Below are 144,179 nucleotides of genomic sequence, written 5' to 3'. Positions count from 1 at the left end.
CCATCACTGTGATGGACACTTACTTTACATGGCTTTAACATCTTTTGAAAAATGATGGAAAGAGCTTCTGTCAATGCTGAGGAGCATGAAAGGGAGCAAACCCAGGCTCAGAACATAGTGACTGAGGTAATCAATTATTTCAATCATTTCCATTTGATACTCAAGAAACATCCGTTGATGAACAACCCCATACAGACTTGATACTGAAAAAAAATCCCTCCGGCAACTGAACATAAGCCAAGTTCTCATTCTGTTGCATGGATATTGTTGACCCGGTCATCTTTTCCAAATGCACAAGGAAGCCTAATGAAGTATAAACCCCTCTAGCTCCCGGTGAACAATGATTGGACTCTGAGGTATCACATCTACCATTCACTAATGAAGATAGCCCTAGACTACTCTATGTGGGGGAGGAATTATATAAAGACACAAAATCCAAAGCATTACCTTTTTAAATCATCTTTGTAAAAAGAATCTCAAGGAAGAGTGCGGAAAAAATAAATAACTCACACAGAAAAGATAATCCTAACTATGGGTACTTCTAACATATGTGCCTAAACATGGAATGAATTATTTTTTCCTCAAAAATTATCACTTGGCAAAGGAATTATCTTTATTAGAATTTAATATCTTTATTAGAATTATCTTGGATTGGAAAACTGTGGTTTGACCTTCCTGTGCTGTCAGGATCTCTCATCTACTCTTAGAAGCAACCAAAACCTGATAAAAATAAACCTGAAACAGAATACTTTAGGTATGAAGGAATGATGAAGTTATGTGAAGTCTTGAAGTCTCCTGAATGTAAACTGAAAGTTCTGGGGGTGTGCAAAGAAGCATTTGATGAGGAAGCTCAGAAGCTGCTGGAAGCTGTGCGAATTTGCAATCCACACCTAGTCATTAAGCACGATTATAATGATGATGATGAAGATGGCTCCTGGTGGCGGTGTCCCTGATTTGAAGAACCTGATGTTCTTTTTAAAAGTAAAATGATGAGTCTTTATGAGTTGTAATAATACTTGAGGAAGCTTTCTCATTTATTTTTAAAGAACAGGGATCCCTGGGTGGCGCAGCGGTTTGGCGCCTGCCTTTGGCCCAGGGCGCGATCCTGGAGACCCGGGATCGAGTCCCATATCGGGCTCCCGGTGCATGGAGCCTGTTTCTCCCTCTGCCTGTGTCTCTGCCTCTCTCTCTCTCTCTCTCTCTCTCTCTCTCTCTCTCTCTCTCTCTGTGACTATCATAAATAAATAAAAAAATTAAAAAAAAAAGAACAAAACTATTTGGGAAAGCTACCTTCCCATAAAATAACCCCAATCAATGTAGTTTTATTTTTTTCCTTTTTTTTTAAGATTTTATTTATTTATTCACACAGAGAGAGAGAGAGAGAGAGAGAAGCAGAGACACAGGCAGAGGGAGAAGCAGGCTCCATGCAGGGAGCCCAACGTGGGATTCGATCGTGGGTCTCCAGGATCGCGCCCTGGGCCAAAGGCAGGCGCCAAACCGCTGCGCCACCCAGGGATCCCTCAATGGTAGTTTTTTTTTTTTTTTTCCTCTCAACGGTAGTTTTAATGTTAGTGGTCATCTGACAGAAACAGTAAAACACATTTTAAAAATTTAGCATCAATTTAGTAATTATTCATAGGGATATGACATCACTATTGCATGATTGAATCTAATGAAGACCCCTTTCAACAACTACTTTAAAAGCATTATAGTAAATGCTTACTTTGTAGAAACCATGTATATTTAACCACAGGAAAAAATATAAAACAATACTACTGTTAAACACATGGCTTACTGGAGCATAGTATTATATAAATTCTGGTAAAAGTAAAAACTACATTCTTACTTTTGTAAAACTGCTAAATGAGTCATGCTTTTTTTTAAGAATTACTTTAAAATTTTCATACAAAAGTCTGAACAAAATTGTTTTCAAAATGTGAGATTGGAAAAAGATAATATTCAGAATTTGTGCTATAATGTATATACTATTAAATATGCATATGTGACCAAGTGAATTAAACATTATATTAATATAATGATTCCATCTCTATCACTCAAAGTTTATATTTAGGTAAGATAGATGCATGTTTTATTTACTGTTGGATATCATGCACAAGACAGTGTTTGACACATGCTGGCATTTCAGTATTTACTGAATACAGTTGCCTTAAAACTCTCCTTCAATCTCTTACTGGAAAAAAAAGTAAATTTCCTTATGCTCAGGGTATCATTACATTCAAAAATATATAGTAGCATCATATTCAGTTTGAGGTGTGGGTTTATGAGAGAACAAAAAGGAAAATAGATTTTTTTATTTTTATTTTTTTTATGATAGTCACACACACACACACACACAGAGAGAGAGAGAGAGAGAGAGAGAGAGAGGCAGAGACACAGGCAGAGGGAGAAGCAGGCTCCATGCACCGGGAGCCGGACGTGGGACTCGCTCCCGGGTCTCCAGGATCGCGCCCTGGGCCAAAGGCAGGCGCCAAACCACTGCGCCACCCAGGGATCCTCGGAAAATAGCTTTATACTGATTAAGATAGAAGATAGGTTTATCTTGTTATCAATAACGATTATTTCTTAATCTCTCTTCAAAATGCTAGTACCATTATCAAAATACTTAATCTTGTTACTATGAAATATTGTATGAGTTAAATCAATTAAAACTATAGGGTAGGACATATGTATTTTATAGGAAAATATTCCAGAAGCAGGTAACATGAGCTCTTCAAAGCTTATTCTTTCCTTTCTCTGCTATTTTAACAGCACAATGGACTTTTTCTACCTATATGAAAGCACTGGCTTAGAAATAAATGTGTTATGGCCTAGGCCTATCTGCTTGATCAAGTTGGACAGATTGCCTGCTGACCAGTAAAATTAATGAAGTGAACTGACTCTTGGGACAACTCTGAGAAAGAAGAAAATGTTCTGAGCTACAGTTTTCTCAACAGTAATAAAAAAAGGAATTGAAGTACTTTATAAAGACCATTTTAGCTCCAAAATTTCCATACTTCTAAGGTACTTGCCAGCATTCCAGTGAAGTAAAATGAGATTCTTTTTATAATTGGCTAGTTCTGTCTTGAACCTTCAACATCTACCTACCTTTATCCTTTACCATGATCAAGGATCGATGAGTAATTTTCACTTAAATCCAATCATTATATAGGCACCTTTACAAAATGCCTGTGGCTTTCCTTCACATTGCACAAGCTATAAAGGGCCCCTCACTGCTTCAAGTTGCTTATGCATTCAGATATCCTTCAGCATCAGTAAGTGTCAAGAAAAAAAAAAAAAAAAAGAGCAAGGCTGGATTTCCATGCAGTCACTGAAATGATTGTTTTTCATTTTGACTGCTTCTAAGATGCATCTTGCAATAAACTCTTATATAATGAATACTTAATTTTACCCCCAAGGAAAGTTCTGTACATCATGGGGGAATCCAAAAACAGAAGGCACAGTCTTTAGCAGTATGTTCAAGGACTACAATTTCTCTTTTCTTTCTTGGTGCTCTTTCTTTTTTAGAAGGTCAGTAACATTAGTTACATGTAGAGGAATAACAGGCACAACATTGTATGGAGTAATATGTTAGGGATTTTAGAGTAAGAATTCTTGAACTGGATTGGAAAATTAAATTAACTCTAGGATCTCTACCAATCCTAAAATTTCATCATATGTTGCCAAAAAATTGAAGACTAATACAGCAATACATAAAGCTGCTTTTTCACATTTTAATTCTTTGGGCTGTGTTTTTATACAAGGAATGCTTCCTCATACCTTCCCCTCCTTAGTAACTTTTAAGACTCAGAGCAGGCATCCCTTCCAAACACACACCAGTCCGGATAGGTGACCCCTCCTCTCTGCTGCCGTGGCAACGTGTACAAACACATACTGTAGCACTCTTCATTTTCTCTCTAACCATAGATTATAGTTTTTTTTATAAACCTTTGTATAGTCACAGCTTAGTTGATTGCCCAGTAAATTTATGTTGCCTAGAACTATAGAATTCTTAACATTTAGTACAAAATGTAGTCAGAATCCCTCATTTCGTACTTCAAATCTATATTGGACTCCAGTCTGAATGGCTTCAGCTTTCTAATACCTATAGAATCTACCTTTTAAAAAAAAAAATCACCCAGGGATCAGGAAAGTATAACCCAACACAGTATGCCTGAAGGTCTTTTTTTTTTTTTTGGAGGAAAATAAAGCCATTTTCTATTTGTACCATTTCAAATTCAAAGACTATTCAATAATTGTCTGTTGTTCCATTACTAGTAGTAATACCTATTTCTAGGTCTATATTCTTTAACATTCTTAAACACAAAGTGTTTTTGGTTTGTACCCTTATAACCTAACAAGAGACCAAGTTAAGTGTCCATCCAGGTTTTTTTTTTAATTCTATCTAAATATCTCATGAAATAGGTGTGTTAATAAATTTCCCCCTCCTGTATTCTTAGCTTTTTAAAGAAAGAGGACTCATTCATTTATTTAGTTATTATTTGTCTATTATATACCAGCAAGTACACTAGACACTCAAATGGAATTATAAACTCAGAAAATGTAATCATTGGTCCCATAGATCCAATAGTCTATTAGGAAATACACAAAGTACCCTGGCACCTATGACATAGTGGGAAGATATAAACAGGGTATATAGGAGCACCTGGGAGGGACACTTAATATGCACTGTAGTGTTAGGTTTACTGGAGAACCAATTAATCCTAAAATATTAATTATCAGGTCATTCAGAGAAAAGGTTTGCCAACCCTTGAGATTGAGGGTTGGTTAGGCTAAAGGTCCAACGTGGTGTCACCCACATGTCTGGCAATTCATCTGCCTATATATTAGGAGGCCCCCCTTTCTTATTCGTGGCCTCTTATCACTCAGAAGCTAGATGAGGCTTCCTCAGAACATGGTGTATGTTCAGTATGACAGCAGAAATTGCAAGAAGCTTCAAAACTCATACAGCATCATTTTTATCACTTCTGTTAGTCAAAGTATGACCCAAAACCAACCCAGATTCAAGAAGCTGGACAAATGAACTATTATTAGTTAATGGGGAAAGTGGAAATACTGTGTCTACACACCTTTGCACTGCTATACTATGCTGTTAATGCTGTTTCAGTAGCATCCCAGAAATTTTGAGATGCCAGGTTTTATTTTCATTGTCTGCCACATTCAAGAGTAAAGTGCCTGTATCTTGATTGAGGTATAATTACATGAGCATATAATTTGTCAAAATTTATCAAACTGTACACTTAAGCTGTGTGCATTTGAAGTAATTAAATTATATCCTCAATAAATTTGTATTTTTCAAAAGAGAGCGGAAGAAAATGGGACTAGAAAACTAAGAAGTAACTAGATAGATCAGTCATGCTTCACCAGAGAAACAGAATAAAAGTATATATAAATGCATGTGTGTGTGTTTATATATATGTAATACATACACATTACATGATTTACATTTATTATAAACACACAGACTTTTTAAAAGAAACTGGTCCACCCAATTGTGGAGGCTAGTAAGATTGAAATCTATAAGGCATTCTGGCAGTCAGGAAACATGCAAGAATTTATGCTGTCGGCTTGAGGTAAAATTGCTCCTTCTCAGAGAAATCTTTTTGAACTGAAAGCCTTCAACTGATTACATAAGGCTCACTCATATTATTAAAGGTAATCTTCTTTAAAGTGAAATTATAGATGCTAACCACATCTACAAAATACCTTCCCAGCAATATCTAGATTAGTGTTTGATCAGAACAGCCCAGCCAAGCTGATATATCTCATGCCATGTGTCTGCAATATATACATATTGATATTTCTATTTCTTAGAAAGCCAAAATGTATCTTGTTACCCCTACTAACAAAATCCAGTTTTAAATTATCCATTTAAAAATAATTCTTATCCATTTATAATTTTGTGAAGTATAGCTAACTTTTAACAAAGTAATATTAAAAATATCTTTCATTGTCTATCAGTTTATATCCTGAATCATCACAGAGATCTTGAAAAAAGTCCAATTTATATTTCTGTGGGCAATTATTCAATGAAAACATCTGCTGCAACAACTAGACAAATATTAAGGTTATAGAAGACTTAACACACACCCCAACCAACTTGACTTAATGCTATGCATATAACCCTACCCCAAGAACAAAAGAATACATATCACAAACTATTTTGAAGTATACATTGAATATTCTCTAGGGTAGACCATGGGTAGGCCATAAAACAAATCACATATTTTTAAGAAGATTTAAATTGCACAAAGAATATTCTCTGACTATAATGAAATAAAATTGTGAGGAACAAAAATTTGGGAAATGCTTGATTTAGAAATTCTTTAAAAGTTGTAAATTACTAATGGATCAAAGAAGAAATCACAAGGAAATTTTTAAAATATCAAACTAAATATAAAAACAACTGAAAAGAAACATTTCAGAATTTATGCGATACAGTTGAGTGTTTAAGGGAAACTTTATATCTTTAATCACTTATATCAGAATGGAAGCTCTATAGTCATTAACCTAGACTAAACCTCAGAAGCTAAAAAAGAAAAAAAAAAATCAAAGCCAAGATAAGCAAAAGGCACTAAAGATCAGAACAGAAATCACTAAGGTAAAGAACAGAAAACAAAGCAAATCAATGACACCAAAATTAAGTTCTTTGAAAAGCAAAATAACACTTTACATAAATTACCAAAATTGGGAATAATAAAAGAATCTATCACTACGGAACACAGAGAATTAAAAGGATTATAAGGGAACACTCTGAAAAGCTTTATACCAATACACTGGACAGTTTAAATGAAATAGAAAAATTTCTAGAAAAACAAAAATAACTAAAACTGACCCAAGAAGAAATAGAATATCTGAATTCACCTACATACTAAAGAAATTGGTAGTGAAAAATCTTCTCCATAGACAAAAATCAAAGCTCAGATGATTTACTAATGAATTCGATCAAACATTTAAGTATGTATAAGTGTATGTGCAAACACACATACACACACACACCCCAATTTAAAGCAAACTTGGAGAAATAGAGTGAAGATTTCCCAAAATTATTAAGCTAAGATTATGCTGATATCAAAACCAGACTTCACAAGAAAGGAGAGAAATGGTGACAACATAATGTCATTTGGTGACTTCCTGGGGAAGGATAATGGATCTCTTAACATTAGTTAGTAATTCTGTTCTAAAGAGATGAGAATAACTTTCACGTGGTTATATTAATATATAAAATAGAACTGATTTTTGAGGGTTTGTTCTATACTAAGCACTGTACTAAGGATTGGGAAATCAGAGGCAAGTGATAGTCCTTATCTTTAATTGCTCACTATCTTCTAAAAGAGAACAGAAATGTAAACAAGCAGCTGTTCTTACATTCAAATGCTCTATAATAATGATGTTGAATGCAAGTATATAAAGGAAAAGTTTCAATCTCAATATCATTAAGGATTACCTCAAACAACAAATGCTTAAACAGCCTTGAAAAATCTTAGAGGACACTCATTTTTTTTTTTTTTTTATGGTCAGGAATTTGGACTTTAGCGGGAAGGTATTTCTGAAACCGTGGGAAAATCACTTGGGCTACTACATAAAGATGAGACTTCTAGGGACACCTGAGTGGCTCAGTGGTTGAGTGTCTGTCTTTGGCTCAGGGCTTGATCCCGGAGTCCCAGGATTGAGTCCCACATCAGGCTTCCTGCATGGAGCCTGCCTCTCCCTCTGCCTATGTCTCTGCCTCTCTCTGTCTCATGAATAAATAAAGTCTTAAAAAAAAAAAGATGCGACTTCTAAGTGGTTTATGGGAATATGAGAGAATCCTTAAATCTCGCTTTGGACTCTGCTCAGTCACCTCCTCTACCCAACTGCTCTTCTTGGTTGTCCTTAACTTCTTCCCCTCTTGGGCTCTGCAAGCACCATCACAGTTGCAGTAACCTTGATTAGGTGTCTACATCTTCCACCATTTTTGAATTGAGTTCTACCAAATAGATTGACTAAACAATGCACCCAAAGTCCATTGCCTCTATACCATTCAGTCTTAAACTGGACCTTGATCCTCTTGGCAAATGTACCTTGACTCCTTGGCCTGCTAGCCAAACCTACTAATTTCATTTCTCCTCCCTTTAAAGGCCTACAATCTTCTTTCCAGATTTGTTTTCAGTAGGTATCTTCCTAGGTTACTAGTAATATTACTCCTCTAGTAATTTTACTTAAGTAAGCAAAAGAGTTAAAAATACATTATATGGCTAATGAAGTGGAAAATACTTCACAATAAAATATAACAATTACCAGGAAATGTTATCTATGTTGGTGGGAAGGGCAGAGACAAGACTTTTTGTGGTTGTATCAGATTGGAAGCATTTCTGCATCCAAGACAAACCACTATTGTTCAATGCACAGAGACAGATTTCAGGGACACAAGAATTCAGAACAAAGAGCAAGCCATGATAAAACCCTCAGAGACAGGAGACCTCAGAGGAAAAGAGAGAAGCCATTACAAAAGCAAACTTGCTCAAGTTCCAGAACGAATTGAAGTTTACAGTAGATATTAATCAGAAGAGAAAGCAATGCACACACAGTTGATGATGCTGGTGTTATCAACATAAACTTTGAACATGACCAACAAAGAACTGAAAGGTCTCTAGGCAGGATGAAGAAGGCAACCATTCAAACCCAGGCATTCTGGGACTTGGAACAGATGGGACTTAGAAAAGACTCATTGAATGACTAACAACCAGAAGGAGAAAAATAGGAGCAGGGCAGAGATTTCTCTAATGTTTTCACCAGTTCTTTCTTGAAAATGTACTGAAGATTTAACTTCTGAACCATACTATATGTTGGAAAAATATATATAATTTATAATCATGCTTACTTGAACTGCTAGAAGAACTTTATATCTTATACTTTGCACATAAAAGTTTACTCAAAGTCCTCTTATTGTCTCTAGAAGGTTTTTTTTTGTATATTTTTTATTGGAGTTCAATTTGCCAACATATAGCATAAAACCCAGCGCTTATCCCATCAAGTGCTCCCCTCAATGCCCGTCACCCAGTCACCTCAACCCCCTCCCCCCTCCACTACCCCTTGGCCTTGTTCATTTCCCAGAGTTAGGAGTCTCTCATGTTCTGTCATCCTCACTGATATTTCCCGCTCATTTTCTCTCCTTTCCCCTTCATTCCCTTTCACTATTTTTTATATTCCCCAAATGAAGGAGACCATATAATGTTTGCCCTCTCCAATTCACTTATTTCACTCAGCATAATACCCTCCAGTTCCAACTATATCAAAGCAAATGGTGGGTATTCATCATTTCTAATGGCTGAGTAATATTCCACTGTATGTATGTATGTATGTATGTGTGTGTATGTATATATATATATATATACCACATCTTCTTTATCCATTCGTCTTTTGATGGACACCGAGGCTCCTTCCATAGTTTGGCTATTGTGGACATTGCTGCTTTAAACATCGGGGTGCAGGTGTCCTGCCATTTCACTGCATCTGTATCTTTGGGGTAAATCCCCAGCAGTGCAACTGCTGAGTCGTAGGGTAGGTCTATATTTAACTCTTTGAGGAACCTCCACACAGTTCTCCAGAGTGGCTGCACCAGTTCACATTCCCAACAGTGCAAAAGGGTTCTCTTTATCCACATCCTCTCCAACATTTGTTGTTTCCTGTCTTGTTATTTTTCCCCATTCTCACTGGTGTGAGGTGGTATCTCATTGTGGTTTTGAAGTGTAGTTCCCTGATGGCAAGTGATGAGGAGCATTTTCTCATGTGCTTGTTGGCCATGTCTATGTCTTCCTCTGTGAAATTTCTGTTCATGTCTTTTGCCCATTTCATGATTAGATTCTTTGTTTCTTTGCTGTTGAGTTGAATAAGTTCTTTATAGATCTTGGATACTAGCCCCTTATCTGACATGTCATTTGCAAATATCTTCTCTCATTCTGTAGGTTGTCTTTTAGTTTTGTTGACTATATCTTTCACTGTGCAGAAGATTTTTATCTTAAGTCCCAATAGTTCATTTTTGCTTTTGTTTCCCTTGCCTTCATAGATGTATCTTGTAAGAAGTTGCTGGGGCCAAGTTCAAAAAGGGTGTTGCCTGGGTTCTCCTCTAGGATTTTGATGGATTCTTGTCTCACATTTAGACCTTTCATCCATGTTGAGTTTATCTTTGTGTATGGTGCAAGAGAGTGGTCTAGTTTCATTCTTCTGCATGTGCATGTCCAATTTTCCCAGCACCATTTATTGAAGAGACTGTCCTTTTTCCAGTGGATCGTCTTTCCTGCTTTGTTGAATATTAGTTGACCACAGAGTTGAGAACCCATTTCTGGGTTCTCTATTCTGTTCCATTGATCTATGTGTCTGTTTTTGTGCCAGTACCACACTGTCTTGATGATCACAGCTTTGTAGTACAACCTAAAATCTGGCATTGTGATGCCCCCGGCATTGGTTTTCTTTTTCAATATTCCCCTGGATATTTGGGTCTTATCTGATTTCACACAAATCTTAAGATGATTTGTTCCAACTCTCTGAAGAAAGTCCATGGTATTTTGATAGTGATTGCATTGAATGTGTAAATTGCCCTGGGTAGCATTGAGATTTTCACAATATTAATTCTTCCAATCCATGAGCATGGAATACTTTTCCATCTCTGTGTCTTCCTCAATTTCTTTCAGAAGTGTTCTGTAGTGTTTAGGATATAGATCCTTTACCTCTTTGGTTAGGTTTATTCCTAGGTATCTTATGCTTTTGGGTGCAATTGTAAATGGGATTGACTCCTTAATTTCTCTTTCTTCAGTCTCATTGTTACTGTATAGACATGCCAATGATTTCTGAGAATTGATTTTATATCCTGCCACATTGGCAAATTGCTGTATGAGTTCTAGCAATCTTGGGGTGGAGTCTTTTGGGTTTTCTAAGTACAGTATCATATCATCTGCGAGTAGGGAGAGTTTGCCTTCTTTTTTGCCAATGTGAATGCCTTTCATTTCTTTTTGTTGCCTGATTGCTGAGGCTAGGGCTTGGAGTACTATGTTGAATAGCAGTGGTGAGAGTGGGCATCCCTGTCTCGTTCCTGATCTTAGGGGAAAGGCTCCCAACGTTTCCCCATTGAGAATGATATTTACTGTGGGCTTTTCGTAGATGGCTTTAAAGATGTTGAGGAATGTTCCCTCTATCCCTACACTCTGAAGAGTTTTGATCAGAAATGGATGCTGTATTTTGTCAAATGCTTTCTCTGCATCTATTGAGAGGATCATATAGTTCTTGTTTTTTCTCTTGTTGATATGATCTATCATGTTGATTGTTTTATGAGTGTTGGACCAGCCTTGCATCCCAGGGATAAATCCCATTTGGTCATGGTGAATAATCTTCTTAATGTACTATTGGATCCTATTGGCTAGTATCTTGCTGAGAATTTTTGCATCTGTGTTCATCAGGGATATTGGTCTATCTATAATTCTACTTTTTGGTGGGGTTTTTGTCTGGTTTTGGAATTAAGGTGATGCTGGCCTCATAAAACGAGTTTTGAAGTGTTCCTTCCCTTTCTATCTTTCAGAACAGCTTTAGTAGAATAGGTTTTGTTTCTTCTTTAAACGTTTGATAGAATTCCCCTAGGAAGTCATTTGGCCCTGGACTTTTGTGTCTTGGGAGGTTTTTGATGACTGCTTCAATTTCCTCCCTGGTTATTGGCCTGTTCAGGTTTTTTATTTCTTCCTGTTCCAGTTTTGGTAATTTGTGGTTTTCCAGAAAAGCATCCATTTCTTCCAGATTGCCTAATTTATTGGCGTATAGCTGCTCATAATATGTTTTTAAAATCGTTTGTATTTCCTTGGTATTGGTTGTGATCTCTCCATTTTCATTTGTGATTTTATTAGAGTCTTTTTTCTTTTGTTTTTAATAAGGCTGGCTAATGGTTTATCCATCTTATTCTTTCAAAGAACCAACTACTGGTTTTGTTGATCTGTTCCACACGTCTTCTGGTCTCTATTTCACTGAGTTTTGCTCAAATATTTATTAACTCTCTTCTGCTGGGTAGGTTTTATTTGCTGTTTTTTCCCCAGTTCCTTTAGGTGCAAGCTTAGCTTGTGTATTTGAGTTTTTTCCAATTTTTTGAGGGATGCTTGTATTGCGATGTATTTCCCTCTCAGGACTGCTTTTGCTGATTTCAAATGGTTGTGTCTTCATTCTCATTAGTTTCCATGAATCTTTTTAATTCTTCTCTAATTTCCTGGTTGGCCCTTTCATCCTTTAGCAGGATGGTCTTTAACCTCCACGTGTTTGAATTTCTTCCAAATTTCTTCTTGTGATTGAGTTCAAGTTTCAAAGCATTATGGTCTGAAAATATGCAGAGGACAATCCCAATCTTTTGGTATCTGTTGAGACCTGATTTGTGATCCAGTATGTGGTCTATCCTGGAGAAAGTTCCATGTGTACTTAAGAATGTGTATTCAGTTGCTTCTGGATGTAAAGTTCTGTAAATATCTGTGTAATCTATCTGGTCCAGTGCATCGTTTAAAGCTCTTGCTTCTTTGGAGATGTTGTGCTTAGAATACATGTCATTTGCAGAAAGCACTATGTTGAAGTCTCCCAGTATAAGTGTATTATTATCTAAGTATGTCTTTACTTTGGTTATTAATTGATATACTTGGCAGCTCCCACATTAGGGGCATAAATATTCATGATTGTTAGGTCCTCTTGTTGGATAGATCCCTTAAGTATGATATAGTGTCCCTCTTCATCTCTTACTACAGTCTTTGGGATAAACTTTAATTTATCTGATATTAGGATTGCTACCCCTGCTTTCTTTTGAGAACCATTTGAATGGTAAATGGTTCTCCAACCTTTCATTTTCAGGCTGGAGGTGTCCTTAGGTCTAAAATGAGTCTCTTGTAGACAGCAAATAGATGGGTCTTGCTTTATTATCCAGTCTGAAACCCTGCATCTTTTGATGGGATAATTAAGCCCATTCACGTTCAGAGTTACTATTGAAAGATATGAATGTAGTGTCATCATAATACCTAATCAGACTCCGTTTTTGTGGATTATTTCTTTGGGCTTCCTCTTTCTTTTACAGAGTCCCCCTTAATATTTCTTGCAGAGCTGGTTTGGTGGTCACATATTCTTTCAGTTTCTGCCTGTCTTGGAAGCTCTTTTATCTCTCCTTCTATTCTGAATGAGAGTCTTGCTGGATAGAGTATTCTTGGCTGCATGTTCTTCTCATTTAGGACCCTGAATATATCCTGCCAGCCCTTTCTGGCCTGCCAGGTCTCTCTGGAGAGGTCTGCTGTTAATCAAATATTTCTCCCCATATAAGTTAGGGATCTCTGGTCTCTTGCTGCTTTAAGGATTTTATCTTTATCTTTGGAATTTGCAAGTTTCACTATTAAATATCAAGGTGTTGAACAGTTTTTATTGATTTTATGGGGGGGGGAATCTATCTCCTGGATCTGAATGCCTGTTTCCCTCCCCAAGTTAGGAAAGTTCTCAGCTAGGATTTGTTTGAATACACTTTCTGGTCCTCTGTCCCTTTCAGCGCCCTCTAGAACCCCAATTAAACATAGATTTTTTTTTTCTTCTGAGGCTGTCATTTATTGCCCCTTAGCCTTTCCTCATGGTCTTTTAATTGTTTTTGTCTTTTTTCCTCAGCTTCCTTCCTTGCCATCAACTTGTCTTCTATGTCACTCAGTCTTTCTTCTACACCTCATTAACTCTTGTCGTTAAGACCTCCAGTTTGGATTGCATCTCATTTAATTGATTTTTAATTTCAGCCTGATTAGATCTAAATTCTGCAGTCAAGAAGTCTCTTGAACGCTTTATGCTTTTTTTCCAGAGCCATCAGTAGCTTTATAATTGTGCTTCTGAATTGGCTTTCTGACTTGAATTATAATCCAAATTCTGTAACTCTGTGGCAGAGAGTACTGTTTCTGATTCTTTTGTGGCGAGTTCTTCTTTCTAGTCATTTTGTGCAGTGCAGAGTGGCTAAAAACGAGTTTTACTTGTTAGAAGTACAAACTCTTCTCTCTATAGCATTCCAGCTGTTCTCTCTTTAAATCTCAGTTCGAATTCATAGGTTTTTTTTTTTAAATGAACATTTCTTTTTTTTAATTTTTATTTATTTATTTATGATAGTCACAGAGAGAGAGAGAGAGAGAGAGAGAGAGAGAGAGGCAGAGACACAGGCAGAGGGAGAAGCAGGCTCCATGCACCGGGAGCCCGACGTGGGGTTCGATCCCGGGTCTCCAGGACCGTGCCCTGGGCCAAAGGCAGGCGCCAAACCGCTGCGCCACCCAGGGATCCCCCGAATTCATAGGTTTTGAGGATGATTTGAAAGTTATCTAGGTAAGTTGGTGGTGACAGGTGACTTGGGGACCCTACTCCTCTACCATCTTGCCCCACCCCTAGAAAGTCTTGATTAGGATATTAGTGGTATATTTCAGAACTTTATTAACTTAAAAGCAGTAAGACTCTGATCATATGAGATAGGAAGCTGGATAAATAGTTCTTAATACACAATGCTGCTTTACAGAGGTTCGACTTTGATGTGGTCTCACACCATACACTCAACCTCATTTTGCCTTAAATTCATCTCCATTGCAAGCACGAGACCAACTTCACTGAGTTCACACAAAGACTCATCATATCTATACAAGCCATTAACTCCCTGGGGATGTGTTACCTGGTCTTTCTGGGAAGCAAGAAACTGAGTACCTGGCCCAGTAGAATCTGGATATGGGAGTGGCTTTCTTGTGGGCTCAGTGGAAGATCATTCCTAGTTCACATCCCTGGGAAAGCTGAGCTAGATAGAGGTATTCAAGAAATGGGTCTCAAATTTAATCAAAGTTACCTAGAGGGCTTGTCAAAACAAATTACTGGGCCCCACTTCAGAGTTTTTTATTTCACAGTTCTAGTATGGGGCATGAAATTTTCCATTTGTGGAAAATGGAAGCTTTCAGGTGATGCTGACACTGCTTATCCAGATACCACACATAAAAGAATCGTTGTGTTAGGAGATGACAGCAGCCTAGCCCCAGGGGTTAGGTAGGACTGAATAAATGTGGGGAGATACATCAAACTGGTCCAGTAAAAACATGTTTCATTCATCACGTACATCCTCCAGTTGATTTCCCTTAGACTAGGGTATACAAAGGTATGCAATACAGCGTTATCTGGATAGTTAATGAGACTATCCATTCATCAGCCACACATTTACTGAGTGCCCACTGTATAGCAGGTGCTGAGCTAGGCACCAGGCATTCAGAAATGAAACATGATTCTTGCTCTTGTAAAAAGAATTCTATTTTGAGATGCTTAAAACAATGATTCTTCCATCTCCATAAATTATGTTGCCTCTAAAAAAAAAATTATGTTGCCTCTGGCTTCTCATTTAATGGCCTTCCATTTCTGAGGGAAGTCAGATGCTACCTAGAATAAAGAAATCATCGCTCAACTTTAAACTTAAAAATATATAAATTTTCTTGAATCCATAGCATGATAAAAGTCTTGAATGTCCAGGATCTGTTTAGAGACAAAATACCTTGTAAATTCCAAAGCCTGACTTTTACTTATCAAGACCAGAGCTTGGAAATCTGAGCATAGCAATTTATTCTATAAGAGAAAGAGAACTTGATGGAGTCACAGCTATAGTCACAGAAGGAAAAATACAAATATCTCTGGCCTTGGAAATAAAAACACAATTTTAGAAATAAATTTTGAAGAGAATAACAACCAGGGTAAGATCATTGTTTCTTGGAACAAAGTGTTCTAATGCCCTGAACATAAGCCCAAGGGGCAATAGACACCTGATGATAAAAACTTCAGGGTGATAGAAATTCAAAAGCAAAAATCCCACATAACTCCAAGAAGAATCTAATAGTTACATTGGTGTTCTCCTTGCTCTTCATCACGTCTAACACGTTGCACCAATGGTATGATGCTGTCCATGGAGTAAAGTGGTTTAGATTATAGCCTAGCAATATTGTTTCCCTCTTGCCCTATGCTTGCTCAATGCATGCTAAAAAGTTGGTAGTCCCCATTATTCCATGAAACATTTAAGAGGGTAGGTGAAAATTTAAAAATCATGTACCTACTGAAAGTATCACAGTGGTACAGGGCAAGGGGTTCCTACAGTCCAGGCTGAGGACTGGACAGCTTAATACCAGGAAGGAGGCAAAGCATCTGAGTCAAAAGTCAGCCCCCTGAGGAGACTGAGGCTAGGAGCAAAGCAGCAGAGGGAGATTCTCAGTTTCACTATGACTACTGCTGGGGAAATTTAAGCCATGTGTTAATTCAGCCACAAACCTGTCACCTGAAGACATAGCAAGGACAGACAGCAACACCCAATGACAGCTTAAACAAGCTATATCTCATCCAAAGGCCATATACAATATCAATACAGGGACCTATGGGTCCTACAACTAATTGTGTGAGGTTAGGTAAAATTTCTCTTATACTCTGATGACCTAAAAAGGAAAGGGGAGAGAGGAAAAAGTCTTGAAAGACTGAGATGTTACTTAAAGAAAAGAGAAGAGAAGAGAAGAGAAGAGAAGAGAAGAGAAAAAAAAAGAAAAGAAAAGAAAAGAAAGAAAAGAAAAGAAAAGAAAAGAAAAGAAAAGAAAAGAAAAGAAAAGAAAAGAAAAGAAAAGAAGTTTACCAAATGGAAACTCCTAAGCTGGAAGAAGCAGTTTATCCAAAAGATACCATTATAAATAGGAAAACATTCATTTACCTCTAACAAACAAGCTGAAAATGTATTACTGTTTTTGCTATGGTGGCTTTTGCTGCTTTATTTCCTACTTACAAGCAGGGATGGGGATTCCAGAAAAAAAAAAAAAAGAATAGTTACAGAATATCTAAACACTCAGATCTATTTGATTAGGAAAAAGGTGGGAGTGATTTCCTGAGTTACTGTGAAATAAATTGCATACCCATCACAGTCAGAAATTTCTAATATCTTCTGTTTATCTCTATACACAGAGTTACAATTTAAAAAATCACTCATTTATAAGTTAAGTTGGGAGAACTCAGGCTCCAGATAAAACTGAGACCTCTAGGTAAAACTGAGCAAGGACATGGGAGACTCAAAGATGAGAACCAAAAAATAAAGCTAAACAAGAAAATAACCCTCCCCAGTATGAGGGTGGGGGAATGTCTTTAGAAAAAAGAGCTAAATAGATGTGTTAGATGATGATGATGATGATGATGATGATGATGATGATGATGATACAGGAATGCAAAGCAATAGAAGGCAATACAACAATAACATGAAACATGATTATCTGCTATGGGAATGCTATGATGTCCTGCTCTATAGTAGGTATTCATTAAATATATTTTAAATAAATCACTAATAGGAAGTATAATGTGGAATTGCTACCTCAATTCTGGAATGTGAACATGGGCTTTTTAGAGACTACATGTAAGTTTGTGAATAATTTTATAGGGAGATAATAGAAGCTATTAGCCATTTGAGCCACCCTCCCTTATCCACATCCATTTTTGGTAAAAGTGGGAGATACTACTGATGATGGAAGGTAGGCTCCCACAATCACTCCTTTTTGCGTTATATTTTTCCTAATTTAGTGCTGAACCTTGACTAGGAATCTAGTACATCCTGGTAATGCATTCAGATTTCAACTCTGCATTCCTGGAGCAGTCACTGGAACAGAGAGAGCATCTGTCTGTCTCTGTCTGGTGCAGCTGGAGCAGTAAGAAGAATTGGAAACCTCTTGCTTCCTTCTCTGGGGATGCATCAAAGCCACTGGATTATGACTACTCTCACCATGAAGAACATCCTCCTACTTTCAGCACTAGGTACTGCCATGTAAATAACTGAAAGAGAGGGCTATCCCTAGGCCCCCAAGCAGACAAGTGAATTTCCCATGTCAATCACTGGATGATGAAGGATAGCTTTAAGAATCTTCAAGGTGAGCAGAAATTACTTCCTTAGAGGCTTTCTGTTGCTCTTACTGGCCCAAGGAGTTTCAAGAGAAATAAAAAGATAGAAAATACAGTTGGGGGTGAGGTTTTCCTGCTCAACTTTCCTATGTCTCTCCTCTCAACTGTTTCAAGGAACCCAACTGAAAAAATAACAGGGTTAGTAATTCCATTGGGTAATCCTATCAGGAGAAAGTCTACTAGACTACTGACTCAACTGAGCCCCAGAACTCACACAGAGTACTTCACCTCAGATTTGAATTAACAGCTTGTTAATTCCCAAATTTTATATTCCACATGTATGCCATGCCTCCTTCTACAACATATGTGAAAGTTCACAAATATTCAAGTTAGCAGCAACCATACTAGTCATGTATGAAAAGAATGTGTGCACTTTTAAATACTTCACATCTTTTGGCAAGGAAAAGATAAAAAAGTAAGTCTTAGGTAAATGATTCTAGGGTAATAAAAGTTTGTAGTTAAAGGGACTGATTTTGTTGGAGGTCCTGGGAGGAAGAGAGTTCGGAATGTCTGATAACATTGAAGAACTGAGTACCCTGCCCAGTCCAGTCTTTCAAGTAGAATTGACTGGTGTTAAGGAGGCAATTAGAGCTTTGCCTCCGATAAGCAGCTGAGAAAAGGCTAAAGCCAATGATAAGCAGCCAGAAGCACAAAAAGCTGCCAAGGACAATGTTGTTGTCAGGGAGAGGTCAGTGTTTATACAGGCACCCATGAAGAGTTCAGTAAGGTGAAAAGGTAAGCAGACCAGAATCCAGCAGTCCAGGTTCTATTTCAGCCTCCGACACCCATTCCTAAGGTGACTCATCTGAGACAGTATTTCTTCCTCAATTTCCACACCTGCAAAATGAAGAAACTGAAATCACACAGCCTTTGAGGCCTCATCAAGGTTCATCATACTCAGAACCCATAGAACCTGAATGGTAAATGAACCATCTTTAATCTTTAGTACATTGTCACTTAGTTTACAGTACCTTGAGTATGATTAGAGATTTAATTAAAAGCACCATTTTTGACTAGAATTATATTTTGGTAAAAACAAATGCATTGTTGATTTTTTTCTAGTCTCAGTTATTGAAAGCTCAAAACAAATACGAGCTGTTAATTCCTTGTCTCCACCATCTGGGTTTTTTGGAACAATGCCAATTTTATGTATTATGGTGAATTGCCCAGTCCAACCAGGATTTGAAATTTCTAGCATTTTGTCATCCAAATGGTATCTCCTTGACTATCATTTATTATTCAAGGTGGCACATTACTGTCAGAGATCTTTTAAGCTGTCCTGGAAAATGTGTCCATGGTACCTGTACTGATACACAGATTCTGTCCATAGGGTCAATAATAATCAACAGTCATGGTAGCAATAATTTATTCCCATTGTAATGTGGAAAACATAGCACCAGGATTATTTCTATTTACTGTTAAGTAAAATATGTGACCAGAATGTCCCTATAAACCGTTTATGGGTCCTAGGCAGTACACTTTAATATTTTATTCCTAAGTATGTGGAATCAATTATGGTGCCCTGTTAACTTGTAGGACCCCAGCCCTCCTCCTTACTCCATAGTTTAGGTTTTCATAGGAAGGCACACAACTTACAGGTAAGCTCAGCCATGAACTGTTTCACCAGTGCTCTTGCCATCCATCCTTTCCAATGTCTGCAGTAATGTGCTCACTACTGTTGCTGGTACCATCACTGATCCTCACACTGCTGCAGCTCCACCCAAGTGAGGCAAGTGGCAGCGCTGAGTTGGTGATACCCCACAGTGTTCATATTTTCTGCTATTGCAGATAGAGCTGCGCCATTGTCTTTGAATTTTCATTGCCCCCTTCTACAGGGGAAAGGTTAATGCCCCTTCTTCTGGCCTCTTCTTAGATGGTATCCCACAGCAGACCTGAGTGGCTCTCCAGCAATCCAGAGCCTTTCAATTTCTCACACAGCCTTGTAGTCACTTTCCAGGACTACAGTTAACAAATTACCACAAACTGCATGGCTTACCACAAAAAAATTTTTCCCTCACAGTTGTGGAGGTCAGAAGTCCAGGATCAAAGAAATATCAGGGCCATGTTCCCTCCCAAACCTCAGGGTAGAGTCCTTCCTGTCACTTCCAGCTGCTGGAAACTGCAGGGGATCTTTGGCTTATGGCTATCTCACTCCAATCTTCACCTTCATCTTCTGTATGAACTGTGTAACACAACAATATTTGCTATTATCCATTAGGATAATCCAGGATGATCTCATCTCAATTACATCTGCAAAGACTGTTTCTCCAAATGAAGTCAAATTCAGTTTTCAGAACACGATGGACATATATGGAGTGGGAAGGGAGGGGGGGGGGAAGGACCATCATTCAATGACTATGAACCTCTAGAAGTGTGAGAGGGTTTCCCATAGGAGCTTAGATTTGCCTTGATACTTTGTCTTAGTGTATGCATCTCTCTTTCTCACAGAGCAGGCAGTCATGTGGACCATACAGCAGGTCCACTTAGAACCTCTGCTCCTGGGATCCCTGGGTGGCGCAGCGGTTTGGCGCCTGCCTTTGGCCCAGGGCGCGATCCTGGAGACCCAGGATCGAATCCCACATCGGGCTCCCAGTGCATGGAGCCTGCTTCTCCCTCTGCCTGTGTCTCTGCCTCTCTCTCTCTCTCGCTCTCTGTGTGTGACTGTCATAAATAAATACAAATTAAAAAAAAAAGAACCTCTGCTCCTTCTTGCTCTGTAGATCCTGAAGTTCAGTGTAAGCTCCCATACCAAATTTCCTCCTTACCCAATGGTTATGCTTTGCTATAGAGTTGTTTCTCCCTGCAAAAGGATTACTGCCTCTCTTCTAACATCTGTTAGGAAAACTTTTAGTTGACTGAACTGTAAAGGAAGTTACATTTCAAGTTTTTTCACATAAAGCTTCCAGACCCTAGAAACCCAGAAATTATAGGTATATGTTAATATATATATTACATATGTGTAAATATATATATGTGTATGTACACATATAGCATTCCTACCACACCTCACACTGGCTTCTCCAAGCCTGTGCTCTAGCACATTCATGATATCCAGTTACCTGTACAATTCATACATTTTAGAAACTCAACAGGAATCAGACAAGAGTCATGCTGACTTTCTTTAGAGGTCAAATAATAAGATGCCAAATCTCAATCTCTGGCTCTCAAGATACGGAACTATGATAACTGACATAAGGTATATAAGCAGAAGTGGTTTTTTTTGTTTTGTTTTGTTTTTTTAGAGGTTGGTTGCCAATAATAATTTTATCTTACTGGTTTTCATAATTTCTTTTGAGATCAGGATGGGAAAAATGTAGTTCCTGTTCTAATCTCTGATGCCCTTCAACTCAATCAACAACTTCGTCCTTCTCTTCCTGTTTTCACTTATATATTAAGAGGGAAGCTTGGTCTTGCATCAAATAATGATCAAAAACCAATAAATGAGAAAAAAAAAACAATAAATGGGACTGCAGTACTGGTTGGTATAGCCTTGGCTCAGAGGAGTTTGTACACTCCTGGGAGGAGGGTTAAGTAGGGTTTGATATTGTCATATTGGCACCTGTCATGCAATTTTAGGACTTGAGTATAGTTGATTTTTACTTAGGATACTCAGAACTATGGAAGCAAAGGGTCAGCCTAGGGTCTGACAGGAACAGACCTTCTGACATGGGCTCCAACTAGTAGAATTGATGTGCATTTAGAACACTCCCTCATTTCAGCAGCAGAAGCTTGAAATGGAGATCCTGCAGATGCAGTAACCCTAGCCTTGGCTTAAACAGGTTTAATCCACCTCCCTTTGTTTAATATACCTAATGCTATATGGGAGCTGGCTCACAATAGCTCATAAATTTTCAGGAAAATTGTGAGCCAGTTAAATAGACTATATTAAAATAAATTTATATCAGTTCGCAATTAAACAAATTATATTAAAACAAAGGTAATAAATACTCAAAACTCATTATTCCTAATGATTTTATTACAGCTTACTAATTCAGCAGCGTTAAGATAGCATCTCTAAAGGCCCAGAATTTATTTGCTCTGTCTACTACGGACTTCACATCACCTGACACAGAGAAACCAATCCCCACATTTCTCAAAGATTTTAGAAATTCATGGACAAATAGATCTGCAACAGACATACAGAATTCATCTGTAATTTTCTCCTTCAAAGTACCATTGGAATTTCCTCTCTTCATATCCAATTTTACAATCTTTTTGTTTATATTTAGAAAGACAAAGCATTTCCTCTCTCCTCATATCCAAATTTACAATCTTTTTTTATATTTAGAAAGACAAAGAGGGCAAAGAACCAAGGGGATGCGGGGGAAAAAAATGGAGAACAGAAAATCTTGCCTCTACGAGTGACGAATCCTGTTCACTTCATGCTTCTTCAGCCCTTCTTAAAAGGGCATTTTCACCCTGTCAAGCAAACAGCACCTCTTCTAATTTTCATTTAGCAAGAAAAAGTTTAGAAGTCTTATTCCTAAATCAGGTTGTCATTTTAAATATTTCTAATGCAATCCACTGCCACCAGAGGAAAGTCAACCTACCTCTCTGGATCCAGTTATACCCTTTTAAGAGTGGTCTACTTACATTAAACCATTGCAGGATGGAATACTCCACTAACTGAGATCCTTAATAGGTAGCCAATAGAAGTACTTAGCATATTTATTATTGTACTTATGTTGTTATCAAGCTAAACGGTATGAGATCTTAAATGTCTATTAGAATAGATGCCATTGGTGCCAATCCAAACCCCTTATCCAGATCTTCATGATTATGTTTGGGGTATTCACTTCCCTCTACTTGGCCATGTGTCCTTATCTTCTGTTCAGAGGCAAATCTTTATTTATCCAAATCTAGTATGGTAATCCCATTCCCCTTCCTAGTGATTAGTTAAGAGCTAGGTATATATGATGCATTTGTAGCCAATAGTGATCTAGAGACATTGAGGAAGGTTTTCCCCCATGAATTAAAACAAAAAACAAAAACAAAAAACACACCCGAAACGATGGTTCCTCTCTCTTTTCACTGGGCGTTCTTACTTCTTGAGGTACATTGTACTGAAGCAGCTATTGTGCAACCATGATAGGAGGTGGGACCATGATGTTGATAAATTGACAGTCTTTGAATTGCTTAATTCTGCAGCACCGAATCTGCCCTATCCCAGGATTTTTTACTTAAACATCTTTATTGTTCATGTCAGTTCTCAATGTATTATCACCACACTATAAACATGAGCATCACCTGGAAGCTTTTTAAAAATATAGAATTGTAGGCACTACTTCCAACTTACTGTATCAGAACCCAGCGGGAAGCAGCCCAGTTATCTTTTAACAAGCCCTCTAAAGTGATTCTGACTTATGCTCCAGTTTGAGAACTGGTTTAACCTATTTAATAATACCTGGTCATACGGTTTACGTTTTGATAGACAATAACGAACTAGATGGTTTTCACTAGAAATTATCATCATATACTTATCAGGTGAACTATAGGAACAAGTCCCCAGTGTCAGCTAATGTTTGGGAACTGTGAGCAAATCATTTGACATCTTTGTTTCAGCTGTATTTATTATAAAATGAGGTGATGGTACCTCACAGTATATGTAGGGCAGCTGTTAGCACTTCATGCTAGAGATAATATATATACCAATTACCTCACTTGATGTTTTTATTACTTCTCTCTTGGCTGGACACTAAAACATTCTATTACATCTACTATGATTACCTAAATAACCAATTTTATGGGGAGGGGGTCATAATTCCTAAATATTCTTCCCTCTTTTATATAAGGAAGGTGAAGTGAAAAGCTGATATGCATTTTCTAAGAAATCTTGAGGCAAAAGACTGGTTAAAATATAGGATGCCCCCCTAATTAAAAAGCTAAGCTTTAAAAGATAGACTTTGGGGGGTCTGGGGGACTCAGTTAAGGGTTCGACTCTTGGTTCCTGCTCAGATCATGATCTCACGGGTCCCTCATTGGGCTCAGGCTCTGGTTCCACCGGAGAGTCTCCAGTTTACCAGAGTCTGCTCGAAGATTTTCTCCCTCTGCCCTTCTGGCAACTTGTGCTCTCTTTCTCTATCTAAAAATAAATAAATCTTTAGGGGGAAAAAAAAAGATAGGCTTTCAGAATACAAGAGATATGTGAAATTATAGAATGCAGCATTATACTCGGCCACTTAGAGTATATTTAGATAACATGGGACTCCTTCCCTTTGGTTTTAAACAAGCCAAACACCCTGCAAAGAATATTAGTAAGGTTGGTATGTGCGTGACAAAAAACAAAGTAACACTGATATAACTTGAATACTAATTGAGCTTATTTCCCTTTGATGATTTTCAATTAGAGTCAGCTATATAGTGAACTGATAACCAAAAATAAGGACCCAGAATGAAGTGATCAATAAATGAGGAAGTACATGTAGATTCAACACCTACAGATTGGTGATTTGCGGTCCACCAGGATGAAGGTGCCAAGAAGCTTACAACAGGGCTGTGCTCAGCTCCAACAAAACACAACTTTTGCTGTAGCCATTTTTTATCCTATTTATACTTATATAATTATGACACTGCTCTCTCATAGGCCTCTTACATTACAAGATCTATTTTTTTTTCTTCCAGATTGTCTCTCCTACCCAACATGATTTCTAAGTTTAGCTTAATAACCCACTTATCTTCACTGGGTCGGGGAAGGAGTCGTCAGTGTAGGGTTTATCAACACTGGCTCTGGAGCTAGGATGCCTGGGTTCCCCACCTCATAGAATAATACATGTTTAAAATGCTTAGGACATTAGCTGGCACAAAGTAAGTGCTCAGCTAATGTTAATCCTTAACATTATTTGGGAGTGGTTTCAATCTCTCTCTCCCTAGAGGGGCTTTTTCAAATTAAAATCAATTTGAAACTAAAACCTATTCCTCAGGAATTCTGAGAAGCTCCCATAAGGAACATGGCTACCCCTTATCCCACTGTCAACTCTCTGTCTCTGTCTCTCCCTCACACACACACACACACACACACACCTCCTCACCCCCTTGTGAGTCATTATTAGACTGAGCCACTATTACTGTTCAGAATATTTCCTGTCACAGAAGAGATTATGAATCAGGTTTTAAGCTTCTTCAAGATGTCATTTTGCTTTATTTACTTTTATCCTCAGCATTTAGAGTATTCGATAAATAAAAATTTACAGTGTGAGTGAAACAGTCTGTTTAGCTACTAGCCCAATTTGGCCTTTGAACTACTCCAGGAGTTTTTGTTTTGGAACAGAAATGCCTTTATAGATTTTTTGCCTTTTGTAGTTCTTCTTTAGGACCTATTTGTAAAAATAGCATTACCAAGGCAAGTGGTGTCATCTTTATGATTCTTATCTCATATTGCCAAGTTGCCATCTACAACCACTGAGTCCATTTACAGCACCTCTAGTAATATACAAGTTTGCCTGTTTCCTATATCAAGAGTGGAATGATTTTGATCATTATAGTAATTTAAAAGATGCACTCTGGTGATGATTATCAATTTCGTTAATATAATTTCTAACTTCTAGGACAACTGAGATAGATTTTCTGCCTTCAGAATTGGTTAGGCACATTCAAGGCATTTTGTTGGTAGACTTAGTTGATTTATAGCCATTTGAAACATGAATTCCTTTCATTGCTAATCCGCCTAGACATTTATCAAGGATGTCCATATACCCACATAAAATATAAGAACAATGAATTGCAAAGATATACATTAATTACACTGAAGTGGGAACATGAGATGGAAGTAGATGTTTGCTTCCAAAGGCTGACATAACTACCACAAGCTAGCTGATAAAAGCAATTTATTTTCACACAGTTCTGGTTATGAAAAATCTAGAAATCAAGGTGTCAGCAGGATCATACTGTTTTTCCAGCACACTAAAATACACTATTAACCACAGTTGTACTCTAATCTTTACCTGTGTTTTAGTTGACATTTAAGCCTTTTGGTTTAAACCTGAAGGTTCAATTTGTTAGCTCATTTATCATCTTTCCTTCTTACTAGATGAAAAGCAATTCTACTAAATGCCCACAGATACCACTGGGAGAGTCAACCCTATGCATCTTCAACTCCACTGTCAGATTGTGCCAAGGATATCTAAATGGATGCCACAACCAATCACTGTATCGAAACCAGTACTTCAGATATAAGCCCAGCTTTGAAACTGCTGCTTCTCAGAGACTATGGATTCTTGCTGGAAAATAGACGAAGTTAGTGTCAGTGATCCCAATCAAGTTGGGCACATTTCAGAACTTTCATTTATCAAAGTTAATGCTGAGAAATAATTTGCATTCATTTATTTAAAGGGCATTAGCATATATTCAAGTTAATAGGATAAAAACAATAAACAAGAGAGGTAAGACTTTCAAAATGGCATACCAAGGAGCTCAGATCCTCTCCAGCAAAAAAAAAATTTAACTAAAATTTATTTATTTTTTACATCATTTGAAGTCTCTGGAAATTGTCCTAAGAATATATCAAATGGAGAGGCACCCGGATGGCTCAGTTGGTTGAGCATCCGACTCCTGGTTTCAGCTCACATCATGTTCTTATAAGTCATGGGATCAAGCCCCAGGTCAGTCTCCATGGCCAGCAGGGAGTCTGCTTGAAGATTCCCTCCCTCTGCTTCTCTCCCCACATTTGCACACACTCTCCAAAATCTTTTTAAAAAAATAAGTTTTAAAAAAAGAATACATCAAATGGAGAAACACTGATTTATGACAATCTAGAGAAGAATAATGATAGTCTGTGGCATGTAAGCCAAGACTCCCTTGCTTATATGCCTTCCCAATCCAGCTCTATGTTCCAAACTTCCCCTTCTGTCAGCATTGTAAGCCAAGCAGGTACAAGCAAGAGAATGGTGAATTTTTTCAGCCAGGTTACTAAACACAAACCAGTACCAAGCAAACCTATGACCAGGCAAACAAAATAGTAACTCCTGAGGGAATAAGTATCAAGAATTTCTACAGTATCTAAAATGTCCAGTTTTCAACCAAAAATTATGAAACCTAAATTAACAGAAATGTGTAACCCATATGCAGGAGGAAAAAAAAAACCAAGCAGTAAGAACTGCCTTTAAAGAGATCTAGATGGTGAGTTTAGCAGCTAAAGACTTCAAAGCAGGCATTAAAAAGATGTTTAACAAACTAAATGAAATCATGCTTTAAATAAAGTTATAGCAAGATCCCTTCAAATAGAGAAGATCAATAAAAAGTTATTTAAAAGAATCAAATGGAAGAGGTGGAAAAGTACAGAATCAAAATTAAAAATCCACTGAAAGGGCTCCACAGTGCATGTAAGTTGGCAGAAGAAGGAATCAGCAAACTTGTAGATCAATATAGATTATATAATCTGAAGAACAAAGAGTAAAAGGAAAAAAGAACAGCTCAAAGAAATAGGAGAGATCATGCATATAAGCCATGTGTATAATGGTGGGAGAAGGGATGCCTGGGTGGCTTAGTGGTTGAGTAGACGTCTGCCTTTGGCTCAGGGTGTGATCCCAGGGTCTTGGGATTGAATCCTGCATCAGGCTCCACACAGGGAGCCTGCTTCTCACTCTGCCTATGTCTCTGCCTCTTTATCTATGTCCTTTATAAATAAATAAATAAAATCTTTTAAAAAATGGTGAGAGAAAGGGGGAAAACTTATTCCAAGGAATAATGCCTGGACTCTTCCAAAATAGGATTTAAAAAACCTAATCAGTATTTACTGAGCTACCATTAGATGTATAAACTCTCTAGGGCTCCTTAGAGACCACCCACCCACACACAATTATTTCAAGCCTGCTAACCCTTGCCTCTTTGACTCCTCCAGCATCCGCTCTCCTGAACTTACCTCTTCTATCTCACCAAGACCAAGTGCTAGCCCTCTGCTCAAAACTAGCTGTTGCCTCTGTGCCCTACCACTTCGGGTTTCATGTCATGTCATGCCTCTTCCTGAACCTATGTTGACCTGACATTCTGCCAACATCAGTTTTTCCTTTATTCTCTACTTCCTAGACTGCTGGAGTCAATTCCTTGCCCCTCAGTGACTCCCCATCCCACCTCTGAATCTCAGCCTCAGTCAGAGCTAGGAAGAGTTCACATAGCAAGAACTAAAGGCAGGAAGACAGGAACGCCTGAAAAGTATGTGACTTCTGCCCACTTCAGAGATGGTAATATTGAAGTTTAAGGAAATTAAGTAATTGCAAAGGGTCACATTGCCAGTAAATGTTAGGGCAAGTAAGATGATCTGTACCTTTCTGTACAGACCATCTTAGGTCATGACTAAATTGTATTTTTTTCTGTGTTTCTGAGTTAGAGGATCTAATAGTTTTCTGTTTCTACTAGAACAAATAATCCACATTAACACAGCACAAATTTATTGTCCTGCAGGCCTGTAAATCAGAAATGTGCTACAGGGATCACTGGGCTAAATCAAGGTGTCCATAGGGAAGAATTCCTTCTGGACATTCTAGAGAATCAATTGTCTCCTGACTTTTCAGCTTCTAGAGGCTACATTGTGTTCTTTGGCTTACAAAACTGTTTCATCTCCAAACCCACAATAACTGGTCAAGTCTTTCCCACATCTCACCCCTGTCATCAGCTCTTCTGACTCCTACTTTTAAAAATCCCATTTGATTACACTGAAGGTGGATGGATAATACCAGCTACCATTAAGGCCAGCCAATTAGCAACCTTAACTCCAGCTCCAACCTAATTCCTCTTCAACATGTAAAATAACATATTCAAAAGTTCCAGGGATTAGTATATAGACCTCTTAGGGGCCATTATCCTGCCTACCATAGAGTAAGCATAGCTGTCATTATAATGGTGTGGCAATCCCATTCCCCTCCACCACCCTATTTCTCCATCTTCTATTCTACACCACCATCCTCTATTATAGGGTTCTACCTTTTGACACATTTCAGGTTTTATTTCATGTTCTAATCCTTTCCTATCATCTCTTGTAACACAATCCACATACTGTTTTCCCTCATTCACCTGGATTTCCACACATGCTTGTCTCAATGAATAGGCTAAGTTGAACTAAAATGTATGTAGTGGATAATAGCTTAAAGGTATTACTCCTGCCAATGTTTTAATAGTTTCCCCACCCTGTACCTTAATGCAAAAGAAAAGCCAACCAACTTGATTATAGGCCCTTTCAGGGGTTCTCTGGACATAACTCTAGGAGCTCGGGTTTGAATGGAAAGTAAGTTTTATTTAAAACTCAGGGGTTGTATCAGTTTAGGTTTTCTGTTCTTGTTCCAAGTGACAGAAATGGGTAAGGTAGTTTTTTGTTTCACTTTGTTTTGCTGTGGCCAAGCAAAAGGAAAAATTTATTTATAGAATACAATAGCTATGAATCAGGATTGGAAATAAAGCAAAACTAAGGGGAAAAGAAACTACTGAAGGATCTTGTTAGAACAGTTTTATTAGAAAGAAAAAACTTCAAAATATCAGGGTATTAGTCTCTGGAGGTGTTATTCTCCTCCAGGGACTAAAAGAAAAGCAGTCTAAGTCACAAGCTGGCTAAGCTTAGCTTCATGTCCACCCTCAGGTCTATTATGGCAGTGAAAGCAGAGATCTGGTGAGGAGGAAACTAAGCACTACTAGACATCCCTTAACAGTCATTTGTGAGAAAGCAGAAATGGAAAGGTGTATCAGTCTGGGTTAATCCAGAAAAGAAGAACCAATAGGAAATCTATATTAGATCAAAGAATTGATTTACAAGGTTAAGGGTGCTAGCTAGGTAAGTCCAAACTCTTCAAGCTATCAGGAAGGGTGGGATTAAATTCTCACAGTCTGAAGCAGCTACTCAGAAGCAGAATTTCTTCTTCTCAAGGGAAGCCTCAACTCTGTTGTTAAGGTCTTTCAACTGATTGAACTAGACCCACCCAGATTATTGAAGGTAATCTCCTTAAAGTCAACTGAGTATGGATTTTGATAACATCTATAAAATATATTCACAGCAACACCTAGGTTAATGTTTCATTAAATAGCTGGGGACAATAGGGTAGACAAGTTGACACAGCAAAAGACTAACACACCAGAGTAGCAAAACAGAGTATCTCTATTTAGACCAGTAAATATTACCCACCATGTGGGAGGGAGAATTTACCTGAAGACAATGATATCTTTACAATATAAAGAGTAAAGGGACACCTGGGCAGCTTAGTTGGTTGAGGGTCTAACTCTTCATTTCCAGTTGGGTCTTGATTTTAGGATTGTGAGATTGTGTCCCACATAGAGTTTCACTACTCAGTACAGAGTCTGCTTGAGTTCTCTCTTTCCATCTCCCTCTGCCCCTCCCTTACCCTCATGCTCACTCACGTGCTCTCTAAAATAAATAAATCTTAAAGAAAAAAAAAGTTAATGGATTCTTTGCAGCCCCAAAACAAATGCTCATTACAGAGGCTAGAGGGGAGGTTGCAAAAACTGAGTAGATAGCACAAGGTGGCAAGGGGATTGAGGGGGTGGGGGGAGCAGTTCTTCTGCCAATCTGGATCTTCCTATTAAATCTTCTGTCATGTGGCTATCCTATGAGCTACTATATTTATGACATCCATAGTCTTGTCATTTTTAATTCCTATAATACAGAACAAATGTCAGGTGGTAATTTAGTATTATCAGGTACATGGTGAGTTTAGTTGTAAAAATTTTGTTGACGGTATAAATGCCTGTGGAAACCCTCAAATTACAACATATTAGAAGTTTCTGTTTCAGCCTAAAGTCAAGTGCTAACTTGAGTTGGAGTATCATCAGGGTATATCAATCTTTCTGTTTATAGCATACCCACAGGGACTGAAAAATTCACCACATTCAAGAACTACTCCATGTTATCAGCACAAAACAAGTATGTGATAAAGAGATGATAAACTTCAAGTCTTCAAGAAGTAGTTTTGTCAAATAATAAATCCGGCTGACATCTAAATTCTTCAGGATTTCTGAAAATGCGGAGGATAAAGTTGAGCAGGAGCTTCACCTTTGTCTGTTTCATCACCTGAACCTGAAGGTTTTTGCCTTCTCTATCATTCCTTTTGCAAGTTTGGATAAACTCTTCCTTTCTTGGTTGCCTATCATCTTTCCCACTTTCATCCCTATATAAACACCATTTCTGCTGCTTCTTCAAAAGCTTATCTCTTCTCCACAGCTGTCTGTTCAAAGTTGAGAGCCTGACACTGATTTCAACAGCTTGAATTGCTCTGAAATAAATTCCTCAGGGCAGAGACCAATTTCTTATGCATTGTCAATAGCTGAATACAGCATTGGTGCTTCATAAACACAGTATGAATATAAATAACAAAAAGCCCCAAAATAGAGAAGCAATTTCTATATATTACACAATTAAAATCTGATGCTCTGGATTGAATTTTGAGCACACACACAGAAAAAAATAACTTATAAGGTAGATGTTCTCATTTACCATGTGGGAGACAAATTCATAAATGGAAAATTGTCAACCCTTTCAGTATTAATGCCCAGGAGAACAATTCTTATTCTACTTTGCCCAGACTCTGTGGTAGAGAGTATTACTTGTTCACAATAATTCCTTCCTGCCAACCCCACCCCCCACCCTACCCACTGTAGGTAGAATCAACTTTCCAGCTTTATTGACTTTGGGCTTACGCATGTGGAATTTAAGCAGACATGGCATGGAATTTAAGCAGACCTGCCATAAACAGAAGTCTTAGATGTTCTTGCATGTTCTGCTTTTTTTTGGCTTCTAGAACTCCTAAATGTTATCCTAAATTCAGAATGGAACTGTATCATGATTCCAGAATGAGAACACAAGTGGAAAATACCCGGACCCACCCACAGCATGAAGCTTAGTACAGCTGACTCCAAATAATCTCAGCCAACCCCAGATAAGTCACAGCTAGACTCACAGATATGAGAAAAGGAAATAAATACTATTATAAACCCCTGAGATTAAGGGATGGCTCTTTACATAGCGCAATCTGAGCAACAGCCAAGTAATGTACTGGAAATCCTCAAATAATTTCAATTAGAAGAAATTGAAAAATTAGGAAATATTAAGTCTAAAGAAGAGTCTGCTCTTAGTTATGTTTTCTTGGGATCTCCCAGGCCAGTATCATGCCAAATATGATATCTCAGAAAATTTCAAACCACTCTGTATAAGTCTATAATTATTTTTTAAGCATTTTTGCAGTAACGCATCTTGAATACATACAACTAGTGCATGGTCTACCCACAGATACGAAGGAATACTCCTGGAGGAGCCACAATTATTCACTGTGGTAGCTTGTTTCCAAAATAAGCTCACAATGGATCATGCCTCCCAGTGCACTTAATTAGTCCCTTTTCACATTGAATATGAGCCAGTCTGCAATACCAAAAGGATGTAGCACATGTGACACTAATTTCTCAAGCTGTGATGTAAAAAGCCTTCCCGCTCTTCTTTGGTATATTGGAATACTTTTTTTTGTTGAAGTCCGGAGTTGCTATGTAAGTTGTCTATCTTGCTAGAAAAACCAGATGGAAAAGACCGGAAATTACATGGGGAAGGAGACCAAATTGATACCAAAGTCCTGCAGCTGTCCCTCTCGAGCCACCAGACAATTGTGACCCCAAACAAAAGATGCTTTCTTGGACTATCCAAAACCATCCCTAAGCTATCAGTTATAAATGACTGAATAACATCAGGTGATGCCATGCCCAGCCAAGCCCTGAGTTCTGGCACAAAGTCATAAATATAAAATTATTTGTTTTAAACCTGTAGGTTTCGTATAGTTACACATCAATACATAACTATAGCATTCACTTACATGTTTTTACTGAAGTGACATAACTGGTTATAACAATGATCAATATTTACTAAATGTTATTATATGGATGCTATGTACCATGCATCATTATTTAATTTCTTCCACACATTAAATGGAGTACCTATGAAATTTTAACATTACTGCTGTTTGGTGAGAAAGTTTAGATACGGTGGTATTAATTAAATTGCCCAAAGTCACAGGGCATCTGAGTGGCTCAGATAGTTAATCTTCAGACTTTTGATTTTGGCTCTAGTCCTGATCTTAGGGTTGCAAGATCGAGCCCCGCGCCCTCGCCTTAGGCTCCGCACTCAGCGCAATTCTCCTTGGGCAAATTTATTTTCCTTTTCCCTTCCTCTCTGTTCTTCCGCCGCCCCCCCCCACTTCCTTTTTTCTCTAAAATAAATAAAAGCTTAAAAAAATTTTTTTAAATGCCCAAAGTCAGATGAATGTTAAAGTATAGAAGCAAGGTCTTATCTAGGAAATATCACAAGTCCTAATTTCTAAACTACACTAATTGAAAAGTGGGGGTGGGGGGGGGGAGGTGGGAACAGGGCTCTGGTTTCCTGGGCAGTGCTTATTTCACTTAACCTGTCCAAAGCAACCAGGCAACCAGTTTATAAAACTTTTGATAAATTTTACCATGTTAGCATTTTGCAAAGAAAAAGGCAGGAAATTAAATTACACGTATTAAAGACCGGTTCAAACCAGTTGAAAAACTGACAGTCTTTAAGGTGTTAGAAGAGTGGCTGAAGGTTGAAAGAATTTACCCAAAATAAAACACTGTTGCCAGCTGACTAAATAACAGTGTGTACAATGAAGACAGCTACTACTCGCCAATTAAAAAAAAAAAAAAATCAGGGATCCCTGGGTGGCGCAGCGGTTTGGTGCCTGCCTTTGGCCCAGGGCGCGATCCTGGAGACCCGGGATCAAATCCCACGTCGGGCTCCCGGTGCATGGAGCCTGCTTCTCCCTCTGCCTGTGTCTCTGCCTCTCTCTCTCTCTCTCTCTCTCTCTCTCTCTCTCTGTGACTATCATAAATAAAATAAAAATTAAAAAAATAAAAATAAAAAAAATCAGAATTAAGCAGAAATACAAAACCAACTACTTTTCCTTTCTACTTGTGTACTTTAACTTATTATCAGGGCCTGATTAAGCTAGGTATCAAATTTCATTACAAAGTTGACAAAGGTTTTCATAAGGGTATTGCCTCACATATAATCACCTTTATGACCAACAAGTGGGCAAAAGTTATTCTGGTCATTTATAAACAATGTGAATCTAAGAAGAGTACAAGGAATCTAAAATTTCTAAGTAATATGGAAATGATGGATTTTCTTCTATTGGCTGTGGCTGATATCAGGAGGTCTTATTGTCATTAGCAAGTGGTTTTGTATGGTAAACTCTTGAACTTGAGGTCCATCCCACTATTGCCACAGAGCAGCCTCAAACCAGTAGAATAGCCACTGTTTGAAATTCATTCTAGAATACATCAATCAAAAGCATGGTTAAGAATTTTTTCAGTTGGGATCCCTGGGTGGTGCAGCGGTTTGGCGCCTGCCTTTGGCCCAGGGCGCGATCCTGAGACCCGGGATCGAATCCCATGTCAGGCTCCCGGTGCATGGAGCCTGCTTCTCCCTCTGCCTGTGTCTCTGCCTCTCTCTCTCTCTCTCTCTGTGACTATCATAAATAAATAAAAAAAATTAAAAAAAAAAAGAATTTTTTCAGTTATGTCAAATAAAACTGAGGGTCAATCTACAGAATAAATTCTATATTCATCAAAAACGTTATGGTTGGGGCACCTGAGTGGCTCAGTGGTTGAGTGTCTGCCTTCGGCTCAGGGCTTGATCCTGGGATTGAGTTTCACATCAGGCTCCTCCCAGGGAGCCTGCTTCTACCTCTACCTATATCTCTGCCTCTCTCCCTGTGTCTCTCATGGATAAGTAAATAAAATCTTAAAAAAATAAAAATAAAAACAAAACATCGGGGTTATAAAAGCCAAAGACTTTTTAATTAGAATTGCCCCAAAAGTTAAAGGCTTACCCAGATTAAAATAAAGAGATAGAACAAGTAAATTCAATAGGATATTCTGAGATGGATCCTGGACTAGATAAAACAAAGTACAAAACAAAACAAAACAAACAAACAAAAAAAAACAAAAAACAATACTCTTTTCATTTAACATTAGTGGGACAATTGGTAAAATTTGAATTTTCTAATATTGTAGATAATATTGCATTTATTGCAATTTCCTGATCTTGGTTGTGATTTTGATTGTACTGTGATTGTTTCTAGTAGATACAAACTGAAGTATTTAGGGGTAAAGAGATATCTTGTCTGCTACTTTCTCTTAAATGGTTCAGGAAAAACAGACCTTTATTTAATCCATCTGGAACTTATTTTTGTATATAATGTAAGATTAGAATCTAGTATTTTTTTCCATATACATAGGACATAGGGTCAGCACAGTTTAATAATTTATCCTTTCCCACTAAATTATTACCTTTGTCATACATTATATTCTTACATATGACTAAGATCTATTTCTAGAAACTCTTTTGTTCCATACATTTACTTTTCATTCCTATGCCAACTTCATAATGATGAGACTTGACAATGTATTTTAGTTTCTTGGAATTCAAGGTCCATATCACTTTCTGTGTATCTTTTCACATATATAAAATATGTTTATAAATGTATATAAACACATGTATATCCATATACATGTAGTATATATGTATATGCATATGTACACTTATGTATACATATTTGTTTATGTACTTATCTATATGCATGTTTGTATGTTTATGTATGTGCATACTCTGTAAATATATATATATATATATATATATATATATATATATATATAGCATACATACAAAATAATGTGTATGACTGTACTTGGGCATTTCCCCAAAACAACTTTGTTGTAATTCTAAGTGCAAATGCATTGAATTTATGTGTTCATTTGAGAGAATTATAATTCATATTCTATTGTTATCATCCAAGAAAACATTTGCCATTTAACTCTTGACTTATATCCTCACATTAGTTTTTAGGATTTTCTTCATGGAAATCCTTTGTGTATCCTCGTAGGATTTGTCATCATAAAGAGTATCCCAAGACTATTTCTAGATGCTACTTGCTAGGATAGAGAAAATGAACTTACTGCCACCTTACCAATTTTATATATTTGTTCTAGTTGTTTTATACTCTTTGGTTTTCTAAAAACACAATCAAATCTTAGTAAAGGATATAATGTTATATCGATCAAAATCTTAGAAAATCATAATCCTTTCTTTTTCAGTGTTTTTATCAAATCATTTCTTGTCTTGCTTCATTTTCTTAAACTTCTAATATTGAATTAAAATAATTAAGTTTCCCTATCTATGCCTGACTTTATTTTAATGTTCTGTTTAATTGTTTTAACATTTAGGATAATATTTGCTATTCATTTTTGGTAAATAGATTCTCATTACATTTGGTTTCCTTCTAATACTCTTGCAATTAATTTTAATAGAAATGGCTGCTGGATATCAAATATTTGTTCAGCAGTTTTGATATAATTATGTATTTAATAGGATTATGATGGTAACTTTCCTAAAATCAGAAACCACTCTTTTCCTATATTAGCACTGCCTGGCGATAATACTTGAAACTCTCATCTATAATTAGATTCTATGCAGATATTTTATTCAGAAGATCCATCTTTATATTTGTGAGTACAGGTTTAAGTTTTTTTTTTCCTTAAACTTGTTTCCTTATCAGGTTTCACTCGAATATGATGCTATCTTCATGAATAAAATGGGATAATTTCTGGTTTATACTAGGGGATTACCTTAAATAAAATTGGAACAAGCTATTTTTAAAGATTAGATGCAACTTATCTTTGAAATCTATCAAAACTAGTGATTTTTTCCAATGCTTCATCTCATACTTTCTCTCACCTTTCATCAACTATTTAGTTCTCTACTTTTTCTTGGGACCATTTGGTAATTTATAATTTTCTAGGAAGGGATGTTATTGTCTACTTTATCAAAATTGCCACTGAAAACTTTGTAGTCAGCTCTCAAGATTTTTCCAGTTGCTCTCTGAATCTTTATTCCTTTCTGGTTCATGTTTTTCTATTTTTGCTTTCTCAATTTTTCCTGTAAACTTACGATTGGTTTAACTAGTTTGTTGCTTCAAAATTTAGCAATGAGACTCACTTATCCTTCCCTGTATTGTGGGTTTTCCCCATACTTTTATTCCTTTATTGATTAATTGCCTTTACCTTCTGATCTTTTTCTTATCTTTTAAAATTGATAGTAAGTTAAATTTCTTTAATTTTCATCTCCAACAATAAAAACATTCAAGGCCACACTTTTGTTCTGAGTACAACTTTGGCTGTGTCATGTGTTTCCAGTAATCATTGCTTTCTATACACTATGCATTTTTGATTCCCAGTTTTATTCAACTCTTGTTTAGAAGGCCACCTTGTAGTTGTTACACATTTAATTTTGGGGGATAACCTTCATGTCATTTATTCCTAATTTTTAATATATTTTTGCTTTCTAACATTTGTTGTGTTTTGATCAGAAAATATAAAATGTTTTTACAGAAAATGTAAAATATATACTTCATAGAAAAATTTCGTTGGGCCAAGTACATGATCAATTCTTTTTTAAGATCTTACTCATGAGAGATGTGGGGGGGGGGTGCAGAGACACAGACAGAGGGAGAAGCAGGCTCCATGCAGGGAGCTCGATGCAGGACTTGAACCCCGGACTCCAGGATCACGCCACAGGCCGAAGGCAGGTGCCAAACCGCTGAGCCACCCAGGAATCCCACATGATCAATTTTTATAAATATTTTATGAATATGTAGAGTCTAATGCATTCTTTTGAAAGATACAATTAATAAAAGGAGATCTTTTGTAAGATATGTGCAATTCAAAAAAGATATTCAATTAACCCATTATATTTATATTCTTATCAATTTTTTCTATCAAATTTTGCTCTATCTGTATTAAAGCTATCCAGTTGTTCATATGTCACTTCCTGACTGGTTTAGGACTTTCCTAACCTGTGCCTTTAATTATTGCCCCTCATGACTTTTTTAATGCTTTTAACCTTAAATTCTACATTGTCTAATACTCTTTTTGCTTTTTATGCTTTCATTTTTCTTCCTATTTCCTTCCAATTGCTATTTTTAAATCATTTGTGTTTTTCTTATAAATAGTAGTTAACTGTATTTTTATATCAGTTTGACACTTACCCAGAAAATTCACCTTTCATATTTAATGAAGTCACTGACATAAAGTGAAAATAAAGGAGTAAAATTCTGTTTATTGTTTTCTGTTGTTTCTGCTATTTGCTCTTTTCCTATGTTCATTTGAAAATTTTACTAATGGATTTTTACAATTCCTTAATGATTAGCTTATATTTTCTCTATTACCAGAAACCTATTCTTCTACATTTATTTTAAATAAAAATAACCATTTCCCTCCAATAAAATGCTCTATCATTCTCTACTTTTCTGTAAAATTACCCATTTAGCATAGGTCCATTTCCCTCCCTGATTATCCCCAAAATTGAGGAAGAGTTTGGACCATTTTGCATTACTTGTCTTTTCCTCCCACTTCAAACTCTAGTGTTTACTAAGAATTAATCATTTTTCCATTGTCGTGGGTCACTTTCATTTAGTATCTTTATCACACAATGCTAAACATCATGTATTATTGTCTGTCATCCAGTTAAACATACAAACAAGTACACATTCTCAGATTCATTGTTCACAATTTTCACTTCATTTCATATTTCCCTGGCTTAAAGTTCTCGTTTCTCCTTCATTTATCCACTTAGAATCTCTTCTACACCATTTTGTTTTTATTAGGGATATAGACTTGAGTATTTTTTTAAATCTTAATTGAACTGTTGACCTTCTAGGTGAATTATTATTTCAGGGGGAAGAAATTTACAGATTGAAATTCTATACCCTCAGTATCTAGGAACCATACTACTGTTTTCTAGATTCCAATATTGCAGATTAGAAATAGGGAAAATAATTCAGAATATTACTCCATGCATAACTTGATCTTTCCAATAGGAAGTTCGTCAGAATCCTTTATCCTTCAAGCTCAGGCATTTTCCAGGTTTACTGATGTATCTTTTTCTCATCAGTATTCCCTTGACTTCAATATGCCCTTTCATTGTGGACTCCTATCTTTCAGAGAAATATTCTTAAATTATATGTGCATTTAGAGGTCCAGGTTCAGTTATCCATGTCTGATTTTTTTCATCCTGATTTCTCTTTATGTTTTTGTTCTGTGCCTTAAGATATTTATCCCTATTTTTCCTAGATCACAAATTCAGTCTCAACTCTGACCTTCCTCTCTTTCAATTAAACCAAGAACTTGGGCACAGAAGTTGTTTTTAACTCCACAAAACTTATATTACCTTGAATACTTTTAAGTTTTTCAAGGTGGCATTTGTCTCCTCTAGTCTCTTTCACTGGATGTGCATTGGTTTGATCTAATCTTCATTTTTGTAGTTTCTGGCACCTTTATTTTTCCATGGAGTCTAAGGTTGGTACCCTAAGTCCTGTAAACAGACAGCTAAGTGTTCTCAGAAACTCAAGGAATAGAAGGGGCATGACAAGGAACTCCTTACCTGGTACCTGGCCTATATTCACTCTCTCAGCTTCAGGAGCAGAGGACTCTATCCACCCAATCAGTTCTTTTCTGGCATCCTGAGCACCAGAAACCAGCCATACACACACTGCTATTGCTGACCTCCTACAAGGGGTGTATATGTGTATATATTTATGTGTATATGTGAGGTCTATGGTTCTCCCAAGACTTCACACATCGGATCCTCATTATAATTCCCTCTGATGCTGATCTTCAAGATCTCATCCACCCGTGAAAGCAAAGAAACTCCCTATTCCTCAGACCTACTACAACTCCCACAGGATTAAAATGTCATTTGCAGCCCCAGTGGTCACTGGGCTTACCTAAGAAAGACAGATTGGAAATAGGATTTTAAGAAAAGAGCAGTCATCTTCCAAGGACACCCCTTTTATTTTCCCATTTTATCTTGTTTGATCCTTACCAAAAACACTATAAGGTAGAGGTTCAAATCCAGAAATTAAGGCACAATGCTATTTCTCCTTTTAAAAAAACAACAGCAGTGGTAAACATAGGTAAAAACGAAACTTAGTTAGGCTCTTCGTAGGTGTGCATACTTACATTTCAAACTAAATATACTCCAGTTTCATGGCCTACAACCAGCCATTATATCCTTGCATTTTTTTTGAGAACACAATCTCCAAAGGGAGGAAAAATCTGAGGTGTAAGTGAAGAATAGAACAGCTCCCAGAGTTTGGAACTGTGGATTCAGTACCATTATGTTATGCTCTTCTGGAAGGACTGTACCACCTGGTTACAGGTAACTTTCCTTGGCATTTTGCACCCAGCAAAGCTGCTAATACATATACAGGCACATCGACCACTCTGGGTAGAGGAGAGTAAAGATAGGTACTGATAAAGATTCTTTCCTCTGGATGTTGAAGGGGGATGTATATCCTTTCCCAAACTCTAAACACCATCTAATGAACCTTCAATCAACACAATGTACAGAAAAACATGTGTTGGTTTTCTCTTCATTTATTTTTCACTTAGGGTCTGCGTGTTAAAATCTGAACATAAAAGTAATTCATGTATGCACTGCTATCAAGTAATTAACAGAAACTGCTACCTCTACACAATAAAACCTCAGCCACTTTTGCTGTGCTCTATGTTTGAACAAGTATGGGAACTGTACTAGACAGCCCCTTCTTTTTGAGATATACCTTTTACTAGTGACTTGAATGGTATAATAATTCTCAGTGAGGTTGCAAGTTTCTTTTACCCTCCTCTTTTCCTGAACTCGAGCTCAGAGTTATCACCCTGGAGAATTGACATTTCACGCCCAAGATTATAACTTGCATGCGGCAACAGCTTAAAAGGGAATGCCTCTTAGCAATTTATATTCTAAAATGTCCTCCCCTTTCTTCTCACAGGAAACCTCCTTTACCACAGTTCTGCAGAAAACACAACACTTTCAGGTTTATAAGCAGACTACTACAAGTTGCTGCTTTCACCAAGTAGCCCCCTCCACTCACTTTATAACTTACAGTCTCAGCAGAAAAGAAAACCTAAAATGAACTGCAACCTCAGACAGTCTAACAACAGACCCAGAGTGCAAAAGCGTTCACTCTTTTTAGGGAGTTCTCTAAGGCAAGCAATCATCCATCATCTTCTTGTACTTTTTTCCTCTTTCATTCATTTTTAAGAAATAGATATAGTTACAGATTTGGCTCAAGGTCCAAATTTTCCCGTTTCCATTTCAACTCTCTATAGTTTCTTATAATTGTTGTCTACTTGCTGAGTGGTCAGGCATGCAGAAAGTTCAACATAGTATCTGACATATAGTAGGTGTTCAATCAATGGGGGTTTTTAGAGTAGAAGGCTGTAATCCCAATGTCTCCCTAAAGTATGTATGTATGTATGTATGTATGTATGTATCTTCGAAGGGAGTAAAAAATGGAGGGAGAAGTTTAATGAAAAGGAGACTGCAGTTCATGAAAATGTGTAGTTGTACAGTGCTGCAGATTTTTCCCAGGATTCTTTGTACCATCACTCATGATCACTTTAATAGATAGAGTCAGGATAAATGCCTGTGGGATATATAAAAAATAACTTGTCTATTTTCTATATAGACAACTTGTTTCTGCCAGATTGAATTGGTGTATAAGTATGTGACATCAAGACCCATCAAGGTACATCTTCCTTCTGAGACAGTCATAACATGAAGTATGCCTTCCTGAGCTAGGCCTGGGATCACAACCCACCTTCTACAATCCAAACAGAAATCCTCTTACAGACATTCTTTCACTTCCAACAGCAACTCTCTTCCCTCGTCTCCATTAAAGACCAAGAAGAGGTGGAAAATGCTGAGGACAGTAAGAATGTTCCTCTAGCACTTAAGAGTTCTTTCTCTAACATGAATCTGAGGCCTGGCACATAGAACTCACAAGTAACAATAACTCAGTAGGTGAATGGATAGATAGATGGATGAACTGATGGATGTATGGATGATCTGGAAGTATTTAATATCATTTGAGATAGCAAAGGTAACTTTCAGGGCTGCTTCCATCATGGCCATACTGGCTTGGATTGCCCTGTATTTTTATTAGGGTCTTAAGGACCCACATAACCTTTTTAAAAATTTTTTATTCAAACTCAACTTAATTAACATATAGTGTATTATTAGTTTCAGGGGTAGAATTTAGTGATTCATCAGTTGTATATAGCACCCAGTACTCAATTACATGAAGTGTTCTTCTTAATGCCTATTACCCAGGTACCCCATCCCCCCATGCACCTCCCCCTCCAGCAATCCTCAGTTTGTTTCCTATAGTTAAGGGTCTCTTATGGTTTGTTACCCTCTGTTTTTGTGTTATTTTTCCTTCCCTTCTCCTATGTTCATCTGTTCTGTTTCTTAAATTCCATATACAAAGAACCTACCTAATTTTATCTTCAGTGAAAACAGACTCAATTATAGAATATCATATACTTTGAACACTACAAAAACCAACAGTCCAGGGAAGTATGATACTAATAATAAGGATATCACTATTACTACTACTACTACTACTAATAATAATAATTATACAATGGGCAACTAAAACTTACTGCAAACTTAATATGAAACATTCACTTTCTAACTCTTTTGCTTAGGAAAACACGTATTTAATACTTTCTTATTCCCTTTTCTTATGGTTGGGGAAGTAGAAGTCCCAAGACAAAGAACTTGCCCAAAATACCCAGCAATAAAGTATGGAATTTGAACCCAAATCAGTCTGACAATAGAACCTACATTCATATTCACATATAGTCACTTAATACTCATCACAATTTTTCTGTCCACAATTTCTTGGTGTTCTGACAGCCTTCACTAAATATAAACAATACAACTTGTATTTGCTAGTAATATCTAACTTAAATTTTTCTCTTGCTTCTACTGGTAATTAGGTCTAGTCTGAGACCCAGCTTCTGAGCCTGGATATGCCCTTGTGTGAAACAACAAAAATTGCTACATAATCTCCAAAGCTCCCTTTTGCTTTTCCCACCTAGGATTCCATGTCATCAAGGATCAATGTGGTAAGTCTACATTGATGAATCATGATGTTTAACATAATTTTGACCATAAACAAGGAGAAATATGAAAAATAAAAAGTTTTCTTTCTTGGGAAATGGGAACCCTATATACAATGTATTGTACATATATTTCCTAGATTTTAACTATCTTTGCTGTGATTTATGAGGCAGAAAGCTATAACCTACAAGAATGTAACACTCATAGTGAAGTTCAATGTGGTATTCACACTATTACAATCAGGTGCCACTTTGTCACATACTATGATCAAAGAGGGAAGATTTCCAGGCAGAATTACTAAAAGCTCACAGTGAGAGACTGAAAATCACAATCAGATCAACCTTAATAATAGTTAAAAATCTTTAGAGACCATGCTTATTCATTTTAAAGGAGCCACTACGCTCCATCATTTATTTTTCACTAAGAACTATTGACAAAAAAAAAAAAAACTATTGACAAAATTTAAAGAAAAAAGATGAGAGGAGTGATAAACAGGAGGAGGAAGGAAGGGGAAGAGGAAGAAAGAAAAGGAAGAGGGGGATAAAGAAGATAAATCAAATAGAGAAAAAGGAAGACAAAAAGAGGGGAGAGGAAGGCAAAGAAAGAAGAGGGGATGGTGTAGAAGGAGAAGGAAGAGGGGAAGAAGTGGAGAGAGAAGGAAGAAAAACTTTTGATCATGTATATAAAATTCCTATTTAGAGCTTTCTTCAGCTCCAGGTATTCTGCATGTAGATTAGTCCTAGATCTAAGATAAAATCATCTGCTGCTGTACCACCTTTTTTACATATGTCACCATGCCAATTGAGAGAGCTATACTATTTTTTTTTAAACATTTGAGAGAGAGAGAGAGAAAGAGCGTTCATGAGTAGGGGGAGGTGTGGGGGGAGATAATCTTTAAGCAGACTCCCCCACGAGTGCAGAGACAGATGTGGGGTTTGATACCACACCCCATGAGATCATGACCTGAGCCAAGATCAAGAGTCAGATGCTTAACCGACTGAGCCACCCAGGTGCCCCTGAAAGAGCTATACTATTTAACACCTAGAGAAAAGAGGGCAAAAATTTATATTAAAAAATACATACAAAAAAATACTTACATAAACATATTTAATGCATACCTGACAAGAAAAATATTTCCAGAACTATATTTCAAGCTGTCATCACTATGAAATTATCCATCATCTGTGGGGTAATGGAAAAAGGCAGAGATTGTCAAAATTCCCCATTTCAGGTCTTTTCTTCAGATGTCAGCTTTGTAACCTAGAGATTCCCTGTGACTGTAAATTAAGACATGTGTCAGTAGCACCCATGACAAATATGAAATATCTGTTTTTGAGATGTCTCTTCCTATTTCAAGAAAAGAATGTAGAAGTCCTTTCTCTGTGTGTCTCACTCCTCCAGTAACACATGAGAAGAATCCCTTGTGGAAAAGAAATAGCAACAATGTCATTATTTATTTAGGAATAAGCACATTCATTTTCTTTTATGGGACTGATGCCACCAGGGGTTAGCCAAAATGGGTAAGAGTTCCTTCTGAGAGCAAGAGGCAGAAAGCACAGCAAGAGGTCAATTTGGGACCTTAAATATATAAAGGTATATGGATTGAGAACACAAAGTGTTTTCAACCCTAAATACATGTCTCCAGGAAGCAAGTATATCCAAGCACACTCTTCTGCTTTTCTTTCCCTGAGGAGCCTTTTTTTTTTTTTTAATCTGATCAGCTAAGTACATTCATGTATTTGTTCATTCAGCAGCCATGATTTGGGAATTTGCAATGCAGATCAGAGCCAGAGGCATGATAAATCAAACCCAGATCTTCTCCTAAAGAATTCACATTCAATGTAAGGATGGCACTTAGCTAACCACATACTTAGAATAATAAGAGTGCTTATAATATATCAGGCAAGTAGGTACTGTTATTTTCTCCATAGTAAAGATGAGAAAATGGATATTAAGTAATTGTTCGAGTTTGTATAATCTAATAAAAACCCAGCATACAAACTTTAACTTTTAATCCCCATATTAACTACTCTGCTGCAATACATCACTGTAAATTATTTGTATGGTCAGAAAAACCAGCAAGCATTATGTGAGTTTAGGTAGAAGAGAATTTTGGAGCTGGGAGGATCAGAAAAGATTTCATGGAGAAATAGCAGCTAGCCAGGTCTGATTCTTTGATGAAAGGGTTCTAAGGGAGCATTCCAGGGTAGAGTAATTCTATCTGCCTATTTAATCTAGAAATAGTCTGCTGGTACAGAAATTCCTACCATCTCCTCCTCAGGGATGTATAAGAACCATCTATACTTTGCATGTTCTCTTAGAAATTGGGGGCCCATGGCTAACCATATGCTCTCCTCTCCTGACAACATCCTTGCATGGGAATTGCATCTCATATTGAGTCACTGCTGTGGTAGGAATGTTCAGGGGTACTAGGCCCGAGAAGAGGAACACCTTGCTATCACAGTGATATGCAGAATGGACCACAGCACGGAGGTATGTGAGGCTGAGGACACCATAGCAGAGAGACAGGCCAAGGACAGTGACAGGAGACCTCCCAGCTATGAAATGCCTAGTAGCAGTGCTAAGTACATAGTAAGATACTTAGTCACATCATCAGGTGTTTTCTTCATAGCATGGGAGCAAATGCAGATTCTTACATAGTAGGTAACTTTATGAGGCTCACACAGAGAATGAAAGGATTTGAATCAAGATTGGTGTGACACCAACAACCAAGGATTATACTTCACCCATTCCAGGGCCTCCATCAGGTCTTAGAAGGAGAAGGGAAAAAGCAAACACATTGACTGTTAAGAGTGTGTCCATCTTACTTAATGAATGACTTGGTATAATTATTTTATCAAATTTCCTACCCATTCCATCTTTAGATCAGATATAGAATAAAAATTAAAATAAAGGCCAAAGATAGAATAAAGCAATAATGACCTAAAGGAGATAAGAACATTGTAATGTATTCAGTGTGAGAAATGCTTAATAGAAAAGGCTGAGGCTAACCTAAGAAAACCTTGTACCTTTCTGGACTTCATCCTTTACGAACAGTCCGATCAGGAAAGCATTGTGAGTGCAATGGAATAAGAAGTTTAGTACAGGTGTTAGACCTTAGACAAGTGTTACAGGCTCTGGAGAAGGAAATTCCGAAGGAGGAAGAAAATCACTCACCAGTCATGGTACAGATGAACAAGTTTCTGTTTTCAGAGAAACCTGGAATCCTGGAATGAGTGAGGCTGCTTCTATTTAAAGAGTTTTCCATGAGTACACAGTCAAGTGTCTCATAGTGGGTTAGGGTGGGACAAAAAGCTGGTCATTAAAAAAAGCTGGATACTCAGCAAGATGAATTGGAACCTACCTGCACCTCTCTCAATCTCTAACCACCAAAGCCCTGCAGAGCTTGATGGATGCTGCTTTATTTTGGCCTCCCCAAAATCTCATGCCAACTCTAGCCTAACACCATCCTGGGATAGTTTTGTGAGAAATGTATTTCTCACTAAAGCCAAACTGACAAAAGAAAAGAGGTCAGCAAAGTATGGCTCATAGGCTAAATCCAGCCCACTTCTGTTTCTGTAAATAATATTTACTGGAACACAGTCATGCTCCCTCATTCATGCATTGTCTTTGGTTTCTTTTGATCTACAGTTGTAGAGTTGAGTATCTGCAATGAAACGGTAAGGCCCACAAAGCCTAAAATATTTACTGTTTGGCCCTTAAAGAGTAACTCTGTTGACCCAGCAAAAAACAATTCCAGAAGAAGAACCCTCATCATACTCAACATTTATTCAGTGACATACTTTCCTGCTAACTAGTAAACTGAGAACTCCTCATGGGCAGGGATTGTATCTGTCTTGTTCCCACTGAAAACCCAGCTCTGAAAACCCAGTCCAGAACTTGGATGATGGGACACTAAATAAGGGTTCCTTGGGCAGCAAGTCAACTGAGCCCTCCATTTGTGACTTAGGGGTCTGACATGAGGTGTTAGAAACCTGAAAGGGTTTGCCTTAGGGCAGGAATGCTTTAAGTCTAGGCAAGTGGACAATATGGGGGAGCTCTGCCTGGAAATAAGGGCCCCACTAGTAGGCAGGGCTCAGGAATGGGACTCTAGCCCTTTACTGAGGGCAACAGGTGGTGGCAAAAATCGGACTCCAATCACAGAATGATCCAGATACAACAATTCCTATGGCAGAAATCCTAGCTAAGAGGAGAAAGGCAGATGTAACAGGAGACCTGGTCCAGATTAGGGCCCAGCACGCAGCGCAGTATGCAGCAGTAGCACAGCTTTGCAATCACTTAGTGTGGAACCACAGCTGCACTCGCTACTACCTATGTGAACTTTGGTAATTGTATTACCTCTCTGGGCCTTTTTTCTTTCTAAAAAACTAAAATATTACTTCTCTCTTAGGGCTGTTTTGAAAATAACAGGAGATAATGCTTCTTATATAATCAGAGTAAGTTAAAACAGAATCTCAGTAAATGGTCATTCACTAACTTTTTCATTTACTTAAATAGTTATTGAGCACCACTTTGTACCCAGGCACTTAACTGAGTGCTGGGAATACAAATTACATTGAATCCTTGCTCTCATGTAGGTTTCTTTCTAATGGGAAGAAACCCAAAGTAAGTACACAAACAAGTGAACATTTGGTATTTTGGAAAATTATAAGTGCCCCAGAGGAAAAAGAAACCAGGTTAAAGATCTAGGGAGTACATCTGTGCAAGAGTGAGTATGAGCACGGAAGGGGTGGTTCTTTTATCTAAGGTAGGTGGGAAAAGGTCTCAGTGTTAAATGATACTTGATAGGAGATCCAAAGTCAGCATGCAAATACCTAGAGATGAAGTACTCTCAGCAGAGAAACTAGCATATGCAAATAACAGGAGGCCAACTTGTTTGGCGAGTTCAATAAACAGCTCTATATTTTAACGTTGGCAGTAGGCCTTAGCTTTGAAATAGACATACTTTATCTATTTGCCTAAAGTTAGAATTATGCCTTGATTTGGGAGAGAGGGTAAGGGCATGTTGGTCAAATGACTACAAGCTTGGTAAGATGGCAATGCCAATATGCTGAAAAATAGAATTTGCTTGGAATTTCTTTTTTTTTCCTTTTAAACAAGTGTTTATTTTAAAAATCATGTACTTTATTATTTTTTTTTAGTTGGGAGCTTTAATACCCCACCTTTTTTTTAATAATAAATTTATTTTTATTGGTGTTCAATTTACCAACATACAGAATAACAGTGCTCATCCTGTCAAGTGCCCCCCTCAGTACCCGTCACCCATTCACCCCCACCCCCCGCCCTCCTCCCCTTCCATCACCCCTAGTTCGTTTCCCAGAGTTAGGAGTCTTTATGTTCTGTCTCCCTTTCTGGTATTTCCCACACATTTCTTCTCCCTTCCCTTATATTCCCTTTCACTATTATTTATATTCCCCAAATGAATGAGAACATACAATGTTTGTCCTTCTCCAATTGACTTACTTCACTCAGCATAATACCTTCCAGTTCCATCCACGTTGAAGCAAATGGTGGGCATTTGTAGTTTCTAATGGCTGAGTAATATTCCATTGTATACATAAACCACATCTTCTTTATCCATTCATCTTTCGATGGACACCGAGGCTCCTTCCACAGTTTGGCTATTGTGGACATGGCTGCTATAAACATCGGGGTGCAGGTGTCCCGGCGTTTCATTGCATCTGAATCTTTGGGGTAAATCCCTAACAGTGCAATTGCTGGGTCGTAGGGCAGGTCTATTTTTAACTCTTTGAGGAACCTCCACACAGTTTTCCAGAGTGGCTGTACCAGTTCACATTCCCACCAACAGTGTAAGAGGGTTCCCTTTTCTCTGCATCCTCTCCAACATTTGTGGTTTCCTGCCTTGTTAATTTTCCCCATTCTCACTGGTGTGAGGTGGTATCTCATTGTGGTTTTGATTTGTATTTCCCTAATTTGCCTGGAATTTCTAAAATAAGTTGTTTATTTCCCTGAAATACCAGCTCTAGCTAACTTTATCACTCTTTTTAAAAAATAATTTATTGAGTGCTTACAATATATCAAGCAATTTCCAGTTGCAAAGACAGGAGAAGGTTGTTCTAAGCTTCCTGAAGACAGGAAGCCATAGACCCATGAATTTCCAAGTGAGAAAATGGACATTTTCCATTAAAACAAAAATATCCCTTTTCCTACAGTCCCTAAGGACTAGTACATACAAATTAGTCTCATCTGTATTTATTCTGTGGTAAGGAAAACCTCTAACATTTTTTTTCCAACTTGGCCCCAGAATATTGCCACTTGACTATTACACTAATGTTTCTAAAGTCTTCTGAGACAAGCAAAAATTCATCCTGGGAGTGGGATAGCAGTTTATGGCCTCCTTTACTATAATGAACCATTAAATTCTATCACTTGCAGTCAAAACTGCACTACAAAAACTGTCTAGCAATGCTCTTTAGCCCTATCCTATCCTTAGGGAGCTCTAGAAGAAAAAATTCTAGAATCTTTTGCTATACCAGCATGAGGTGGTCAAAGATATTTTCAATAGCTCTGACCTGCCCTTGCGAAGCACAATGGACTACAAATGGTCTTTGGTCTCTTTGGAAATTCCAAAGGAAAAAAAAAAATGCAACACCCTTGAAATAGTACAATATAACTTTTAAACTATTTGTCATTGCCATTTCTAACACTCTCAAGCTGTATTTGATGTATTCAATAAACACAGGGCATCTAAAATAAACTTGCTAATTTTAAGTGCTTTAAAACATTAGTTTATTCCTTACAGCAACCCTGTGGTATAAGAATTATACATTCATTTCACAGATGAGGAAATTAAGGAAAAGGAAGGCTAAGTACTTGTTGAAGCTCATTGGCCTAGAAGAATCTGAACTGGAATTTGAACTCGAGTAGCTGGACTCTTAAGATTCTCTAATGTCAATCACTTGGTCACTATTCTTTGTATTTAGTTTTTTTATTCCAGTTGTTGAAGTTTGAGAGGGCAATACCTAGAGGCAAAATTCCAAGGAGAAGAGGAAGAAAGGACGTTAAAATAAGCATTATTTTTTCTAGTTGTAAAAAATCATTTATTCATGGCAGACATTTCCAATTACAGAAAAACAAGTCACTACCCTAAATAATTGCTATCAACATTTGGTTTTGTAATCATCCTTTTTCCTACATATCTGAAACAAATAGAGGTTTTAGAGAGATGGGATCACACTACCTTTGACCATTTTATAATGTATCTCAGACATTTACACCATCACTGAACAATCTTTTAGATATTTCCAGTGGCTGCACAGCATCAGTTTGTAAAGATATACCATGATTTATTCAACTGTTAAATATTTACAGTTGTATATTTTATTTTTTGCAATTATCCATACCATCTCAATAAACTGTTGATCCCATCTCTGCTTATTTCTTCAAAATATGTTTCTAGGAGTGAAATTAAAGGATACACAAATTTTTAAGGTCTTCTATGAACTCCTTAAAACTACCCTCCAGAAAGACTGTAGCAATTGAGAAGATAATTATTTTCTCCTGCCACAAGCTTCTTTAGATGATGTCACATCCAATCTAAGATACATCCCAAAACAGATAGCTCTAGGAAATATACCTCTACAGAATCCTCTTTTCTTACAGATCTCCTCTCTATAGTTGGTCAAACTATTTATCATTCTACGGTAGCAAACTGCAAAAACAAACAGAACATAGGAGATGGAGGAAAAACACACATAAGGCTCAGTTCTACACGGCAGCCCTGATGCCTCAGTGGTTTAGCGCCGCCTTCAGTCCAGGGTGTGATCCCGGAGATCCAGGATCGAGTCCCACGTCTGGCTCCCTGCGTGGAGCCTGCTTCTCCCTCTGCCTGTGTCTCTGCCTCTCTCATTCTCTGTGTCTCTCATGAATAAATAAATAAAATCTTTTTAAAAAAAGGCTCAGTTCTACATATTTAGGGCTTATGGTTTAGAAAAAGAACTGATTCTGATTAGCCATCTCCACTTTATGAAAGAAATTTACATTCATTAATCTGGGGTTCTCAACTAAAATTTCGAAAGGATCTAAGCAAATAAAGCAGACCAGCAATGCTGACTAGTGGTAAAGAAAAAGGAAAACAAAGAGAAAACACACCATTAAGAAGAACTTTTTGCCTTTGTCTTAATCCTTCTAAAAGGGTAGAACCTGCTTAGTAACAGCTGGTTATGGTCATGTACCAGCCCAGCTCTAGAATGACAAATTCTTAAAGGAATGTGTAGAATCTGGGATTTTGTGTGTGTGTGTGTGTGTGTGTGTGTGTGTGCGCGCGCGCGCGCACCATCTTCCAATTTAAAATATTTACAATTGGGGATCCCTGGGTGGCGCAGTGGTTTAGCACCTGCCTTTGGCCCAGGGCGCGATCCTGGAGACCGGGGATTGAATCCCACGTCGGGCTCCCGGTGCATGGAGCCTGCTTCTTCCTCTGCCTGTGTCTCTGCCTCTCTCTCTCTCTCTCTCTCTCTCTCTCTCTCTCTCTCTCTCTCTCTGTGACTATCATAAATTAAAAAAAATTAAAATATTTACAATTGATTCAATTTTGAAAAATATACTAGGTAGAGAGCATATTGTTTCCAATTTAACTTTTTAGAGTTTATTCTATTTTGCCATATATCCTTAGTTTTATACCCGAATCTTCAACATAGCCAGGGAAATGCTATAGAAAAACAGCTTTTGTAACCAGCACTCTGCCTACAGAGCAACTGGTACAGGTACTTGAGAGGCACAATCACAGGTCTTCCTCCCAGGTGCTGATTATTAAGATGAAATGAGCTATAAAGAGGCAAACTAGACCAAGACAGAAGAGAAATTGACTTATAAGAAATCAGTCACCACCTACAGTTTTATGAATGACTGACACTTTGAACCTATCTAGTTAGGACTGAAACTTCCTCCGAAGATGATCCATATTATCTATGACATGCTGCTGCTGGCTTATCCGTGACAGTCACTGGAAACAGCCTCACCATGATCTATTTTAATAGGTCTCTTGACCTATTTTTATATTCCAGCACTGCAAAGTTAAACTGCTAACTTACAGAGCCTGGGCATGTTATTTTCCAATAAAATATATTTAAGTATCTTTCTATCCCAGTTTCCTTTATACAGGATAGTTTCCATCGTACAGAGATACCAATTGATCTACACCAAGTTGAGAAATAAAAGAAGTCTTTAATGCATTGTCGCCCAGAGGTGATCCTTAGCTTCTGTCAACTTGGAAATCACTTACATTCACAGCACATGCATGTTCTCTGATCTTAGCTTTTCCCTCCTTTTGTGGGAATAGTATTATGTTGGTTATAAAAACAAACACTGAACAAAGCTTCTGATATTAGTGCTCAGGAAAAAGTAAGCACATCTACTTCAATTGTTTGCCATAGGAACTCTTTCCTCAGTCCCCTTCCAAATTATCATTCACTCCACTTGCATCTCCACTACAATATCCTTCAGATACTGAGCTATCTTGCTTTTAAAATATGAAGAGTAGTAGAATTTTAACTGTCCTAGTTACTACTCCACCTCACTCATTTATCTAGGCTTGCCTAAAAATCTCACAATCTTGATTGAGGCAAGAGTAAAATGGATCTGATGTAACACAAAATTAGTTGATCAAAATGGAAAGCTATTGAAATCAAATTTTCTGGTATTGGTTACTTTACACAAAATGATTTGATGCATTGAAAAAGACTAAGGTTTATATATTCTTTAGTCTTTGCTAACAAAATTCAAGTAAATGAAAAATTCAAGCTTTCCTTGAGGTTTTAACCATTCTTTACTTTGCAGAGGCTCAAATGGTTGATAACGTGTCTCAGTCCAGTTCAAGGTCAGTAGGAAAGTCATAAGTGATGGCAACAGGTAAAAAGGACTCTTTCGGCAAAACTGTAGCACAACAAAGGAGCCATTAGAATCATCCGGAAATTGCAAAACATCCACATGGTCCTCAAGTGAATTTCCAAAGCAAAGGGTACATTTAAAAAAGGTTTCACCAATTGGAAGCAGCAATAAAACCTCTAATGATTAAACTACAGTTTCCTTGTATCCAAAAAGGGCTGGAGAAGCAACACTATTAAGATATAATCTCTACTTCTTCTTCCACTAGCAGTAACACTGATGAAAAATCATAAACAATAAAATAGGCAACTGTCAGAGTGAGGAAGAAACCAAGTTACTTGTTCAAGGGCAGCCCCTGTGGCGCAGCGGTTTGGCGCCGCCTGCAGCCCAGGGTGTGATCCTGGAGACCTGGGATCAAGTCCCACATCAGGCTCTCTGCATTGACCCTGCTTCTCCCTCTGCCTCTGTGTGTGTGTGTGTCTATGAATAAATAAATAAAATGTAAAAAAAAAAAAAAATTAAGGCCATTCAAGGTTCTGACCAACCATGTGGTCATTAGTCCCATGAGATATACCAGAGCCCACAGAAACGAAAGTCACCGAGTGGGTATACATTGTTCTTAGACTCCCATTTACAAATGACCGATTTCACTGACTTCTGTCTGGCTCCCCTTCCACATTCATTTCATCCTGAAGAAACGAGATTCTCCACTTCTACCACCTTAGCCCAAACTACCCTTACCTGCTACTCAGACTCGGGCAATTGTCTACCTGGGTTTCTTGCTTCAGTCTTCTTTCTTCAGACAAGCCAGAAAGAGCCTTTTTTTTTTTTTTAATTGAGGTGAAATTCACAGAACCTAGAGTTAACAACTCTGTATAAATGTATACAGTTTAGTGACTTTTAGTACATTCATATGCTGTACAGCCATCAACTCCAATAAAACATTTTTCTTAGCCCAAAAGAAAACTCTGTACTCATTGACGGTCACTCTGCTTTTCTCCGCTTCCCCCCAAGCACCAGACCACAACTAACCTGCTTTCAGGCTCTATGGATTTACTATTCTGTTTATTTCATAACCATCATAAAATAGGTTACCTTTTGTACCTGGTTTCTTTCATTTAGAAGTTTTCAAGATTCACACGCGTATGTATCAGAGTTTCATGTGGCTAAATAATATTCTATTATATGTATATACCACATTTTGTTTATCCACTTCTCAGCTGATGGACATTTGGGTTGTTTCTGCAGTTGGCAATTATGAATAGTTCTGTTCCAAATGTGTACAAGAGTTTTGTTTGATTTTTTGCTTTAAATTTTGGGTGGGGGTGGGGTATACATGTAGGAGTAAAATTTCTGAGTCTTAGGATTTAAACTTTGAGAAACTACTAAACTTTTCTATAGTGACTGCATCATTTTATTTCCACCAACAATCTAACCTACCAAGGAGCCTACGATTTTTGTATAATCTACAAAGAAGTCTATAATTTCACCACATCCTTACCACCATGTGTTATTATTCATTTTGTTTAATTTTAGTCAGGAAGATCTTTTTATAACTGTAGCTGAGATGATAGAACCACTCGCCCCCCCCCCCCGCTTCCACTGGTTCCCTCATTTAGAATAACATTCAGAATCTTTACCATGCACCTAAGGACCCAACTGACTGGGCACATGACTCCCTCTCTCATCTCATCTCCTGGCACTTTATTTATGTCATATTAGCTACATTACCCTTCTTGAAAATCCTCAAAAGTGCCAACCTTGCTCTCACAGTAGGGCTTTTCACTTGCTGTTGATCTGGAATGCACTTTTTGAAAAATCTCTTTAACTTCCTTATCCAAGCTTCAGCTCACATAGGAGGTCTCCTAAAACGTTGCCCTGAACAAACATCTACAGTAGTACAAACCCATATACTTGAGCATGAATTCCCTAGGAAATAAGATTTAAGTGTCAAATACAAAAACTTGTCAAGCTCAGGGAGGGGGAGGTTGAAACTTAAAGAAAGAAGAGTGAGCATAAAAGAGAAATGAGATCATAAGTAAGAGACAGCATATGCCAGGGGAGTGCATTATTCCACGGCCACAGTTTCTCAAATAAAACAAAACCAAAAATACAAAACAAAACAACAGCTGGTTACTTGTTCTCACATTCTCCAGAAGGACTATATGAAGTTACAGAGTCTCCAAATAGTCTGTCACTGGAAGGAGAGCTAGTGTGTGCAATTTATATCTGAGCTCCTTTCAATCTTCTGTGATTATTTTAAGTCTACCTCCTAAGGTTGTGGAGTATTTTAATTGTGGTAAAATACACATAAAAGTTACCATCTTGGCCATTTTTAAATGTACAGTTTCATGATAACTACATTCACATTATGCAACCAATCTCCAGAACACTATCTTCTTGCAAAACTGAAACTCTATACCCTATAGGCAACAAATCTCCATTTCTCCCTCCCCCATCTCCTGGCAAGCACCACTCTACTTGTCTCTAGGAATTTGACTTCTGCAGGTGCTTCAGATAAATACATACATGGTACTTCTCTTCCTGTGAGTAGCTGATTTCACATGGCGTAAAGTCCTCAAGGTTCAACCAGATTTTAGCATGTGACAGAATTGTCTTCCTTGTTAAAGTGGAGTAATATTCCATTGTATGTGTATAGCACATTTTGATTATCCATTCATCTGTCAATGGACCCTTGGGTTTTTCTGCCTCTTTGCTATGGTGAATACTGCTTCTATGCACATGTGTGTACAAATTCCTCTTCAAGACTCTCAATTCTTTTGGATGTACCACAGAAACTGAATAGTTGAATCATATGTTACTTTTATTTAGCTAACTGCCATACTATTTTCCACAATGACCACACCATTTGCAATCCCAATCATGCACAAGGTTTCCAGTTTTCTCCATATCCTAGCTGGCAATTACCTTCTGTTTTTCTTTTACTTTTTTCAAAATAACCATTCTAATGGATGTAAGGCCCTTTAAGGTTTTAACTTCTTCATATTTCCAGGTTGTATAAACTGGCTCTTCCAGGGAGTCTAAGTCCACAAGCCATAGACTTCAAGCATCCATTCCAGGTAGGGAACAGATAGGGGCCTCTCCCTTCTGGTTAGCACTATGGATGGGGCCTCCTTACACCATGGTCATGGCTGGAATAGCTTTAGGACCACAGAAATTGTATAACCAACTGCTAGGTCCAATCCATCCAAAGAAGTCAACAACGAGGGTGAAGATACAGGTAGGTAAGGCCAGGCAAATCCAAGGTTCTGCACAAATGGTCTAATATTATCTATCTAAACCTGCTTTATTTCTTTCAATATATTTGCTATTATCAAAAACTACATGTTTGTACATATTTCCTTTGGTTTACCTCCTCTAAAATATGTAGATTTCATGAAGGCAGGGAATTTATCTTGCTCACCTCTCTATTCCCAATGCATACAACAGTTCCTGACACACACTAGGGGGAGAGAAAACTATTTTTAGAATAAAAAATAACTTATCTAGCTCCTTTTGCCTAAAATTCAAATTCACCTAAGCTTTTTTTTTTTTTCTACGAGTTAGGTCTCATGTTTGGATGTAAGACTTTCACTTCCAATTAGCATATAAAAAACCATAAGACACCATCCCTCTTATCCTACCAATAAAACAAACCTGAAAAGCTACAAAAATCATAGTTTCAAAGAACTGAGGATGCTTGGAATGGCTGGGTGGCTCAATGGTTAAGCGCCTGCCTTCAGGCGCTTCCAGGGCTTGACCCTGGAGTCCTGGGATCAAGTTCCACATCAGTCTCCTTGCATGGAGCTTGCCTATGTCTCTGCCCCTCTCTCTCTCTCTCTCTCTCTCTCTCTCTCTCTCTCTCTGTGTGTGTGTGTGTGTCTCATGAATAAATAAATAAAATCTTTTAAAAAAAAGAACTAAGGATGCAAAGAATCAAAATTCAATTTAAGGATGTGAAAAATCCCTTATGAAGGGAGAAGACAGCCACAATTGCTTTTATCCCTAGAGCAGCAGTGGGAGAAGGAATTCACAGCAAGAGAGCTAAAAGACTTTTTATCCAAAGCACTGTGCACCCTTCTGAAGGCATGGGGCAGAGCATCAGGACAAAGAGATTTTCTAAGGTTTTTTTCTAACAAAAGTTGAAGGCTGGACAGAAGAGCAAAAGGAATGAACCAGTTCCCAAGAAAACTACCAGGCTAGCTATAAAGCAGAAGGGAATCTTTAAGTTTCCACAGGTGCTCAGGTCCCATAAACTGCCAAAGAAACAGTCCTGATTCTAGCCTCAGAACTGAGAGTAATGGAGAGTTGAACCTAACCAAAACTTCAAAGTCCAAACTCAAATCATCTATGTATTAGATTAACTCAGCATGTCAGATACCTGACAAAGAAGAGGTATGCCCTTTTATGGTAGTAATATTTAATTTTCCACTGTACTTTCACAAGATAGACAGCATACAAAAAAAATATGAGACATGGAAAGAAGATAGTTTCCTGTCTTGGCTGTGGACTACACTATCAATAAAAGCAGACTCAAAATTGGTCCAAGATAAATTTGTTGAAAGAGATGGTGGAAAAGATGATCAATGTGCATGAATACATGTAGAGTTTCAACTGGAAGAATTATAAAAAGTAGGAAATGAGGAAACATGCCATCACAAATAATTAATTCTATGGACACCACAGAAAAAGTGATCAGTGAACTTGGGACTTCTACACTTGCTCTTCTTTATGTCCAGAATGTTCCTCTCCTCTATACCACCTGACTCATTCACACTCTTCAGTTCTTGTCTCAAATGTCATTTCAACACTGAGACATAGTCCTCAAACCTACTTTATTTTTCTCTGTAACATTTGTTATCTAGTTATGCATACAGACATGAAAACAAGCACCTAGGTGTATACCTTATGATCTAGAATTACTTTAAATTTGTCTGATTTTCCCTGTCAGAAGGTAAACTTCTGAAATAAAGGACTTTGTGTTGTGCCTTACTTTATCCCTAGAACCTAAATTCTCTATTGAGAATATAGTGGTGGTTCAATAGGTATTTGTGAATTAGTGAATATATGAAGGAAGCCAGAGAGCTTCTCTAATTGGCACCTACTGTAATAAGGTGTTTACAGTACAATGTACTTGAAGGGTGAAAAGAAACAAAGTTGTACCCCAACAGCTTGCAATGGTCAAACTTTGAAAATCATTAAGAACGTTTTTATATAGAAGCTCAATTGAGCAATTGTGTGTTACAAAAGGATAACTCTGTCAGCTGAGTAAAAAGGAATGGGCCGGGATGGAACAGGGAGAAGTGCCAATTAAGAAGCTACTACCTATATATCAAAGGAAACCATCAGTTGAAAAATGCAACCTATAAGAGATAGTATTTGTGAATCATATAAGGGGTTAATATCTGAAATATATAAATAATTCCTGCACTTAATAGCAACAAAATCCAAACAATCTAACTTAAAAATTGGCAAAGGCTGGCTCCAGGGTGGCTTAGTCAGTTGAGTGTAACTTCTGCTCAGGTCATGACCTCAGGGTCCTGGCGTCAAATCCCGCATCGGGCTCCCTGCTCAGTGGTGAGCCTGCTTCTTCCTCTCCCTCTGCTCCTACCCTGCCCCCTTGTCATATTCTCTCATTCTCTCTCTCAAATAAATAAAACCTTTAAAAAAATTGGCAAAGGCCTTGAACATACATTTTTCCTAAAATGATATATATATGGTCAACAGGCATGTGAAAAGATACTCAACATCACTAACCAGGGAAATGCAAATCAAAACCACAATGAGGTATCACTTCACCTGTCAGAATGGCTATTATCTGAAAGTCAAGAAATAAGTGTTGACACGGATGTGGAGAAAAAGGAACCCTCATGCGTTGTTGGCGAGAATATAAACTATTACAGTCACTATGGAAAACATTAAGGAGACACCTCAAAAAATTACCATATTATCCAGCAATTCTACTTCTGAGTATTTATCTGAAGGGAAAAAAAAAAAAAAAACAGTAATTCAAGAAGGTACAGCACCTCCTTGTTCATTGCAGCATTATTTTCAATAGCCAGGATATGTAAACAATCTGTCGATCAATAGATGGATAAAGAAGATGGATAGACGGATAAAGAAGATATACACACAATAGAGTATTATTCAGCCAGAAAAAAAAATGTAAATACTGTTTTTGGACAACATGATAGATCTTAAAGGCATTATGCTAAGTAAAATAAGTGAGACAGAGAAAGATAGTTACCACATGAACATACTTCTATGATTTCACCTTTCAGGAACAAGAACAAAAACAAAGCAAAAAACCCAAAGCCACAGATTCAGAGAACATATTGGTGGTTGCCAGAGTAAGGGGTGGAGGGATGAGTGAACATGTAAAGATGATCAAAGGGTATAAACTTCCAGTTATAAAATAAGCAATGGGGATATCATGTACAGCATGGTGACTATAGTCAATAATACTGTATAACATATTTGAAGATAGCTGAAAGAGTAATCTTAAATGTTATCATAAGAAATTGTCAATTATGTGAGGTGATAGAGGTTAACAAAACTTACTGTGGTAATGATTTCACAATGTATACATATTCCAAATCAGTATGTTGTATACCTGAAACCAATCTAATGTCATATGTTAAGGTATTTTAAAATGCACTTTGACCTTCCCTTAAATATATACAAGAGTTAACAAGAAATAGATTGTAAACCTAAATGTATGGAGTAAAATATAAGACATCTGGGGGGGCGGGGGAAACAGCAGCCAAACAGGAGTTAAGCAAATATTTCTTAGAATACACAAAGCAAGAAACAGAAAAGTGAAATCCAATTTATCAACATTTAAAAACTCTGCCTTTCACAGATACTGTAAAAGAATGGAAAGGCAAGTCATAGTAAACATATAAACTTAGAAAACAGAAGAAGGTTATTGCTAAAACCAAGACACAAGTTGATGGCAGCCTGGACCCACACTGAAGCATAAAATGAAATAAAGCACTGGCTTTTAAAGGTATGTTGGATCAAGAACCATCAGGTTTTTGTGATAATCCCATGAGATAGTTGGGTAAAGTCAAACAAGCATTATAAGACAACTTTGAGATTCATAGTTTTGGCAATAATGAGAATTGCAAGGACATCACAATGATAAAGAGATCAGATGAAAGTTCTAAAAGGTAGTTGAAAATATGAAAAACATGAAAATGAACTCAAGGCTAAAAATAATAATTTAGAAATCCTTCCATTCTGTATAATATTTTAATCTGTGTGAAGGGGATAGAATCCTTAGCATTTACCATCTGTGCCTCTCCTTGGCCTCTTAGCATGTCCCACGTGCATGTTAGTTTTCCACAGATAAAGCTCTTGAAATAAAACTTTCATTTCCTTGACACTAGAAGTTGGGTCTTAAACTTTGTATATTCTTCTCTATCCCAAAAATTTCCTTGACAATAGGATTCAACAAATGTGGTAATTCATTGGTTATTTATATCTTACAGCCTAAAGTAATTCTATGCTCTAGATTCTGAATAATATTTTTACATAGCTAGAAGGGAAATTGATCTTACAATTGATATGAGCAGTCAGTGTGGATTTAAGTTTTTCCAGTAATGGTTGTAATGTTTTTCTGATACATCTAGTTTATGCTCATCTCAAAGTGGGAAAACTCACATACACAGGACTGGAACTTGAGAGATTAGCATTTGAACTCAAGATTCTCTTAAGCCACTTACATGGTTTAAAACAACAACCTAGCGGCACCTGGGTGGCTCAGGTCATGATCCCAGGGTCCTGGATATCAAGCCTGGCATCAGGCTCCCTGCTCAGTGAGAAGCCTGCTTCACACTCTCCTCTCCCCACTCGTGCTTTCTCTTGCTATCTCTGTCTCTCAAATAAATAAAATCTAAATAAGTAAATAAAACCTAGATATCAGCACATCTTTTCTCATGTAAAAGAAACCCACATATCCTTCATATCATATTTAAACAGAATGAGTCTTGACATATTAAAAGTTAGATAATATTTCAGATCATAATGTTGTAATTTACATACAACTTACTGTTTTAAGTTACCTGCTCAGCCATTTTTCTTGAAAGCAGGATTCTTAATGATTTCACCTTTCAAAAAAAGGCTATGGTTACTAGTATGTGGAAAACCCAAGATCAAAATCCTAGTTTTTTAAAAAGATAGTTTCCTTAGATTGGAACTGCATAAATTTGAATGACCATTTTAGTCCCCAGTGGCTTGCTCCAATATTTAATATAAAATTATGTAAACTATTTTGCAAAATTCCATACTCTTTTTAAATCATGTATCTCCTAAGTTCTAGAACATAAGCAAATGTAAAATGTATTATTAATATTATGGAAATAATTTTTGAAAGAACAAAAAAATCATTAAATACACTATGAATTTAAAATATGTAAAAAAAATGAGTGCAACTTAGAATAACCTCATGAAAAGTATTATTTGGAGACTAGAGAGGCTGTGTTCTCTATTCAAATAGAAGCCTTAATAAACATAGCAAGTTGAACAAACATATCCCACAGGTGTGTGCTCATAGGAGTTAGTCTACCCTCTCTTTAAACCTGCTGAAGGAATCATTCGCCCCTGTTTGCTCCTAGAGAAGGTAAGAGCATAGGCCACTTTGAGTCCCAAGCATTATTTTAATTCTACATCTAAAAATGTCTAACTACTTACCATAATCGTAATGTCTCCCTGAGCTAGCCCTTCTAGAGGTAGATTTCCTGCAGAAAAATACCTCAGTCACTGTTCCTGAAACCATGAGGATACAAGCAGTGGGAAAGGAAAGAGAAATAGCAAAGTTCTTACTCAATTGGCCACATTTCACATTCTGAGCCTGGCAGATGTTCAAAGTTAATTCCTTTGCTCTTAAGTGATTTTGTGCCTTCTTCAGAGATTTCCCAAATCAGAACATTTTGTTTTTCTTTCCCAAGATCCAAAAGATCAATTTTCCCTACTGCTCCCACTTAGCCCATTGATTTTTAACCATGCACCACACACACTCTCTTTACAGAGTCCATAGAACTTCTAAGAGACCTTTTTGGCTGGATTTCAAACCCTTCTGGGCTGGTTCTCCCATGTGGCCATTCTCTAATCCACAGGTAAAATTCATTCACCCTTTACCCAGACAAATTCTGGAAGCACATACCAATCCAAACCCAAGCACAGCAACTCCTCTGGCAAAGCAGCTAGTTATCAGTCTCTAGATCTCTGTGCCTGTAACTCAGAAACATCCTGTCACAATCTCTTCAGTCCTGATGAAGTACCTTCCACTATCATGCTCCCAAACCCCTAAGGTCGAGGCCAAGAATCACTGCACACCTTACACCTAAGAAACTCTTTTCGCCAAATCCTAAAGATCTCCACCAAATCAATTCTTTTATCACCCTTTTCAAGTGAACTTACCTTATAGCTGAAACAGTCTCTTCATTTCTTTCCTTCGTAAATTTGCATCTTGATTTTCTAACTCACATTAGAAATTTTATGTTATACCCTCATTTCTCTGCTGAAACTTTCAGTTGCAGAAAAATGAACGTGAACATATTACCCTAGTATTGTTCTTAAATATTTCAGTAGGGCAATTTGTTTTCTTAGGCCTTTGGTTAATGAGCAACAGAAACTTGGTGTTTCCTTGACATTCTGCTGCTGCAAGGGGAAAGAGTCCCTGAAGAAAGTAGATGTATACAGCTTATAAATCAATATAACTTATGATTTCAACATAAGAGAAGAGCTTGGAAGATTGTACAGTCTTGGTCTCTGAGTTATTTCTCATTTAGAATGTTAACACTAAAGCACATAACTTTTTCATTCAGACTTTAAGCCAAAAGCAAGTTTGGAAGGAAGTTTATTTCTTCTGTTGTATTTAGTTTTAGAAAAGACAATGGAGCCTATGACAAATCTTTTAGGAATATGTAGAACAGTTGATCACCAAACCTTCTATGTATATTAAATATGAAAATTAAAGAGCTGATAAAAATACAGAAACATTACCAATATTTGCCTCAGTACTTCACCCATACAATAGTTCTAAGAATAAGCAAATGTTTAGCTGATATAGAATTTACATACTTTTAGGTTTATCAGGATAGATTAGATCATGGTGAAATGACAACCCAAAAATCTGACTTAAAACTGAAGAGTATTTGCTTATATACCCATTGGATCCAACAGGGGGACCCTGATCACAGTAACAACTCAGAATAATTCAGACTTCTATAAACAAGCACCATTTCTAATGTTGTTGAGTGCTGTGCTAAAGGGAAAGCACTCTGGGGAGACTTACATCAGTAACTAAATCTTCACCCAGAAGTGATACATTATTTTCTTTCGTGATTTATTGTGCAGATAAAGTAACAGGATGCCATCAACCACAAAGAAACCTGGAAATGCAAACCTACTATGTGTCTAAAAATATTCACTAAAAAACATTAAAGATAACCATAGCTTGATAGACAGGCTCAATCTACATGGCTAGCAAGATGGCACCTGGCTATCCATGCCTACATTCGACCAGCTTAATATAAGAAAAAGACTTGGTTTCCTAATAAGTCTGCCCCCCAAAAAGAGGCTTCACAAGATAACCAAAGATTTGTCAAGTGTCTCACCAGAATGTACATATTACCTTATATAGCCATTTTAAAAAGAAAACATATTACATATACTTAGACTCTCACTATTGACTTTAGTATGTTACTTGTATATACAGAAAAATCTTAATATAAACTAATTATAACCATTGCTCTCGTTCAACAATAAAATCAAGTTAAAACTCAAGAAGTTACTAAGCCAATAAAAACAATTAGGCAATAATTTAACATAACTGATGATATTTTTGCTGAAACTAATCCAGGAGTCACAACCTGACTATGCCACTAACTGCTATGACATGTGCAAAAATGAGTTCTTCATTCCTCACTACTTTGTGCTTTGCTATAATTCAATTTTCACAACTCTCTTACCTAATCTAAGAGAGATGCCTCTCTTAGGTACCTGCTAGTACCTAAAGGACTAGAAAAACCTTGTTGGAACAACCTTCCAGAAAGACATTTGGCCTCCACTTGGTATTTACTGTTAAGTCTGATTTTGCCTTTTACTTATTAGAACCTGAAAACCAAAGCAGTGCTACTTGGTTCAACAGCCAAAATTTCAAGCATTGAAATTTTTATGCAATATCCTCTTTTAAGGTAGACATTCTCAGGTTCTCAAAGAAAAAAAATCATATTTAACTTTATTGTATTTGAAATAAAAATACTATTTCCAGAGAATTGTGAAAACATGTTATGCTAACTCCCAGACCTCAATATGAGAAACCCTAGATTTCCATATTACCAATCATGTATTCCTCTGTGTGGGTCATTCCAATAGCACTGCTTTTTTCTTCTTGTGTGGCTAGGCAAGTCAAGAGAATATTTTCACTAGGAGAAGGTCACTTTGAAGTAGGCTGACCAACTTGTCTCAGTTTGTCCAGGCCTCTCCCACTTTTTAACACCTAATGTCCTGTGTCCTGGGAACTTCTTCAGTACAGAACAAACCAGGATAGTTAGTCAATCTGCTGTGGAGCATGGAGCATTTGATGGGTTAAAGCAGGCTCATGTCTCCCACGATGGGAGACAGGGATTAAGTGGGCCTGGATATCACTAACCACCTCCTCCTTACTCAAGAAAGTCTCCAGACTTCCCTGTCTCCTGAAACCAAGAAGAATTTAGCCCTCCCCTGGCAAGAAAGCAAAGTTTGGAGATAATATTGGAGAACTCCATATACTACCAATAGTTCCTCCAACCACTTTTTGGAGAAGGTCACCTGATCTGCTTCTAACTGTAACCCTTGGATCTCCAGGTTTTCTTAATTTAGGCTGGATCTCCAGGTTTTCTCCTTTCAGCCTAAGGCAGAGAGATAGTCTGGTACCATATAGTTCCCTGGGGGTTGTTTTCAGGCTTTACACATTACCAGGAGAGAAACTACAGATCTTTTATGAATATAGATGCAAAAATCCTTAGCAAAATATCATAAATCTAGCAACATATCAAGAAAATTATTATACATCATGACCACATAGGATTTATCCCAGGAATGCAAAATAGGCTCAATATCCAAAAATCAGCTCATGTTAATAGAAAATTCTAAGGAATCTGCTAAAACAAACAAAAACCTATTAGAATAAGGGAGTTCAAGTTTTCAGTATTGTAAGACCAACATATTATGGGAGACTTGGATGGCTCAGTAGTTGAGTGCCTGCTTTGGCTTAGGTCGTGATCCTGGGGCTCTGGGATCGAGTCCCGTATTGGTCTCAGAGGGAGCCTGCTTCTCCCTCGGCCTTTGTCTCTGCCTCTCTTTCTGTGCCTCTTATGAATAAATAAAATCTTAAAACAAAACAAAAATCAACATATTAAAATCCACTGTTTTTCTAGAGTAACAAGTAAACAAATAGAAATTTTTTTAAAATTCCACTTAAATAGTCTCAAGAATACAAAAGAATAAATTTAACAAAAAAATACAAAGCTCACACTCTGAAAACTACAAAACACTTCCGGAAAAAATTAGAAAAGACCTCAACAAAGGGGAAGACATCAGAAAACAATATTGTTGAATGGGTTGGCCTACAGATTCAACACAATCCTTCTTGATACTCCAGCTGATTTCACTGTATATATTGCTAAGCTGATTCCAAAACTAAATGAAAATGCATGGGACACAGCACAGTATAAACAACCTTGGGGGGAAAAAAGTTTTCAACCTATTTAACCCCATTGCATTTTCCAGTTTTTCTTAAAATACTTCAAATCCAGAGCAAACATAATTTTATAAGCTTAAGTAGTTCAGCAAAACCCCAAGTGGGAAAACTCAATGAAAACCCTATCCAAACATTTCATAACAAAACTGCTAAAAACCAAAACTACCAGAAAATGGAGAAAATAACACATTACATAAAAAGGAACAATTCAGGTAACTGAAGATTTCTCAACAAAACCATAAACGGAAACCAGGGAACAGTTGTGTTCCTTTATGTTCCTTTTCTACTCCTGCTATAACAAATTATGATAAATTTAGTAGCTTTAAAAAACATAAATTTCTTACCTTAGAGTTTTGTAGTTAGAAGTCTAATGTGGGTCTCATGAGACTAAAATCAAAGCATCGGCAAGGCTGCATTCTTTTCTGGAGGCTCAAGGACAGAATCAAGTTCCTTACCTCTCCCAGCTTCTAGAGACTGCCCATGTTCTTTGTTTTCGTGACACCTTTCCACCATTTTCAAAAACAACATCTCCCTGACCATCATCCAGTTATTCCTCCCTCTGACAACAGCTGAAAAGGTTCTCTGCTTTTAAAGGATTAAATGAAGCCTCGCTCCACCCCACCCTAATAACCCAGGATTTTTCTCTCCATTTCAAAGTCCTTCACTTAATTATAATTAAGTTGCAAGGTTCTAAATAAGGTAAGCTATCCCCAGGTTCCAGGTATTAGAACATGAACATTTTTGAAGGTCTATTTTTCTGTCTCCCACAACATGGAACACCAGTATATACATACATTTTTGAGATTTTATTTGTTTTTAGAGAGAGAGAGAGGAAGTGAGGGGAGGAGTGCCAGAGGGAGAGAGAGAATCTCAAGTAGATTCTGCACTTTCTGCACTGAGCTCAGAGCCTAACACAGGACTCAATCTCACAACCCTGAGATGTTACAACCTGAGCCAAAATCAAGAATTGGATGCTTAACTGACAGCCACTCAGGCACATTTGGAACAACAGTTTTGGAAGGAAAGAAATGTTAACCCAGAATCCTATATCCAGCAAAAAACAGCATTCAGAAATTTAAAAAAATAAAAGCAATACAAATTAAAAGAAAAAAAATAAAATTGTCTCTATTTATGGATGACATGCTTGTGTACATAGAAAAATCCCCAAAAAGCTACAAAAAAGCTATATAACTGAATTTTCACAGTATAAAAAATCAATTTACAAATAACAATCATGTATCATCAGTGAACAATTTGAAAAAGAAATTTTTAAAAATATAATTTACAACTATCAAAAGTGAGATACACAGTTGCAAGTTTAAACATGTGTGAGATCTATATGCTGAAAACCATAAAACACTGATGAAAAAAATTGAAGACCTACATTAAAGAAGACTGTTCCATATTCGTACATTGGAAGACTCAATATTGTTAAAATACCGGTTATCCCTGTATTGATCTACAGACTTAATGATTTGCCAGCCAAAACCTCAGCAAGATTTTCTGTAGGTACTTAAAGCTGATTCTACAATTAACATTTAAAAGCAAAAGAATTCGAAGCCAAAACCATTTTGAAAATGAAAAATGGATTATACAACTTGATTCCATGGTTTACTGTAGAGCTACAGAATTCAAAACGGTATTGTATTGGTGAAAGGATAGATGCACAGATAAATAAGTGGGACTAACTAGAGAACCTAGAAATCAACTCACACAAATACAATTGATTTTTTTCAATGGCGGAAAGTCAATTCACCAGCTAAAGAACAATCTTTTCAACAAACAATGCTGGAATAACTGGATATCTACATGTCTTTAAGTAAAAATTAACTCAAATGAATCCTAGATCTAAATGCAAAACATAAAACTGTAAACCTTTAGGAAAATAAAAAAAGCAAAAAGATTTTCATGTCATTGGGTTAGGAAAGTGTTCTTAAATACAAACTTAAAGCACAATCTATAAAGGGAAAATTAATAAATTAGATTTTTTCAAGATTAAAAACTTTGATCTGTGAGAGACACTGTTAAAAGAATTAAGAGGCAAGCTACAGCCTGGGAGAGACTAGCCGCAAACCTGACAAAAGCCTCTGTTTTCATCTCTGCTATATTCCCAGGAACTAGCACAGTATCTGGCTTAACAATCAATAAAAATGTGTTGAATGAATAAGTGAAAGATTCAGCCGATATTTATTGTCTTACAGACTCGTAAGCCTGTGGTTCACAGATGGTAAAGGTTTTCATACGTGAGGCCAAAAGCAAGTTAAAATGTTCTTTTCCAGTGAAAAACTGGCATGGTGTAATTGGAATTGGTTCTCCAATTTCTTGGTCTTGGAGGAGTTGCCTTGTTCTTAAAAATTGTGGGAGCACTAGATAGATAAGTGGATAAAGAAGAGGTGGTATATGTATACAGTGGCATATTATTCAGCCATCAAAAAGATTAAAATCTTGCCATCTGCAATGACATGGTTGATAGAGAGTACAATGCTAAGCAAAATAAGTCAGAGAAAGACAAATACCATATTATTTCACTCATACATGGAATTTAGGAACAAAATGAGCAATGGGGGAAAAAGAGAGAGAGGCAAACCAAGAAACGGATCTGTAACTGTAGAGAACCCACTGATGGTTACCAGAAGGAAGGTGGGTGGAGAAATGACGGGTGACACAGGTGAAGAGGATTTAAGGAGTGCACTTATCTTGATGGAAAAAAATTTAAAGAACAGGCAAAAGTAAACAACTGTAAAGAAAATTATTGAAGAATTCAACTTTTATGTACATTATACCTATACCTAGTATAATTAGAAATTATACTTAATTTATTAAATAGTTGTTTATTTTTTCATAATTAAACATTTACAATTATATGAATATTTAAATAATTAAATAGTTGTTTATTTTTAAACAATGGTAAATGATTTCTTTACTTCTGACTTAATAGAAAACGAATAGATTCTCTGCTTCTGTACTCACCCTGTTGTATCAACTCTATTGCACACACATGAATGAATGAGAATGGAAAAGACAACATCTTAGAAATCCCATGAAAATAGTTTTGACTTACAGAACCCTTGAAAGAGTCTCTGCACCATGTTTTGAAAATCACTGGATGATCAAAGAAATGCTTTATCTAGAAAAAACATATATAACTAAAATATCATTTTGTCTATTAATGAGGCACTTATTTATACCCACATGGTAATTTGATATGAAAACACAATTTGAAGCTAAACTTAAAGAAAAGTCAACCTCAGGCTCAAAGAGAGGCCACATCTTTCCAACTTCAATTATATTTTCCTAGTCCTCTAGAGAACTCCTTGCTTTATTAATTTGGTTCTTTACCTTTTTCCACAAGAATGCAAAAGCAAAGTGTCAACTTCTCTTTAAAAGTGTCTGAGACTCCCAACAATTTTCCACTGTGATGGAAAAAAGTTACAGGATGAGTTCACAGACGAGTCTACAAATTAGTATCACCTTGAAAGCTGTTAAAGCTACATTGGTCCCCGGACAGCCCAATTAAGACAGAAGGGGTGCAGTGAGGTGAAGAGCACTGGGCTGTGTTTAAAGCTTCCCAGGACATTCTAATTAGCAGCCAGCACTGAGAATCGTTGCCTTAGTGACTCAAAGGCCCCAACCTCTGAGTTTATTTCGTCCCTTCCTAACGCATCTACTTTCTCAAAAAGAGTCCCAGAAAGGAATAAAAACTTTGAACAATATCATCTCTCTCTGCCTTCAAGTATTATGGCAAATTACGCATTTTACTTAAGACTTTTCATCCTGGTACCTTGGACTTGCTTATATTGTTTAAAATTGGTGGCTTCTCTTTCCTATATCCTTGGATTTCGGGAGGGCCCATTCCACATGCATGCAAACTGCAGGAGCACAGAAGCACTCTGAGGGGCCCTGTATTTGGTTTATGTCTTTGTTATTGCCCTCTTGCAATGATTAAGAATTATTTAATAAGTATCTCTGCATTTTTATTTTCAGTGAATCCCATAAATTAGAGAGCTGGTCCTGATTTCAGGCTAAATCAGGAACTATAAAAATTTGAAGGAGAACAAGCTGACACTATTTTGACAAGAGAGCCATAGAATAGGCCAGCTATACAAGAAGAGATTCCAGCTATAAGAAAAATAAGTCCTGGAGGTATAAAGTGTAGCATGGGGACTATAGTTAACAATACTTTTTGTAAATTTGGAAGTTGCTAAGAGAGTTTATCTTGAACGTCCCATCACAAAAGAAAATTGTAACTATATGTGTTTGTTGATGGAGGTTAACTAGATTTATTGTGGTGATTATTTTACAATATATACGAAGATTGAATCATTATGTAGTATACCTGAAACTAATGTCACATATCAATTATATCTTTTTTTTTAATTTTTATTTATTTATGATAGTCACACAGAGAGAGAGAGAGAGAGAGGCAGAGACATAGGCAGAGGGAGAAGCAGGCTCCATGCACCAGGAGCCCGACGTGGGATTTGATCCCGGGTCTCCAGGATCGCGCCCTGGGCCAAAGGCAGGCGCTAAACCGCTGCGCCACCCAGGGATCCCCTTAATTTTTTTAAGAGTATAATAAGAAAGAAAAGGCAACCTACTGAATGGGAGAATATATTTAGAAGAAAAAAAAAAAGAAGAGATTCACAATGATTCCCTATATTCTTAATCCCTAGCTCTCCCTCTCCTTCTAAAAGCCCCACGCCACAATTCATAACTTCTTCTCCACTTCAAACTCTTATTCATAGCCTAGGTTCTTTTTACTGACAAGGGCTATAAAGGGACCATATCAGTGCAGTTCCTAACTAAAAGCAGATGACCAAGCAAGTTAGGATAATTTGAGAAGGGCTAAGAACATGTGTAGAGGCTGTAGGAAAACCAGAGGTACTAGTGAACTAATCCAGAGTAAAGGCAATGACCTACAGGCTTAGAAGGGATCATGCAGAGGAGGCTATTTTGCATACAACATTGAACTTTAGTCAGAGAAGCCAGTCGGAGGCAACTTGAGCCACAAAACTTAAAAGCTTAAATCTCATTCTTCTCCCTCCTGCTGATCGGCAGCCTTGGTCAAACCCAACCAGAAGGTGAAGGACACAAAGGGCCATGAAGTTAAGCCTTATGATTTAGTTGCCTGGAGCAGAAAAAGATAAGAAAGTGGGTCTTGAGGTGACAGTGAAATTACATATCAAAGTCAACCCCTCTTCCCTCTCAGCATCCTTCTGGCCTTCTGTCCAGGTGCAATGTGTCCCCAGTACAGGGAATGTCTGAAGTCCTACTGGACTCCACTGTAAAATAGAGTGATGTCAACTCAAGTCACATTCCCACCCCAAAACTTATATGCTAGCCAAAATGGGGGTTCTTCAAAGAAAGGAAAAGGAAAAAGTGAAAAAAAAAATAGCAACTAAGTAGCATAAATCATAGTTGCTTGAGTTGTTCTTTCTGTACCTGGTTCGTTTATAATTAACTTCCTTCTACTCCACAAACTTTATTCCTGTGGGAAGTGAGTCAGCAGTCTTGTCTTTATTAGGCTATCATATTTTTCTATTAGCCAGGACTATTGTGAAAAGAAGTATCAAAAGTCCATCCAGCAAATTCCCTGGATCCCAGATATTGTCTTCTTTGCCCCCACCATAGAAGAGCAATCCAATTTCTCTGTGATAATTGGAATCTATTTCCCCTGCCAAAATGATGACACTATTCTCCACCAATGGTTCGGTGGCAAAAAAAAAAAAAAAAAAAAAAAAAAAAAGCCTGGTATTATATACAGAGGAGCAGTTCTAGCTCCTGATTCATGGGAACTATAACTGTGTTACCTGGTGAGAACCCTCCTTGCTTGAACACTAGGACCCCCAAATTCACTGGGCCCAGGGGCCCAGCAAAGAACAAACAAAAATGTTTATAGTGGACAAATAAATGTAATTTAATAAAGGGTGCTACTTCCACCTCCACCCATTGGACTTGACCCATGCATTTTGACTACCGAGTAGAAATCATGACAACATATGTGTGCATATGTGCATGTATATTAGTGTGTTTAAGCATCTGTCTGTATATGTGTGTTCCAATTCTCTTGTTTTTTTTTGTTTTTTTTTTTTAATTTTTATTTATTTATTTATTTATGATAGTCACACAGAGAGAGAGAGAGAGGCAGAGACACAGGCAGAGGGAGAAGCAGGCTCCATGTACCGGGAGCCCGACGTGGGATTCGATCCCGGGTCTCCAGGATCGCGCCCTGGGCCAAAGGCAGGCACCAAACCTCTGTGCCACCCAGGGATCCCCCAATTCTCTTGTTTTACCCAGGTGAGGAATCTTAATAAAAGGATCTTCTAAGGATTTTTTTATTTTTTATTTATTTATTTTTTAATTTTTTATGATAGTCATACAGTGAGAGAGAGAGAGAGAGAGAGAGAGAGAGAGGCAGAGACACAGGCAGAGGGAGAAGCAGGCTCCATGCACCGGGAGCCCGACGTGGGGTTCGATTCCGGGTCTCCAGGATCGCGCCCTGGGCCAAAGGCAGGCGCCAAAACGCTGCGCCACCCAGGGATCCCCGATCTTGTAAGGATTTTAAAAATATTGTATTTTCTGATGCATATGTGTGTGTTAGACAAATGAAGTACCCAAACTCAATGTGGGACCCAGGAAATTTAACAAAAATCCCCTACCCCCGGACAAGCAGAGCAGGACTGACTCCATTTTATGCTGCACGACCTGCTTACTGCTTAGGGCGCTGCCCCACCCTAGTCAAGCCGCTGGGCACACCCTAATTGGAAATGGGCTCAGTGATAGGCCAGTTCAAATGGATACTTTAGGGTAAAATGTAATTCAACCGGCCACCTGTGTGTGGACCGACCTGACTGTGCAACTTTCTGTGTATCCGGTTGGCCACTGGTCCCTATAAAGCTACTAGCCTCTTAGTCTCCGGGTCCAAGTCCCTGCTCCGCTGTGTCGGGTATACTTGGAACCAAGCTCGAGCTTGTAAATAAACCCTCGTGTGTTTGCATCGGTGTCAGCTCCTCGGTGGTTTCTCGGATTCGCAATCTCGGGCACAACAATTAAGCCTATCTAAGATTAAGGGATTCACTTAAAGATATTTAAAGGTGTATTAGCTCACAAATTTTTGTGTCCAAAACACTGCACAATCAACAATGGGCTTTATAACATCTATTTTATAAAGAAAGAAAAAATGAGTAAGTTGAGCAAGGAAAATAAAAATACAAGAGAATGCACAGACTCCATTAAATGATTATAAGTTTATTAGAATTTTTTAAAGATTTATTTATTTATTCGTGAGACGGGGGGGGGGGGCGGCGCAGAGACAAGCAGAGGGAGAAGCAGGCTCCATGCAGGGAGCCCGATGTGGGACTCGATCCCTGGTCTCCAGGATCACGTCCTGGGCTGAAGGTGGCGCTAAACCACTGAGCCATCCAGGCTGCCCAGTTTATTAGAATTTTAAATAGAGGAAATTCATCAAGTTACTAGGATAATAAAATTGAAGTAGCTTGACATGCGTGTCCACAGAAGCCCACAATTTACTCCTTTCTTTCAACATTGACTATTTGGTTATTTAGAAGAGTTAACAGTGATTAATTAAGGGGGAGGATGGCAGAGGAGTCAGCTCACCTGGCCCCACCAATTCACCTATATAATTTTCAAACCCTCCTGAAAACCTATGAATTCAACCTGAGATTTAAAGAGAGAACAGCTGGAACACTACAGAGAGAAGGGTTTTTGCTTCTAACAGGGTGGGAAGGTAGAGAAAAATAAAATAAAAGAGAATCCGGTGGAGGAGGGATGCTGAGAGGAGCCAGGCTATAGCCGGCAGCGAGAGCCTCGGGGACAGGAGAGCCCCGCAGGGAGAAGCAGGAACTTTGAGAATCCGCAGCGGATTCTTCCGGAGGGAGAGGCGCTCAGCAGGGAACCCGGGCAGAGCCGCAGGAGGGCAGCGGGGCCTCCAGGATCCCAGGGTCACTGGCAGAGGAGGGCACCGGGGAGAGCGCCCCACACACCCGGTGGGAGCTCGGTAAAGGGCTGGAGTGCCCGGCGGGGCCTCGGGAGAAGCCGGTGGGTCAGGCGGGGGCTCTGGGCAGAGGGGGCTGCGCCCTGATGCCTTCTGGAGCCAGAGCCCTGGGAGCGCAATTCCAGCGGTGCAGGCCCCGGATCCCAGGGTGCCGGGGGACACAGCCCAGGATCCTGCGGTCCCCAGGATGGGCAGGGGCAGGGGGGCGCAGGACAGCGAGGATGGTCCTGCCACCAGGAACCCCCAAGCTGTGCAGGTCAGCGCCCCCCGCCCCGGGAGCATCTAGGCCAGTGCCTACTGGGAGCTGCGGTAGTTACTGCAGGAGCCGACTCCAGGGCTGGAGAACTGGCTGCTACCGGTGGGGTTGTTCCTCCTGGTGTCACCCTGTGCCTGGAACGGAGTGGGGCTGCCAGGGAACAGGGGCCTCACTGGGTAAACAGCTCACCTGAGCCTGGCACCTGGTGGGGGGGGGCAGATCCCCCAGGTGCACACACCTGAGAATCAGCACAGCAGCCCCTCCCCCAGAAGACCACCTGGAAGGGCAGCGGAGAGCATTTGCTTGACGGAGCAGCACTGGAAAGCTCCAGGGGAAGCCAGAGGGATTTACAGTATATAGAACCAAAGGATACCTCTCCTATTTTTTTTTCTTCCTTTTTCCAGTACAACTCCTTTTTATATCAGACTATAAATTTCTGAGTTTTTTCTCTTTTCCCACCTTAACTACTATATTTTACTAGCTCTTCATTTTTAAGTTTCTTCCTTTTGACTTTCATATTTCTACAATTATAGGTCTTAAATATATTTTCCACTTCTAGATTCCCTTCAACATACTCAATTTAATTTTGGGAGATATACAAGATACTTTTTTTGTTTTGTTTTGTTTTTTGTTTTCTCTGCCTCATTTTGTTCTACAATGGCGGAAGTTAATACCTTCTAAAACACTACCAGCATGCACCTAGAACCAAGTGGGATATCATTCTGGTTCATTCCGTGAGATTCCTCATTCCATTCTGCCCCCTCTCTTTTATCTCACTTATGTTTCAGTGGTCAATGTTGGGGCTTTCTACAAGTATTTTGGTTTATATAAATTTGGGACTGAGCATCTTCTAACATACAGAACTTAAAATATTCAGAAACCAGAGGATCACCCCTAGAACCCCTCAGATAGACTACACTCTCCCTCTACTATAACTTCACCACCATCTCCCAGTCCCCCACCCCTTTTTTTTCCTTTTTTTTTTTTCTCTTTTTGGGAATTCTTGGCCTTTTATTTTTTTTACTACATTGTTTGGAAATTTGTTTTCCACTTTAGTGGTCCTTTTGTTTTATTTCATTCTGATCTTTGTCTTCAATTTCCGGTCTCTGACCTCAACAGAATCATCTAGGGTGAAATTTACTCAGGTCGTGGTTGATATTCTTGACTCAGCCCACTCATACAGCCACTCAGCACTGAGCAAAATAACTAGAAAGAAAAACTCACCACAAAAGAAAGAATCAGAAAGTACTTACTGTAAAAGTTACAGAATTTGGATTACAATTCAATGTCAGAAAGCCAATTCAGAAACACAATTATAAAGCTACGTGGCTCTGGAAAAAAGCATAAAGGTTCAAGAGACTTCATGACTGCAGAATTTAGATCTAATCAGGCCTAAATTAAAAATCAATTAATTGAGATGCAATCCAAACTGGAGGTCCTAACAAAGAGGGTTAATGAGGTAGAAGTGTGAGTGACATAGAAGACAAGTTGATGGCTAGGGGGAAAGCTGAGGAAAAAGAAAAACGAGATCATGAGGAAAGGTTAAGGGAAATAAATGATAGCCTCAGAAGGAAAACTCTATGTATAATTGGGGTTCCAGAGAATGCTGAAAAGGACAGAGGAAAAGAAAGCATATTTGAACAAATCATAGCTGAGAACTTCCCTAACTTGGGGAGGGAAACAAGCATTCAGATCCAGGAGATAGAGAGATCCCCCCTCTAAATTCAACAAAAACCATTCAAAACCTCAACATTTAACAGTGAAACTTGCAAATTCCAAAGATAAAGATAAAATCCTTAAAGCAGCAAGAGGCCAGAGATCCCTAACTTATATGGGGAAAAAGATTAGATTAACAGCAGACCTCTCCACAGAGACCTGGTAGGCCAGAAAGGGCTGGCAGGATATATTCAGGGTCCTAAATTAGAAGAACATGCAGCCAAGAATACTTTATGCAGCAAGGCTCTCATTCAGAATAGAAGGAGATAAAGAGCTTCCAAGATAGGCAGAAACTGAAAGAATATGTGACCACCAAACCAGCTCTGCAAGAAATATTAAGGGGGACCCTGTGAGAGAAAGAGGGAGCCCAATGAAATAATCCACAAACACAGGGACTGAATAGGTACTACGATGACAATAAATTCATGCATTTCAATAGTTACTCTAAACATGAATGGGCTAAATGATCTCATCAAAAGACGCAGAGAGTCAAACTGGATAAAAAAGCAAGACCCATTTATTTGCTGTCTACAAGAGACTCATTTTAGACCTAAGGACACCTCCAGCCTGAAAATGAAAGGGTGGAGAAACATTTACCATTCAAATGGTCCTCAAAAGAGCTGGGGTAGCAATCCTCATATCAAATAAAGTTTATCCCAAAGACTGTAGTAAGAGAGGAAGAGGGATACTATATCATACTTAATGGGTCTATCCAACAAGAGGACCTAACAATTATGAATATTTATGCCCCTAATGTAGGAGCTGCCAATTATATCAATCAATAACCAAAGTAAAGATATGCTTAGATGAGAATACACTAACAGTAGGAGACTTCAACATGCCACTTTCTGCAACTGACAGATAATCTAAGCACATCACCAAAGAAACAAGAGCTTTAAATGATACACTGGATCAGATGGATTTCACAGATACATACAGAACTTTCCATGCAAAGGCAACTGAATACACATTCTTCTCAAGTGCACATGAGAACTTTCTCCAGGATAGACCACATACTGGATCACAAATCGGGTCTCAACAGATAGCAAAAGATTGGGATTGTGCCCTGCATATTTTCAGGCCACAATGCTTTCAAACTAGAATTCAATCACAAGAAGAAATTTGGAAGAAACTCGAACACGTGGAGGTTAAAGAGCATCCTCCTAAAAGACGAATGGATCACCCAGGAGATTAGAGAAGAATTAAAAAGACTCATGGAAACTAATGAAAATGAAGATACAACTGTTCAAAATCTTTGGGATACGGCAAAAGCAGTCCTAAAAGGAAAATATATCGCAATACAAGAATCCCTCAAAAAACTGGAAGAAACTCAAATACACAAGCTAACCTTGCACCTAAAGGAACTGGATAAAGAACAGCAAATAAAACCTACACCAAGCAAAAGAAGAGAATTGATAAAGATTTGAGCAGAACTCAATGAAATAGAGACCAGAAGAACTGTAGAACATCAACAAACGAGTTGGTCTCTGAAAGAATTAATAAGATAGATACACCCCCTAGCCAGCCTTATGAAAAAGAAAAAAAGACTCAAATTAATAATATCATGAATGAAAAAAGAGAGATCACTACCAATACCAAGGAAATACAAACGATTTTAAAAACGTATTATGAGCAGCTATATGCCAATAAATTAGGCAATCTAGAAGAAATGGATGCATTTCTGGAAAACCACAAGTTACCAAAACTGGAATAGGAAGAAACAGAAAACCTGAACAGGCCAATAACCACAGAGGAAATTGAAGCAGTCATCAAAAACCTCCCAAGACACAAAAGTCCAGGGCCAGGTGGCTTCCCAGGAGAATTGTATCAAACCTTTAAAGAAAAAATAATACCTATTCTACTAAAGCTGTTTTGAAGGATAGAAAGGGAAGGAATACTTTCAAACTCGTTATGAGGCCAGCATTACTTTGATTCCAAAACCAGACAAAGACCCCATCAAAAAGGAGAATTATAGACCAATATCCCTGATGAACACATATGCAAAAATGCTCAACAAGATACTAGCCAATAGGATCCAATAGTACATTAAGAAGATTATTCCCATGACCAAGTAGGATTTATCCCCGGGATGCAAGGTTGGTTCAGTATGGGGAAACACTGAGAGCCTTTCCCCTAAAATCAGGAATACAACAGGAATGTCCACTCTCACCACTGGTATTCAACGTAGTACTAGAAGTCCTAGCCTCAGCAATCAGGCAACAAAAAGAAATAAAAGGCATTCAAATTGGTGAAGAAGAAGTCAAACTCTCCCTCTTCACAGATGATATGATACTGTACATAGAAAACCCAAGACTCCACCCCAAGATTGCTAGAACTCATACAGCAATTTGGCAGTGTGACAGGATACAAAATCAATGCCCAGAAATCAGTGGCATTTCTGTACACTAACAATGAGACTGAAGAGAAATTAAGGAGTCAATCCCATTTACAATTGCACTGAAAAGCATAAGATACCTAGGAAGAAACCTAACCACAGAGATAAAGGATCTATCTCCTAAAAACTACCGAACACCTCTGAAAGAAATTGAAGAAGACACAAAGAGATGGAAAAATATTCCATGCTCATAGATTGAAAGAATTAATATTGTGAAAATGTCTATGCTACCCAGAGCAATTTACACATTCAGTCCAATCCCTATCAAAATACAGTGGACTTTCTTCAGAGAGTTGAAACAGATCATCTTAAGATTTTTGTGGAATCGGAAAAGACCTGAATATCCAGGGGAATATTGAAAGAGAAAAACAGAGCCGGGGGCATCACAATGCCTGATTTCAAGGTGTACTACAAAGCTGTGGTCATCAAGACAGTGTGGTACTGGCACAAAAACAGACACATAGATCAATGGAACAGAATAGAGAACCCAGAAATGGGCCCTCAATTCTATGGTCAACTAATATTTGACAAAGCAGGAAAGACTATCCACTGGAAAAAGGACAGTCTCTTCAATATATGGTGCTGGGAAAATTGGACAGCCACATCCAGAAGAATGAAACTAGACCATTCTCTTACACCATACACAAGGATAAACTCAAAATGGGTGAAAGGTCTAAACGTGAGACAAGAATCCATCAAAATCCTAGAGGAGAACACAGGCAACACCCTTTTTGAACTTGGCCACAGTAGCTTCTTGCAAGATACATCTATGAAGGCAAGGGAAACAAAAGCAAAAATGAATTATTGGGACTTAATCAAGATAAAAAGCTTCTGCACAGCCAAAGAAACAGTCAACAAAACTAAAAGACAACCTACAGAATGGGAGAAGATATTTGCAAATGACATATCAGATAAAGGGCTAGTATCCAAGATCTATAAAGAACTTATTCAACTCAACAGCAAAGAAACAAACAACCCAATCATGAAACAGGCAGAAGACATGAACAGAAATTTCACAGAGGAAGACATAGACATGGCCAAGAAGCACATGAGAAAATGCTCCACATCACTTGCCATCAGGGAAATACACATCAAAACCACAATGAGATGTCACCTCACATCAGGGAGAATGGTGAAAAATAACAAGGCAGGAAACATCACATGTTGGAGAGGATGTGGAGAAAGGGGAACCCTCTTGCACTGTTGGTGGGAATGTGAACTGGTACAGCCACTCTGAAAAACTGTGTGGAGGTTCCTCAAAGTTAAAAATAGAGCTACCCTATGACCCAGCAATTGCACTGCTGGGGGTTTACCCCAAAGACACAGATGTAGTGAAACGCCATGCACCTGCACCCTGATGTTTATAGCAGCAATGTCCACAATAGCCAAACTGTGGAAGGAGCCTCGGTGTCCATCGAAAGATGAATGGATAAAGAAGATGTGGTATAAGTATACAATGGAATATTACTCAGCCATTAGAAATGATGAATACTCTCCATATGCTTTAACGTGGATGGAACTAGAGGATATTATGCTGAGTGAAGTAAGTCAATCGGAGAAGGACAAACGTATGTTTTCATTCATTTAGGGAATATAAAAGATGGTGAAAGGGTTTGGAGGAGAAAGGAGAAAAAATGAGTGGGAAATATCAGTGAGGGTGACAGAACATGAGAGACACCTAACTCTGGGAAAGGAAGGAGGGGTAGTGCAAAGGGAGGTGGGCGGGGGGTTGGGTGACTGAGTGACGGGCACTGAGGAGGGCACTTGACGGGATGAGTACTGGGTGTTAAGCTATATGTTGGCAAATTGAACAATAAAAAATATACAAAAAGCAATGATTAAAATATACTTATGCCTCTTTTCCACTTTCTTACTAAATTTTGATAAATCTGCTCTCTTTATGGCCTTTAGCCTTACTTTGTATATCAGCCTGGTCAGTATATTTTAATGAAAATGTTTGATTTTAAAAAAGAACATTAAGAACTCTGTTAAATGTTATATTCTGAATAGTATCTCTTATGTTAGGCAAATTAACAGAAATATGTTTGGCTTTAAATTATAATCTTATTTCTATTTGACCAATGAAATGTCAGAAATAGGGGTACAAGTATCCAAGGTGGTTTACACATTAATATATTCATTTAACCAATATTTTATAACACCTAATATGCAACATCCACTGTGTTGCTATTAAGTACACTGTAGGGAGCAATGAGGTTAATAAATAAAATACTCTTAGCCCTCAAGGGACATGTAATCCAATATGAAGGATTTAACACATACATGTTAAATGATTAATTACAAGTATGGGATAGTAATAATTTCAAAGGAAGAGTGTGCTGTAAGAGTTCAAAGCAGGGGGTTCACTTGTGGGCTTAAGGGAACCCACTTTTGGGGAGAAGTTTCCCTCCGAGAACAAACAGTCCCTGGCAGCTGAAAAATGGGCCATGAGTGAAGAGATTGATGAGGCAGAAATAGTGATTTAAAAGGAATTTGCTTTAAATTACTCGTTAAATCTAGAAGAATATAAAGTCATCCGTGGAAAGAAAAGAAAAATAAAAGAGGCCTATGCCTTAACTTTGTCATACAGGCATTTGCACATTGGGGTGCTGGAAGGGTCACTTAGGATTAAATGATTTAAAAAAGGATTAAATGATTAAGTGAAGAGCACTAAAAAAAAGAAAGGTTTAAAGATAATGAAGATAGTATCTATCATGAAAGTAAAAGTTTCAGTGAGAGTTTCAATTGTTCAGCCACAATTTAGTGCCTTTAGCAGAAAGCAACACCCCCAGTGTGCAGTAGGGGCTAGCCCTGAAAGCATAGCTTTACCCATGAAAAACACCCTGGATTCTCTAGACTCCTTTTCACATTGTTGTTTATCTCACACTCTCTTGCACTGATTATTTCCAGGCCTCTGGCTTCTTTTCCCTTTTAGCCCTATATCCAGGTCAGTGTTTTTGAGCATTTCAGCATCTGTAGACCATTCATTTGGCATTTGATACACACATAAGCCACCAATTTTAGATTATTTTTAAATCCTTTCCAAAATGATAAAGCAATATTGTAAACTAGTATTACTACTATTATTAGTTTAATAGTGATGAAAAGTAAAGTTTTCTTTCTGCAAATTTTCCACAGCAACTATACATGATGCAATGCTGAATAGCTTGGTGCGAAGATCTGATTTTCTCTTCACACAGTTTCAACTTACTTCTTTTTATTCTTTATTTCTGTTAAATATAAAACTTCACATTTACATATATCATCATCAGTGGAAGCAATGGCCCAAACAGGAGCCTAAAAATTATGGAGACATGTCTTCTTGATATACTACTTTAAGAGCACCATCAGATGCTAAAAGAATAAGTATACTCCAACCAAAAAGGGAAAAAAATGCCTATTTCTACTTGTGAAATAATGGAGACTTGTGTCGTAGTTTGTGTTTTGATTGCACTCAGCTTTAAAGGTTTTTTTTAGTTATATTCCATAGCAAGCTTTAGATATGGCTTATAAAATGACCAATATGTCATTGTTTTGTTTCTTCAGTAATAAGTAAAAATCATAAATTATAAAAGAACATCAACTCTGGACAATCACGCCATTTTTGGTTGTGGTATCACAAGACGGTATTCATTTCAAATTCTGGTATTTCATCAGTTCTTCCACACAATGACATTAAAGAACACTAACATGGTTTTACTGGCATTACCATTATTATGAAATTTTTAGAAAAATCATCTCTCAGTGTAAAACTTTATGTGTGCTCCAAGCTGAAATATCTATATAATATACTCACATTGGATGCAAAATGAACTTATTAAAAAATGTCCTTTTCCATCAAGGCTGACACGAGATTAGAGTAAGTATTTTCATTGCCAGCCGGTCTGGATAAGCAAACTGGTCCTATTGATGGACATCATCATATCTGCCTTTTTATAGGTAGTAATGCCCATCCTTCTCCGCACACAGCCAGCGCTCCTTATCTACCTACTACTCCCAAAACAAATTTCTTATTTACAGCCTAGCTTAAACACACACACACACACACACACACACACACACACACATTAACTTCTGGCAGCACAGGGTTTCACTGAAAAACAGAACAAAAAGGCATCAATGTGCATCTGAAGCTGATCTGTACTGTCCACAGCTGTGGTTTCAGCTCTTTGTAAATATCTATTATTACATACATAGGAGTAACTATATCTTCATGCTGACTGCATTCTATATTATGTAATAGTTCATAGTGTAATTTGTTGTTTATTTTTTAAAAGATTTTTATTTATTTATTTATCCATAAGAGACAGAGAGAGAAAAAGAGAGAGAGAGGCAGAGACACAGGCAGAGGGAGAAGCAGGCTCCATGCAGGGAGCCGGATGTGGGACTCGATCCCGGGTCTCCAGGATCACACCCTGGGCTGAAGGCGGAGCTAAATCCCTGAGGCACCCGGGCTGCCCTCATAGTGTAACATGAAGAGGAATTTTTCCAATGCCTCTTCTACTTTACTTCCAGTCTGGTTTTATTATCTCCAAATTGATGTACTTTTTACCTGATGCTATGAGGAGTGCCACTTTGATTATACTACTATAGTTTTACAGGTTATCCATATCAAATGACTAAATTCATTAATTTTATACTAAAAAGTATTTTGCCCTTGTTTGGGAAAAAGATAATTGTTTTAACAAAGACATTTTAACAAAGACATTTAAAGATAAGGGCTTCATTTACAAGTGCTGTTAAATAGTCTGATACATGAGTTTGTGTCACTGACTGACAAATTCTCATACAAAGAGAAAAAAAAAGAAAATTGTTACCAGTCCAATAAAATATACTGTATATGTAGTTTCATTATCACATTTCCTATTTCCTCTTTATACCTCATATTTTGGGAAATAAATTCATCCTCAGCAACTTTTATTTGCCCATCCAGTACTTGGCTAGATCCACTTTACTGTTTTCATCCCATAATTTTCCTATCTTTCCTTAATCCTTGCCTTTGGTTCCTAACCCTAGACTTGGGTCTTCCTAATCTAACCCCAACTTCTCTGACTCTTAAGTTCAGCACACTCTCCCTTTTTTATTATTATTTTTTTATTGGAGTTCAATTTGCCAACATATAGCTTATCACCCAGTGCTCATCCCATCAAGTGCCCCACTCAGTGCCTGTCACCCAGTCACCCCTCTCCCCCACCTACCTCCCTTTCCACTACCCCTTGTTTGTTTCCCAAAGTTAGGAGTCTCTCATGTTCTGTCACCCTCACTGATATTTCCCACTCATTTTCTCTCCTTTCCCCTTTATTCCCTTACACTATTTTTATATTCCCCAAATGAATGAGACCATATGTTTGTCCTTCTCCGATTGACTTACTTCACTCAGCATAGTACCCTCCAGTTCCATCCACGTCGAAGCAAACAGTGGGTATTCGTCATTTCTAATGGTTGAGTAATATTCCATTGTATATGAGGACCACATTTTCTTTATCCAGTTATATTTTGATGGACACCGAGGCTCCTTCCACAGTTTGGCTATTGTAGACATCGCTGCTATAAACAGTGGGGTGCAGGTGTCCCAGCGTTTCACTACATCTGTATTTTTTGGGGTAAATCAGCAGTGCAATTGCTGGGTTGTAGGGCAGATCTATTTTTAACTCTTTGAGGAACCTCCACACAGTTTTCCAGAGTGGCTGCACCAGTTCACATTCTCACCAACAGTGCAAGAGCTTCCCCTTTCTCCACATCCTCTCCAACATGTGTTGTTTCCTGCCTTGTTAATTTTCACCATTCTCACTGGTGTGAGGTGGTATCTCCTTGTGGTTTTGATTTGTATTTCTCTGATGGCAAGGAATGCAGAGCATTTTCTCATGTGCTTCTTGGCCATGTCTATGTCTTCCTCTGTGAAATTTCTGTTCATGTCTTTTGCCCATTTCATGATTGGATTGTTTGTTTCTTTGCTGTTGAGTTGAATAAGTTCTTTATAGATCTTGGATACTAGCCCTTTATCTGATATGTCATTTGCAAATATCTTCTCCCATTCTGTAGGCTGTCTTTTAGTTTTGTTGACTGTTTCTTTGGCTGTGCAGAAGCTTTTTATCTTGATTAAGTCCCAATAATTCATTTTTGCTTTTGTTTCCCTTGCCTTCAAAGATGTATCTTGCAAGAAGCTACTGTGGCCAAGTTCAAAAAGGGTGTTGCCTGTGTTCTCCTCTAGGATTTTGATGGATTCTTGTCTCACGTTTAGACCTTTCACCCATTTTGAGTTTATCTTTGTGTATGGTGTAAGAGAATGGTCTAGTTTCATTCTTCTGGATGTGGCTGTCCAATTTCCCCAGGACCATATATTGAAGAGACTGTCCTTTTTCCAGTGGATAGTCTTTCCTGCTTTGTCAAATATTAGTTGACCATAGAATTGAGGGCCCATTTCTGGGTTCTCTATTCTGTTCCATTGATCTATGTGTCTGTTTTTGTGTCAGTACCACACTGTCTTGATGATCACAGCTTCAGTGATTTCAGTACAACCTGAAATCTGGCATTGTGATGCCTCCGGCTCTGGTTTTCTTTTTTTAATATTCCCCTGGCTATTCGGGGTCTTTTCTGATTCCACAGAAATCTCAAGATTTGTTCCAACTCTCTGAAGAAAGTCCACGGTATTTTGATAGGGATTGCACTGAATGTGTACATTGCTCTGAGTAGCATTAACATTTTCACAATATTAATTCTTCCAATCCATGAGTATGGAATATTTTGCACTCTCTCAGTCCTGTCCCCCGAACTTCACAGAGAAAGTGAGAAGTGTTGCACCATAGGGGGAGATATTACAACCCATTAGCCTGTGAGCTCCTCCTACTAAGGAAAGAAGATCAAGTAGATTCTTTTAGAGTTTTGGTTCATCTATATTCACAGCTTTGCTATGCTAACTTTTTTTTTTATAAATTTTTTTAATTATTTATTTATGATAGTCATACAGAGAGAGAGAGAAGCAGAGACAAGGCAGAGACATAGGCAGAGGGAGAAGCAGGCTCCATGCACCGGGAGCATGACGTGGGATTCGATCCCGGGTCTCCAGGATCGCGCCCTGGGCCAAAGGCAGGCGCCAAACCGCTCCGCCACCCAGGGATCCCTGCTATGCTAACTTAAAGAGGTCCTTTTACATATTAAGTCTAAGCTGGATGTAATGGCAGCATTTTAATTAGCAAGGTAACTACTACTTGCTACATCTTCAGGACACCTTTCTACATATGTTAGTCTATTTGAATTGTGTCAGTGCAAAGCCCTTTCTCTATGCTTAATAATCCATCTATGTCCAATTTCTTTTCCACCCTTCATAGTTTGTGGGATTTTTAAAAGTGTAATAACCACTCATCATGAAAAAACTTACAAAATGCATAATGCTTTTTTAAATGAAATGAATTCCTATTCTCTTAAAAAAAAGGTGAATTGTAACTTAGTTTCTTGTGTCATCCTTTATATTGATACATGTATGTTGTATCTGAAAAAAATTCACAAATATTAACATTCACTATACTTTCTTTTCTTTTCTCTGGACATTTCTCTTGTTTTATAGGAGGAAGTTGATATATTCCCTCTTAAAGCCAACATCTTTTCCCTAGAAGTTGAACTTAATTTATTTAAAGACCCAAGGGCAGAATAATCAATAGAAGGTTCAATTGAAAAAGTTGTCAAGAACATGAGTCAGACAATATTTCTATATTGGTCTACTTAATCATCTGTTTTGATTGAGTAGACCAATTAGTTGGTTGAAGAATTAATCAATTCACTGAATTAAATTATTTTAGCACATGAATGGACCAGGCAAGAAATTCAAATGAGTGAAGTGACTCATTCAAATGAATGAAGTAAGTGTAGAGGAAAAGGGGAAAGCTGCAAATTAGAGAAGGAAGGTTTCATACAAAGGAGACAGCCACCATACTAGTTTTCCTGTGAAATGGGAGACTAACTTTGCCATAAATTTAGATTTATCACAAGCTGGAAATCTGACTTTTAAGAAAAATCCCCAAACTTTTAAAAGTTGTCTATAGGTTTATAATTCCTAAAACCATGACACTCTTTATTAAATAAATGACTCATCGGTTAGATAGGCTTTTCAGGACACCTGTTTTTGACCTCTTTTTTAGAATCAGATGGATATAATAAAAGGAACAGTCATAAGTATCTTTGCCAATGTGTGCGTATATGCATAGAAGTAGGTAATCCTTCCACTAGTCTTAGCCAGATTTGAGAGCATGCTCCCAATAAAACTAAATCTGTTTCTTACCACACTATCAATTAACCTCCCAAAACCCCTTCATGTTTAAGAGAGTTCATAGAGTGTATGATGTTACCAAAATTTCTGATTGCAGTCTCTTTTTTAAGTTTCAGAGGTAGAATTTAGTCATTTAGCAGTTGAATAAAACACCCAGTTTGCTCATTACAAGTGCTCTCCTTTATGTTCATCACCCAATTATCCCTTCTCTCTACCCACCTCCCCCCCCCAGCAACATTCATTTTGTTTCCTAGAGTTCAACATGTCTTATGGTTTGCTTCCCTCTCAATTTTAATCTTAATTCATTTTTCCTTCCCTTCTTGTATGTTCATCTGTTTTGCTCCTTAAATACCACATATGAGTGAAACCATATGGTATTTGTCTTTCTCTCACTGACTTATTTTGCTTAGCATAATACCTCTGTTTCCATCCATGTTGTTGCAATGGAAAGATCTCATTCTTTTTTATGGCTGAGTAATTTTCTATTACATAAATATACCACATCTTTATACATTCATCTATCGATGGAAATCTGGACTCTTTCCATAGTTTGGCTACTGTGGGCATTGTTGCTATAAATATTAGAGGGCAGGTGTCCCTTCAAATCACTGTGTTTGTATATCCTTTGGTTAAATACCTAGTAGTGCAATTGCTGGATCATAGGGTAGCTCTATTTTCAACTTTTTGAGGAACGTCCGTACTTTTTTCCAGAGTGGTTTCACCAGTTTGCATTCCTACCGGCAGTGGGAAAAGGTTTCCCTTTCTTCATATCCTCCCCAACACCTGTTGTTTCCTGTCTTGTTAATTTTAGCCATTCTGATTGGTATGATGTGGTATCTCATTGTGGTTTTGATTTGTATTTCCCTGATGCCCAGTGATGTCCAGCATTTTTTCATGTGTCTGTTGGCTATCTGTATGTCTTCTTTGGAGAAATGTCTGTTCATGTCTTCTGCCCATTGCTTGACTGGATTTTTTGGTTTTGGGGTGTTGAGTTTGATAAGTTCCTTATAGATGTTGGATACTAGCTCTTTATTTGATAAGACATTAGCAAATATCTTCTCCCATCCAGTAGGTTGCCTTTTGGGTTCATTGAATGTTTCCTTTGCTGTGTAGAAGTTTTTTATCTTGATGAAATCCCAATAGTTCATTTTTATTTTTGTTTCTCTTGCCTTTGGAGATGTGTCTAGAAAGAAGTTTCTGCAGCCAATATCACAAAGATCACTGCCTGTGTTCTCCTTTAGTATTCTGATGAGTTCCTATTTCACATTTAGGTCTTTCATCCATTTTGAGTTTATTTTGTGTATAATGTAAGAAAGTGGTCCTGTTTCATTATTTTGCAAGTAGTTATCCAATTTTCCTAATACCAATTGTTGAAGAGACTATCTTTTTTCCATTAGATATTCTTTCCTCCTTTGTCAAAGATTAGTTGACCATAGAGTTGAGGATTAATTTCTGGGTTCTCTATTCTGTTCCATTGATCTATGTGTCTATTTTTGTGCTGGTACCATACTGTCTTGATGACTGTAGTTTTGTAATATAGCTTGAAGTATGGAATTGTGATGCCTCCAGCTTTGGTTTTCTATTTCAACATTCGGGTCTGTTTGGGGTCTTTTGTGGTTCCATACAAATTTTAAGATTGTATGTTCCAGATTTATGAAAAATGCTGATGGTATTTTGATAGGAATTGCATTGGATGTGTAGATTGCATTGGGTAGCATGGATATTTTAACAATATTTATTCTCCTAATCCTTGAGCATGGAATATTTTTCCATTTCTTTGTGTCTTCTTCAATTTCTTTCATAAGTGTTCAATCTTTTAACACCTAGCTGTATCTATTATGCCTTTCCCTTTTATTCTTCTCTTTATCAAATGGCTATCAGGTGATCCGTGATGGAGGCACCACAGCAGCTCAGAGCTTCTTCCCATTTATTCTAATTTGATAAACCAAGGTAAGTGTAGAATTCTACATTTTTTTAAATTTTTTTTTATTTATGATAGTCACACACAGATAGAGAGAGAGAGGCAGAGACACAGGCAGAGGGAGAAGCAGGCTCCATGCACCGGGAGCCCGACGTGGGATTCGATCCCGGGTCTCCAGGATCGCGCCCCGGGCCAAAGGCAGGCGCCAAACCGCTGCGCCACCCAGGGATCCCTAGAATTCTACATTTTTAATAAATAGCCTGCATGATTCTAAAAGAAATGGGTCTTTGAAATTTTGATAAGCATAAATGTCTATTCCGTTAATTTCCAGTCCTCTCTCTTACTTATTTATGTCACCTAGAACTCTATATGCTCCTTCAAAATGAGGACTGTTTTTTTTTCCTCAATTCCAAAAAACTCTCATCTATAAGTCCATGCCTTGGCTACATGTCTTCACTGCTGTGAACTAGAGCCTTGCTTCTGACCCTCAGCAATATGGCTTAGGCTCTACCTGCATTGGAAACTTCCTGACCCAAACTATCTGACTGAATTGCCCCTTTCCTCTGTTCAACAGAGACATTTCTGAATGCCTGTTTGCAGATTTCTGAGATGAACTATCTTCTGGAGCTTCGTCCTATCAACTACTTCTGGGTCCTATCCCAATTCCTGCTCTGTTCATTTGGGTCCACCCAATCTCTGGGGCCAACCTTCCCAGGCATGACCTTTAATAATGATAACAATTTTTAAAAATCTTCCATCCAACCTATATAAGCTCTAGAGCCCAGAAATGCAACTGATCCTAGGAATCAGGAGAATTAATAATCAGAGAAAGACTCTGGAAATGAAAGTCATGAGGTTACACTTAACCGTGACACATATAAAAAGGTTACTCTCACTCAATCTCATTCATTCTACAGATATGTATTGAATACTTTCTATAAATGAGATGCTACACTAGGCATAAGGATAGAGTAATGAACAAAATGGATGAAGTTCCCTGTCCTCAAGAAGTCTGCATTCCAATGAGGGAAACAGATAATAAACAATTAAATGAAAGGTGCCTGGGTGGCTCAGTAGGTTAGCCTTGGACTCTTGGTTTCAGCTCAGGTCATGATCTCAAGGCCATGAGATAGCCCTGTATCAGGCTCTGTGCTTCACCCAGAGTCTGCTTGAGAGTCTTTCCCTCTACCCTTTCCCCTACCTATGTGTGTGTATACAAAATCTTCCCCCAAGATAAACAATTAAATGAATGAACATTTAATGTAACAGTGATATGAAGAAAAGAAGGTATAAGGAGTGGCGAGGGGAAGAGTGGGAATATGGGAAGAGTTGAATTTGACATAGGATGTCAGAGAAGGCTCAGTGGTGAGAGGACATGTGCACAATCCCTTGAGGGATATGAGGGACCAAACCACATAGACATAGGTGGAAAGTGTTTCCAGGCAGAGGAAAGAGGAAGTACAAAGGTCCTGAAGAAAGCATGGGTTTGGTGACTGAGGAACAACAATGGAGGCCAATGTGACCAGAGTGTAGTAAGTAAAGGAGAAACTAGATTGAGGGGCAGCAAGAGCCAGATCATACAAAACCCCATCAGCAATTTAAAGGATTTAGGATTTTATTCTGAGTGAGATAGAGAATCATTGGAAGGCTTTCAGCCAGAGGTTGACATAATATAACATATTTGAGCAGGATTACCCAGGCAGAAGTATAGGATATAAGACTGAATGTGAGCAAATCCAGAAACAGAGAATCTAATTAGAAGGATACAGCAAAAATCCAGGGCAGAGATGAAGGTAACTTGAGCCAGAGTGGTAGCAGTGGTGATGGTGAAATTGGTAGAACTCTGCGTATATTTTCAAGGTAGAGTCAGCTAGATTTGCCAATGAATTTAATGTGGGATATGAGAAAAAGAGAAAAGTCAAAATGACTCCAAATGTTGGCTTATGTAATTGGCAGGCTGACGTTGCCACTTTAGTATTTGAGAAGTCTGGAGGAAAAGTAGAATTGAGTGGAAAAAAAACCATTCAGTTTGGATATATTAAATTTGAGACTATTAGACAGATGGAAATGTTCATGAGCAATTGAGTTTTGAATCTACTTAGATTCAAGCTAACTAGGGAGGGGCAAGATGGCGGAAGAGCAGGCTCCCCAAATCGCCTGTCCCCACCAAATTACCTAGATAACCTTCAAACAATCCTGAAAATCTACGAATTCGGCCTGAGATGTAAAGAGAGACCAGCTGGAATGCTACAGTGAGAAGAGTTCGCGCTTCTATCAAGGTAGGAAGACGGGGAAAAAGAAATAAAGGAACAAAAGGCCTCCGAGGGGGAGGGGCCCGCGAGGAGCCGGGCTGAGGCCGGGGCGAGTGTCCCCAGGACAGGAGAGCCCCGTCCCGGAGGAGCAGGAGCTGCACCAACCTTCCCGGGCGGGCGGAAAGGGGCCCGCAGGGAGTTAGAGCAGGACCCAGGAGGGCGGGGATGCCCTCGGGCTCCCTGGGACACTAACAGACACCTGCGCCCCGGGAGAGTGCGCCGAGCTCCCTAAGGGCTGCAGCGCGCACGGCGGGACCGACCGGAGCAGCTCGGAGGGGCTCGGGCGGCGGCTCCGCGGAGGGGGCTGCGGGGCGGGAGCGCGAATCCAGCAGCGCAGGCCCCGGAGCACAGGGCGCCGGGACACAGCCCAGGATCCGGCCTCCCCCGGGACAGGCAGAGGCCGGGGGGGCCCAGGACAGCGAGGACGCTCCTGCCCCGAGCTGAGCACATCAGCGGCCCCGCCCCGGAGCCTCCAGGCCCTGCGGACGGAGAGCCCCGTAGTTCCTGCGGAGGCTAAATCCAGGCTTCCAGAGTTGCCATAGCAACTGCTGCTGTTCCTCCTGGGGCCCCACGGGGTAAACAACCCCCGCTGAGCCCGGCAGCAGGCAGGGGCAGAGCAGCTCCCCCAAGTGCTAACACCTGAAAATCAGCACAGCAGGCCCCTCCCCCAGAAGACCAGCTGGACGGACCAGTGATACTCCCCCGTGTTCCAATACAACTTGTTTTTGGCCACTCTGCACTGAGCAAAATGACTAGAAGGAAAACCTCACTTCAAAAGAAAGAATCAGAAACAGCCCTCTCTCCCACAGAGTTACAAAATCTGGATTACACTTCAGTGTCAGAAAGCCAATTCAGAAGCACCATTATACAGCTACTGGTGGCTCTAGAAAAAAGCATTAAGGCCTCACGAGACTTCATGACTGCAGAATTTAGATCCAATCAGGCAGAAATTAAAAATCAATTGAATGAGATGCAATCCAAACTAGAAGTCCTAACGACGAGGGTTAACGAGGTGGAAGAACGAGTGAGTGACATAGAAGACAAGTTAATGGCAAAGAGGGAAACTGAGGAAAAAAGAGACAATCAATTAAGGGACCATGAAGACAGATTAAGGCAAATAAATGACAGTCTAAGGAAGAAAAACCTACGTTTAATTGGGGTTCCCGAGGGCGCCGAAAGGGCCAGAGGGCCAGAATATGTATTTGAACAAATCCTAGCTGAAAACTTTCCCAATCTGGGAAGGGAAACAGGCATTCAGATCCAGGAAATAGAGAGATCCCCCCCTAAAATCAATAAAAACCGTTCAACACCTCGACATTTAATAGTGAAGCTTGCAAATTCCAAAGATAAAGAGAAGATCCTTAAAGCAGCAAGAGACAAGAAATCCCTGACTTTTATGGGGCGGAGTATTAGGGTAACAGCAGACCTCTCCACAGAGACCTGGCAGGCCAGAAAGGGCTGGCAGGATATATTCAGGGTCCTAAATGAGAAGAACATGCAACCAAGAATACTTTATCCAGCAAGGCTCTCATTCAAAATGGAAGGAGAGATAAAGAGCTTCCAAGACAGGCAGGAACTGAAAGAATATGTGACCTCCAAACCAGCTCTGCAAGAAATTTTAAGGGGGACTCTTAAAACTCCCCTTTAAGAAGAAGTTCAGTGGAACAATCCACAAAAACAAGGACTAAATAGATATCATGATGACACTAAACTCATATCTGTCAATAGTAACTCTGAACGTGAATGGGCTTAATGACCCCATCAAAAGGCGCAGGGTTTCAGACTGGATAAAAAAGCAGGACCCATCTATTTGCTGTCTACAAGAGACTCATTTTAGACAGAAGGACACCTACAACCTGAAAATAAAAGGTTGGAGAACCATTTACCATTCAAATGGTTCTCAAAATATACCCTAAAAACTATAGAACACTTCTGAAAGAAATTGAGGAAGACACAAAGAGATGGAAAAATATTCCATGCTCATGGATTGGCAGAATTAATATTGTGAAAATGTCAATGTTACCCAGGCCAATTTACACGTATAATGCAATCCCTATCAAAATACCATGGACTTTCTTCAGAGACTTAGAACAAATTATTTTAAGATTTGTGTGGAATCAGAAAAGACCCCAAACAGCCAGGGGAATTTTAAAAAAGAAAACCATATCTGGGGGCATCACAATGCCAGATTTCAGGTTGTACTACAAAGCTGTGGTCATCAAGACAGTGTGGTACTGGCACAAAAACAGACACATAGATCAATGGAACAGAACAGAGAACCCAGAAGTGGACCCTGAACTTTATGGTCAACTAATATACGATAAAGGAGGAAAGACGATCCACTGGAAGAAAGACAGTCTCTTCAATAAATGGTGCTGGGAAAATTGGACATCCACATGCAGAAGAATGAAACTGGACCACTCTCTTGCACCATACACAAAGATAAACTCAAAATAGATGAAAGATCTAAATGTGAGACAAGATTCCATCAAAATCCCAGAGGAGAACTCAGGCAACACCCTTTTTGAACTTGGCCATAGTAACCGGAGAAGGACAAACAGTGTATGTTCTCATTCATTTGGGGAATATGAATAATAGTGAAAGGGAATATAAGGGAAGGGAGAAGAAATGTGTGAGAAATATCAGAAAGGGAGACAGAACATAAAGACTTCTAACTCTGGGAAATGAACTAGGGGTGGTGGAGGGGGAGGAGGGCGGGGGGTGGGGGTGAATGGGTGACGGGCACTGAGGGGTACACTTGACGGGATGAGCACTGGGTGTTATTCTGTATGTTGGTAAATTGAACACCAATAAAAATTAATTTATAAAATAAAAAAAAAAGATTCAAGCTAACTATATAGATTGGATGCTATCATCATATCAATCATAGGAAAAAAAAAGATTAGATGAGATTACCTGATGTTGATTGAAAAGAAACACAGTTCAAAGAATGAGCCCTTAATTCAACGTTAAGAAGAGGAGGAAGTGGAAAGGGGAACGAAAAGAAAGAGTAGCAAAACAGAGTGAGAATAAGCAAACAGTGAGATAAAAGGAAAACTATGAGAGAGTTGGTGACCAGAACCAAATCATGTTGCAAGTAAATAATCAATTAGATCAAATGGTGTTAAGAAGTCAAATAAGGGATGCCAGGGTAGCTCAGTAGTTGAGCATCTGCTTTCAGCTCAGGGTGTGATCCTGGGGCTCCAGGATCAAGTCCTACATCAGGCTCCCGGTAGGGAGCCTGCTTCTCCCTCTGCCTGTGTCTGTGTCTCTGTGTTTCTCACGAATAAATAAATAAAATCTTTTAAAAAAGGAGTCAAATAAGATAACATATTTAAGAGTTTGAAAAACAAACAAACACAAATGGGCCCTTAGATTTATCAGTTTCCCAGTCATTAGCGATTTTGATAAGACCTGTTTAGGAAAAGGTTACAGACTAAAACCTTTTTGGCCTGTATTCAAAAGAAAATAGAAAATTTGGGCAACACTTTAAGAACTGATTTCCACCTTTTTGTAATTACAGCTTTGTTACCTACAACCACCTTGAAATTTTTCTGCATTCACTAAGTGTTGCAAAGCTCTGAGAAATGGTGTTTTATGGCATCATATTAATCATGAAGGTTACACACACACACACACACACACACACTCCTTACTTTTATATAACTTAACTGGGTGAAACACAGAGCTTCAGAATAACTATGGCCATTAATGCCATGAATATTGTGTATCTTTTAAGGACTTGAATTAAATTTAGTACCTCCTGTGACTACATTAGCTGCAGGAGAGAGGGCAGTCTATAACTACCACTTACTTTAATGAAATTAACTATAATCTGATTTTTTGCTAAAAGTAGCAGGAAATTGCTCTATAATCCAAATGTATCTTAGGTAACAGTAGGAGAAAATTACTACATGATGTTCACCTTGGTAACTTGAAGCCAATGAAAGCTTATTATCCTTATAAAGTGTATAGACTTAGTATAGTGGGAGAAGCAATGATATACTAACATATAGCTATTTTTCTCGTTAAATCTTCAAATGTCAAATTTCACTTATCAACTCTTAAAGTGCCACGGAGAGTAAAATAGGGATACCTGCAGATATAAAATGTGTTCTTTCATTAAGAACATGGAAGAAGTCATTACGGTTTCCAATTAAATAACCATATTCTTTGTGGCTGACAGAAAAGAACAGTGGGCTTCTTGTGTTCTCCCTGAGAGTATGAGTCCCTTCAAAGAGTCATTAGCTTAGTGGAGAAAGTCATCCATTAAATCCCTAAGAAGAGAAAGTATTATAAAAATTGATGATTTCTATCATGAGCACCTTTCTCTCTTTCTCCTGATTGCTCTATAAAACTGAACTTAAGATAAAGTCTTTTTTAAAAAAAGAAGATAAAGTCTTTGATCCTACAGATATTTAAGACCCACTTCTCTATTGCCCCACTCCCAAAAAGATTTATAGAAGGAAATGGCTTTGAGGGGACTTCAGATGTATTTGCTAAATATCAAATCTTTCTCAAGGTAGAAAAGTACTAATTGTACACCACGTGCAGCATTAATTACTCTGTGTTTGCAATTTCTTTATATTCCTCCCCAAGTTTTATCAGTTAAATGATAGACCCTATTCTAAAATCTTACTTGAAAATAAAGAGGCTAAAAAACAAACAAACAAAAAAAGAAAACAAAAAGGCTGAAGATCAGAGGGATTAAATGAAAACCCAGTAACATATAGCTACTATGACAGAAGAGTGGGATTTTTTAATATTTAGATAAGGAAACTTATGTGGATACATCCATGGGTGTAGAAAAAGATTTTTTTAATAAAGCTAATCATAGTACTATGGAATTTTATATCATCATGGACCAAAGAAGATATATTGTCTCTAATTTGAGAGGCATAATTTGCCTTAAGCAAAGAGACATTACCAAAATATTAAATCATTGTACTCTGTTAAACCATGACCATATTTTCGGGATCCCTGGGTGGCGCAGCGGTTTGGCGCCTGCCTTTGGCCCAGGGCGCGATCCTGGAGACCCAGGATCGAATCCCACATCGGGCTCCCGGTGCATGGAGCCTCCTTCTCCCTCTGCCTGTGTCTCTGCTTCCCTCTCTCTCTCTCTGTGACTATCATAAATAAATAAAAATTAAAAATAAAATAAAATAAAATAAACCATGACCATATTTTCTTACTCTAATTTAGGTAAGTAAAGGTCTAGGATTAGGAATGAAGAAATAACAAAAACCTCTTACAAAATGAAAATAAATTTATCAAGGCAGCATTCTTTTTTTCATTAGTATACCTGAAGATGACAGTCACAACCCTATCCTTCCCCAGTTGATTCTTGAGCATTTCATCCATGCGTGTGCTGTACATTCTTACATTTGACTCAGTATCCTGCATCCTCCTACCTTCCCAGCTCTCCACTCTGCCCTTTCCAACACCACCCATATGTTTAACCTCTTCTCTGATCCTCAACTGAAACTTAGCTGTCTTCTGACTGTGTGACTTCTTCTACAGCTCTCATAAATAGTGAATCATCATTCTGTGTACTGCACGCACTTCAGTGTCCAGAAGGGGCATTAATATTCTCCTCCCTCTCAACTGGTGCTCCACACCTTTACTCACACTCTTGTTGAAAATTCTGTCCCTCTGAGATTCATTCATTCATTCATTCACATCTTAACTCAATCAGCAAATACAGAGTACCTGTTTTACGTCAAGATATGTTTAAGGACATCATGTGACTTGATCACCTACTTACCCTTCTATCTGCAGTTACTACACACTTTTGGTTCATTGCATCATTCATAGAGGATTTTGACATCTGTTACAGTCCTACTCTACACCTCATATTTGATTACAGGACAAGGGTTCTTGGTAAGTTAACTGGTAAAAGAAGGCAAGTGAACTGCCTTCTTCTAAATTCCTTTCAACTGGACTTCTCAGTAGACTAATTGCATTTCATTAGAATGAGTCCTTTTATATATAGTGTCCTCAGCGGGATTATTAAAGATTACTTATGGTGAATAAATCTAAAATCAATGTCTCTATGAAGCACAGCTATCTGGAAAATGTCAAATAACTTGTATAAATATCAGCATTATAAAATAAATAACATTATATCATATTTACTTCTTTGCTGTGTGATGTAATAACTCTTAAAACCTCACTTGGTTACCTTCATCTATTATTCTGAACCAGAGAGCACATGGAAGAAAGTGCCAGTGTAAGTATGAAGGCTGCCACAAACTCCTCTCTTATTTGTTTGCCTCTTGATTGCCTGTATTCTTGAAATATTTGAAAAGAAGGACACTAGTATTATATCTGATACATATAAATCTAAATTTGGCAATTGAATCTTGGTGTCAGCTAAGGCTTCCTCCCCATGATTCCACAACAGCAATAACAAAAGTCCTCCTTGAATTTATTAGTTACCACCTTGTTGCTAAATCCAACAGACATCTGCAATCATCTCATTTTGCCTTCTTAGTTTTGTTCAACAATGATGACCGCTCCTTTCTGTCTAAAACATACTCTTCCCTTGACCTCCTTGCCACCAAATGGGAAAGGTTGAATTATTGCCTCCATTACATTACCCTAAATGCACAGGACAATGCCCCACAACAAAGACTATCTACCCCAAAATGTTGATAGTGCCAACATAGAGTTAGCCTGTTCTATGTAATCACATCTGAATTCTAGGCTCTTTGCCATTTGCACCAGATTTCCATCTCTAGCCCTCATGTGAGTTTCTGACACATATGAAACATATATCAAATTTGACTTTTACTATTTGACTGCTTCAATGGTACTTCAACCTCAGATGATCCAAACTCAAACTTACGATTTTTCCTCCAGACTTGGTTCTCTCAGTTGATATTTTATCTTACCAAATGTTACTCATCCAGAAACTCAGGAGTCATCTCTAATACCTTTCTTTCCATCAATCTATGCAGTCCACCACCATGAGCTAATGACTTGATTTTCTGAATATATCTTTGGTTCATTCATGTCTTGTCATCTACACTAATAGTATCTTCTCTCTTCCAAAATTTCATGTATCTCTCCACTAGAATGCTATCATCCACTTTGCCAACTAACAATCAACTGATTCCTCTCCAAATTATTGATCATTTTCTTTGTAAAACACAAATATAAACATAACACTTCTTGCTTCGAAACAAAGAGAAAGAACATTTAGTTCTTAAAGACTAAAATCTCTAATGTGAACTGTAAGTAAAATGTTCTTAAAATACATGGCCAAAACCGGGATACTTTTAAGAGGTGTGTGTGTGTGTGTGTGTGTGTGTATGTGTGTGTGCACATGTGCATGTGCATGTTCATGCTTGTGTTTGTGTGTGTTTGACTGGGGAAAGGAGCTATTAAAAACTATTCCAGGCCAAATATAAATAGTATTCCTTCAGGCCAATAGGATACCTTGTCAATTAGACCTTCACTGCTCTAGCCTCCACCTGGATCTTAACATTCATCTCAGGTTATCTTTCCCTCCCTTTATCTTACTAGACAACTTGTACTTTGTGTCACACTGCCTTCTACCACATTGGGTTTGCATGCTTTTCACTCTGTATACAAAGTTCTCACCCATACTCCTTCAAAAATAGTAAATCCCCCTCATTCTTCAGTTATCATATGAATTATTTTCTCAGAAACATTTGCACTTGATGCTTCAAAAAAAAATAAGCCTCCCATTTATACACTCTCACACTTATCACGTATACTTCTTTCAAAGCACAAATACATCCCTAATTGTGGATTTTATTTTGTCATTTGGATTTTATTTGTTTGTATTGTTTGTTAGAAATACTTGGACTATTAAGTTCATGAGGTATATCCTACCATGTCTCACAGACACTTGATGATGAAGTAGTTGCATTAATTCATTAACTAACTTGGCCAAAGTCATATAATATGTTAAAAGAAACCATGTCTTACATTTTGGGAGATCTGTACAATATATTACAATATGTTGCTGCTTCTTACATTTACACAGATATAATAGACTCTTCAGTAGAATACGTATTGTCCTTTGAGCACATACATCTGGGAGGTAGTATTCCAGTAAGCCCTAACTTTTGTGTACAAAAGTATAAGATACACTCCATTAATAGAATATAAGCACCTATTCTTAAGAAAAGACCTACAGCCAGAAGGTAGTTTAGATTATTTCTTAAGATTTCTAATACTAATAAAGAGAAGAATCCCACCTTTACAAAATCAAAACATTTCTAAAGAAAACAAGATCATGATAAAATTCAACAGAATTTTTAATTATCATCAAAATATTGAAGAAACTTGCCTGTAACCTACAAACACATAGGCTTTCATCTTAATGAAATCATTTACAATTTGTTTTTTAAAGTTTCTGATATTTCTGTGGGCTTCACACATCAATTAACTAAACTAAGCCTTCTTTACTTAATATCCATTCAAATACCACACACATATTTCTCTTCTGTAATACTGCAATTATTTTGGCATTCACCATGGCTCTAATGGAGAAAGAACTTCCACAGGGGAATTTCTCCTTTGTCTTTAATAATGAGAAACAGATTGTTGATCAAGTAACATAATTAAAGCTTTTATTAGGGAAGCCTAATACAGGTTTGTTTTTCTTCCAAGACCTAAGAATTAGATTCAATTAAAAAACATACCACTTTCACAGTTCTTCAAGCTAGCTTCTCATTCTTGTATTACTGATGTTTGGAAATACCAAGTTGAGACATTTGCTGTTTCTAAAAATATGTATAAATTTCTTGATATCTTTTAATGTAGAAAATCCATTCAATTTTATCTTCACTAGGTAAGTCGATTTCGAAGTAGAAAGTGTGATAGTCTGCAGTTATATGTCTAAATAATTGTGTTCCAGTCACTAAACATCAGTAGGTGGCCTGTTTAGTATCAGCTGTGCATTGTACAGCTGTCCAAAACTTCGAGGTACTGACTTAAAATGCAAAGGAAATAGCAGTGAAAGCAGATATTGACAGAGAGTACCAAGAGCCTTCTCATTCCATACTGTCCACGCAACTAGCATTTATTTCTCGCAAGCATTTTTGTTCATCTTTCAAAATGCCGAAAGTGTGCCTTTTAATTTAGAGTAATTTAATTTAATTTCTAACATTTGAACACAAATGGCTTTAAAAATAAAAAGGAACAAAGTAATTACATTTAATTTCATGGTTTTAGATTTCTAAAAGCCATCATATTCTCTTGTGTAATTGAAGACTTCCATTAAGGCTGAAAGAAAAAAAATCTGTGAAACTTTTACCCTTCTTTTAGAACAAAAACAAAAAATTTATGGTGCCATTTCACTGAGTATTTACTAGGAAGAAAGTCTGTGATGATATTATGCTGCCTAGAAATGTAGAAATCATACAAAATAGAAGACAAACTTAATTCTGCTGAAGGAATGCCTCATAATTTCTTCCTTAATAACATTTGAAGTTGAAAAAAATTTCAGAAACAGGAATAGTCTGTTTTTGGATGACACCTTACATTCATGAAATATAGTACTAGATTCTTTATCTAAAAGAATAAGCCTGAGACAGACACTCAACCACTGAGCCACCCAGGCGTCCTCCTTTTTTTTTTTTTTTTTTTTTTACTTATTTACTCAGAAGGGACGCCTGGGTGGTTCAGTGGTTGAGCGTCTGCCTTTGGCTCAGGTTATGATCCCAGAGTCCCAGGATGGAGTCCCACATTGGGCTCCCTGCATGGAGCCTGCTTCTCCCTCTGCCTATGTCTCTGCGTCTCTCTGTGTCTCTCATGAATAAATAAATAAAATCTTTAAATAAAAAAAAACTTTAAAAATAAAAGAATAAGCCTGGAAGTAGATTAATAGTTCATTGATTAGATACCTTAAAAGAGTATCTAATAACTTTGTTTCTTCCATTCCATTCCCATAGGAAAGCCCAAGCACACTTTAAAAGTCAATACGGCTTTCAGTAGTAACTTATTTATTAGTAGTAACAAGGCAGGCCCGCTACTCAATCTGGAATATACTTTCCTCTAAGGACTCTCTATTTTAACTTTGGAAATATTCCTGATAATTTTTCAAGGCTTAACTGAAATTTATAACCTCCAGGAAGTCTTCTTCCATTGTTCCAATTGGAATCAATCACCATTTTCTAAATTCATATAGTAATTTTATACCTTACATATATTTTCATAAAATTATAAATATATTATTTATATACACATATCTAAATAAAGGGTAGATGTAACATTTTCTTTTGTTTTATGGATATATTTGATCTTGAACTAACTTTCTAGGTGGGTTCCTTAGAAACCTGATAAAGATAGATCAGATTGTCACCAGTTAATATTGGTTATGGCAGAAATGGCTCCCTATTGATATAATATTTTATTACTTGTAAGATTTTTTTAAAAACTATAAATACTTGGTGAGAAGCAATGGCTTTGGACTTCCTTGAGGGAAGTGATTCCACTGGACATATCCTTTGCACAATGGGATGCCTAGTATTTTTGACAACCACAGTGTATTGTTTTTCAAATATTTGCCTCTTCTAAATAGCAGGGTTTTTTTTTTACTAAAAATCTTGAAACAATAAGCAATAATATTTGTGTTTACTCCTCACTTTGAAAAGAATAATTTAAATGTACTAAATTTAAATTTTACTGGTCAAAATGAGTAAAATATTTCATTTATGAACTAAAATTTGCATTTGCCAACACAAATATTATTCCTTATAGTTCCTACTCTGAATCTCCTAAATTCTAAACTCAGATAAAAACTCCAAGTTACCACGTAAAATGACATAATTGAAGTAACTTAAGTACTGCTTCTTCATCCTTATAATCTCTGTGCTATCATTGTTTATTTTCAATCTGTTGTTTAAACACAGGAGGTGTACTATCACAGAATTTGGAGCTTCAGCTGTACACAAAGCAAGCTTGAATGGTTTCAAATCATTGTGACCTTACTCTTGAAATAAACACACAGAGTCGAATCTATGTGTGTCAGAAACTGATGTGTAACTAGGAGTCTCTCAAATTCATTTCCATATAGAAGATAAAGTTTACTAAGATGTAAGTGGTAAAAATGCATTAATTTGAAGCTAATCTATATTCTTAACAAACTTCCACTTCTACCCAAGATAAAGTAACAGGTATTGAATTTACTTTCCCACCTAAAAGAATTTTTTAAAAACATACCAAATAAAATATACACACACTACTTTCCAGACACAGGACATTAAGCAACAAAGGATACTGATATCCAGAGATGAGAAGTTAAAAATATTTCCCTTAAAACTGCTCCAGCTTACCAGCTGGAGAAAAAACTTTCACTCTGTGGTGTATGTTGGAAAACACAAAGCAAAACTAAAACAAATTTTTAAGGAAGTATAATTGATATGCTAAAAAGAAGAGACAAAATGGAATCCCAACAAATAGTCAATTAAACCTAAAGCAAAAGATAAGAATTGCAACTAAGTGGAAAAAAAAATGAAGTAAAAAACAATAGAGAGAGGCACCTGGGTGGCTCAGTGGTTGAGCGTCTGCCTTCCACTCGGTTGTGATTCTGGAGTCCTGGAATCAATTCCACATTGGGCTCCCTGCAAGGAATCTGTTTCTCCCTCTGCCTATGTCTCTGCCCCTCTCTTTGTGTCTCCCACGAATAAATAAAATCTTTAAAAATAAAAACAATAGAGAAAATCTCCTTCAGGCAGCCTAATGAAAAAATAAAGAGAGAAGACACCAACAATAGAGATTTACACATAAGAAACTTAAAAATGATCATCACTGTTGATCCCATGAACACTAAAAGATAATGAAGTAATACTATGAATAATTCTATGTCCACAAATTCGATAACTTGAATTAAAGATACATACACCAAAACATATGGGAAATAAGTTATCTATTAAAGAAACCAAATAAAAAATTAATACCTTTCAAACACTTTCTAAAGACAGAGAAGCCACCTGTATTAAAAAAAAAAAGTAAAAACTATTCTTAGACAACATTATACTGTATATGGAAATTCCTAAAGAACTCACTGAAAAGCAAGGTTGCAGAACATAATATTGATATACAAAAATTTATTGTTTCTGTGTACTATGAACAATCCAAAAATGAAATTTTAAAAAAGTGATTCTATTTATAATAGCATCAAAATATATGTGTAGGAATAAATTTAACATTAGGTTTTTTATTTATACACTAAAAATTATAAAAAATCTTTAATAAAAGCTAGTCTTTAGGAAGTGATGTGGTCATGAGGGTAGAGCCATGATGAATGGAATTTGTTCCTTGCACAAAAGACCCCAGAGAACTCCCTTACCCCTTCTGTCTCTATCTCATACCACCACCAACACCCAACATTATCACCCAGGAAAACTGGATATCTTCTCTTTTTTTCAGATCGAAAAAGAATCTTTCACTTTAAATTCATTAGACATTAAATTTATATTTTAAAAAAAATACCCATACAATATTCTTGCCCAGATAAGTTCTAACAAAAATTAAAGAACAGGTTAAGTGTAATCTTACATGAACTCTTTCCTATAAAGACTTTTAATTTTTTCATTTTTCAATTCATTAAATAAGTCTAGTATAACTTATATTCAAACCAGGCAAAGGTAGCAAAAGTAAAATTACAGTCCAATCTCATGTATTAGCATGTTGCTTTGTGGCCACACTACAGACACAAGATAAACCCCTACTCGAAATTTGTTGCAAATTTAAGTATTGATGCTGCCCCACATATATTAACAGGGTATGAAAAGGTTTATTGGGGCACCTGGATGGCTCAGTCATACAAGCTTCTGCCTTTGGCTCAGGTCATGGCCCCAGGATCCTGGGATGGAGGCCCATGTCAAGCTCCTTGTTCAGTAGGAAATCTGCTTCTCTCTCTACCTCTGCCCCTCCCCCCACCCATTTGTCCACTCTCTCACTCTCTTTCTCTTTTTCTCAAATAAATTAATAAAGTCTTTTTTTTAAGGGGGGGGTTATTATTCACATATGTAGCTTTGGGGAGAGGGCAAGGCAAGCTTCCCCAATTGGTCCAAAAATGACTTGAAGGAGTTAGGAAAGGAAACTAGCTTGGGGTTTTTACCATGGTCAGGGAGTGGTTCCAGAATGAGAGTCCCCACGAAGAGGGAAAGCCTTGTGAGGTTTAAATCTCCTATCTGCTCCAAAGGAAGGAGTACTCTGCTTATTATCGGATTATCCATACAAACAACAGAAAGGGAAGAAGAAGAGGTGAGACTTAAATGCTATCACAAGTCAAACAACAAACATTCAAAAGATGAATTCAAATTCTTTATTATAATTTACTCTGACTGATATCTAAAACTTGCCATCATTAGTCTTTGCTGCTCAACCAAATTTCAGTGAGAACCCATGCTATTTCTGCAGGTGACTTCAAAGTACACATATAAAGAAAATCTAAGCTAAATTTAACAACGTTTATAAAAAGACAATTTATCATGACTGAACTGGGCTTATTCCAGGAATTCAAAGTTGGTATGACATCAGACATATCTATTAATATAATTTATTGCTCTAAACAATAAAAGAAGAAAACCAAATAATTATTAAATAGCTACTAAAAAAGTCTTTGATAAAACTCAGCAACCATTAGAGCTATAACACCCTACTGATCTATAAGTAGAGGGAGTTTTCTTAGTATGTTAAACAATATGTAGGAAAAAAAAGTCCTTAAAAATATCTATTTAATGGAAAAATTTTCAAAGCATCTCCCTTGAAATCAGGAACAAAAGTAGAAACTATCACCACTTCTTTCCTTTTTAAGAGAGAACATGCATGCACACATGAGTGTGGGGGTAGAAGGGCAGAGAGAGAGAGAGACAATCTTAAGCAGGCTCCACACTCAGCACAGAGCCCTATATGGGATTGGATCTCTAGACCCTGAGATCATGACCTGAGCCGAAATCAAGAGCTCGATGCTTCATTGACTAAGCCACCCAGGTTCCTTCATTATCACCACTTCTAGAAATATTGCACTAGAATTATCTCATGTGAAAGAATAAGAAAGATAAATATAGAAGAATTGATTAGAAAAACTGATGTATTCAAAGATAAGATTCTGTGTATTAAAAAAAAAAAAAAGAGGTGCCTGGATGGCTCACTTGGAAGAACATGTGACTTTTGATCTCAGGGTCATGAATTCAAGCCCTACATTGGGTGTAGAGATTACTAAAAAAAATACACTTAAAAAAAAAAAGAGGCCAGAAAAGAATACAAAATAATAATAGTGCTAAAATAAATAAGTAAATAAATAAATACATTTTTAAAAAGGCTCTACAGAAATACTATGAAAATTAATAAGCTCAGCAAATAAATACAAAAATATAAAATCAAATTTTATTGCTAGACATCAGTAAAAAAATATAATCATAAACATAATCATTTATAATAACCCAAAAATATAAGTAATAAAAGAATAAATCCAACAAATGTATACAATTTTTAAGAAGAAAATTATAAAGCTGATTAAAAGACATTTATAGAAGACCTAAATAATTGAAAAGACATATGATGTAAGTTAACAGAGCACAACATTATAAAGTTGCCAATGCTCTACAACTGTATTTTGAGGTCTAAATTAATTCCTGTCAAATACCAATAGAATTTTTAATGAAACTTGACAAATTCATTGTAAATTTTATTTGTAAGTACAAAGACTTACAATAGTCAAGAAACTACAGAAGAAGGAAAAAGAGTACCCAATTAATCTAGTCCACATCAAGGCTAACTCAAAGCTCTAACAATGTGGTATTGGAATGGAGGTAGGCATAACAAGTCAATGAGAAAAACTCCCACAAAACTCAAAACAGATTCACACTAATATGGACCCATGATTTATAATGAAGGCAGCCTCGCCTTTCAGTTAGGCAATAGGACTGGAATAACTGATTATCCATATGGGGCATAAAAAGAAATTAATCCTTGCTTTACACAATACAAAATCAATTCCACATTGATTAAAAATAAAACTTTAAAATTTTATAACTAAGTATGAGAAGTATTCTTATAATCTTGGAAAGTGGAGTGTTTATTAAACAAAGACTAACCTTAAAAACCTTTACCCCTCAAACCTATCAGTCACTGGAAGTGGACCACCCTAAAAATGGAGCATGCACTTGAATGAGGCAGCTCTCTACAGCTGGATCCAGCTTTCAAAGAGGCTGATAGCTGAGGGCAGCCTTGTGGCAGCACTCCTAACAACTGGGAAACAAAGTCCATTCCCAGGGTGGGTAGGGGATTCAAAGGATGTATCATCACTCAGGGTCTGTCACAGAAAAGTGGGCACAGCTGTTAGATATAAGCAAATTCATTGCCTATATCCACTGTGGTCTTGGGATCAGAATTATTTTGAGATTTCAATACCGTCAATATGGCCATTCACTATTTAACATTTCTGCAGCATAATCTGCAGCTGGACCTATGCCACTTATCAGTTGCTTATACCTGCTTCCTTCTCTCCTAAACCTCCCATAGAATTGTCACAGTGCCATCTAGCTCCATTTGGGACTTGATGGGAGTCAAAATTTACAACTTGATTTATAGAAATTTTGAATTTGAATTTTGGCAGGCTTTAATATCAGTTTCAGTAACTGATTTTATTTTTTGTCACACCCAGCAAGCCTCCACCACCAACCAACTACCACCTGTAGGATTAACCCAGCTGCCCTCTGAAATCATGGTTTATTTTTGCATCTTCCTTTATTCTCTCATTCTCTGCAGGTTGGGAAATAAGATGAGACTATTTACTAGATGTAGTGGTAGTTAAACAAAGATTTATTTTTCCTGGGATGAATTTAATTCTCTGGGAGGCTTGTAAAATATGATCTATTCTTATCTAGAAGGTGGCATCCTAAACACATATTTGTGGATGGCAGTTTAATGCTAAGAGTTATATTAAATTACAAACAAGAAATTTAAGTCTTAGACAAATTTAGATTTTTAATACTCTCAACATATAAATTCTGTAACATATAAATTCAGGAATCAGGGGGTGCCTGGGTGGCTCAGTCAGTTAAGCATCTGCTTTTTGGCTCAGATCATGTTCCCAGGGTACTAGGATCAAGCCCCATGTTGAGCTCCTTAGCTCAGTGGGGAAAACTGCTTCTCCTTCTGCCTCTGCCTTGGATCCTTTGTTCTCTCTCTCTCTCTCTCTCTCTCTGTCTCTGTCTCTGTCTCTGTCTCTCTCTCTCTCTCTCTCGATCAAATAAAATCATTTAAAAAATCAGGAATCAGGCTTGGGAGCAGGGAGGAGGATAAATGACTGTCACAAGACTTTTCACAATAACCCTGTGGCAAATCAAAAAATAAAAGACTAGATTGTCTTACTTTCAAGCCACGGAGCCAAAAATGTCAGTGCTAATTTCAAAATCCCTAGGTCTCAATACTATAAGATCTCAATTAGTTTGTTGTTTGCATTTGCATAAGGGTCTCATGCCTGGACCAATTCAGTGTTTCCTAGAAAAATGGCAGGGATTGAAAAAGTAAAAGAAAAAGATAAAAAGGTACCATTTTACTTTAACTGGAAACCATTTTTGTGATCAGGAAACAAATTAATAGTTTATCCTTCAGCCCAAAGCATCTAGAGAAGCAGATAAGTTCTTCAATTAGTAAAATCAATCAACAGGATGACTTTTGGTCACTGTTGAGCAGACTTGCTCTCAGCTAGTGATAGGGAGAGGAAATGCACTGCATCCCATTAACGACTCAAGGAGCCACCTCATTCCTCACAAGAGGATTAATTTAGTAAAACAAAGAAGTGGGAGACATTTGTTCTGCTTGCTCCACAATGCACCATCTCAATTGTTCTCCTCTAGAGAAAAAATGATGAATGCTTAGAGTTCTGAATTCAACTGCCAAATAGGGCTCTGTTCTCTTACCCATTGTTAAATACATTAATCCCATTTGAATACACTGGCATTGCTTAATATGATACAAAGAAATTAAACAATGCTGGTTTTCTTGCTGCCAGATTTTAAAGGTTTGAATGGCACTTGCTTTCTGATCTGGCTAAATAAAAAAACTATTTTTTTAAGAAAATTGTTTTTAAATCAATTTAATCCCCTTTTAAAAATATTTATTTATTTACTTATTTATTTGAGAGAGTGAGAGAGAGCCGGGAAGGAGGGTGGCAGAGAAAGAGGAAGAGAAAAAAATCTCAAGCAGATGCCCCACTGAGCATGGAGCCTGACATAGGGCTAGATGTAGTGGGATTATGACCTGAACTGAAATCAAGAATCAGATGCTCAACTGACTGAGCCACCCAGGTGCTCCTCAATTTTAGTCCCTTAAAATGACATTTGTTAAGACAAAATTTGCTCATGATATTTATATTTCTCCATCCTGACCATTTTTCCATCTCCTCTCCTAAACTACTAACCCACTCTGAAATGCTTCCATGACTAAAGCCAGACTTTAGAGATTACACTGTGCTTGCACAGCAGTCCACAATCCTGGGGGTTTACAAGTATGTTATCTGAAGCATCCATCCTTTTTCCTGATGGATGATGTGGGCTTCTAAGCCAAAGTTTCTATATATTCCATGTTGTCTAGGGCAATTTGTGTATTCAGCAGACACTCAATGTTTGCATTTAAGAGAATGAAATTTAATTAGTAAATTTAAAAAATGAACCCTAAAATCAAATTACTTAAAAATTATTTTTCCTATCTGATTTTATGTTTATGCTCACAAAAGTGATAAGGACTGAACCCTTTCTTCATTTCTGATATTTTGGACACAAGACAAAGATCCTGATAGTTAAACACCCTCAAACTTAGGGTACATAGTTTCATATTTTAGGTGCCCCCAGAAAAAGACCCTAGGCAAGAATTTGAGTGCAAATAGTTCATTTGGGAGGTGAGACCAGGAAATGCCAATAGGGAAGTGGGAAAGGAAGGGAGCCAACAGAATGCCCATTATTGAGCAGGTTATCAGTGTGGTTAACTGGAACTTAACCCTACTGGGCAATTCCAAGAGCCAATGTGCAACATGTGCAGTAGAGTTTTCCTACCTACAGAGTGAGGCAGCAGGGTTACTTACACACCACTCTCACTGGTCTTGAGTGAGAGCTGCTGGACACAAGAGGAGGTATTGATTTCACACACTTCCATCTTGCCTTGGACATGGAGGAAGCATGGATTTCACATACTTCCATCTTGCCTTGGACATGGCCCTTTTAATTAGGGCCATGGCAGAGAAAGCCCAATGGCCCTAATTAAAAGAGAAAAAAAAAGTGCTGGTCTTTAGAAATTAGGCCAAAAGGTAGATACGGATATCAGTGAGGCATCAAGAGTTTGCTAAAGACAGGTCAATCAAAAATAGTTTGGACTCTAAAAATAGTCTAGCCATCTCCATTGCTTGGTTCCCTATATATATAGTGCTGTATTGCTGTGGAAAGAAAGACTCAAATTTAATGTTTCAAGAAAACATAATGCAAAATTAAAGTATAAAAGGATATAGTAGAAACCAGAAAACAGTATTAAATGAGTTTGTAAAATATAATAGAACCCTAAGCTAAAGAATGCCAGGAGGCTAAATAAATAAATAAATAAATAAATAAATAAATATTTTGAACAAATTCATGAATTGCTCTAAAATGAAAGAAATACTCCCCCCCCCAAAAAAAAAGAAAGAAATACTTTTTCCCCTCTAAATCAAATCAAAGTTTGGGGCCCTACTCAAAAAGTTAGCATGAAGTTCAAATTTAGTCACTTTTCATGCCTTACTCTCTCATTCTTGGGTTTTACCAAACCTGAGGGCTCATACAATGCAATAAAAATGTGGGAGAGACTTGATCATAATCTCATTTTATGTTACAGAAAACTGGTCTTTTTCCAAGCAATGCTGGTCCCTTTGAAGGCACCTGCCTAGAATTATCTATTACTTCTTTGCCAAACTTTGCTAGTCACCTTTACTGAAAGTTCCAAATCATAGACAAAGTTGTTAGACCCTAGCCACTCATGAAATCACCCTTATTTAAAGATCTAGGGTATCGAGTATGAAAAGATCATAGCTCTCTACCACTCTTGGAACCCTGCATCCTCTCAGTCTACTGGAATCTCTATATTCTGCAGTCAGACCAGCCTTTATTCCCCTCAACGCACCAATTCTACTCTCGACTTTTTCAAATGATCCAATCTCTGTTGATTGAGACCAAATGTACTCAAACATCAAGAGTTGTGTTAATACACAGATTCTTCAAGTTTTTGAGAAGTAGAGTTACATAGAACATACTTTGCTAGGACAGTTTGTAGAAATGCCGTTTGGGTTGTCTCCAAAGTGTAGCAACTTCTTTTTTCCCTGGAACATTAAAAACTGTACAAAGTAAGCCCAGAAATCAAGAAATATACATCCTGGTTGCCTTTTCTGTGAGGAAGAGAGAGTAAAAGTTCATTATAAGACATGGCACCCATTGATTTCTCAAGAACTCACTCTGTTATACATTTATTGTTTTACTAACTATAATTGGAGGGGAAGGTGGGAAACGCTTATAAGTATAGTCAGTTTTGCTCAGTTCATTTTCTTTTCACAGGAAATATCAATTTAACTTACATAACTTTTATAAGTTTGCAAAATTTAGAGGAGACATATGCTTTCATAGACAAAATCTAAACATTTGGTTTTCAGACAACATTTAATTACTAATGCAAATGTGGGAGACCATTAGTAAATATAATAAATACAAATAGTGAGTAACGCAGAACTTATGTTTTATTTAGAATGCATTTCATGCAGGTTCTGTACCAGATTTACTTTCCTAAACCTGTTAAATTTCAGTAAGTATTAAACCTGATTTACATTCCACAAGGATGACTCCCCTGGATAATTATGGAAATTGTGCCTGGAGGGTACTGAGGAGTGGAAACTGTGAGCAAATAGTGACAATCCTGTCCATGAATAATCCAGCAGTGGCTGGTATACAGCTGGCACTCAGAATTGTGTTTAAAGGAATAAATGGGCACAAGAAGAAATCACAACGGAGTTCACAGTAGCTTCCTCACAGATCATCTAGGATGATTAACTACCTGAGAACTAAGAATTCTGGACCCCCTCTCCTGAGTCTGATTCAGCAGGTCTGTGTGGAGCCCAAGAGACTGCATTTCTAACAATGTCCCAGTTGCTGCTCTTGCTTGCTATTCCAGCAACCACTACTCTAGTACTATTTTGACATCACAAGTCTGATTTCCCAGAGCCTAGATAGCTAGGTACATAGATAGATAGAGATATAAATGTATCCCTCTACTTTTCTTTAACTAAAACATGAGAAAGCAGCTGAGAAGTTACCCAGCTCAGAACATGGCTCACATGACCACCCTCAGTTTTGGATTAGAATAAGCTGGGAAGACTGGTGCCAGACCTTGGTTCCCTGTGATCTGAGCTATAATGGGAAATCCTACTAACTGTCTCCTTGACACTTCCACTTGGATGTTCAAAGGTACCCATGTCAACAAATGACATTCACTGACATGCACGAGTCAATGATCTAATGATTATCCTTGACACCTCCCTCTCCCTTATAAGTTATCCAACTTCACCTTGGTCCTTGAGGGCAAAGAAGATTCAATGAGTACATCATCAATCTAAGTGGACTATAATTCGAGTGAGAACAAAGATTTATTTTGTCAAGACTCTAAGGAGAGGTTTGGTTTTGCCTTTTTTTTTTTTTTTAACACAACTAGCATGAATATTCCCAGTTACACAATCTATAACTTAGGTCAGGTTACAACCTTTCTGCCCAACTCTATCATGGCTCATTCTGCAAATGAAAATTTGGGATAATTTTGAGTTGTCCCAGATTCCATCCTCTTCCTCTAATAACATTTACCTAGTTATTTCCAATTACAAAAGTAATATTCGTTCATTTAAAAAAATGGAAATACAGAAGGGTGAAAGTCTAGAGGAGGACTGGAAGAGAAAAGGTAAGATGGGAACAGGAAAAGAGTGCCTGGCAGGGGGAGATTCTGCAGGGCTCTTGGGAACTGAGTAGCAGATATGTCATCATATCTTCCTCCCTGATTGGATTCATTCATATATGAAGTCATATGTTATATGCCAGGCACTGGTCTAGGAACTGGAGAGAAGTCAACAAAAAACAGATAAAAAATTATATCCTTACAGAGCATACATTTTAAGGTAGCTGGTAGGATCTTAGAAGCTGCACAAGGGTGTTTTTATGAGCTAACAGCCCTTATAAGATTCTCATCCCTGAGCTTAGCCGGAGTTCTGACTTCAGAAAAACTAAGTAGGCGGGATCCCTGGGTGGTGCAGCGGTTTGGCACCTGCCTTTGGCTCAGGGCGCGATCCTGGAGACCCGGGATCGAATCCCATATCGGGCCCCCGGTGCATGGAGCCTGCTTCTCCCTCTGCCTATGTCTCTGCCTCTCTCTCTCTCTCTGTGACTGTCATAAAATAAATAAATTAAAATAAATAAATACAAAAAAAAAAAAGAAAAACTAAGTAGGCTTGGACAATAAGGGGATCACTGGTGAATAGATAAATGTAAACTGAAAGAGTAATTCTGTAATCACCTCATAATCTTCCAGTATGCTTGTGCCTAATATACAAAATTAAAATAAAATTACTGCCACACTAAAACTTCCACATGGATGTTTAAAGCCCATAATTTTTTCATAATTTTTTTCATAATTGCCCAAATTTAGAAGCAACTAAAATGTCTTTCAGTAGGTGAATGAGTAAACTGTGGTGTATTCAGACAATTAAATATCATTCAGCACTAAAAAAAAAGAGAGAGCTACCAATCCATGAAAAGACATGAAAGAAATTGAAGTGTACATTACTTAATGAAAGAAGCCAATCTGAAAGGGTACATACTGTATGATTCCAACTACACAGTATTCTGGAAAAGGCAAAACTATGGAAACAGTTAAAGATCAGTGGCTGTCTTGGAGGATGGGGCAAGATGAATAGGAAGAGTATTGAGGATTTTTAGGGCAGTAGAAATATTATGTGTGTTATCGTAATATATAATGATGGATACACATCCCATATATATGCATCCAAACCTATAGAATGTGGGATAAGAGTGAATCGTAATATAATCCTTGAATTCCCAATGATTATGATGTCTCTGAGTAGCTTTCTCAGTTCTAACAAATGTGCCACTCTGTGGGGGCTGTTGATAATGGTGGAAGCTGTGTGCTTGTGTGGGGCAAGGAGTATATGAGAAAACTCTGTACCCTTCCCTTGAGTTTGATATGAACCTAAAACTGTTCTAAACATAGTCTTAAAAAAAAAAGAATAAAGGACAATACAGAACACTGTACACAGCATACTCATATTGTACAATTAAACAAAGCAACAAGACTAGAACAAGACACTGAATTTCCCACAATCCAGACAACAAAACTTCTTGCAGATTTAATTACTTAGAAAAATTGAATAATATTTTTGCACAGTTATATTCGTAGAATAAGAATCATGCTAACTGGAAAAAACGATGTAACAGACTTAGATCTCTTCTTTTATGGATTCAGTTCTTACTACCAGAACCTTTGTTTAACCTTCCTCACTTATGACTGCTCTGGAGTTATTCTATCATGTTTGTGTGTGTGTCTGTGTGTTTGTGTGTGTGTTTTAAGAAAGCTCATGGGAGCTATATTATCTGAATGCATTCATGTTTGAAAATGTCTGCCTATTACCTCTACATATGAATACCAGCTTGGCTGAGTATGATATTCTTGGATAAGTCTTTGTCTCATCACTTTATAATCTGGCAGTCACAGTGTGGCCACCTCTCAAAAGCAATTCCCTACAAACAGTACATGCTTTGGGGAGTAGCAAAGAGATGGTGAATGCACACAATCCTACTGTGTCTCATTCTGAATTCAAACTTCAGGGAAGCAAAATCCTTTTAAATGATTATTGAACAGAAGGACTAAGTACCTGATATCTCTGAGAGAAAGAACAGCAACAACAAATAAAAGCAGGGAGTACTTGGAGTTGCCATAAAGAATACCCACTAGTGGGCTCCTTTATACTCAGTAATATATGCTTTTCATGACCACATTCTAGAATTTGTCTTTGTATAACAATTATTAGGGAAAGAACTGTTTTTACTATTCATTAAAGAAATATAGGTACCCTTGTTCAAGATTCATTTTTCTTGCAGAAATATGGATTGAAATGAACAGAGTATTCTGGGCATTACACATAGGAAAATTACAATAGATTCATAGTAAGGCATTAATGAATACCTGCTAATTTAATGAGCCTCAGGTATGTACAGTATTCAAGGGTTATCCATTTTATTAGCCATTCATGGACTGAGTGAGAAACCCCCAAATCTAAGTCTGGACACTCAAATGTTGTGTCTAAAGACCTAATTGACAACAAGGCTCTTAGAGTCAGAAACTCCCCTATATTTAGTAATCACATTTATCTGGAGTTTCAAAGTCTGTACTCATTGGAAGATTTACTAAGCATCCGTGACATCCTAGAGATTATACATTTTTAAAAGCCTTTAAGAATCATATGGATGATGTATGTGTTTCAGTGTGAAGTGTAAAAGTTTTGTCTTAACTATTTAAAATTGCGGTTAACTTTTAAACTACCATCTTATAATATAGTAATTCTGTCTGACTGCTCAAACCCATATCCCATGGATCTATGCGATGGAGGAAACTTTGTAGATTGAAAGATCTGGATTTTTATGTTATCCTTGCAAATAAATAACTTTTATTGTATTCATTTTAAAAGGCAAGAGAGGCCTACCACTTGCCTTTGTTATTTTTTTTTTCTTGATGCCTACTGCCTCCTTATGAAATGTTTGATGGATTGATACAGTGATTCATATCCAGCTTTGATTTTTTTCCACAAATTCCATTTAGAGTTGATCTGGCAGGCTTGGGAAAATACTTTTTGAAAATCCATAAAGAATGTTCAGCTTTTTCCCCAGCTAACAATTCTTTATGTTTATTATTCATTGTCTGAAAAAGAACACATATTGTTAGTAGTGAGTATTGCACAGTGATCTTGACTTTGGCTTTTTAAATATGCTGGCGAAGGTCCCCGGGGACAAAAGAGCCTATAATAAACAGGTAGCAGGCATTTCAGCAGTTATTGGATTGAACTGCTTTTTTCAAAAGAGACCATTAAATTCATTGTCATTGCTGCAAGCATGGAAGGCTGCATAATCTGACGTCAATACCAGTTCTGCTGTTACCCAGTGGATTCATCATCACTCATTATGACCATATTTAATGATGTGTCTAGGCAGGAAAACCGAAGAGCTATTCTTGTGCTTCTGGATGGAAGCATTGCTGGGGTTTGTTTGGGACATCTATAAATATGCTATTTTTCTATTTCTTTTAGGGGTACTCAATAAATATAAATTTACCATTTGTGGGATGGCAAACATCCTAGCCCCTAAGCACAATTTAGGCACAGAGTTTGTATATGGTTTGAGTTTGAATGTAGGAAACTGATTCAAGGATGCTGTATGGTTTTTTTTTTTAAATGATAACATTTCTTGCTAGCACATCATAACACTCTTCAGAAGCTTTTACTCACAGCGCTCCAAAGTCCTGAACAAACATTTCTGAAAGTCGGAGAGAGCCTCAACATCCAAGGTCTGCCCAAGGAACAATGATGTTAGAATCCCCAATTTCACTCTTCAAACACACAATGCTTCACTCAGAGAAACAAAATTACTCAAGCAGGAAGGAATTCAGTAAGGATGCTTATAAAATTTTGGAAGGGCTAGGAGAGCAGAGTATAGGAAGTCCTCCATACAGCAGGAAGTTCAAGCAGAAAGCCTAAAAGGACAGTAATAGCCTAAAAGGGCTAATTTCCAACAGCCAGCCAAGATCCAGAATATTATTTGCATCTACTTTATTTATTTGACAAAAGTTACCATTTAAAAGGTGTACAACCCATCACTGCTTTCTGAGGAATTCTTCCTTATAATTCTCTGAAGGTAATCTCGTTCTTGCTATTAAATACCCATCACATGTAACTGTTCTATTGTAATGCAGTTATTTGTGTTTATATCATTTCCCCTCTTAATATTATTGAGGACAGAATCTGTAGCCCCACATACCTTTGAAAAATACTCCTGGTAACAAAAACTAATACCTACTACATATCAAACCCCCACTAATTATCAAGTATTTATTCAATCTCATTTAATAGATATGAAAACACTAAGAAAAAAATTATTGGTATTTACAACTAGGAAACAAACACTCACAGTCAGCACTTGATAATGTAGTGGAGCTAAGATTTAACTCTGGTTTCTTAAGCCCGAAACCCATGCCATTCCCATGCTACTTCACCACTGTAATGTTAGAGAATTATGGAAGTAAAAGGTGACCTACATGTTATCATGAATATCTCTGGTAATAGGGGATCATCTGTCAAATAGTCCATATGATTATGGGAAACTTTATTTCTCATAGTGTAGTTTCTTACAATGAACCTTTTAGAGTATGATATTCTCCACTTGATGAGTGTTTCAATATGACTAGAGAGTATAAAGATTCTAAAAGAGAGAAACCGTCTTTAGCTAAGGTTTTTGGAGAGCCCAGGCTGTCCACTGTACTATTGCAGGGGATATCACTCATGCCATGAGAATGGTATCCTGGGAGTGGTGCAGTGTAGTAACTCTGACTTAACGCCAGAAATTAGAACTTATTAGGTGCTTTACAAACATTGACTGCTGATGCTAATCTGGAAGAGGAAAGAGGAGCTTTTAAAAAATTCATTTAATAGTCTGTGAGTCTACTGTGTGAAATAAAGACAGTAAGTGTAACTACTTTTAGGGTGGTTATGTAGATTAAATGAGTTATTACATGAAAACCCCTAGAAAAGTGTCTGGCATTAGTAAACACCCAGGAAGTACTACTTATTTCATTAATAATATTTATGTGATTATTTGTAGAAGATACAATGGAAACTAAAACATTGTCTCTGACTCTCAAGAAATTTACACTGCTTTATTCCCCTGAACATTGTTGCCTCTATAAGGAATGGAATCTCCCTCACTTACACCTTCTAAAGTCCAGGGAAATTCTATGCTTGTCAAGAACTCTATTTCTTCACCCAAAGGTGAGCATAGGATGTCCTGTTCTATTCCACCATGTTTCTAAAAATAAGGAGAAAAGATACATTTTTCTTACCAAACTACTATGATTACTAGGTATAAGGCCAGACTCTCAGGGCTCATTTCTTCTAAAGCTGCACCATCCCATACTATAGCAACCAGACACATATGGCTATTTCAATGCAGATTTTCATCAGTTAAATATAAAAACCAGATCCTTAGTTGTACTAGCCACATTTCAAGTGCTGAAGAGCCACATATAACAAAAGACTACCTTGTGGGACAGTGCAGACATACAACGTTTCTGTTATCATAGAGAAGTCTATTGTATAACACTTCCCTAAAGTGACAGCAGCAAATATATCAAAAGTTTGAAGCGCCTATGAGATGCAGTTGTAAACTAATCTCTAGGACAACAGCTCAGTATTGCAAATGACTAAAAATAAGCAGTGAGCTCTCTGAGTTCAGGCAGCTTTGATAAGTATGTCAATAAAGACAAACGTTCATAAATATTTCTTAAATTTCACTGCCCCTCCCAAATAGAGTACCTCACCTTGTTGTTCTCTCTGAGTCTAACACATTCCTGAGAGCATACTCAGTGATAGGATGGCTGGAAAGCAAAACTATTAGTTCACCAGTTGTATTAGCAATGGAATCTGGAGCAAGGAGACATCAAAAAAGTGCTGATAACAATTTGAACTTTGGGACCAAGGATACCAACTCTAAGTTCCAAGACTTTGTGTGACACAGACAAGTTATTTACTTTCACAAAGCTCTAGTCTTTGTGCTAACCAAAGGAGTACAATCAATTGTTGGAAGGATAGAAATAATCTGGTGTGTGTAAGACACTCATCATAGTGCCTGGCACATGGTAGGCTCTCCACAAGTGTGTGCTAGCATTGCCTAGATGTGGAAAGCCAGCAGAAACAGAAATGCTCATCTGAAACTGTGAGCAAACCATTTCTTTAGCCTGTGCCTTAGTTTTTATCTAGCATTCATTCCCCTCAGCTTTGTTGCAAGGATTACATGAGGTTATATATAGGATAGTACTGTATAAACTTTCAAACAACATAAAAATATTTTTACTTGCTTTATCTCTTTAATGAGGCTGATTATTTTCATGCCTCACATAGATTATTAGTATAAAATAGAGAGTATACATAAGAGATCTGTGGAAAAAATGAAAAAGAATTATTCTAATGCATGGTTTTGTTATTTCTCATGTCCTATTTCTCATGAAAACTTCAGGTTAATACAAGTACTTAACCTACCCCTTGACAGGAATGAGCATAAGTTGGATTAAACCAGCATGTTTCTGGAACACAGAGTATTATATAAAAAAAACCCCTCCCCTCTTCTCAAGAGGTTAGAAGCTTTTCCAGAAACAAAGGAAGTCATTCATCATTAGTCAACAGTATTTTGCATTTGTTAAGACAGCAAATTCACTTTGACATTTTGTATTTACTTTTCTAGCAGATTTAGAGAGCTCATGAATGATTTGGAAAACTGTTCCAAAGTGGCATCTGACCCATTTACTACTGCAAGTAGGGCTCTCTGGGAGACCAGAGAAATGCCACAAGTCAAGGAGATGTCTTCTTAAAATTTTGCTCTTTCTACTTTAAAGAAAATAGATTTTGAATAAATCCTGACTCTAGAATTAAAATGTCATATTGCAAGTCATACATCAATGTTAATTCTTTGGCATTCTATTAGTCCACTGGCTGGCTTTACTCATACTTTTGTCCTTATCACAGAGGGAAGAGGGATAAATAAAAGATGAAAGCCTTTCAAAATGAAGAAGTGAAGAAAAGTGCCAGAATCTAGGTCTTGGCCTTTATTAACAGCTCAGAAAATTCATTCTCATGGGGAAAAAAATGCAAGGATTGAAAATAACACAGAAATGATCATCTGAATCCTAAAAGTGCACATTTATTGTCCTATTAAAACGTACAGCATTTACTACAAACTGCATAGTCAGGTGTGTTATTCACCTTGGTTAAGAGTTAAGAGCAGATGTCTAAATTATATTGTCATGTGGAATGAGGATAGGCTGTCAGGAATGCCAAAGTCTCCTAGGTCCTTTTCTGTGGAATTTCTATTACAATTACTTTCTCCTGATTTCCTCTGATGTTGGGTATTCAATTAAAGGAAGGTAGCTTTCATGACATTTTAATGTTCACAGTTTTCTTCCCTGACAACCTCTCAACACTCCCCATGGGTAATCTTGTCAGCCTTGGGAATTCACCCTTCCACACCTACTCAATTGGTCCCATATGTAACTCCTTGCCTGGAGTGCACTATAATTCATTCATTCATTTATTCATCTGTCCATTCATGCACCATTTAATCATCCATTGACCCATATCTCCATTATTCATTTTCTTTTAATATGTATTACTAGGTGCTGGGAATAAAACAAAACTGTAGGCTAATATACAGCTTCTTTCCTTTGTCTTTGTTTTCCCTCATCCTTGGGGTTTATCATAGACAATTTAAAAAGTACACCTCCAGAGCTGAATTTTGGTTGAGAAAGTTGGACTTCTTCATGATATTTTTAAAAATCTCCTATTAATTTCCTAGCGTATGCCCTATAGTTCCTGCTCTAAATATATTCTTTTCAAGTCTCCAATTTTATTCATGAAAGATTACTATACCCTCTATGTACAAAAAAGAGATGGAACTTCCACATGGGTCTTCATGTTCCCTTTTCTTAAATCATGTACAGAAAGGTCATGAATTGTTCCCATTATTTTTTCTGGATCCATCTCTTGTATCCATAATAATATAAAAAATTCTTTTGAAAGTAGGACTACACACTAGCATCATTTCAAAAGCCATAATGCCAAACTCAGTGCTGTGGGCTAGAAACTCAATAGACAATGCTTCACAAAAAAAAACAAAAAAACGAAAACAAACAAACAAACAAAAAAAAAAAAAAACCAGGCAAAACTTAGCTCAAGATGCAGCAAATTCTCCCACAAAAGCAAACAGGCATTTGCAGTAAGATGAGACACCAGGACTGAATTCCTAGAACAAAGAGAATCTCACAATAGTACTGCTCATGGCTCAGAGAGCAGAACTAGAATTAAAAACAGAAAAAAATATAAGAAATCAGACTCTTGGGTAAGAAGGAGGAATTTTTAACACTTAAAATTTGCCAACTATAAACCTGATTCAATCAGGAACGCTTCTCTCATTGCCACACACCCCAATACCAAAACAGTGTTCTCAATGTTGGTAATGGCATGAAGATGTATTCAACTATAAAAGTCAGAATACCTGGGAGTTGTCCTTAACATTTGTCTCTTCCTCTTTACCAACCCACCCACACATCCAAACCATCACCAGTTCTGCCCTACCTACTTAGATATCTCCCCAGTCCATTCTCAAGACTCCATCCACTCTATTACCCCCATACTTCAAGATATCATCCACTGCCCAGATCACTCCAATAATGTGTCTTGTCTACCCCCATCCTCACTTGCTCCCCTCCAAACGATACTCCAAATAACACCCACCGTGTTCTTCAGTAAAGAGCTGATCTTAGTATTGTCCTGCTTAAAGCCTTTCTATGCTTTCCTATTGTTCTCTTTGGAAATTTTCAAACCTTAAATTGTCTAACAAGCGAAACATGAGCCCACCTCTCTTTCTCAGCTTTGTTAGATAATGCAGCTCTACCTTTGTTTCACTGCTTTCCAAACACACTGGCCTTTCCTCAGTTCCCTAGACATGTCATGCTTCTTCTCATGCAAGGAACTTCACACTGCTGAGTTGGAGATTAGACCAGCTAACTACTCACCTCTTACCTGTCGTTGTGTATATGAGTGGGTTCAAATGAAAATCCAGAAACAGAAGCCTTTAGCTGTCATCCAGTTCTAAAGAAGAAAATAACACCAGGGGTATCATATCAGATGCAACATTATTTACATAGAACTAAAAAACATGAAAATTTTCTTTTGGGTCCCCCATCCCCCTCCACCTCTTGCCTTTTTTTTTTTTTTCATCCTACTGAAAACCACCATCAAAGTCCACCAGATGTAAGATTTACCCCACCTACACCTGTCTTATTTTTGGTATCTCTGGAATTAGCTCTATTCCTTTTTTCATCAATCTTCATCCTAAAAGTCCTTTTTGATCCCATTCTTCAAGTCCCTGCTATCAATTTCCTAAAGTAAGTTGATGAGCTAAAAAGAATGTGGAGAATGGAAAAAGCAGGGTTACTGAACCTGGAATACTGAGCTCATGATCCAACTCTGCCCTACGATACTAAGTATATCACTCCTCATTCCCTACATTTTATTTATAAAGCATCATTTTCGATTGTCCTCTACATCTCCAGGGCTTTTCCCATGTTGTTCCACCTTCTAGAATCATTCTTCACACTGCCCCCTTCTGCCTTACTCTTACTTTGATGATCCCTCCCCAAGGAGTTCTTGCCTTAGTCCCTAAGTTTGCATTTGTTCCCCTTATATGCAATCCCTTGACATTCTCCACTTCCCTCATAAGTGCACTAATCATACATGGTAATTATCTTCTTTCAAATTCACTTTCTCTCACCAACTTTCAACTCCAAGGAGGCAGAAGAGATGAACATCTTATTCACACTTATATTCCCCAGGGTCTGGCACTATACCAGTATAAACAGCCAAATTATGTTGAGTGAATAAAATACAAAGGGAGACTCTATTCATTTACCTCTAAACTCTACAGAGTTGTTATGGGGTTTAACTTATTATATATTTAAATATGCCAAGTGCAGTGTCTGGTAAAAATAACAATTTAGTTTTGTCTAGCAAATAGCAGTGGTTCAATAAATACCATTAATTCATTCACCCACATGTATTTACAGCTATCACTGGCTAAATTTATTACTCTTTTCACAATAACGTATTTTGGTTAACATGTGCCTTTTCGAAAATACAAAGTTTTTATTTATTGAACAAAATTGAGGTTTCATAGCAGGCAACCAGTTGAACACCTAGTCAGGTAGTCTTTTTCATCCTTGAATCACAACACAATGGACATACCCCTCTTTCTGTCTATATGGAGATCAAACATTGCCAGAATCGTTCTCTAAAGTTACTACGGTCAGGGAAGATCTGCCTGATGGGACTAACAGGATTACTGGCAAGACTCCTGGTAGCCCTGCAGCACTCATGGGAAGAGGGCAAGAGAAAGCAATGCTACCTGGGAAGAGGGCAAGAGGAAGCAAAGAGGAGTCAGTGGCAGCCTACAGCTCAGCAAGCAGTAAAAATCCATCAGGTGAATGGACACTGGTTTCTACCATCGCTGAGTTCCCTTGGCCTGTGTGTTGTCGTTTGCTCCTTGCCTTTTTAGTCCATTCTGGCACCATCAGTTTCCCTCCTCTGCCACATTAGTCTGGTCCTCCATGCTGATGGTAGTTGTCTATAAACTGACTGTGCTCTCAACCAGAAATGGTGGCAATGAAAGAAACACATTGAGTCAGAGAGCTTTGGCTTTCATAAAGCTGACTGCTCCCTTTTTGGTCCATTGCCTCTCTGACTTCTCCTCTCCCTGCTTCTCCCACCAGCTGTTCTCTTCTCCCCTTCCTTGCTCACAACTTTCCCATTAGTTGTTTTTTATCCTTCTCCCTCTACTAATCCTCTATTTCCTCCTGCTGCCATTATCATCCTTGAGTCCTTTTCTGACACCCGTTTCACTTCAAATGCTATATGGTAAACACATTGAACAAAAAGGTAGAGAGAAAAATGAGTCTAGCACAGTGAATGGTATACAACTATACCTTCTTTTCTTTATGTTTTTCTTTCTAGAGGTCTGAAAATAGATCACTTGAGTAATTTTCACTTAAAATTAGTGTAATAGCAACACCTTTGTAACTTAAAGGTAAAGACTTATTGTTCTAAGAATTAAATCTAAACATTTCCAGAACTGGGATCACATATTTCTAACAGGGAAACTTCTTAAAGCAAGACCATGTTTCAAATAGCATCTAGCCACAGTAGTTCCTCATACTTTTTCAGGAGTTAAAGGAAAGGAAACTTTGATCTATCTCAATGGTTAAATCATCTCATAAGCAGCTCATAAACCTGAGAATTATACCAAGACCTGCATAATGGTGTTGATCCCTGTTCCTCCATTCCACCTATATGAGTTTCTCAAAGACATGGTAGGCTACCAGCCAGAGTAAAGCTGATTCTAGAGCTTGAAGATGGGAGAACAAGCCTTGGTAAAGAAATAGTCATCTTAAGTAGTAAGCAATGAAGCAAACAAAAGAAAAAAATAGTCAATTGTTCTCAAAGTCCTAGGACCAGGAGTCTCAGTATCCATTCCTTAGAAATATTTTGGAAATACAAATTTCTTGCTCCCACGAAAGACCTCCTGGGTCAGAAACTGATTCCATAACCAATTGAGAACTCCTGGCCTGGATGAATCAGGTAAGATTTCAGGTGCAGATGTGATTTAAAATGAAGCGAAACAAATAATTACAATGTAGAAATGACAGAGAAACGTAAGTGAAGGACTTTTCCCCTATATTTGTGTCTGAACTTTACATCTCTACTTTGACCCTTGATGTTAAAAAGGTGATTGCTTTATTATCATTTTTTAATTCACACTGATACATTTAGTCACAAATTTCATCTATTCTGAGAAATAATTTCCTGGTATATGTCTTATTCTTTCATTTACTTTTTCCTCTCTTTGTCTTCTAGGATCACTGCATACATTTTACACTAATATTTCATTATTATCCATCTCTTGTGAGATGAATTCCTCTTAGGCCATTGGATGGATGAGGTTATCTTATCAGAGAGGAGCTAAGGTGAATTTTCCTTCTTAGAGATAACTCTTGTTATGACAAAAATTTGGATGTGAATACCTTAATATCTATTTCTTGCAGCCAATAAAGATTAACACTGCAAACCTGATCACAAGGTACACTCTCCTCCCTTCTCTCAGTCCTACCAATAGTTTGCAGCAAACATGATTTACTATTTGCATCCCCTCTGAACTCTGCCTTCTCTGCCTATTATGACTTCAAGTAAAACCGAATCCAGAGAAAGTCTTGCATTGACCTTCCCATCTACTTCCCACTTGATAAAGAGAGGATTATTGGTTTTTTTTTTAAATGTTTTTAAATATTTTTTAAGGTTTAAAAAGTGTTTAAAGTTTGTAATTCCTAGTAGGAAAACGTTATCTGAATGAATACCCTAATGGCAAACCACTGTAGAATGTTTCAGTTGCATGTGGGGCAGAGGGGTAGGGATTCTCTTCATAGTACCCCAGCTTTCTTCTTGAGAAGGTCAGAGGTACACTGATTGTATTATTGCAACATCCATTAGGTGGTCGAAGTTGCTTTTCCTTCAGCAAGGGCTTTGTCAGAAGGGCATTTGCTTGACCTCCAAATTTGGCTGACAATTTACTGTTGAGATTCATAACCTTTGGGTTGCTCTGATATTTTGACATATTTGCTGGGTTCTGGGCTACATCCTGGAAGGCCACCATAATTTCTGGATCCTGCATGGCTGCAAGAACCTCTGGGTCACTAAGAATTTCATTGAGCCCAGGCATTCCTGCCATTCCAGGCATCCCCCCTGCCATTCCAGGCATTCCTCCAGGAAAATTACTAGGCATTCCCCCTGAAAGCCACCTGGGAAAGAGCCAATACTGAGTTCCTGATTGTCACCTGTCTGGCTTCTTCCTCCCTCTGGGCTCTTTCATGTTGTTCCCAAGCCTTTTTTTTTTTTTTTTTTTTTTTTGGACCCTGCCCCGCAAGGCCGGCCCTTCCCAAGCCTTCTTAACTCTTTCTATTCTTTCTTTGATCTCCCGCTCTTCACGTTTTCATTCATACTTCCTCCGATGTTCAGCAATTTTCTGGGCCCTGGGTTGAACTTCTTTCAGCATTGCACTAGCATCTTCATCATAATCCGGTTTACAAGCAAGGGCAAGATCATGTGTTGCTTCTTCCCAATGACCCAGAAGTCTGTGTGCTTTCCCTTGCCACTTGTAAGACTGTGCTGAATCAGGATTTATTTCAATAGCTCTGTCATAGTCTTGAATGGCAGCATTTGGCTTCTGTAATTTGATGAAGACACTGGCTCTCTTGGCATACGAAATGGCTAAGCGAGGATTCAGTTTGATGGTATCTGTGAACAAGCCAATGGCTTTCTGTAGTTCACCATCATTTAGGGCATCGATGGCAGCCACTTTTTTTTTTTATCATTTGCCTGATCCATCATTTCCTCGGTTACCTCTACATTTTCATCTCCCATTTCTTGAGGGGTATCAAGTATCTGGTTCAATTACACCTTCATTGTCAATTTCTAGATCACTTTCCTCACTTGATGGTTCGTCTGACTTTATGTTTTCCTCCGCCTTCTTACTATCTGTTTTTTCTTCCTTGATGCTGTCTTCGGATTTAGTTTTATGAGTAGCAGGTGGTATTTTACCCCGCATGCTCTCCACCCACTCCCGCAGGAAGCGCATTTCCTCGGTGTGCAGAACGCTCGGGTCCTGCTTACACATTTTCACAAAGGCCCGAAGGTCGCTCACTTTGCGGGGGTCCATGATCCAGAGGCGCTGGCGGCGGCGGGCGGCGGGCGTGGCTGAATGAGGATTATTGGTTTTGAACCCCAGATATGCCGCTACTAGTGAGAACAGACAAATCAATGTTGTCTGGGGTCTATAGCCACAGCCATCCTCTCTAGAACATTCTGACACTTTTCTTCTTTAATTACATACTATTTGACAGCCCTTGTTCATATATTATGGTTTGGAATTACCAAGACTTTAGTTTCATCAAACATGTATTGGCATGTTTTTGCTTCTTCTCTTTGTTGCTTTATGATGGTTTATGAAAGTAAGAAATCCAGAACACCAGACAAAAGGAGAAAACATGTCCTATGGATTCCCTCTTCTCTCTATGTAATCTTCTTTCTATTTTCACATCCTTTGTCTAGATCTTTATCACTTCTCATCTGGAATCTGTAGCCTCCTAACTGGTCTCTCTGCCTACAGTTAGATTTTGTACCAATCTTTCTTCCAATAAGATTATATCTTTAAAGTTCAGAATTATCATGTTAGCCTCTTATTGAAAATCCTCCAAAGACTCCCTTTAGCTTCCAGGACAAAGTTCAGGTTCCTCTACTCAGCACCAAAGGCTGTTGATGATTAGCTATTGCTTAACACTCTAGTTATATTCTTCCATTCACTCATTTACTCTCTCATTCATTACTTAATACCTAGGTATCCACTGGCAAACACTAAAAATACAATAATAAATAAAGAATATGTGCCCTGATGGAGCTTCTGATGGACAAATATTAGACAAATAGATGCCTACATTCATATAATTAGAAACTGTGATTAAAACATTAAATGGTAAAGATGGGATGCTATGAGCCACAATAGCCTGGTTAGGGGAAGCATAATACAAACTGTGGTATGGTCAGAGTTTATCAATCTTCAGAAGTGACATTTGAGTTAAGACCTAAAGGATGACCTGAAGTTAGTAAGAGTACTCAAAGGAGAATACTTCAAAAAGGCATTATGAAAGGAGGTTTGAGGGGGGAAAGAACTTGGCATTACTGAAATACCTTTTTGCACAGGCATTATTTCCTCCAAACATACCAATTTCTCTGGGGCTCCCTAAATTAGAAATCTTTCAGGATTCAGTGTTATCACATGTGCAAGTACCTCTCCTTAGAATGTTTATCTGATTCTTTGTTCACCTTCCAAAGCTCAGCCAATTTGTTACCCCTTGTAGTAACCTGATGATGCGAATAGCCCTGATTCTTCTTCCCATTGTGGACAGTGTGTTCAATTCATGCTGAGTTTGATTCTAGGTTCATGCAGGTGGCTTTCTTTGGTCAGGAGAAAGTTAGCGAATATGATGCAACCAAAGGCTTGAAAAGGACTTAACACTGAGGCCTATTCTCTTGCTTTATCTTGCACCTCTGCCTTCACTGTAAGATCATGTCCAGGCAGCCTGGTAAAGAGATGCTACAGAAACAAGGCAAAGAGCCAAGACCATACTAGAACAACTAACAGCCATTTGACCCCCCAAATATGTGATAGCTCTCAGTCAAAATCAGCCAAATTGCCTACCTGACCCTCATCTGGTAGACACATGAGCAAGCTGAGCCAATAGCAGCAGAACCCTTCAGCCAACAGTTACATTCATGAAAAATAATAAATGGTAGCTGGATAAGCTGCTGAGTTTTAGAGTAATTTCTTTTTTAAAGATTTTATTTATTTATTCATAAGAGACACAGAGAGAGAGGCAGAGACATAGGCAGAGGGAGAAGCAAGCTCTCTGCAGAAGCCCAATGCAGAGAACCAATCTGAACCCAGGATCATGCCCTGAGCCAAAGCAGACACTCAACCACTGAGCCACCCAGGTGTCCCTTAGAGTAATTTCTTACAGAGCATTGTGATGATTGTAAAGCAATAATCCTCCTCTAAAAATCTTTTGGAGGGAGGCCTGGGTTGCTCAGCAGTTGAGCATCTGCCTTTGACTCAGGGTGTGATCCCAGGGTCTGGGATTGAATCCCACATTGGGGTCCTGCAGAGAGCCTACTTCTCCCTCTGCCTATGTCTCTGCCTCTCTCTCTGTCTCTCATGAATAAATAAATAAAATCTTAAAAATATATTTTTTGGATCTACTCAGGCAGAATTCATTCTCCTAGTCTTCAGTCTCATTGCACCTTGAATTTCTCTGTCATTGCACTTTTCTCAGAGTGCCAAAATTGGTTTACTTGTTTAACTTCTCCATGACGATGGAAATGATAATTTACCTTTGTCTCACTAAGAATTAGCAATATCTGACATTTTCACATTTAATAAGTACTTACTAAGTGTTCTTAATTAAAGATGAATGAACACATTATTAAGAGGAAAATGAATAAAAGTCAAAATGATCAGGAAGTCTTCCTAGAAGGATCTAATAGAAGGTAATCTCCATGATAACACTAGTTCCTTATTTATCTTGTCCACTACCATAAACAGCCCCTAACACAAAGCTAGGTACTCAAATATTTGTTGAAGTGCATGACTAGATAGATGAGAGAAGGAATTTGAGAGGCGATTCTTGAGATGAGCTCTCCCCTCTCCATTACCATTTATCCCCAAGAGTTCCATAGATTTAGCAGAATTGCTATCAGTATGTGCTCAGCAGCTCCATTTCTATCTCCCCATAGCAATCCTCTTCTTTATGGAAGCCACAGAGTCATCATCCTCAGACATGGAAGTAGGGGTCACTTTCCCAGACCCATCAGATAGCTGAGATTTTAAGATAACAAAGGTTATTTACAATGTACTAACACAAGTACTTCTGTGAAACCTTTAAGTAAAAGGGAGGGTTGGAGGAGATATAAATATGAGGGGATGAGTTTGGCTTATTGATTGTTTTTTATGTTAATAAAGGTGGTTTTCAGGGAAAAAAAATATCAAAGCCAGCCTTCTTTTTTAACTCTAATTTCCCTAGGCTTTGAACCTATATCAATCCAGGCAGATACCTATAATATTCATTTTTATTTATAATTATACATGAGTGAAAATAGCTACTTATTAATATACAAATCCCTCATTATCTCCTTTATGGGGAAACCCTTGGGTAACTTCTAACCTCCTGAGTTCCAAGTTTATCAAAATCTCTATCATTCTTAAGTAAAAGAAAACACTTATTCCATTAATTGCCTTTTTTACAGACTTTTTTTTACCTCATTACTTCACATTCAGAAACAAGTTTGCTAACTCCACTTATTGTTCCTAGAAGAAAGATTCATGTGATCATTTAAAGGAGGAGACATTCTTTGATTGGAAATACCCAATTAGTTCCTTTTACTCCCTTTACCTCCAAAGAAGACAACAAGATTAAACACTGTGAGTAGCCAGAAAAGTAATGGTTCTGGCCATTTCCTCCTCATTATAGCTGCCATCATAAATAAAGAAGTTCAGTACAATGAAGTGTTTAAACTTATTACCACAGCTAAAGAGGCCCATCAACAAACAGAAACTCTAGGGAAAGTCACAAAAAAATAGAGAATTTTTTATACTTGCTTTTTTTCTCCAATAAGCCTTTTTTGATTAGACAAATCTAATTTCACATATATTTAATTAACTATAATTCCACCCTTAGTCCCCAAAACTACCTTTTTAGAAAAAAAAAAGTAATATGCAATATTTGGTTCTGTTTATTAAGAAGAACTCATAATATTGTCTTTTGAAGTCCTGGGGCTTTCCAACTATAGTTTTTAATTAGTCATACCTATAGAGATGTATTATTATAAGACATAATAATAACAATGACAATAATCACCACTATACTATGTATTGAGTTCTTACTTAGTGCCAAGCACTTTAGATGCATGAGCTTCTTTAATCTTTATAACAATTCAATGAGTTTAAGTGTTATTGACCACAATTTATGCAGATAGTTTTGCTAGAACCCAATTTAAGACACCTAACAAGGTGCCCAAAGCATAAGACCTCTATAAATGCTAACCATTATTATAATTGTATAGCTAGTTTTTTAAAAACCTCCAAGGAATAATGAAACACAATTTAGTGAAGGTGGCTCTAAAAAGAGCTGAGATAGTATATTCCAAATAAGAAAGTTTCTGGTGGTCTAACTGGTTTAGGAATAGTTTAGAATATTTAGAATAGCTCCTCCCTAGCTTCTGCACCTAAGTTAAGTAGCAGCATCACCCCTATATTTCCTACTTAATCCCTAATTATTATTAAAATATACATCCACAATGACAAGGAAAAAGCCTTGAGAGTAAATAGGTTCATTACATGATGTCAGGCTATATGATCCAAGCCAGAAGCAAGAAGCCATATTAGGTGAGAACTCTGGCTTAGTTGCAAATGCCAGGTATCAGCTAGGATAAGTCACTGCTATTTGACAATCTTGAGCCTACCAATCTGAGCTACCCATAATGTGTGTGTGTGTGTGTGTGTTAAGAGCTACCCACAATGTTAATTGGCTTAATCATATTTAATTGGTTTCCTGCCCTTCCCTATTTCACTTACCTCCTGCGGTTTCCTGGAATCACCTCACAACTAAATAACTTGCACTAAAATTCTTGTCTTGAAATCTCCATCTGACAGATGCAAGATTTTTTTTACCATTAAATTGTAATAAGATCAAAATTTCACTCCTACTAAATGCAGATTGACCAAACAAAATGAAAAAGTATGTAGCTGCTTTATACTCTATAACCATTCCAATCTTCTCACAAGCCTCTAAAGCTAGACAATAGTGTGGAGCCTGAAAAAACATATACACAATTAATAATCAACTTTTAATTGGTTGATAAAAGAAAAAGACCTTCCAGATTTAAACTATACTCTATCCTCCCAGTTTTTCATCCCCTTGTTTCTACTTACCAAGATGGCATCAGTGTACATTGGGTCAGATGTGCTAAGTATATCCCTATAGTAGATGTGTAAAAGGGAACTTCTAAAGCTTTAATGATTCCTTTTGTAAAGTGGCTGAGTAGGTCTGCTCCCTGAATTAACAACAATGGGATCCAATAGCCCCATTTGAGTTTTTGTAATACCATGATGCTAACTTTGGCTGAAATCCTTGTCCCAGCCATTTTCTTCTGCTCAAGTCTTCCTGCCCCTCATAGCCTATCCATAGCTTGTCTCTTCCACTGAACCCATGAATCCTCTGGGTACTCCACAGACCATGGGAAGCCAGAGAGTTTCTTCTGTCGTGTCTATGAAGACTTTTTTCTCTGTCAATGCCATTGTAGATTGTGCCATGCGTAAGTATAGAGATTTCCCTAGAAGCTTATTAAGGAACCATACCACTAGACTCTTCTCCTAATGTTTTCATGCTACTTCATAGTTATCTGGATATTTCTACTATCTGACGTGCCATCTGGGTTCTACCCTGAAAGGGAGAAAAAACATAAATGCCTATTTCTTACTTCTGCTCTGTCTCTCCTTCCACTTTTTATCTTTATGCCCCCAGCCAAATGAGATGGGATGTTCTCTCCTTCTATATCACATCAAGAGTTCCCTCAGACCCTAACATATAAAAATGCTCCATGAGGGTCACTCAGGTGGATCAGTCAGTTAATGTCTGCCTTTGGCTCAGGTCATGATCCTAGGGTCCCAGGGTCCTGGGATCAAGCCACTCAGGGCTCCTGATCAGCAAGGAGTCTGCTTTTCCCTCTCTTTCTTCCTCTGCCCCTCTCGTCCCTCCTGCTTGCTTTCCCACTCCCTCAAATAAATAAATATATAAAATCCTTTTTTTTTTTTAAAAAAAAAAAAAGCTCTATGATTTGGAGACCCAGACATGGCTACTGATTGGGTAAAAGAGGAAATTAAGAAATTTCCATAAGGCTTGGATTTAAAGATCATTGTCTCAGTACAAGAAGTCCCCTTTGAGACTTAAAGCAGGCCAATACTTCTGTTCTGCACCCCTGGTACCGTGGGCCTCATGGCTCTCAGCCTTGATATAGAAGACTACAAGCCAACATAATCGAAGAGGAAATTAAAATCATCAGTCTAATGTGTTTAAAATATCTGTGTCACGTATGTGAAATGCCTAAAATGGTACACAGCTCATAGCAAATGGACTCTTGGGTCCAGTGCTGAATTGAAAGAGACTATGATGGAAGGTTTGCATTTAGATGGAGTCCTGATGGGATAGATAAAATGTGAAGAGACAGAGATGGGCAAAAGCATTCCAAGCAGAGAGAGTAGTCTGAGCAGAAAACGGGGCATAAATTAGGATCCAAAACATTAAAGGGTCAGGGTAAGGGTTTCGAACTTTATTCTATATGCAGTGAACAATGAAACAATGAAAGTGAGTCTTTGAGCAAAGAAAAGAAATGCCTTAAAAAAGCTTTAAAAAAAAAAAGACCAATATGACAGCAATTCTGAAATGAAATTTGTACCATTGTTATATAGTAAATAGAAATTGAAACATTCAGAGTTCAACAGGCAAGATTCCAAAATAGGATGATGGTTAAATAAGATATTCTTCCCCCTTCCTAAATTATTTCTTGGTGCCAAAATAGGAACTGACCAAAATCCCAGATCCAACAGGGATAGTCATTATAAAAATAGTCATATACATAGATGACAAATAATTTATTTTAAAAGACCATATTATTCTCCATCAATTAGTGTACTTTTCAAGGTGAATCTGCTTTTGCTATTTTATGATAGTTTTTAAAAAGTATTTTGAAATTATTTTTAATTCTAGTACTTTTTTTAAAATTTATTTATTTATGATAGTCAGAGAGAGAGAGAGAGAGAGAGAGAGAGAGAGAGAGAGGCAGAGACATAGGCAGAGGGAGAAGCAGGCTCCATGCACCGGGAGCCCGATATGGGATTTGATCCCGAGGCTCCAGGATCACGCCCCAGGCCAAAGGCAGGCGCCAAACCGCTGCTCCACCCAGGGATCCCTAATTCTAGTACTTTTATTAAGAAAACATTTTACAGGTAATCTAACAACTCCCTGAGCAATTTAAAACATATACAGTTTTACTTGTCTAAACCCCTTCTAGGGAGTTAATCTAAAGCCTAATAATTATAATAAAGGCAGACATTCTCATGCCAGTTGTCAGCAGACTTAAATATAACCAACTTAAAGGAAATTTCACAGCACTGAGATGTCCTAACAAAAGTACATGAGATACCTACTAGTGTAATGTGAAGGATTATCATAAATATTTTATACTTATATGTCATTTGTTAAAAATAAAGTACATGGTGTCCTAGATTGTCTGAGAGAGCTTTGCATAATTTCTAATTCACAACTTTGATAATTACCAGAGTGGTTCTCAGCCAATAGTACAGAGTAGCCAAGAGCCCATAAAAGCATGTTCAGATGAGGCTTTCAAATGCAGCAATCATGTGGGCCAACCTTCTTTTGTTTTAATTTCATGCCAGCTCATTCTGAACATCAAGAAAAAGACTTTAATTGTTTTATTTTGGATGTGCTAAAACTGAAATGCTAATTTTAAAAATATGCTCCAGGGCACCAAATACCTACATCAGACACAGTAGAACTAAACTTAATTTTTAATCACTAAAATGATCCTGAAAATGGAGCAAACTAAGTACATTAGAAAAAAACTAGTGATTTCAAAATGGAAGCAAAGTAATATTTTATTGTAATCTGTAAGTAGGTTTAAAAATCCTGCACTGTAGCATGGAATATTTGGTACTTGAACTCATCTGATTTGGTATTTGGGCTCATCTGATTTAGCTGTCTCTATAACTGAACTCTGAGTTATATTAATCAACTACAGAAAAAAAAATGTCACTTTTAATTGGATAACAACAAAAGATTTACCCAAACTACACATAACCATTTTTAAAAAGAACTGATTTGTAAATTCTAAATTAAAGAATTATATATTTATGTGAAACATTGTACATTAAAAACGCATACACAGTATGAACAGATATTCCATATTAAATACTCTGTATTTTGTTATTTTCACCACATTCCACCCAATTAGCATTAAAATAATGTGACAATGCATGTCTTTTCTGCGTTGTATGAGAGGAGCCCACAACATGTAATACTTAATATATCAATATTAGCTATTTCCCTTTATAAACCATACCTCAAAACATATGCAATTTTTAAAAGATTATACACTAAAATGTACATGTAATGATAAGATGTAGCAGGATTGTGGAAACTGATTACTATTTTAGAGACATTGCCATTACTTTTCCTGGAAGATGTTTTGAAGGGGGAAAAATAATTCTTCAAGTTCAAAGGAAACACCAAGTCAAAGAAATGTCTTTGGACCCTCAAGTAGTATTTCTAAGGAGATATAAACATTTTGGACTCTTCCAGGAAGGAAATCAAGTGGAAAACTTGTAAGTATTAATTCAGCACTACAGAGACAATCCTGAGAAAACAGAGTCATCATTTTCAAAGGAAATTGTTTTTTTTTTAACATAAAAAAATACAACTCAAGGAATGAAAGTTGTATCCCTGATATATAGATCACACAATGGGAACACCAAATTAAGCCATAGCCACTTGAAATCAAGGAATGGGGAGTTGACCAGGAGCTACAGGTGAAATACCAGACACCTCCATTTTCAAACAGCCTACAAGCATTGCATTAAGGAGGAAAATTGTTAATTGGTGTACATTTTGCTCAATTTTAGATTAGCTGACTGGAGAAGAGAAGGGCATAATGGAAGGCAAACTTGGGTGAAAAATATCTCTAATTATCTGTAAAAATATGTTCAAGTTTAGATTTATTAAGCTCTAAACATTTGAGGAAACATTCAAAGAAACTATATAGATTTGATCCAAAAAACCTCATTGGCATGATTTGAAGTAAGTCAGTAGTCATGTGAAATCTGTAAGTGAGAGAGCTCACTATAGAAAGCCATTCAACACAAGCCAGTCTAGAGGTTTAAAATGTTATCACTCCAAAATATGCCATTTGGGGATTGATTATTTTGAATTAAAGTACTTGAGAAACAGCCAGTGCAAGGATGGTTCAACCCTCCTTTTTTCACCCTGAAAGCAAGAGATATATCTCCCAGATGAAAGGTAACCTTCCTTTACCAGCAGGGTAGAAGGCATCCTTATCACTAAAGACAGGTAATTTAGGGCAAAGAAGGCCATATAAATATATGTTGCTACTTCTTCACCATCTTACCACCCCTAGCCCAAACTCCCTTGTCTTGTCAGTTCTTCACAAATTTATTGTTTCTTTGCCTAAAAGATATAAAAGCTTCCTACTCTGGTTACTCCTTTGAGTTTCATACCTTTTTAGGGCTCCTGTACATGCACACATATTAAATTAGCCCATAATCTACATCACACTTAATTGGGAGAAGCTAGATACTTTCCCCTAAGGCCAGGAACAAGACAGAGGAGTCCTCTTTCACCACTATAGAGGTTGAAAACATCAGTGGTGGCTTGAAGTTTGAGAAGGGAGGAATGTTTGGCTAGGGAAAGAATTAGGAATTTTTTAGGATTGATAGAACTTATCTTTATGCTAGATATATAATACTATGCATATGTCAAAACCCATAGAAATTTATAATACAGAGAGTCGATCTTAACGTATGCAAATTTTCCTAAAATTCAACCAGGGAATTGAAGGATCCTAACATGGAATGCATACTGTGACAAAAGAATGTAACTGTATTACAGATAGATGACATAACCTCACTGAAGAGAATGGGAAAAAGTGCTAATCTAAGTAACTTCAGAGAATAATATTTTGACTAGAAACTGCAAGACTAAAGACAAAAACAATCACATAAATAGTGTTCTGTAGTTAATAAAGTTGTTTCTCACAACATAACAGCTAACAAATACTTCAATAAAAAGCATAAGTGTTCCTTGGAGAAATGACTTATTCCAGGACTCTAGCATGAAATAAAAATAATAATCCTTCCAGAAGGTATGGAAATGTTCAAAAACAACAACATACAACATATCAAAAGAACACAGCAGCCAATGGGAAAGCCTCCCAAGGGCCAAAGCAATTTGACAAACAAAATTAATAACTGTATTGGATTATAACCTAAAATATAACATATATATATCCTTAAGTCCATGCTGATTTAAATAAATGATTGAATAAAATAAAATGAATAAATAGGGAAAGAATAGACAAATCTCTCATAATAAATAATTCTAAATAGTTTATATAGATACTTTGCCCTCTAGGAGGTGGAGCATAAATCCTTACCTATGGAGAGCAGGAAAAAAAAACTTTGCAGCGGAGAAACCTAACAAATTCTCCCTCAGTCAGGTGACAGAATTCAACATCTTCAATAGTAAAAAAAAAAAAAAAAAAAAAAATCTTCAATAGTAAGTCAGTCATGTTGATAGCATGTCCCCTGGATACAATGTGATAAGAGTGGCATTTTACCTCATGATCTTCCTGCCAAAAACCTAAAGGCCCAGTCTAATCATGAGATAAACATCAGATAAATCCCAATTGAAGATTACAAAATACCTGACCAATATTCCTCAAAATTGTTAAAGTCATCAAAAACAAGAAACTCTTAGAGTTTCTGAGCACCTGGGTGGTTCAGTCCCTTCAGTGCTCAACTCTTGGTATCATCTCAAGTTATGATCTCAGAGCCATGGGATTGAGCCCAGCTTGGCTTCGTGCTCAGTGCAGAGTCTCCTTGAGATTCTCTCTCTCCTTCTCCCTTTTCCCCTCCCCCTGTTAATGCTCTCTCTCTCTCTCTCTCTCTCTCTCTCGCTCTTTCAAATAATAAATAAAATCTTTAAAACAAAACAAGAAACTCTGAGAAACTGTCACAGACCGGAAGAGTCTAAGGAGATATAACAAGTAAATGCAATGTGACATCCTGTATGGGATCTTGGAACAGACAAAAGACATTGGGGAAAACTAGTGATATCTGAAAGTGAGTATTGTTAACAATAATGTGCCAATATTGGTTTCTTAATTGTGGCAAATGTATCATAATGTAATATGTACACAATAGGGAAATTGGGTGAGGAGTGTTTGACCTTTGCAACTTTTCTGTAAATCTAAAATTAAAGGTCTACTAAATTTTACAAATAAGGCATTGGCCTTGGAGCACGCTAAAGAAAAATCTTCTCTGAGGTTGAAATATAATAAATAATCAACTTCCTCTGAGTTCCCGTATCTTATTTTCTCTTGTTTCAGCTTGTCTTTAGGACCATGATTTTTCCCCTTCCGAGGTAGTCCCTCTGCAGATCTGGTCTCTCTCTTCTTTCTCCCTAGATCCATCCTATAGTGTTCTTTTGGAATTTTTTTTCCCCAAAAATCTTTATTTAAAGTTGCAGTGATTTTTTTCCCCCAATATTCTCCCTCAGTCTTCCTTGTGTCAAAATACCTACTCCTCTGGGGATCCTCATTCCCATTATCAATGAAATAGACAAAGATCTATATCCAGGGCACAGGGGTAAAGAAACCATTTATGCCTCAGAAGCTCTTTAGTACAAAAGAACAGGTGACAGGCAGTGAGATCCATTAATAGTCTAAAGCCCTACAGGACAAACACTCTAAGTATTGCTTACAAAACAATTCCCATAGAACAGCAAGGAGTCAATAATAACTTTCTATCCTGATTACATTTTCAAAAATGGTTCCTAGGGATACAGTGTTATCTCTCCTTTCAATTTACATTCTTCCTGCTTTTCCTAGGCTTCCATTTTTCTTATGCCATCATTATGTACATAATCATAAACAGCAATAACATTTTACATGTATATAATGATTACTATGTGCTAGTCTCTGTATTATTTCATTTAATCCTCATAATAACTTGGTTACTATTATTAGCCACAAATTACAAATAATAAAACCAAGTTCAAAGAGGTTAAATAAATTAGTCAAGATCATGTTCATACATGGTAAAGCCAAGAATTAAGTACATATGGCTCCAGGTTTCAGAAACTTAATCTCTATACATGCTGCTTCCTAGCTTTATATCTTTTCTTCTTTCGATTACTCCTTTGGAGACTTTTAACATTTGTCATTGGCTCTCTGCCCGTATCAATTATGGTGGCCAATTTTTGCAAATCATGTTTTTCTCAGATTATCACAGAGGGCCCAAAGCATCTGATCAGAAAGAGACAGAAAAGGAGACATAAAACTGAACAAAATCTGATAGTTGTGCTTTATCTCTTTCTGATCCCAACTCAATCCTTACCTCTCTGGTCAGACTACCCACTTATAGTTCTCATTTATGTTATATTCAGATCCTCCTTAAAATCTTAACCTTGTAAAATAATAAGATATCCTTGAAAGAATGAGGCACAAAATTACAGAACAGCAATGCTTTCACATGCCTTAGCAATTTCCACTGTAGTATGTCTGAACCTACCTGAAACTATATACATCAATCAGCTTGTATTATCATTTTACAACATATGGTGGCTATTACCCATAGTCATTACAAGAGCTAAGATAAAAGCTCTAAACATTTTGAATCCTACACCTAACCAGTTTTTCTATTCTTTCCCATTCACATTAGGATCATCAAGAAAATTAATCTGTTCAATTAAGAAAAAAATCTAACTAGAATAGTATTAATAAAAAAATTATGTTACCAATTTTATTAATTAAATTCCTGAATTATAAATTATTTTCAACATACTTATTTAAAGACAATATAAAATACCTCCCAATTAACTAATAATTTCCAAGAGAATATTAATATTGGAACCACATCTCTTTGTTCTTTTGGATGCCCATTAAACACAAAGAACCTTGGTCACAGTAGAGATTGAAAGAATATTTTATCAATCAGGTAAAAAATTATTGTTTTCAAGTGTTTACAAATAGTTGTGTCAAGAAAAGTCCTGAGTTCAAATTCAAAGTGTTTGGGACTCTCTCTAAGTCATTAAGCAATTTCAGGAGAGGGAAATTAATATCAAGGCATTAATTTCTTTCTCACATTTTCATAAACTGCTTCATAAGAAATTTTAAACAAAAATAAATAACTTTTCTTTCCTAAGGTATATATAATTTGTTAATAATACCAAAACATTCTATACTGTTCAAACATTAGAATTATAAAAAATTTATTAATGTTTTATTTATATAAGGAAGAAAGTAAATCTTTAGTACTACTCATCCAGACAAATCAATACCCACTAAATAGATGGTGATCCTCCAGTTGAATATGTCAACTATAGAGCCATGGAAATCTCCCATGAGTATAGATTTTCCATAAAATGGACATCTAGTACAGAATTTGTCTTACACCATTTCCTTACCACCAGGCACTTTTGCCTGAAAAGGAATCAGAATGTCTATTAATGTGCTCAACTAAATGAGCCATTCAAAGATACTTTAATAATAAACCATTATATGGCCAAACAGGTGGTAAAACTAATTAGATGGCTGAAATTAACAGCCTACATCTTGGATGCATTTCATTTCAGATAAAATATGGGAAGATATGTGAAATGATATAATGAGCAATAATTTTTATAATCAAAATGTAATTCATTTATTTTATGTAGATTAACATTATCCTTAATTGACTTGAAATAGAATTATTTTCCAAAATATTATTTCACTTGTAGCCTATTTACTAATATTCAGAGAAGTTTTCATCATATTTGATGTTACTGTCTGTCATTCAGAAATACAGCTTTTTTCTTTACCTCAAGCTAAACATCATGGCACTAAAGACCATTTATGTGACAATTACCACATAAAATAAAACTGCTCACAAGAAAAAATACCACTGGGGAGGATGCCAAAATGCACAATATGTAAATGACTTAGCCACCCAAAATAAATAGATCTTTCACTACTATCTTACTTGTGAAATAGTTTTATATATTTTTTTGCTTATATTATATAGTGAGTATAAGAGTTCGCTATTTTAAAAAATCACAATCAATGCATATGTATATCTAAAACTCTTTTTTGTCATCCCACCAACAACAACATTGAAATCTAATTCCCAGTGTAAAGGAAATCTTTATAGGTTCAGTGTGTTCCACAATATGCATACAGGTCACATATACACACCCACTCACATTTTACTCTTTTTTAAACTTTAAATCCATATGTGATAATTAAATTAAAATTTCAAGATATAGGGCACCTGGGCTGCTCAGTGGTTGAGTGTCTGCCTTTGGCTCAGGTCATGATCCTGGGGTCCTGGGATTGAGTCTCACTCACCTCAGGCTTCCTTTGGGGAGCCTACCTCTCCCTCTGCCTATGTCTGTCTCTCTCTCTCCCTGTGTCTTTCTGAATAAATAAATAAAATCTTAAAAAATAAAATAAAATTTCAAGATATATATATAGATAGATAAATAGATAGAGATAGATAGATAGATAGATGGATACAGATAGATATAATTTTTCCCTACGTCTCCAAACATTCTTCTCTTTAGTATGTTAACTCAGAGGTGATACTGGTTGCTGTTACTGTTGTCATTTTTAAATTATGTATGAATAAAAGGCTAACTTGCTCCTTAGTAACCTTCATCACTGTAACCTTGGCCTTAGGCTGCATGTAATGGACTCTCATCATGTAGGTGAAAGGGATTTCTGTGTTTGCTCTGTGAACATTTACCCCAGGGATTCTCAAAGATTGGACTTGGTTTTTGTTGCTGAAGAGAACCAAATACCATGAGTGATTTGTTCAGTGTCACTTGGTAGTCTTCTTCAAACAATTCTAATGTTTACATATTTTACTTTGAAAGTCCCAGCCATGCTCGCATCACATATAACCCCTGCACTCACATCATCCCATTTTTTTTGTCCTCTCTTTACAAATGGTATCTTGATGAGAAACCAGAAAAGACTCCCTAAAGAGCCTCAGAGCTTACAGTTCTGACACCACAGATGCAGACTTAGACAAAATGACAACTGTGGCACATACTCAAAAACTGAGTTCCATTCAGAAGAAGGCAGAGCTTCTTAAATCTCCATGTAAAAGCATTCATTGCTGAGGAATCTCTGAAGATCTGAATAAAAAGGTCTAGACATTGAGGGTTAGCCAAAGCAGGATGCCAAAGACACTTGAATTAGCTCTTCAAATAAACCTGAGTATAAGTTTAGGAAAGGCACATTCTTTCTAACTCATAATGAAGAACAATAGTATTAGCCATGTTGTTCTCTAAAAGCAAATGGAACTCACAATGCCCTCAGATCTCTCTAAGCCCCAGTTTCTTCAACCAGCAAAATGAGAGCAACTAAAACTCCTTACTGGATAAAGTCATTGTGAAAATTAAATCATCTATATAAAATAGTTGGCATAGTCTTCAAAATAAGTATAACTAGTTTATTGTTGTCATTACCATCTTGACTTTTTAAGAATTCAGTCCCTAAAGTATACATTATGATGTAATACATCATACATCATACATGTAATACATGCCTGGATATAAAGAAAAATATTTTTTTCCTCCCTGAAATCTTTATTTTTCTATATGTTCTCTAGTATCTGTCCACTAACCTGGAATAGCACATACCAAATAAATGAATGAATGATCAAATGAATATGTTTTAGCATTATTATATTTAGTTTAGTTTCTTTCCCATCTACTTCATGAAATCTGGCATTCTGTATTGTGAAACAATCTTTGGTCTCCATTTCTTCCCAGTCTTTACCAGAACACTAGTCTTCATATGTAGAGATAGTTATTATATTTGAAATTTTAAGGAGGCTATTTTCCTCCTACTGCCAATATGTTCCTTCTAAATCCATTTATCATCTCTATGATAAGCACAAAGATGATTGGGAAGATAAGTAATAATAGTAGGTGAACTGATCTACTTAAAATTCCCTAAAGTTACTAAATGCACTGTGCTTTTCTCCTGCATAAAAGGTTATAGGGTGACAGACCAGTACATTAAATTGGGGAAGGTAGCTCAGTTACACAGGTGTAGCCAATTGATTCTAGAGCAACTTTCTCATAAGTCTACCTACCCTACAATCAAATTACATATTTGCTTAAGATCCAAATCATTGCAGAGAGTTGCCTGTTAATCTGGATTATGACCATTACTCTATTCATCCAATAATTTAAGATGGGGGAAAAAAAGAAATATCCATTTTAAAATAGACATACCAAAACTTTTTCTATACTTCTTTTTCATTTCAAATTCTTTTGCATTCCATGAGTTAAAATAAAATTGAATAAGACTATAATTCAAAGACACAGCATTCTGAATTTCCCCTGCTCAATAACCTCTCTGTTCTAAACAATTCAAAAGAAAATAGTGTATTAGCTCAAATCACAGAGCATTTTCACATGTGCTATTGATAAAAAGTCATTGATCAAATTTAGCTTAATCTTCCATGTCCCATTAAGTATTTCTGATAAGAAAGTACCATTTAACTTTGAGAATGTTTGTTACTGCCAGCATCCTGTTATGATGAAACACATACAACAAAAATACAAAAGAGGCAAAGGGAGGTAGATTTGAAGCTTGGTTTGAGAAATGATACCTTTCATATCAAACAGGATACTGATATTGAAAGCAGTGAAGTGAAGAATGGAAAGGGACAGCTGACTCTTCCCAAGATGCAAATTCAGAGTATATTTTTTCTCTTATTAGTTTTGAAGTGAGGTGAAACATGAGACATTCTCATATGGCACCAACAGTATAGAAACATGTGTCTAGACTAAAATAAAAAATGTATTTAATCATACCCAACTAGAATTTTTCAAACTACTGCTCTGATCCAGTCAGGAAATAGATAAGTGAACATAAGTGTCCTTTGTAAAACTGCTAAATAGCTATTTTTATTCCATTTTGTAAATAACATATTATGGCAACCATGAGCATGCATCTATCAGATCTCCTAGTTAGGAGCATGACTGCTGCATTCTGAAATCCCTCACTGGGTCTATGATGGGGCCATTCTTTAGCCAGTGACTGAACCCATTCCTGCAAATTCACTGATGGGAAGACTGGCTGGAGGGCTCCCTGTCAAGCCTTGCTTAAACTCTTAAAACTACACTGTAGCCTAACACCTTCCTTCTTCCTTCCTCCTATCCTCCCTTTCTTTCTTCCATCTCAGTGTCAGAGACGTCAGACCTGCAACACAGTGCAAAAGTCCTTTCAGTCTCTCTGGTTCTCTTGTACATTCCCTCACTGACACTTCTCTCAGTAAATCTCTTCCCATCTAATCCTACTTGGATGCCTGCTACTACAACAACTGTCACCTACACCTGTACTCCATACAAAAGAAAATTGGGACAGATTTATTTTTTGTAAGCATACACATTTTAAAATCACTGGATAAATAACAAAAAGCAAGCAGAGAATCTTCTTTTTCTGCCTATACTTATGCTCTAATTTATGTTTGGTAAATTCTGATTTCTATTTATTTAGATTTCATTCAAGTTAAATACCATTGTACTATTATTCCTGATCTCTAATACATTGGTATCTTGCCCTCATAACACTCAATAAAAGGCATGTTTGGTTTACTTTAAAATTCCAATAAAGAACAAGTTTCTCCCAGTGCAGAGGCAAATATGACTAGTTATCAAGTTATCTTTCTTTTGTTCCTTTTTGGGGGGGATGGGGAAGCAGTTTGTGTAGAGAATGCTGGCTAATTACTAAACCCCTTTCCTCTTGTTCCGGACACAAAGCCATCAGATCACATTTTTCATCCCCTCCTGTGGGCCGAGGTATGGCCATGTGACTGATTTCTAGCCAGTGAAATATGAGTAGAAATGAAGGGCACCATTTCTTCCTCTGGCCCATGAAAAGGTGCCTGTGTGATTATCTACACTCTTTAACTTTTCATAGATCACTGCCTACAAGCACAGCTAACCTGGAAACCACATGTGAAGATGAAAAAGTGATAAGACCAAATGAGTCTGAATTTCTAAATTACCAGATGCATAAAAGTTGCCTTGACTAGGAACACCTGGACTGTTATATAAACAAGAAATAAATTTTATTGTTTTAAGCCTCTGATGTTTGGTGGTGAGCTAGTTACAACAGCAAGCATTACCTTAAGGAACTTAAGTTTTATATCATGAGTATACCTAACAGGATTCATAGAAATGATTGCCCCTACAAGGCAGTGATGATATGGAGGAGGTGGTGGACAGCTCCGAAGAGAGCCATCAATAGTTCTTCTGCTTTCTGTGTGCATAAGCCATTCCTCCCCTCAAGATATGATTTTCCCCTCTTCTTGAATCTAGGTGGTCTTGTTACTTGTTTTGACCAATAGAATCCAGTGAGAACTTTGAGCAGTCCCATAAAAGCCTGGACAGCCTTTCCTTTGTTTCATAAAACCCAGTGACCACACAGTAATAAAGTGCAGGCTGTCCTGCTACACACAGATGCCACTTGGAGATGCCGTGGAGCATGAAATACTATGAGGAGAAAGAGGATATGGGGAAAGATTCAAGGTACTGCAGTCTCCGGGCCTTGGTGAGACAGCTGCTTTCTTACAACCCAGCCCATGTGCCAACAAAACAAGGCTGATCCAGCTGATACTATGTGGAGCAGAAGAACTGTCCAATCAACCCACCGAAGCATGACAAATAATAACTTACTGTTTGAGATGGGGGGCAGTGAGGAGAGTTGTTCCTATACATGAAAAGATAAATGATACATTGGAATTTTAAAGAAAGAGCTTAGAGTAGGAAATAGCCTGAGAAGTGACAGTTTCACTATTATGTTTTCAGCTATGAAATCCCAAAATATAAATAATTATATCTTTTACACTTTTAAAATAATATTGTGTTCTCCTGTGAAATAAATGCCAAAAAGACTTCTTTACCTAGTAACAAATATATCCTGATTTTGACACAAACAAAAGTTATAATACAGACAATATTCTTATTATTTAAAAACAAAACCATAATTAATGTATTTATACCACCCAAAAAGGGTCAATTTATACAGAAGGAGAGTGAAAAGTGAAAACTTCCCTTTCATGCTTCTTTGATGACTCCAATTCCACTCCCTCTGCCATAGGCAACTACTGAGGACATTTCAGTTTGGTATGTTTTAGTTGTCCAGGTTTTTTCTGTGCAATCTGTGTGTTTGTGCGTGTGTGCTGTTTTCTATATTTGAATATGAATGGAGTCAGACTGTCGATGTCATTTTACAATCCACAGAATTCATTTTTGAGGGAAGAAATAAGAGATAACTGACTATTGAAGGGATTTACTTTTTACATATGCATTTTCTTTTCATTATGTTCACATTTAGAAGATTTCTCCTCTAG

The 144,179-nt window shown here is 37.4% G+C and overlaps 1 pseudogene; it reads right to left on the bottom strand.

Moving 5' to 3' along the window:
* Nucleotides 1-123,692: 123,692 nt before the first annotated feature.
* On the bottom strand, nucleotides 123,693-125,079 carry LOC129507329 (hsc70-interacting protein-like; annotated as a pseudogene).
* Nucleotides 125,080-144,179: the final 19,100 nt, after the last annotated feature.

This window comes from Nyctereutes procyonoides, unplaced genomic scaffold, assembly GCF_905146905.1.
Source record: "Nyctereutes procyonoides isolate TBG_1078 unplaced genomic scaffold, NYPRO_anot_genome, whole genome shotgun sequence".
NCBI classification, from domain to species: Eukaryota; Metazoa; Chordata; class Mammalia; order Carnivora; family Canidae; genus Nyctereutes; species Nyctereutes procyonoides.
The sequence above is the reverse complement of the archived record's forward strand: the minus strand, read 5'-3'. Positions and strand labels throughout refer to the sequence as shown.